We start from the raw sequence: 141381 nt of genomic DNA, 5'->3' as shown, positions 1-141381 counted from the left end.
TCATGGTTGCCAAAACCTGGAAACAACCAAGATGTCCTTCAATGGGTGATGGATAAACTGTGGTCCATACAGACAATGGAATGTTACTGCTAAAAAGAAATAAGCTCTCAAGCCATTAGAGACATGGAGGAAAGTCAAAGCATATGACTAAGTGAAAGCAAACAATCTGAAAGGATACATACTGTATGATTCCAACTATATGATACTTTGGACAAAGCAGTAGGTTCACTAATTGTAAGCAATGTACCACTCTGGTGGAGGCGTTGATAATGGGCAGATAGACTGTGCATGTGTTATTCAGGGATCTCTCTGTATTTGCTCTTTCCTCAGTTTCGTTGTGAACCTAAAATTACTGTAAAAAATAAAGTCTATCTGTTTAAATTAGCAGTTGTTGAACTGTACATAAACAGTGAATAGATCTTACAATATGTAAATTATACCCCCAATAAGGTCTTAAAACAAGGAGGAAATGAAAAATAAAAATAACATGATAGCCAATTTTTTTTTACATCAATAGTGTTGGACATTAAGGGTATGCTCCAGAAATTAGATTTAAAAACACAGACATGGAGCCCTGGCTGGTGTAGCTCAGTGGATTGAGCGCAGGCCTGTGAAGTAGACGATCACGGTTTGATTCCCAGTCAGGGCACATGCCTGGGTTGCAGGCCAGTTCCCAGCAGGGGCCAGTTCCCAGCAGGGGATGCACCAAAAAAGCAACCATACATTGATGTTTCTCTCCTTCTCTCCTTCCCTTCCCCTCTAAAAAATAAATGAATAAAATCTTTAAAAAAAAAAACCACAGACATGGAAAATGTCAGAGAAAAGAACAAATTCAGTTTGGGAGGTCCAACACCCCACTAATAAAATTATCAGAAAGAGAGCAGAGGAAAAGGAGGGGAGAGAGCAGCTAAAGAAGAGGTAATGGAGAATTTTCTCAGGATGAGGACACAAGCTTCCAGTGTGGCCAGCCACACACTGACATGGAAGAGGAACCCCCCAAGATCTCCTCAAACACCAGGAGGGGAACTGCCATTTTCCAATAACAGACCTTTTGGTGCCCTTCTCCCCGAGTACGGCATGCATGCATTCCGTTGTTTAGAAAACAAAAACCAAAACTTTTCATCTGAATGTTTTCTCCCCAGTAGGCAGCATGCCCAGATGCAAACAACATGCACACATCAAAATAAAACCGAGCACATAAACTCTCGATGGTAAATAGGTCGGAAGGTCATATCTCCGCATACCCTAATCTCAAAGGCCTTTGGGGTCAACCTTGAACAAATGCCTAGCCTGGCGTTCTATACCCTCCCCATTTCCTACCTGCTTCTTCTCTTGGCCACACTCTGAGCTCAATGGAACTGGCTCCAAACTACAAAAAGAGTGTGGAGAGATACCAATCCCTCTTAACTTTACCCTTTACAAAAAAAAAAAAAAATCTGGGGAGGGAATGTGCTCCCCACCACAAGAGACCCTGTGTTGGGCCTGGGAGCCCACAGCCACCACTGCCTCTTGTCACCATGACCTCTTCCACTCCATTCATTGTCCCTTTCTTTTTCAAAGCACTTGTTATCATTTTACTTTTTTTCCCTCTCTCTAGCTCCAGGACAGCCATCTGTTCACTTCCTTCTCAACAGGGGTGAAGAATGCCAGATACATCTAGGAGCTTGTTATGGGCTGGCTGAAATGTGTCCCCTGAAAGTCATATGTTGAAGTCCTAATTCCCAACACCTCAGAATATGACTCTATTTGGAGACAGAGCCTTTAAAGTCACTAGACCTCTATTAAAATGAGGTCACTAGTGTGGCTCAGTTGGCTGGAGCGTTGTCTGTAAACAAAGGGTTGTGGGTTCGATCCCTGGTTGGGGCAGGTACAGGAGGCAGATGATCGATGTTCTCTCTCACTTCTCTCTCTCTCCCCTCCTTCCCTACCTCCTCTTAAAAAAAAAAAAAAAAAAAAAAAACCTAGGCCCCCTAGAGTGGGCTGAAGTCCAATGTGACCTGATGTTTCCCAGCACCCACCAGGGAACATTCTTATCCTGCCCCTGATGGAGCAGCCCCTGCCCCTACATGGCAGCTCCAGTGTTCACACTCTCTGGCTTCTCCGTCACCCCTCCCACCTACACCAGTGGCAACCTCTGGGGAGGGCTGGATTTGGGAGCTCAGCTGTAGTCTCTTGCAGGAAGACAGGCCTGGATTGGGGGATGCACCCTCCCTGATCCTTGAGTGCTCTCTGCTCCTAGGAGCTCCCTCCAAAAATGCCCTTGCTCAACCCTCTTCAGCTCAGGCTGAATGTGGGATGATAATCAGAAGAGTTTGGGGTCTTGTCCTTAGCTGTTGTCCCAGACATTCCACAGGCTGCTACACTTTTAGAACGAAACCAAAGCCCTTGGCAGGGAAAAAGGCAGACTCAGATGTTTTGTTTGCTTTTAAGAGAATTTAACGAAGGGACTATTTACTTGAGTGTGGGCATTAAGGAGCCAGGCACGGGGTGTTGGGGCACCTGAGACTAGCAATGGGGGGTGGGGCGCCCACACTCTCCCTGGCTGTTGAAGAGGGGAGGAAGTGCTGCTGAGGGGATAGGCAAGAGCTATAAAGGCATTGGGAGGAGGGCACAGCCATCACCAAAACCTCACACCTGGGTAGGACCAGAGCCATGGAGAAATACCCCAACCTCTCTTTTCTCCCATCTCCTGCTGGTGCCTCCCACTGGCCAAATCCAGCTGGAAGCCAGTGATGCCCTGGGCACAGAGCAGGGCAGAGAAAGGTGGGGTGGAGGGAATGCAAGTGACTCAAACAAGGCCAGTGGGATGGAGCACTCTTGACCAGATAAAGTCACAGGCCTGTGCAGTGCACAGTGTGCTCCTGACATTGTCCCCATGACAAGACCACGACTGAGGGCCCATCTCTCAGAGACCTGAGTGACATTAGCTGCCACACACCCAATCAAGCTAGTCCTCCAGTCCTTAGCAGCTGCAAGGCCTGGAAAGCCTTCCAGCAAAGTCAGCTCAAATTGGTAAATATCTTCATCTACGTTAGTTGGCAGACCATTGGCAGAGGCCAGGAGGGCTCTGAGGACCAAGTTCCAGACTTTGCCACCAAAGCCAGCACTGCAGTTGCAAAGTCACCACCCACCAGCCAGAGACCCTAGAACTCAGATGCTCCCAGGGTCACTACCAACCCAGGAATAGACTTTTCATGTTCCTGCTTCTGGAAATAACACCTCACAAATGAAACCCAGGGGAGTGAATTTGATTGGCTAAACCAAGGTCATGTGCCTTCAACCAAACTTAAAGGAAGCCTGGCAAAGCAGGTACCCCCATTTTCCAAGTTAGGGAGAAACCCCCAAATACAGGAAGACATTTCCCAGGCTGGGCAGCCAACAATGCCCACTAATATCTTTTTCAATGTTGGCATCTTTCCTTCAGGCAGTATTTCCAAAGTGTGGTTTCTGACTCCTGACTCTTGCTGTTTTATTGCCAGGTTCCTTCCCTTAAAGAGTTAAACTCATTCACCAACACATCCAGCAAGGAGAACGCCTGCCTGCTGGGCCACAGCCACAAACGTCAAAGTTTCTACAAAACTAACAGGCAAACTATGATGGATACCTCATTGCTTCATTCTTTTTTGTGGGGGCAGGGGTTTCCTACATTTGTTTATTAGTTGCATTCTGCAAAACTCTGATACTTGACTTAGAACACATTTTATGATTTGTTTTGATGACTGATTTTTTCATTATTTTCCTTTTTGTAGCTTGTGCTAAAATTAGCTGGCATTGGTATTAGGATTAGACTCAGCAGTGTGTATCAGGAAAAACAGCAGACTTCAACTACATGGACACTTCCCTCTCTCCCACATAAAACAGGCCTACAGGCCAGTCCAGAGCGGGCATGGACCCAGCTCCTCCTGGACCAACCTCCCGCCACCCCAAGGGGCCTGGTCCCCACTGTCTCAGGTGGCAGCTGAGGCTCCAGCCCTCACACCCAGCAACAGAAGAGAGGGCAGGGAGAAGAAGGAACTACTACCTACCTTTACAACCCTTCTTGCATCTTTTTGGCTAAAATTCAGACCCAGGGGAGGCCAGACAATCAGTCCAGGTAAAAATCTGTCAGGATCTTACTGCTCAGGACTAAGGGAAAAATGGCTGCTGAGAGGCAGGCAACTATCTTCTCCACTGGCAAGGATAAAAATCCAAGTGTGTAAGAACAACCACCGTTGATGAAGATGACTCACACTTAGTAAACAGTTGTCAACTGTGGGCACTGTGTGAAGCACTTGATAGGATCACCAGGAGGCCGGCTGGCCTTGTGGGGGCTGAAGAGAGGACCGGAGGCCACACTGCTTTCTTACTTCATACCTTTGAACATTTCACTTGTTCATCCACTCAACAAAGTTTCTTTCAAAACACACATTACATTTTCACTGAGCTATCTCACATCTATGTTTGCCACTCCATGGGGGCAGATAGTGTATTCCCAGAGTACAGGCTCACAAGGTACTTGGTCTGTGGATGAGGGCTTGCACTGGCCTCTCTGTGCCAGGCTCTGTCTGCAATGGGCACTGAAAGCACAGGAACACAGGCCTGCCCTTTGGCACTCATGGCCATGGGCGGAGGTGTGGGCCCCCAGGGAACAAACAGAGCGGGCACCAGTGGGGAAGTTAGTGTGGCTAGATTGTACTTCATGAGTGACAAGCAACAAGGGAGAAGGTCCTTAAGGTACACCAGACTTAAAATTCTTCTCAAGTCTAAGGTGAGAAATTTAGCTTCATTTCTGAGGCAATAGGGAGCCACAGAAGCTTATAAGTGGTGACAGAACAGCCATCTAGATTGTTCTGGCCACCCTTGCAGGAGGGAGGTGTGGGGGGGGGGTGGACAAGACCTCCCCCAACCCCTGCCCCTGTGAGAGGTCTCCCAGGAGGCCAGACCAGCAAGAAAGGTACACAGTCCTCAAGGATGGCTGGGAGGCAGACAGGATGACACCTCGTTCAGAGGGGCAAAAAGGGAAGAAAGAGGTGAGCACCCAAGGCTAGGGAAATAGTGTGATGGCTGAGTGGCAGAAAGGGGAGTCTGAGGTTGGATGGGGACCAAAGCAAGGGGTTTAAAGAAAGGAAGGGGATGGGATGAGGTGAAAAAAATACAAAAGAGGCCCTGTGCTCTGGTGTGTGAGCCAGACAGATCCCCAGGGGAGTCTGGAAAGGGGGAGAAGGGGGCTGGAGAGTGGACGGCTGTTGGACGCCTGCAAGCTGTGCTCACAGCTCAGCAATGTCCCAGCCCTGCCAGGAGCTGGCCAGCCCCCGCTCCTCTTCAGCCTCCTCACCAACGCACCCCAGCCTGGCTCCAGCAGCAGGAACTCTGAAGCTGCCCCCCACCGAGGGGCCTCCCCTCCTCAGGACCCAGGCACACTCACACCTCCCCATCACCCTTCAGCCTTCCCCCAACAGCTGATAATGCACAGGCCCAAAGAAGGGGAGAAAATAAAGACATCGTCGGGGCTGAGCCAGTGAGAGTTAATGTCTGCAGTGCTCTGCCCCTGACAGGCCTAATGAGACACAGGTGGTCCCCTGGCTCCAGCCTATGCTGGTTCAATGCCCAGGATGGAGAGAGGGGGTTCTGCCGTTCCAGGGGGTGGGGCTGGGGCTGCTGGCTGGGGCCCAGCACATAACTCTGGCGGTTGCAGTCTGGAGCAGCAGACACCCAGCCACTCTGAGCTGAACTGGCAGCATGAAGGTACCGAGCCCCGGGTGGGGGACGCATGTGTGGGAGACGCATGCATGGGGGACAGAGCCCTTTGTGTGGAGAGAACCTTGATGAGAGAGGGGACCCTAAAGGCACCAGGGACTCACACGATCCAGCTGAAACTCCTAATCTGCAAGGGTGCTGAGCCTGTCCCAGGGAGTGGGGTTTCTTGGGAGGGAAAAAAAGGACCAGAGGGCAGGCAAAGGGTTTCTGGCGGGGGCTGCTGTGGGTGTTGGCAAGTGCAAAGAAAGCAGGAGGGCTCTGGGGCTGGAGGCATGGACTGTGTTGAGGTGACCCTGTTTTCCTTTCACCAGGCCTTCCTGGCCCTGCCGCTGCTCCTGCTGCTCTTCTCCATTCCCCACTGCGCCCCCCAGGTCTCTGGGATCCGGGGTGATGGTAAGCAGCCCATGGTTGCAAATGCAGCCTGGCCAAAGAGAGGCTGTCTGAGCCACATCCCTGGGAGTCAGCCAGCTCTGCAGGCCTGTCTCCTGTTCTATAAAATGGGGCAGGTGAATGATATGATCTTTGAGCGTCCCTCCTCTCCAAGAAATCTTGCAATGTCTTGTGACAGAGTATCCTGCTCTCAGGGATGGAGGCAAATTGTGGGGTGCCGAGGTGTAAGTTATGCCTTAGCATAACTCCTTGCCCTGCTCCACAGCTCTAGAGAAGTCTTGCCTTCAGCAGCCCCTGGACTGTGATGACATCTATGCTCAGGGCTACCAGGCAGATGGCGTGTACCTCATCTACCCTCTGGGCCCCAGCGTGCCTGTGCCTGTCTTCTGTGACATGACCACCGAGGGTGGGAAGTGGACGGTGAGTGGCAGGAGGGGGGGACAGATACCCAGTTCCAGTCCTAGTGTGTGGCCCAGCTTCAGCTCTGGGAGCCTCGGTTTCTTCATCTCTCATGTGGGGATAATAGTGCTGACAGCATAGTTTGTGAGCTGTTGAATTCTAGGTGCACATAAGCCTGTGCACGTAAGCCTCACAATAACCCTAGGAGAAAGGCACCCTCACAGACAAGGAACTGAAGCCCAAAGGGGTGAAGCACTTCATTCAACATCATACAGCCAGCACAGCGCTCCACCCTGGCATTTGAAAACCCTCCTACACCCCCCCAGCATGCAGCAGCTGACCCCTGGGGGGTGCCAGGGTGCGTCTTATTTTAGGTCCCCAGCTCAGCCCTTTAACAAACCACCTCAGCACCATAGCGTCCATACCTGAATGAGGCCCCTCCCTTCCCACTGGACCCTTGAAAACCCAGGCCTGTCATCTCTGCTCTAGGTTTTCCAGAAGAGATTCAATGGCTCAGTGAGTTTCTTCCGGGGCTGGAACGACTACAAGCTAGGCTTTGGCCGTGCAGACGGGGAGTACTGGCTGGGTAAGGCAGGGCCCAGGTAGGCTGGGGGCCACCCCAGAGCCAGGTCCTTACTGACCAGTTGCCCTGCCCTCCTCCCCAGGGCTGCAGAACCTGCACCTCCTGACATTGAAGCAGAAGTACGAACTGCGAGTGGACTTGGAGGACTTTGAGAACAACACAGCCTATGCCAAGTACATCGACTTCTCCATCTCGCCCAACGCGATCAGCGCTGAAGAGGATGGCTACACCCTCTACGTGGCAGGCTTTGAGGACGGCGGGGCAGGTAGCATCCTCCTAATAGACTAACAAGGGGATGTGGGGGGACAAGGCAGGGCTGGCACTGCTCTGTTGGTCCCAGATCCCCTTCAGGCCCCACCTTTCCTTTCCTGGCCCAGAAGGGTCATGGCTGGCTCCTCACCAGCTCAGGCCTCAGCCTGGGGAGAGGCCCCATCCACTCCACTCCAGGCAGCTCCATGGGGAGCAGCGGTTTTTCTTCACTGAAGAAGCACAACTACCCAGCATCTGGTGCAGGAAGGATACCCCATCCCACCAGGCTGACAAGTGATATCTCTGACAGCATCCCTCATCACTACTGTCACCCCGGGCCCACAAGCCCAGGGCTCGGCACCCTGCCTCAGTAGCCCCTCCCCTCTTCTTCTCCACCAGGTGACTCCCTGTCTTACCACAGCGGCCAGAAGTTCTCCACCTTTGACCGGGACCAGGACCTCGTCGTGCAGAACTGTGCTGCCCTCTCCTCAGGAGCCTTCTGGTTCCGAAGCTGCCACTTTGCCAACCTCAACGGCTTCTACCTGGGTGGCAGCCACCTCTCCTATGCCAACGGCATCAACTGGGCCCAGTGGAAGGGCTTCTACTACTCCCTTAAGCGCACTGAGATGAAAATACGCCGGGCCTGAGTGGCTGGCCCCATTAGGCCCCAATGCCCCCCTGGCTGCTCTGTCTCCACGAGCGCTCCCTCCCCTGTACCTGTCGCCCCCAACCCCCATGTCAGTTCTGCTGCTCTCTTGGCACCTGCTTCTCACAGGGGGCCTATGGCTCTAGCCCCAGCTGATCTCTAAGCCAGGCCTCTGCTCCCTTTGGCCTGAGGTCGTGCTGCCAACCGGCTTCCCAGGCCTCCTCGGAAAGGCACGGCCAGTCTGGACCTGGCTGGGCTCCACAAAACACCTAGTTGCCTCTGGCCCATACCAAAGGCTAAGGGCTAGAAGCTGCCCTCCCAGGCTGCAACCTCTCATGTTCCACCTTAGCCAGCTTCCTTACTGTGGGCTCATCTATCTGAGGCCACCCCAGCATGTTAGTCTGAGCTGGTGCAGTCTGATCACCACCCGGAATATGCCAGACCACCTGCATGTGGCTGCTATGACTACCCTCAGCAAGCCCCCAGCTGTTCCCAGAGTATGTCTCATCCTTTGCCTGCCTCCCATTGATGTAGTCTCTAGTGGTGAGCAGCCCCACCGCACTATCATACTCAGCTTCCCCTGCCCCCTGTCCCAGGCTCCCAACGCTCAAGGCCAAAACTGTATTTCATCACAGCTACGGCACACCACCCAAAAACAGCCAGTCAAGGTAGGCATAGATGTAAGGTCCTCCCATCTGCCCCAGGGTTGAGGTTTGACCATGTGAGGGGGTAGCAGACAACTTCTGTGGGACTGAAAGCAGGTAGGTAGTGGAGTCTCAATAAACCTCAGGACCTGAATGAACTTGGCTTTGGCTGTTGTGCACGCAAATGCATTTGTTTGGTCCTCAAAGGTGGGGACCTGTCTCCTGTATTTCGTTACTGACAGCTTATTGCCCTTTGCTCCAAAAAATACCTGGAGTTAGGCAATAGAGGAAAACTTGCATTTTGCAGGCCTCATTTTGATGGCAACAAGAATGACTAATAATAAAACTATATAATAAAAATATAATAATGAAAAGGATCGCCTGGAGAACAGGGATGTCCTGATCTTCTCATGGCTTGGTAGTGGCTCAGGTGGCTACTTAAGGCTGCAGGGTGGGTCTGAGATGAAGCTGCAGAATAATCCCAAGCTGAGCCTCCCCTGCTGGGCCCAAAGCTCCAGTCCTGGAGATCGCTCCTGCAGGCCTTGGGCTGGGTCTTCCCCTGGCAGCAAGGCCCAGGCCATGGGCCTCAGGGCTACTGGAGGTCAGGCAGGTCAGCCAGCAGCATCGGGGAATCCATCTGGATCTCACGCTGCAGAGACTCAATGTCGGAAGGATTCATGCCATGGCCCTCGAGCCAGTCAGCAAGCAGGGAGGCTGAGAGTGAGGCTGAGTCCGTCTGGCTGCAGGGGAAAGGGGGGCAGGGACCAATGAGCCTAGGCTGGCTCTTCCTGCCCCAGAAACCCACAGTCCCGTTCTGGAGGTTTGATCTAGACAAACTTACCCATCCTGTGGCCCGTCAGCCATGCCCATATCAAAAGACTGGTTCAGGAATTCCTCCAGGTCAAAGCCAACACCGTAGCCAGCCCCACTGCCCTTTGGAGTGCCTGAGAACACAGGGGGCAAGGGGTCCTCCACCTGTGGGTAGAACGGCCAGTTACAATGCAGGCACAACCAAGAGCAGGCAGAGTTCTTCAGGAATGCCCCTGTCCTGGTACAACTGGTGACTCTGCCTGGATACCTGTGGGTGACAGCACCAGCCTTGACAATCACCGAGCTCTGGCTGGGGTCCATCTCCAGGTCAGACACTTCCTAGATGCATCATACTTAACTCTTAACACCCTGCTCATCAGCATTATGCTCCTTCTATGAGCAAGGGGTACAAGTTCAGAGACCAGCTCTAAATGCTGCTTAGTTTTCATGAAACAAAACACACCAAAGCCTCTCTCATCTTCCTGTCCCCACTGAACAGCAAGGACTACCCAACCAATTTTTCCTGGGCCCATATCCAGGTGTCCTCATGGCCTGGGTTTCTCCTCTCACCTGAGACTTGGACAGCTGCTGGGTCACCAGGTTGACATCAGGTGACTCTGAGGTGGAGGGCTGAGTGGTCCCCCTAGGGTCCGGAGGGGTAGGGTCCGGAGGGGGTGGGCCAGACGGGAAATAAGGCAGAACACCCAGGGTGCTGGAACCAGGCATCCCAGGGGGTGGCATAAGTGACTGGGGAGTTAGGAGGCTGGAGGTGGTGGTGGTTTGGAGTGGAGCAGGGCCAGGAATGGACCCAGGAATGCCAGAAGGATGGGGAGCAGGGCCAGGGGTAGGGCAGGCAGACTGTGGTGCAGGACCCGGGGTGGAGCCTGCAGGTGGCAGTGGGTGTCGAGTGGGCTGAGCTACAGGGCCAGCGGGAGGACTGGTGGGTTGGGCTGGAGGAGGTGTTGTTACTAGGACAGGGGCTGGTGCAAGGGTGGGGGCTGGGGGCTGGGCCATTCGAGTCCAGCGTGCCAACAAGCTGCGATCATTGTCACTGAGCACCAGCCCAGCCAAGGGATCAGTGGAGGGGCCCCCAGAGGTCCCAGTCCCTCGCTCCTTGCGCTCCCGCTCCTGCCGCCTCTTTTCCCGCTCCTTTGCTCGCTCCTGCCGCCGCCGCCTCTTCTCTTCCCGCTCCCGCTGGCGCTCCTGGGCTGTCACTGGCTTCCGAGGCTCAGGTGCTTCTATGGGGGCACTGGGACCATCTGCAGGGAAGTTGGACAGAAAGAAGGTAAGAGCCTGTGGCCCTAAGCCCAGAGTCCCTCTTCTGCCTCCCCATTCCCAAGTCAGTAACTGCTTCTGCTCTAGGCACCTCTGAGCCGGCTCCGCAAAGACTTGAGCAGGGCAGCTTTGAGGGCCGCCTTGGTGTTGTCTGAGATGGCACCCTCCCTCTTCGGAGGGGTTGGTTCACTGGTCAGCGGGGCGAGTGGCTGCAGGGCCATATCAATGGTGTAAGGCACAGGGTCAGGGCACGGCAGTGGGGCTGGTGGAGGTGACTCCATGGCACAGTCCCCGCCAGAAGCCCAGGAACTGGGCATCTCAATGTCGGGGCAGCTAGGCTCACTGGCCACAGGCTGCAGAGAAGGCTGGAAGCGTATCTGCTGGCGAATGCCCTCGCGCCGTGCATGAAAGTCCTCAATCTCAGCCACAATGGCTTCCTTAATCCGCTCCCGGGTAAGGGCTTCTCGGTCAAAGGCAAAGTCAAAGGGCGGGGCACAGTCAGGCTCATCATCAGGGTCATGGTACTTGGCCAGGAAGGGGTGGCGAAGGGCAGCAGCTGCTGAGATACGGGCACTGGGCTCAAAACGCAGCATTCGCCCCAGCAATGAGAGGGCTTGGCGGTCAGCACCTGGGTACACTGTCTCCCACGGCACAGGCTGGCGTGGTGGCAGACTCTGGATATACGCCCGCACCCTTTCAGCCCCTACAGCCTGAATCACAGCTGGTGAGGGGGTGCCCAACACCATCATGATCAGCTGAAGCTGGTGCACATAGTTTTTGCCTGGGAAGAGCTGGCGCCTGGCCAGCATTTCACCGAAGATGCACCCCACAGACCACAGGTCAATAGCCTGCGTGTATTCGTGCAGTGAGAGCATGAGCTCAGGGGCACGGTACCAGCGTGTGGCCACATATTCAGTCATGAAGTACTGGTGCTCAGCAGGCGAGGTGCACAGGCCCCGTGCCATGCCAAAGTCACCGATCTTGAGTTCACAGTTCTCATTCACCAACAAGTTAGAGGGCTTGAGGTCACGGTGGATGACCTGAGCTGAGTGCATGTACTTGAGGCCCCGCAGCAGCTGGTAAAGGAAGTAGCGCACATGCTCCAATGTGAGAGGCTGTGAGGAGTGGATGATCTGGTGCAGGTCGCTTTCCATCAGGTCCAGGACCACATAACTAGAAGGGACAGGGGAGAGAGTCATGGGCTGTCTGGCCCTCTCTAGCCCGACCTCACCATGCCCTTCTGACCCCAGACACGTAGTGGCCTTACCATCAGACTCTGTAGGGGCCATGGCATGGTATGAAGATTCTAGAGTCTCTACAACTGTTCCATGAACTTAAGTGAAGTTAAATCCCTTTGTCTCCAGATCTATTTCCCCATCAGAGAAAAGATGAGGTTGAATTAAACCAGAGCTGACCAGTGAGTTTAGTTTGGGGTCTGTCTCCATTGTTTGGTAGTGGCTGCTTGAAAGAAAGACTATGATAAAAACTGTGGTATCTTGTCCATTTCCTTTTTTTTTTTTTTTAGATTTTATTTATTTTTAGAGAGAGGGGAAAGGAGGAAGAAAGAAAGGGAAACATCAATGTAAGAAACATCGATTGGTTGCCTCTCCTACATGCCCCAATTCAGATACTGAACCCACAACCCAGGCATGTGCACTGACCAGGTACTGAGCCAGCAACCTTTTGCTTTTCAGGACGACACTCAACTGAGCCACACTGGTCAGGGCACCTTGTCCATTTTCTGCAGAAAAGTGTCCTAGGGTGTAGTTATAGTATGAGTGTCCTACATTTACCACCCTACATGCTGACATTCTATGAAATTAGAACATCTGTACTCTTCCTTGTCCCTGGAAAAGTCCTAAGGGAGCACTGGTCCTGGAATTGTGGGAATCTTCCTGGCGTGTCTGACATTAGGTTCACCTGCCCTTCCAGCAACATGGTCCCAGCCTTCAGAAAAGTCCCAATTCTGCCTCCCTCTCCCAACCCCACTCCTTACACTGATTTGAACTCGCCATAGGGCACAGTGGGCCTCAGGATGTCCTTGATGGCGATGATATTGTCATGCTTGAAGTGTTTGAGGATCTTCAGCTCCCTGAGGGTCCGCTTGGCATTGGTCACCACATCAAAGGCATTAGGGATCTTCTTAATGGCCACCTGCTGGCCTGTGGAACAGAGAAAAGGAAGATACTATAAGGTACCTTGGGGAAGCTGTACAGTGGCACAAGGTCCCTATCAACACCTCCTGTCTAGAATGCAAACAACAACTACTATGTGCTGAGTGCCTGCTAGTGCCAAGCTCTGTGCTAAGCACTTAACACAGATTATCATATTTTTCCTTCACATCACCTCAGTTAAGAGATGAGGAAATCTTGTCTCAGGAATTCATTGGGGGATGCACAGCTAGTTAGTGGTAGGGTCTAGACTGTATAATGCCTGTACTCATTCTACCTCTTTCTCCCTCTCAGACCTCACCCATCCTATCACCAATCCCTTGTGCCAGTTTCTGGCTCAAGACACATTTCTCTTTTAGAAACCAAGGCTAGGATCTCCAATCTGGTCTAATTGGGATGGTCATTTTTCTAAGGAGGAAGTAGACTGATGTGCTCGCTGAACCACCATGCCAGCCAGAGTTTCTGAGAACTATGCCCAACTGGCACTCGGATGCCACGTAACCGAAGTTTGTTGACTTGAACCTGAATGTGCGTCCCAGTTTTCCTTCCTGGCTGTTTGAGATGGGGCAACTTTCTCACTCTCCAGAAACTGGTTCCCACACCTGTGCGCGGTACACCATAGGGAAGCTCACCCGTGAGACGACGGCGTGCAGAGGACACCACCCCGTAGGCTCCGTTGCCTATGGTCTCTATGATCTCGTACTCGTCCCCCACGTCAAAGGTCACATCGAAGGAGCGGGCTTTAAGCAGGGCCAGATTCTTGGCCGCTACAGAAGCAGCGGTATTGGCGGGTTCCGCCTTCACCGGCCCTGGGGGCTCCCCAGAGCCATCCTCGCCGTCTTCCTCCTTCAGGGGCTCGGCCATGGCGACTGTATGGAAACGCCGGTGAGGAAGGGCTCGCCCTGCCCAGGACCTCAGTTTCCCCTCTGTGAGGCTGCTGGAGAAAGGAATTTCCAAGTTCCCTAAGCCGGTAGGAGGCAACCTGATAGGGGACAAAAGAGAGTGGCTGGCACGTAGCAGATGTCCCACACCCGGGACTCTGAGCCCAGAGCTCAGGTCCGGGTGGAACGCAGGGTCGGAGGTAGGGGAGGTGCCACAAGGCTCGGTCCAGGAAGAAAGGGAGGGGCGAGGCACTTCGCTTTCCTCGGTCGAAACTCACTGAAACGCACCTCATCCGACGCCTCCTCGGGGCTTTCGGAAGCCCTCGGAGTTCCCGGCCTCCTGTCCGGATGCAGGGGGGATCCAAGAATCGCTAGTTCAACTCGTTCAAGGCCGCCGCCTCCACCTCAACATCCCGGGGTGCCCCAGGATCCCAATGCCCCGCCTCCCACGCTCACGTTCCTTCCAGTCTATGGCCAATCGCTGGGCTGTTTCTGCGGAGGTTCCCACCCCTTCTATTTGTTTCATCCAATCGGAACCCATCTGCTGAGAAAAAACGCGCATCTGCCGTCCTCGCCCCCGCGCGCCGCTGTCCAGCTCCAGTCGGGAGCCGCCCAAACTGCGCTCGTCTCTTTGGGAGGTGTGTGCTTTGGGGGTCAGCGCCGTCTTCCGACGCATGCGCGCTGTCAGCTCCAGGCACAGAGTGAATGGAAGGCTACACCCCCGTGCGTGCCGGCGTGCATCACTGTGTGCTCGGTCTCCGGCCACTCGCAGCTGGTCTCAGGAGCCCGCAAGGGCTGAGGCGGCCGGCCCCTCAGCGACTATCCTTCGACCTCAGCGACTATCCTTCGAGGCCGACTCTCCAAATCCCCCTCCTTTAGGCCCTCTTCCTTTATCAGCCCCCGTCGCTCAGATGCTAGTGCCCTGCCATTATCCCGATCGGCTCCGGGAGCCCGGCTCTGGAAATGCATCATCCGGGATAGAGGGTGATCCGTCACGTCCAAAAGCAGAGTTCCCAGTCTTCCGGGATCCTAGAGCTTCCAGCCAGAAGCCGTCACTGACTTCCGGTGACCGGTCATTCCCACACAGTTTCTGGCGTCTCTGAACCTAGGCTTGCTATTACCTGGCTCCCGGCGTGTTCCCTCCATGTGGTAGGTCCCTCAGCCTTGCGACGGCGCGCTTTTGAGAGGCGGTTGAGTTGAGGGGGTAGCGGTCAGGGCCATCCAGCCTCTAGCTGTCCGAGGTGCCCTCGGGTCACCTGAGCCCAGAGTGGGCAGAGCCAGCCCAGGAACCCAGGTGCCCTGACGCACTCCATAACCCGATAGTTGATTGGTTCGTGTAGGAAATGTTTATCAAGCACCATCCCTCTAAGGCTCAGTCAGAAGAGGCAGAGATGGACAAGGTGGGCCGTGTGAGCTGAGAAAAAGGTATGCTGCGGGGCGTTCGAGGTAGGGCTGAAAGGAAGGTTTTGGAACCGGAACTCCAAAGATAGGTGTGTTTTCACCAAATGAGAAAAGAAGGAAGGTTGATGAAACGTCGACTGACGGTATAAAGGTAGAGAATGCAGGTTCTGTGGGTTCTTACTCTGTCTGCCCTGAGTAATAACGATGGATGGAACTCAATATTTCCAGCCTGAGCGCCAGATTGAAAGTTTTTCCTCCAGTGGCAAACTAGTGGCGGGAGAGTGGACCCAGATAAGAAATGAATTTTGATAAGCATATACACTTAAATTTTTTCATTTTGTTTGTATTCCCCGCTGTTGTGTTTTTGTTTTTTAACTTTTTTACTAAAACGTACATACAGAAAATCCCACTGATTTTCACAAACTTAATACACAAGTGTACTGAATTCAGATGAAAAGAAAAAATTACCAGCCCTTCAGAAGCTCCTTTTCTAGTAGTGATAGTTTTTATAAACTCTTTTCTATGTATATTTTTGCACTGAGTTTTAAGAGTTTTATTGGGATACATACATTGTGATGGAAAAGTAGCTACTACATTACTACATTTCTAAAAACTCAACATAAGGAAAATATACTTCAGAGTATTAATATTAGGACAAATAGACAGACATAAAAGTAATATGGGCCTCCAGAGTTAAGGTTGAACTATAAAATTTATTCCTGGCCTTGGCTAGTGTGGCTCAGTTGGTAGGAGAGTCCTCCCACAATGGAAGGCTCACAGTTTGATTCCTGGTCAGGGCACATACCTATTTTGCCAGCCAATCCTGTCCCAGCATTACAATCCCTAGTCTGGGTATGTTTGGGAGGCAACCAATCGATGTTTCTCTCTCATATTGATGTTTCTCTTCCTTGCTCTCTAAAAGCAATGAAAAAATAATAATAAATGTCCTCAGGTGAGGATGAAAAAAATAAAATTTCCTTCTGAAATTTTGACAGCATAGCAAAAAGCCAAATTATCTGTTACGTGATTGAACATGAATGAAGAAGCTATACTGTGGGAAGTGAACATTTTCTATTACTGAGGTCTGAAAATACTTCTTTCGTGGCTTTTCTTTCAGTGATAAATGGACAACCTTCCCCACCTGTGAAGTACATGCAGTATAAGGCCTGTGGTGTCCTCCAGGGTACAGAGAAGGCATGCAAAAGGAGGACACAAAAGCACATCTTTTCTAGGAACAAGGTGGACAGCTGTGTGATGGTCCTGTCTGATCCAGGAATAAAACATAAAATATAAGAAGACACTCAAAAACTATATCCTTTAAACTCTCTTCAGTTAGGCTGTGTACAATAGTACAAGTCACAGACTTCAGCATTCTCTGGAAAAAACTCACTGATTATCATTTATTTTCAATCAACCATGAGCTGCTTTGGTCTACCCCTACTAGGCCCTGACTCTGTCCTGGAAGAGTCATCAATTACTTAACTATTGGGTTGGTCAAAAAGTCCATATAGTTTATAACATAAAATAAGAGACACATTTTTCATTTTCACCAATAACTTTATTGATTTGGATATTTTGAGTATGTTGGCTATCTCCCACATGATATAAGGTTGATTGTTCTCAATGTCTTGATTTGATTGCTATCAACTTCAACTGGTCTATCTGACCATGGAGCATCGTCCAACAAGAGTAATCTCCAGCATGAAACTTCAAAAACCACTTTTGACACTTTTGATCAGTCACAGCACTTTGTCCACACGCAGCGCAAATCTTTCTTTGTTGCATTTTTACCTTTCTTGAAATAATAAACCATAATATGCCAAGAATGTTGCTTATTTTCTCCCATCTTCAATATTAAAACGGCTGTACAAAAATTCACCAGTTTTGATAAGTTTTTTTAAATGCATGCTGGTATGACAGCTGCCACAATACAATCTAACAAAATTGTTTCAAATGAAATTAAAGGCAACTAAGTGCTACTAGAGCCATTTTACAGAAAAAAAACCAAACAAACTTTTGTGGCCAACCTAATGTATTACAGTGTTTGCTCATACTGCATTCTGTTTATGATGAACATAAACATTTGGGTTATTTCTACCTTTTGATTATTAAGAATGTGAGAAATGTTACGTCTTTATGATTTCAATTGACATTTTCTTAATGGTTAAAGATGTTGAGCATCTTTTTATGTGCTTATTGACCACTTATCTTTTAGGAAATGTCTATTCAAATCCTTTGTTTATTTTTAATTGCATTATTTGCCTTTTTATCACTGAGTCGAAAGAGTTCTTCATATATTCTGGTTATAAGCCCCTTATCAAATATATGATATACAAATATTTATTCCTATTCTGTGGGTTGTCTTTTCACTTTCTTATTTCTCTCTCTCTCTCTCTCTCTTTTTGTTTAGACATCAATGTGTGGTTGCCTCTCAGGTACCCTGCACTGGGGACCTGGCCTGCAATCCAGGCATTTGCCCTGACTGGGAATCACACAAGCAACCCTTTGGTATGTAGGCTGGCACTCAATCCACTGAGCCACACCAGCCAGGGTTCTTTTCATTTTCTTGATGGTATCATTTGAAGCACAAATGTTTTTAGCCCTGTCTGATACGGCTCAGTAGATCGAGTGCTGGCCTTTGAATCAGCGGATCACCAGCTTGCTTCCCATCCAGGGCACATGCCTGGATTGCAGGCCAGGTCCCCAGTGGGGGACATGTGAGAGGCAGCCACACATTGATGTTTCTCTCCCTCTCTTTCTCACACCCTTCCTCTCTCTAAAAATAAATAAATGAAATCTTTTTTTTAAGTTTTTAAAATTTAAGTTTTTGAGATGAATTCTACTTTGTTTTATATTTATCACTTGTGCTTTTGATGTCAAAACTAAGAAACCACCATTCATTTTTGCAGCTGCATAGTATCCCTTTGTGAGTGTAATCTGACCAACACACCACATGGGTAGACATTCAGATTCGTTGAAGTTTTTTCTATTGCAAACAATGCTGCAATAAATTATCTTGAATGCATCATTTTGCACACTGCAAATATATCTGCATGATAAATACCATGTGAGTATGCCACATTAAAGAATAATGCATTTGAATTTTAACAGTTAATGTCAAATTTCTATCCTTAGAAATTGTACCAGTTTAGACTCCCACTAGGAATGTTGGAGAATGATTCACACAGTGCTTTTTAAAACCATGGAATTATTTGCTTGTTAGCAATGGGAGATATCTCAAAGAAATCCTGATTTCTGGCTTCTTTCAGAAACCTGAGAGATCTGTCAATGTCAGACTTCCATTTCCACATAACAGCAACGGACTGCACCTGGGTCGCAGCCCTGCCCCTGGACAGGTGTGGGCGCTGCAGCCTCCCAGGCTCTACTGCTTCCTGGCACCTCTTGGGCACCATTTAGGGGTCAGATGCTGTTTATCACTGTACTTGGACCATTGTTTTCTACATGTTACTAAAGTTAGGGAGATGGAAGAGGCTGAGAGGAGGTGTGTCTCCAGAAAGAGAGAGAGAGAGATGGAGTATATCTCTTCGTGGTAGTGAAGACAACACAGGACTGTGTACACACATGTGGCACTGTGGGCTTATGTCTTCCTCGTGGGAGCCTCTGAAGATTTTTGGGTAGGGAAACACTGTTCAGAATTGCCTTCCTGAAACATATTTTTCACAAATAGGGTGGAGGGTTTACTTGAGGGAGAGAGACTGAAGGTAAGGAGGGGATTACTGTGACAGCCCAGGTGTTAGCCCTGATGGGGGTCTGGACTAGGCAGTGGCAGCAGGAATACAGAGCATGGGCCCTTGAAAGAGGTATGTGGAGGGAGGTGGTGGTGGTACCAAAGCATTTGGGTAGACAGTGGAGGTGTTGCCAAGATGACCCTGGGAAAGAACCAGGCTGGGCAGTGGGCAATGAGATCAGTAGTGGGTGCTTAGTCACATCATATCACATGGTGATCCCTGTCTCTGATCCAAGCCCCAAGGTCCTGATGAGTTTTCAAAAGCATCAGGGAGCTCCCGATGCCAGGGTCCTTCCAACGACCTCGGGGGAACCCTAGTTGTGGCAGTGTGCCCCCCTCTTTGTCCACAGTGCCAGCAAGGGCGGCAGGCCTCTCAAGGGACAGGCTTGGCCAGGGGAGGGACTATGCTGATTGGCCACACCTGAGGCACCTGTCTGCCTCTGGAAGGGGGAGGGGACTCCAGCCCCAGCCAAACTCCTCAGATTAGCAATGGCTGAGGGCCATTTTCCCAACAAGCCTGGCCTCTGAGGAAGGTGGAATCGGTGCCTGGCCAATAGAAATAGCAGGTGTGTCCTCACCATCCACACCCCTCTGCCCCCAGAGGAGGTGTAAAGTTGGAGGACCACAGTGTGGGTGGGCATCTGGGGAAGCCACTCTATTGATGTTATTGCCTCCCTTCCAATCCCAAAGCTTTTTAGTTTTGAGAAGACATAGTTTGGGGTCAGAATCACCTGGGTTTGATCCTGCTCTGCCACATTGTGGCCAAGGCATCCTTTATTGTCTGTGCTATGTTGGGGTCATAGCCATGAACACACAGCCCCAGCCCACTCTCTCACCCCAGAGACTGACTCTCACCCAGATGGCTGCTGTCCCTGGTGATGGGAACCGAGGTGGGAGATGCTCAGGCACTGGGGAGCAAGGAGTGGCCCCTGGCCCAGTCATGGAAGTCAGGACTAGAGACCTAAAAAACAAGCATGATGTAGTCTGGTGAAGAAGCCAGAAGAGTGGAGGAGGGAAGGGGCTAAAGAGGTGGTTAGAGGCCAATCACACAGGACCCTGAAGCCATGGAGGGAGCTGGGACTAGACACTCCTGACCTCATTGTCTTCTTCTGCAGAGTGGGGCTGTTCACACCTCACTGGTTGGCTTATTTCATGGATTTGAGAAGTGATGGCCAGGAAAGCACCTGGCCCAGGGCCTGGCCCTGCAGAGGTGCTGAACTCCCCACAGACCTGGAGGCCTTTGAGTAGTCATTGTCCTGGTTTATAGCTAAGGAAAGGGGGTCACTGGGGGAAGTAGAGTAAGGGGCCCAAGGCCACAAAGTATGGGGGGGCTGCCTCTGCCCTAGCACTCCCTGTGGGCAGTTCCCACTCTTTTGAAGACACTCCTCTCTTACTGACTCAGGGCTCCAGCACAAGTAAGAGTAGTGAGTTCAGTGAGTGGCAGGACATGGTGGGGCGGGGTGGGGAACCCTGTGGCTCACATCCACTTCTGCAGAGGCTAAGGACTCTGCTGCCTCCAGGAGCAGGGGGCACTCTTACAGGGCAAGCAGTCTTAGTCTTCTGAGGGTGCTAGGAGCTTCCCTGCTCTCCTCAGCTGGCCTTCCCCACCCTGCCCCTGACACCACCTGTTGGACAGGGTGGCCTTTGGACAAAGCAGACAGGATGCCCCCTCCAAGAAAGAGGGCCCATTTAACGGGTGAATTTGCAAAGGACCCTGCCTCTTCTCCATGGGGGCATTTTAGGCACACCAGTGTAACAGTATGGCAAGGGAACTCTGGCAGCAAAAGCCCCCTCCCTGAGCCCTTGGAACTCACCACTGAGATGAGGACTGAGTTGTGACTGCCTCAGCTCTGGCAAGCCTTGCCCCCCCAAATCTCATCTCCTCTGTGAAATGAGGGGAGTGACCTACTGCACTGTCATGAAGGAAGAAATCTCCCTAAGACTGAAAGTAAGGAGTTGGTATAAATTACAGTTGGTTCTAGGCCAGATTTGAACATGGATCCTGCTTTAACCACACAAATGGCAGGGGCTGGAAGTGGACAGGATTCTGAGCAGGCTGCAGGGAGGGGTGGGGGTGGGGGGCATGGCCAGCCAAAATGAATGATTCTCCCTGCCCTCAACCTAGAATGACCAGTTAAGACTATATCAAGCTTGCAAATAACAGAAACCTACCAACTGTAGCTTCAACACATGAATATTTTTCTTTCATTGTAACAAATCCGAAGGACTTTGTTCACCTTGGTTTAGCTGGTCAGTGATGTTCACCAGGGACTAAGGCTTTATCTTTCTGTTTTGCCATTATCCTAATGACATTTGAACTCTCTTAACTCATGGCTACAAGGTGTCTGCTGCACTCAGCCATCAGATTCACGCTCCAGACAAAAGAAAAATGGGAGGACACAGTGCTAATCTGTCCCCTATTATCACAAGAGCGAACACCCTCCTGGCAACCCCCAGCAGACTCACATCTCCTTAGAGCTATGTCCCATGGCTGCCACCAGCTGCCAGTAGGCCCAGAAATGAAGTACTTAGATAGGCACATTGTCCCTAAAATTGAGGTGTGATAGGAAAGAAGAAGTGGAGAACAGATACTGAATAGGTAGCTCACAGGTAAAAGGCAAAGCTAGAGCTGCTGGCCAACAGGGTGGGTGGGAGGTGCCCTAGTGTCCAAGACCAAGAGAGGTGGTCCTCTTCTAGGAGACCCTGAAAGCTGATACCAGCGGGGGTGTGGGAGGTGTAGATTCCCCAACCCAATGTCCATCTTCCTACCAGTGCTACCACCCCCCTCATCCATTCCAGTCCTGTGTGCTCCCATGCCCTTTCCATAAAGTGGCTTCAGCCCAAAGCCTAGTATCTTCCAGGTGACAGGCAGGATGACCAGGGGCGGGTGTGAGGCAGGGACTGGCTGGCAGCTTCGGCCTGCCCCCCCACTCTGCACCCATCCTGCCAGACCCACAAGCCCCGCACTGGCACACGGTGCAAGCACATCGGCACAATTATACCACAGGGCTCACCTGCACACAGTTTGCTTAGGGCCACAGGAGCAAGGACACGTTTACAGCCATACACGGGTGCACAAAGCACAGGGGCATTGTTGTGCACACACACACAGGGACACACTCAACACTCTCGCACGCAATTTGCACAAACACAGGTTTGCACAGATGTGCACATGGGTATATGCACACACACAGAGCAACACACAGGAACACACACAGATCCACAAACTGTTGAAATATACACTCCAGAACACATACCTACACACCCTCTCCTCCCCTCCTTGTTGCTTCTACTTGGTCTGGTTTTGCCTCAGCGCACAGAGTGACCAGAGCAACCTTTACTGCACAGTCCTGAGGAAAAGAGGAAGAAACATGGAAGCGTGTGACATGCTGGACCATGGCAGGCAACACTTACCCAAGAGCAGGGTTATCAAACTCATTTTCACTGGGGGCACATCAGCCTTGCAGTTGCCTGCAAAAGGCCGAATATAATTTTAGGACTGTATAAATGTAACTACTCCTTAACTAGGGGCAAGGAGCTCGGCACTGCTGCCAAGTAGAAACAAGATGCTGAGCTGGATAAACAAGGTGGAGGCCGGATTTGGCCTGCAGGCCTTGTGTTTGCTCCTGTGCTCTAGAGTGACCAAGGCCTGCTGAGAAAGGTGGAGCTTATAAACTCTAAGACTTGGGCAGCCAGGAGGGAGCTCTAGAGGCCTGTGACACAGCAACCAGGAAGCATGGCCTGGTGGCAGGGCAGACCTGCCAATAAGACACAGCAGGGGCAGAGCTGGGCCTCCCTCCTGGCATTCACCTTTCATGGCTCAGTCCAGCCATCAGCATTTGCATGCCAGGGTCCCCATGGGAAAGGGACTTCCCTAAGGCCAGCCGGTGAGTGGTTTTGGTGGAGAGGACAATAGGAAGTCTGAAGGGCAGTGGCTGTTCCTGACTGCCAGAGGTCCAGGTCGCTCCAGTGTGACACCATCTGTGGTGTTTTTGGGGAGCCTGTGCTCACCACTGCCTCTTTGTCCAGCACCCATAGGCAACTGCAGACCTGAGAGGGGAGCTCAGTGATGCTCTGTTATAGCTCCTGGGCCTCCGCCATCAGTGCTGCAGCCCTTTGTAGGCCTGGTAGCCAAGCAAACATGCTGAGGTGAACACTGCCCTCCCCAGAACATTCCCAAAGCCTGCCTGCGCTTACTGGGGAGTCCCGGCATGGGTGCTTGTGTCTGCTGTTTGTCCTCAGAAAGATCCCAAATCTGCAAGAGAGACAGACACAGGATGAATGTCATCATGGATGTCAACCACAGGGCTGCACACTTTTCCTGATGTCCCCCTCCGTCTGGTCTTCTGCCCTTCTCTGGAAGCATTGGTGTCTTGAGGCCTGACTGGGGGCCTCTCCTTGCTTCACTCCTTCTCCCCAAGTCTGCACTGACCACAGTCAACCCTGCACTGACCATGGTCAACCCTGCTCCAACCCAGCCCTCTCCCCCTAGATCCAGACCCAAGCTCCTCAGAGATCCCCAGGGGACACCCTCAGGCCCTCCGATCCCCAAGATCACACTTCCTCACCAAAGCCCCCAGCCAGGCAGCCAGGGCCCATCCTCACCTTATCTACCACTCCAACCTACAACTCCAAAGCAAGGCCAAAGTCTAAATCTTTAGCTCACCCGACAATACTGAGCACCTACTATGTACTAGACGCTGTTCCAGCTGCTGGGGATTTGGCAGTGAACAAGACAGACACAAATCTCTGACCTGGAGGAACTGAGGCTTTGGTTGGGAGAAAGCAACAAGGGAAATCACTCAGTTATACAGTGTCTTAGAAGATGACAAGCACCATACAGAAAACTAAAGCAGGGACTGGAGCCGGGAAGTACTGAGGGGAGAGTGGTTATTATTTTTAATTAAATGGTCAGGGAAGGATGACAGAGGAGCAAGTCGTTGGAAGAGAGGAAGTCAGAGATTTGAGGGAATAGCAAGTGCAAAGGCCCCGGAGTGGGGGGTGTGCCTAGTGTTTGAGAAAGAGCAAGGAAGCTGTGGCTGGAGCAGAGTGAGTAGGGAAGAGCAGGTAGGAGAAGCACCATGTTACTACCAGCTGCCTGGTCCTGCCACCCTCTTTCTCACCAGGACTACTGCAATCGCCTCCTACCATTCTCATGACTTGTCTTGCTCCTATAATCTGTTCTCTGCTCAGCAGCCAGAATGATCTTTTGAAAAATGCAGATCAGATTACATCCTTGTAATGACATCCTCATCTTATGGAATAGTCCAGTACCCAGGGTTGCAAGGCCATGTTCAGGAAGAATGAAAAAGACATGGAGGAGGTGGCAATCCAGAAAGGGACCAGCTTCTCTCAGGCTGAGTCCAAGGTGTGGCAGCAGCTCCAGCTCACCTGGTTTCCTATAAGATCAGTCCTTTCACCCCTGCCTCATATCCTCTGTCAGATCTGCTGGAAAATCTCAGAAGTGGCTGAGGGGTATGTTCAGATCCGGGGTCAGCTGGGGTGTGGGCTGGGAGCTAGGGGTGGGTTTTGTATGGATCCTGCTCTGAACAGTCCAGGAGGAGGGAATGGCCATGAGGGAGGCTCCCTCCAAGGACTGGGGGTGGGGGGTCGGGGGAGGCATAATAAAGCAACAAGTCCCCCTGAAGGAGTGTGGACGTCACCTCTCACCTGGCTCCTGTAAGTGGGGTTGACAGATAAAATACAGGACATCTATTTCAATTTGAATTTCAGATAAACATTTTTTGGTTATGTGTGTCCTAAATAGTGCATGCTTCCTGTATTTTTCCATTTGCAACCCTTACTGGCTTCCCAGTTACTCCCTGGCCCCACCTGGTGGCCAAAGAGACCCTGTCAAAACCCAACCCTCCAGTTATCTTGAGGCCCTGGGTGATCTGGGCCCAATCAGTTCTCTAAACCCCATCTGCTTGCTACCTGCAGTGCTAAAGTGGCTCTCTGAAAAAACAAAATATAAATATAAAAAATCAAAAGCCCTGATTTTAGCATTTGCTGATTTCCATAGTGTAAATATTCCCTCCATGGCTGATGTCAAGCCACCAGCTTGACATCAATGAAGGCAGAGTTGCACACAGTTGTCTCCTGTGAGTCAGTGCAAGCCAGTATAAGTCTGCCTCTCTGTTCTGCAAGCATAGTGCACCACAGGGCCTTTTCACTTACTGTGCTATTTGTCTGGACATGCTCACCTCAGATCTTTGCATGACTCACACCTTTGTTAGATAGAACAAGGATCTCAAGGTCTGGGCCATTCTTACTAAATGCTATTATTGCTGAATGTTAAAATCTAGCACAGTACTTTTGCAGATCAGCTGTGAATAGGATGAGCTTGACAGGATCCCAACCTGATAAACATAGCCAACTGCAAAGAAGAATCAAGATGTAATTGCCCAAATAATGCTTATGAGCAATGGCTAAGCCTCCCTTCCGGATGCAGAGCTTTGGATATGAATACATGTTCTCCTTTACTTGCTGAAAGTAAATAAAACTACCTTGCAACAAGCATGTCTCTTTTCTGAATAGAGCATCCCAGGTGGTGAACCCCTTGAGTTCAGTACCAGATTTGATGACAGTGGATGGGACTCTTAAAAGAACTCCCCTCTGGGCCTGGTGGGGGCACTTGGAGGAGCAGTCGGCAGTGAGCTCATCCAGGGCTTACTCACCTGCGTCTCCACTGGACGGGGGGTCTGTTCTATGGGAGACTCCCCCCTCAGCACTGAGCATGGGAACTTCAACAGCGAAGCAGAGTGGCCACCCGAACCTCTTCCGCGCAGTGCTTCAGCAGGGGAGAGGGTAGTCACTTTAATTAGCGTTTCTATTCCTGTTAGTGTTGTCAGAAAGGTAGTTTCAGTTCTGGTGCGCGCTTGTTTCCGGTTGGTCAGGTAGAAACTGTGTCCAGGATGCCAGATTCAGGGCCTGACCTGAGGGTTGAGGGACGCCTGCAGGGCAATCCAAGACATTTTCAGTGACAAAATCTCTGGTCTGGTTGTCTGTCCTGCAGGAGATGGATTTTGTCCTTTGTGTGGACATTTGTGTTTGCCTTGTCTAATATGTAAATGTGCTGGCTATGGGAAAATAAAATTTAATAACCGATTTCAGCCCCTAGGGTGTACTCATTCTTCAGACTGTGATAAAAAGAGCACTGTTTATTTGAGTTAAAGAGATTAAGCTCTTGCCCTGGTGTGGTTCAGTGGAATGAGTGCTGGCCCGGGGACCAAAGGGTTGCTGGTTCTATTCCCAGTCAGAGCACATGCCTTGGTTAGGAGCCAGGTCCCCAGTTGGGGGCAGGCAAGAGGCAGCTGGTAGATGTTTCCCTTGCACATTGATGTCTCTCTCCCTCTCTTTCTCCTTCCCTCCCCCTCTCTCTAAAAAAATAAAATCTTTTTTAAAAAAAGAAGTTAAACTCTTATATAAATTGAGAAATATGATAAACTGGTCAGTGGTAGAAAACCATCCCGTCGAGGTGGCCCTGCTCCAGGCTTGGAGTCGGCTGTGCACTAGGGAGGCACTATTTCCCAAGCGCAGTGTTGTGGGCTGACCAGGCACCGGCCCTGCCAGGAAGCTCAGGGTGGGGCAGCCCCGTGCTTTGTCCCAGCAGGGGCAGCCATGGGGGCTAGGAACAGAACTCCGCTCTGCCAAGTGTGGGCTGGGACAGAGACAGCTGCAGGGAGGCCACACCACCCAGAGCTGTCCTTTCAGCAGAGTGGGTCTGCCCTGTGGTAGGTGAGCCAGGCAGCCTGGCCTGCCCTCTTCCTCCCACAGGCCCCCATGTCTGGGACCTGGGGCCAGCCTTGGGAGGCCTTCTCAGCCCAATGGCTCTAGGAGTCCAGGTGCCAGAAGAGGAGAGGAGCCAGGACCTGGGGCTGCAGTAGAGGGTGAGTGCTGTGTGGGTGTCTGTGGCTGACCTGAAGTGAGGCGAGGTGGTGCCTCATATGAGCAGCCCCCACTGCATGGCTGACTGTCTTTACTTTTGTGTCTCATGACAACCTGTGCCTGCACCTCTTTCCTGTCTTCACTATCAGTCCTGAGCTCCTATTGTTTCCAAACTGGGGACAAGGAGTGACGGAGCCACAGTCTGTGAGAGGTGGGAACTGTGGCCTGTACATACCTCAGGTGATCTGTTCTTCTCAAGGCTCATCCCAGTGCCTGCTACACAGTCGGTTTTGGGGACAAAGAGGTTGCCAGTGAGTGGTGCTTTCTCCCCAAATCCTGATTTTCAGAGGGGTGTTTGCCTCTGAGCTGCAGCTGTGTAGCTGGCTAACTGGGGATGGTGTCTAACGGAATGTCTGATCACAGAGGGCCCTGTGCTGTGTGGGCCGGGAGAGGGTGGCCTCATGTGTGTGGCCTTATTCTCCTCCCGTGTGTGTGATTGTATGTACACACATAGAGCTTATGTCCCCTGTGAGCCTGCTGCCTCACAGGGGGCTTTTCTGTGGTGCACTGTCCCAGGGGAGTGGATGCAGAAGGCCGTGTCCAGCCTCCCTCCCCAGGCCCAGATGCCTTACCGGGTGCAGCTCTTTACTTGGCAACAAGGGTCAGTGTGGCTGAGAAACCATGGGATGCTGACTGCATGTTGTGTAGACCTGTCACATCTGGTATCCTTTCCCCCTCTGGGGCCGCTGGGCTTCATCCACTGGGCTTGCCCTCTCCATAGGGTCACTTCCTGCCCAGCTTCTACCTGTCCTAGCAGCTCAATAGGTGACCTCTGAATAAAAACCATGGCTGGGTATCCTGAATTTTATGGAAAGAGATTCAAATATGATAGCACCTCCCCTTTGCTCCCTTGCTGGCTCCTTTGTCCTCAGGGAGGCTAACAGCCTGGTCCATCTTGCTCACTGGAGCCCCACCAGAGTGTGAGTTCGTGGGTGGCAGGGCCTCCATCTCCATGGTTCTTCCCACTGCTGCCTCACCCCTTGTGACACATGCTTCCTGTTAGAGTAGAGCTCTCTTCAAGCTCTTCTGTCCTCAGGACCCCCAGAACCTAGGGAGCCCCAAGGCTTTCATAAATCAGGCAGCCAGAGATTTTCACTGCTCCATGTCCAAACACACACTCCACCCACGTTCAGCAGGAACCAGTTACAGAGGGATGGCCCTCTGTAGTAGACCGCTCTGCCTGATTTTAGGAAATGTATCTCTACCCAATGTGGCTAAGGGTGAGAGACGACCTTTGGAATGCCAGCTACAGGAGACAAAGCCTGTCTCTGGTAGCAAACGCTGCCTCAGTTCCTCTCCCTGCCCCCAGAGCTTAGTCGGAAGTCAATGACGGGTAAGACCCCTCACAGTGGGGGGCAACCTAAGCCAGACTCGATCACCTGGGAGGCCTTCATGGAAGGACTCAGGGGCTGCAACAAAAAGCAATGGACTCTTGCCCCCCAGCTTTGTCAAAGCCTGAGTCCCCATGTCCTCTGGGAGAAGCACTTCCTGGCTCTAATCCCCTTAAGTCTGAATACCTGATGGGGAGAAGTGCAGCTCTTTGCCTGGCCAGAATGTGCCCTGGGGAAAAATCTGGCATCACAAAGACTTGCTGATAAACCTGTGAAATCTGCTCTGCTAAGAGTGCTTTCATTCATATGATAAGGGTCTGAGAGGAAATGAGTATGTCTCCCAAAGTTTCTGCAACTCTCTTCCTGACACTCACTCACACTGAAACCCTCAGACCTCTTTGAAATGTTATCTACTGTTTGATCCTTGCCACCCTGTACTCCTGTGTATTACAACCCAATAAAAGGCTATGGAGAAAGGCGATCGGGGCCTTTTTCTCCTCGGAGAAACTGGCCACAGCCCATGCCTCCATCCCCAAACAGATCTCCTCTTGTCTCGGCCACATTTACTCATTCACACGTGTCCATGGCACCGGGGGGACCTCGAGAAAGTGGTCGCCCCTGCAGCCCTCGTCCCTATTCCCTCAAGAATGTGGAGTGAAAAAAATCTCAGGGAGGAATTGTTAGGGCAAGGATCTCAAGGTCTAGGCCATTCTTACTAAATGCTATTCTTGACTACTGTTAAAATGTAGCACAAAATTTTAAAGAGCAGCTGTTAACAGAATGAGCTTGAAAGAAACTCAGAGGATAAATGTAGTCAACTGCAAAGAAGAAATCAACATGTAATTAACCAAATTGTGTATATAAGCAAAGGCTAAGCCTCCCTTCCCACAGACAGAGCTTTGGCTTTGAATCCTGTAGTAAATAAACCTACCTTGCCAGAGCAGTGGTTCCCCTGAGTCTAGCAACATTATCATGGCCTTAGATAAGGGGAGTGGCTGGGCGGGGCACAAGATTTGGGTGACCCCGAGTGGATGGAGGGAGAGATAATAAATATTAAATGCGCAATGCAAACCATGGTGAGTACTGAGACAACTGGAGCAATGTGTTAGCAGAAGCTAGGATCTTCTGGGCAGCCAGAGAGCAATTGTTATTGGCGCAACGTCCTGACAGAACCTGACAAAACCTGGGGGGTGTGGAGCATTCACCTTGCTCAGTGAGTGCCCGCACTCAGAACCCTCAGACCCTCTTCCCTTAACGGCTGGGTGACTGGGGTGCCGGCTACTGCACCCTCCGTGGGCCTGTTTCTCAGCTTCACACAGAAGAGCGGGGGCTTGCTTTATGGATTCTTGCGGTTCCTTCCAAGTTTAATAAACTTTTCCGAGACGAGAGTCCCAAAAGCTCCAAAGTGAGCATCACCCTGATCTCACTCGGAAGCTGCTTGGCCCCACCTGGATACTCTTTGAGAACCCAGGGGCGGGGACCCTCTTCTGAGTAAGCTCCCAGCGAGGGTGTTTTTACTCCGACTAGCAGAGACCCTCGGCCCGCGCTCAGCAGGCTCCTCCCACTGCCGTCCCCGCGGTAGCGCCATAGCGACATCGCGTGGCCAAGGGCTGTCTGTAGCACTTGGCTTCCTGAGGACTTGCCAGAGTCGGACGCTCCGCCCGATTCAACGGGGCTAAACTCTACATCCTGGGCCCAGATCCCCGCCGCACCCCGCCCGCGTCTAGCGCCTCGCGTACTGTCCCAGCGGTCCCCATAGAGAGGAAGAGCCACTGGCTGCGCCTGCGTACCACCACTTACGGGCACAGGCCTTCGCAAAGTTCCCGCTTCCAAGAAAACGTGTCCCGCGTGCCACGCCGTCTGTTTCCAGGGCAACTAGGGAGCCAACTACTAGATGCGCGCGCAACCTGGGTGATTTACACCGCGCGCCTCCTACCATGGCGGTTGTGGGCCCCAGCGTCTTTCTACTCGTGATCAACGGGCAGGTGGAGAGCGCCCAGGTGAGCGGCCATGGTCTCTTCCCGGGTACCGCAGGCTCCCCCGGGGGATAGTCCCGCAACTTCACGGGCTGCTTTTTGGCCCCAAAGAGAAGTGTCATTCATCAGGCGGGGTAGGGGAACCAGCATTTGAGAGGCCTGGCTCAAGATTGCTAGAAATCCTTAACCTTGATGTGCGCGTGTGGAAACACATAGGAGATTGACCTAGTACCGAGGCCACACTCGGTCAAGTTGTGGCCCCTGGCTAGGATTGTGCGCACTTTCCTGAGGAGCTTAGGCGCGGCCCGAGCCGATGGAGCCGGAGGCGTCTGTGCGGGGTCGCGTGCTCAGTGATTGCCCCAACTCCGTCCGAACTCTCAGATCTTGAACTTGAGTTAGATTGGAGATGATGCGATTAATCTTATCCAACGACGGTAGTGTCCTGGAATGATCCAGGGAGGATGTGCCGGTCAGATGCGAGGGTACGCCACTCTCCCTATACCCCTACGCTTTATAAGAACCATTTGATTATTCACATATAACTTTTTTAAGTTTCAACAAGTATTCGCTGTGTGCCGAACGCGGTGCTCAGCACTGCTCGTTAAATCTTCACAACAACCCTGTGAAGTAGGTATTACTAGCGTGCCCATTAAAAATGGGAAAACTTACCCAAAGAAAGTGGCAAAACTGGGATTTGAAGCCAGGTCTTCATAACGCCAGAGTTTCACTGCACTGCCCTTTCAGGTTGTGTGAGGGTCCCCGCCCCTGGGTTCTGAAAGAGTACCCAGGTGGCGCCAAGCAGCCTCCCAGTGAGTCAGGGGGATGCTCACTTTGGAGCTTTTGGGACCCTCGTCTCAGAAAAGTTTATTAAACTTGGGCTGGGCTGGGCTGGGCTGGGTCAGGTCATATGTGTGCACTCTAAGCACCCATCCCACTCCCATCTGCCTGCCCTTCTGCTCCGGGCCCCTCCCACTCTTCAGGCCTTCAGCTGCAGCTCTGCACAGGAGCTGGGTCCTAGCAGCACCATGGGCTCTCAGACCTTCAGTTCCACACCATTTCCTTTGATCTCCTCTGTGTCCACCCCTGTATCAGGCACTGGGGTAGACAGGCATCATGCCTGTTCCTTGCTCACAGTCTAATGGCGTTATTAACAAGAGTGAACACCAGCAAATGCTTTGATGGAAGGAAGCACCAGGGGCTGAAGGAGCCAGGAGAGGGCCCTTAAGACAGCCTGGAAGTTAGGGCGGCCTCCCTGAAGGGTAGGTCTTGGAGGATGGGCAGGAGTTTGCTAGATGAAGAAGTGGGCAGGGCATGTCCAACAGAAGATAGAGCCTGTGCAAAGGCCTGGGGACAGCAGCAGCTCTGGACTGTCCCTTGGACTTTTACAGCATGAGCCCCAATGCTGAACTTAACTTTCACATCTGTGGCTCTTGCTCACATCTCAGCCCAGGTGTCTCTCGTTCAGAATCACTACTGGCTGGCTGTGCCTGCCTAGCCAACAGGTTGGCCTCAGTGAGAGTTCCTGTAACAGAAGCTATGTGTGCTTGTTTCCACAGTTCCCTGAGCATGATGATCTCTACTGCAAGTACTGCTTTGTATATGGTCATGACTGGGCCCCCACTGCGGTAAGCTGGCCTCTCTCATGTCCTTCATGACTTGGAGTTTCTGAAAGTGCTGAATACCCCCCTTCCCCTCCCAGTTCAGAAACATTTGAAAAGTAGATATTGGGTTCAGAGGGGACCCAAAATGAGTTTGTTCTCAGTGAAGCTGGTGTGGAGAACACAAACACCATTGGCCTCACTGCTCCATCCCCCGAGGGCTCACTCATATGCCCTATCCTGGGAGCTTGCACATGGTGGCAAACAGAGGTGTATGGTCAGTGCATCTGCAGACAGGCCCCAGAATGCCAACCTGGGTGTGGCCTGGCTGTAGACACTCTGGGCCAGTCTGCTGGCTGACCTTCTCAGCCTGTGGGGAGGACTCAGGAGCTCTCCTTTGAAGACTTCCCAAGGAACAGTCAGCCCCTTTGCTCCAAGACAGCTTCAGCCTGGACCACACCATACTGTTTGCAGCACTCTTATTTAATCTTCACAGCAGATGAGGACACAGAGGCCCAATTTATTTAACCTCCTGAGTCTGTTTCCTCATCTGTATAACTGAGATTGACGATACTATTTTTCCATCTACCCATTGACTGAATAACTGCTTATTAAGAGCATTCTGGGTGCTGGTGATAGATACAGTGGTGAGCAAGGCCAGACAGAAGTCCCTGTCTCCCTGGAGTATACACTCTCGTTGGGAGTCACGCAGTAAGTAGTAAACATTCTAGTATGTTAGCCAGGAGCCAGGGCTGCAGAGAAAGTAAAGTTAGGAAGGGGAGCTGGGACGGATGGGAGACTGGAGTCTAGATAATGGTGATCCGGGAAGGCCTCGCTGGGAAGGTGAGGAGTAAAGACCTGAAGGAAGGGAAGGCACGATCTGTGTGGAATCTGGTGAGAATGTGTCAGGCGGAAGGAACAGAGTGTGAGGCCCTGAGGCAGGAGTGAGCCTGGCATGTTTGAGGACTCACAAGAAGTCCAGTATGGCCGATGAACAAAGTGAGCAAGAAGAGTGCTTGGTGATGAAATAGGAAGGTCACAGGCAGATCTTAGAGGCTGCGGTAGGTCAGAATAAGGACCATGACCTTTACATGGGATGGGATGGTACTCAAAAGAGTTTTGAGCAGAGAGAAAAGGTAATCTGACTTGTGTTTTTAAAGGATCCCTTTGGCTTCTTACTTCAGAGTAGACCGTGGGGGAGCAAGGGCCAAAGCAGGTAGACCATCGATTATAAACAGGTGGGAGAAGATAGCATTGTGGACAAGGGGAAGCAGTGAGGAGGTGGATGGATTTCAAGTATATTTTGAAGATGGAGCCAACATGTTTTCCTGTTGAACAGATACAGAGCATGTGAGAAAGATGGATTAAGAATAATGCCAGGCTTTTCAGCCTAAGCATTTGGAAGTAGAGTTTAGTGAGAATACTGTGGATAGAACAGATTTGGGAGAACTTGGCAGTGGAGCTGGGGCAAGGACCAGGCTGGAGATGATGAACTTAGGAATCGTAAACACACAGACCGCACTGAGAAGATCCCCAGTGTAGATAGAGAAGCATCCAAAGGCTGAGCCTTTGGCGTCAAGACGCTTCAGCTCAAAGGAGGATGCACAAGATCTATAGAGCAGGGGCCTCTGAGGGGAGGAAAGACCCAAAGACATGAGATACCCCAGAAACCAGGTGGAAGAAGGATGTCAGGCAGTGACTAGCTGTATCAGATGCTGCTAGTGAGCCAAATAAAATGAGAGCAGAAGTAACTATAGATGCCGAGGTCACTGGTATCATTTACAAAAACACTTTGATAGATTGGAGGCCAGTAGTCAGACGAGAGTGGGTTTGTGAAAGAAAAAGGAATTGGAGCCAATGTCAACAACTCTTGCAAGGAGCGTGGCTCTGAAGGCGGGCAAGCACAGGCTGATGGGTGGAAGAAGAGGTAGGGTCAGCAAGTGTTGCCTTGTGATGGAGAAAATGGCGTGCACACACATGCTGACGGGAAGGGTTTGAGTGAAGCTGGGGCTGAAGAACAACAACCTGTTGGGGCTGCTCTTTCAGGAAGGCAAGCAGGGATGAGTTCTCACACCCAGGCAGAGGTGACCTCTTAAAGGTGATATTAAAAGACCTAGGAACTGCTCCTATAACCTCTCAGTGTTCTTTGTTTGGAAGTCAGTGTTTTGGCAGAAGGTAGTGAAAAAACAGCCCTCCCACCACCCACCTGCTCAGGAAAGGGGAGTGTGTGACTGGAGTTGGACACTAGCTGTCAGTGTCATTGTCCTCACAGGGTCTGGAGGAGGGGATCTCCCAGATCACATCTAAGAGCCATGATGTGCGGCACACGCTGGTATGGAACTTCCCCATTGACGTCACCTTTAAAAGCACCAACCCCTTTGGCTGTGAGTCTTTTGGGGCCCTGCAGGAACCAGGGGGAGGCACCCCAGGGCAGTCTCAGCTTTATCCTGCTCACCACTGTCACATCTTGGTTGCCCATCACCTGGGCCTTGCCCCAGCCTTGTAACATACTGGTACCACCTGGCCACTTCCCTCCACATCTTCCTCCTGCCACCCTAGTTCACTGCCAGGCTAGGCAGTGGACAGTTTGGAAGTTCAGAATGCGTCACGTGAGGTCCTGCCTGAAGCTGTGGATAGCTCTGTGCCTGGGGAGGCAGAGCCTGGTGTCTAGAGCTGCAGTGACCTGGAGAGCTGACCCTGAGGTCTCAGCTCTCCATCACATGGTGCGCTCCAACAAAAGCAAGTCACCTGCTCCTCCTGTGCAGGTCCCTCACGTCCCCTCTTCTGAGCTGTTGTTCATGCCATTCCCCCAGCCCAGGACATCTTTCCACATCCTACCTCTGACCTTCCCTAAGATCTCCTTGCTTGCAATATATACTTTCTACCTTGCCTGGTAGTTATTTTTCACTTTTACTCAAGCACCTACTGTGTGCAAGGCCTGGGGTTACCTCTGTAGGGGCTATGAATGCTCTCTTTGTGTAGGCTTGTCCAGCTTCCCTGATCCTGGTAGGTAGGTTACTCTCCATTTCTTTTCCCATGTTAGGAAACACTCAAAAAGATGTCACTTGCCTTCAGCTTTACACCTGGTAGCTGAGCATGGATTTGATGCTCAGCTGTATCAGAGCTGCTGTGACTAGCTGTATCAGACGCTGCTAGTGGGCCAAATAAAATGAGAGCAGAAGTAACTATAGATGCCGAGGTCACTGGTATCATTTACAAAAACACTTTGATAGATTGGAGGCCAGTAGTCAGACTAGAGTGGGTTTGTGAAAGAAAAACAAAAGGAATTGGAGCCAATGTCAACAACTCTTGCAAGGAGCGTGGCTCTGAAGGCGGGCAAGCACAGGCTGATGGGTGGAAGAAGAGGTAGGGTCAGCAAGTGTTGCCTTGTGATGGAGAAAATGGCGTGCACACACATGCTGACGGGAAGGGTTTGAGTGAAGCTGGGGCTGAAGAACAACAACCTGCTGGGGCCGCTCTTTCAGGAAGGCAAGCAGGGATGAGTTCTCGCACCCAGGCAGAGGTGACCTCTTAAAGGTGATAGTAAAAGACCTAGGAACTACTCCTATAACCTCTCAGTGTTCTTTGTTTGGAAGTCAGTGTTTGTGATCCTTTGTTTCAGGATCATTTGATTTCATAGTCCAGGCCTTTCTGCTTCATGTGACGGGGTCCAGGCTTACCAGGTACAGAGAGGGCCTAGAGCAGGGGCAGCCTGGTGGTTCTCCTGGGCAGGGCTCACTGTCCTGTCATTCTGCATGAGTAAGACACTCCACAGACTTCCTAGAATGGGGCACTGATAACAACCAACTTCCTCTTGCTGAGGATGGCTAGGAGAGGCTAATAAAACATAAAAGACAGAAACAAAAACCCCAACCACTTGAGGGCATTAGACAGCTAGCAAAGTAGTGATTTACCAGGCCAGCCTCTACGAGAAAACCAATCCAACAGAGGCAACTGAGAGGAAGCTCAAGACCTCTGATGGCCTCTCTGGGTGCAGGGCACAGGACTTAGTACTCAGAACTCCAGCAGGGGCTGCGCGGAGGGCCTCAGGTTAATCCTTCCGATGTGGGCCAAGACCTCAAAGAGCTGTGCCCTATGATGAGGAAGAAATAGATGGAGGCAGACCACCCCACAGAGACTGCAGCCCAGCTCCAGACCATTCCAGACTCTGAACATGGTTACAAAACTCCCAGACAAGATGCAAACTGCATATAGCAGGATACAAAAAATGATAATGAGTGGTGTTTATTTTAGAAACACAAAGATTGGATAACATCTAAAATCAACTGGTGTGATTTATCACATTACAAAGAAGTCATGATGATCCCCATAAATGAAGAAAACGTGTAAAACTCAGCATCCATTCATAATAAACACTTAGCAAACTAGGACTAGAGGGGAACTTCCTTAAGCTAATAAAGGCCAGCTATGAAAAACATAGAGCAAACATCACTTTTTTAGTGAACTATCGAAACATTTGCCCTCTGAGATCGGGATGATTGCTATCACCAATATTGTACAAATAAAAGGTATAAAAATTAGAAAGGAGCAAAACTCATTATTCACAGGTGTGATTATGTAGAATTTACAAAATAAGCTACAAAAAAACTAGTAGGATTAATACATTGGCATGAATGCCATTTATAAGGTTAACATACAAGAATCAGTTGCTTTTCTATAAGAATAAATAGAATATTTTGTATAAAAAATAGAAAATGATGTTTCAAAAATACATTATTTATAGTATATCACTCTATCAGATACCAAGCTTTAATTACAAAGCACAATAACTAAGTGTTATTTTCGCACAAGGACAGACAAGCTGACCCCGGGAGCACCCCACGCCTGCACCTGTATAGCTGATTTGTGACAAAAGAACACTGCTGAGCAGCAGGAGAGTTTTATTTTTCTGTGTGTATCTGGGAGTCTTTTTTTTTAATATTTTTTTATTTTTAGAGGGGAAGGGAGGGAGAAAGCGATGGAGAGAAACATCAGCGTGTGGTTGTCTCTCGTGCATCCTGTCCTGGGGACCTGGCCTGCAACCCAGGCATGTGCCCTGACTGGGAATTGAACCAGCCACCCTTTGGTGTGCAGGCCAGCGCTCAATCCACTGAGCCACACCAGCCAAGGCTTGAGAGTCTTTTTAATAAATGGTGCTGGGACAACTGGATGTGCACGGGGGAAAAATGAAACCTGATCTGTACTTTACAGTACACATCCACAAAAGTCAGTCCCCAATGGGCATATAAAGGTGAATGTGAAAAACAAAATTAGCCTCGGGAAGATAGCCTGGGACACAAGAGCCACAATGTCAGGGTAGGGAAAACTGTAAAGAACATCCATAGATTTGACTGTTACAGTTAATGGCTTCTGTTCATGGAAAGGCATTAAGAGTGAAAAGACAAGCAACAGAATTCACACACATTACGAATCCATGAGAAAGAAAAAGAGGCAAGAGACTTTAGCAAGTACTTCCAAGTGACTGAGAAACAGGACAAGGTCTCTGTTTCTAGTAAGAACAATTACAATCAAGGAAAATGAAAATTAAAGCTAAAGTGAGCTGCCCATTCACTCCCCCGAACAGCTCAAATTATATGGAGACAGCAAGCTCCAGCAAGGATGCAGAGGAGTGGGGTGTTCGTTACCCTTTAAGACTGAATGTATGCAAACCCTGGTGCTTCCCGTGGGTACATGCCTAACAGAATCAAGTGCACATGTGTGACCAGAGCTTGTACAAGAGGAGCAGAGTGTCCCTGGCTTCAGCATCTGTGACAGCCCTGGAGGAGGAACAGCTCATGTGTGCGTCAGCATGGGACAGGCCAAGTCCTGCTGTCTGTCCAGAGGATGGATGTGGTCCAGTACCGAGAACAAGCCAAGCTCTGTGTGTGAAACAACTTGAATGAGTCTCACAAATATGTGGAATTAAAAATATACTGCATGATTTCATTTATATAAAGTCTAAAAACGAGAATAGAACCCAAGCACCCACTTGCTTGGGCTGCATTCTTTGTCAGTGAAATCTTAGGTGGCTTCATAAAATTCAGAACAGCGATTACCTTATGGGGAGCTACAGGAAGTGTGCAGACCATCCCTGACACCTACTGAATACAGATTTCCACTTTTGAGTGGCCTAGAGAGGAGGGGGCGGGCAGGCCGGAAGGAGGGAGTTGCCTGAAGCTAGTGCCTGGCCTGTCACCTAGAGCAATGATCTCTTCCCTGCGTCTGGGGGGACACCTCCAGATGGAGGGGAAAGGACCCGAAAGGCCTTGCTAGAACAGATGTAATTGTTGATGTTTTAAAGGAGGGAGCGTGGAGGGCCTTTGCTTTCTCTCTGAGCTTCCCCACAGATAACCTCAAACCAGCCCCTCACCCAGGTGTCATGTGCTTAAATCTGACTGCTTCCATCAGAAAGGAAGCTCCCAAGAGCAGGCTCCAGGCACAGCTCATAGCTGGTCCTGTGCCTTGAAATGCACCTCTGGAGACACTTCTGTGTTTGTCTAATGACAGAATCAGGGCAGCATCCTGGCTCTGTGACCCCCGTGGCATCTGGGCCAAGCCAGGGGCCTGGCCAGCATGTTCTGGTTCCCTCACCCCACCCCCGGGTCCTGAGTTGGCAGAAGCCTTTGGTGCAAATGGGGTCCTCTGTCTCCCCAGCTTTGGCAAGCCCCTGTCCCGAGGGCTGTGAGCACCCTCTTTCTCCTGTGCCCTACACCTTCCCTGGGTTTCCACATGCTGAGCCCCACCTTGTCCTTCTCCAGGGCCGCAGATTGTGCTCAGTGTGTATGGACCAGACGTGTTTGGGAATGACGTGGTCCGAGGCTACGGGGCAGTGCATGTGCCTTTCTCCCCTGGCAGGTAGGTCCTCCCTGCCACGGTCTCTGGCCCACTGTCCCAGCTACAGCCTGCCCCTCATGCTGGCCCCATGCTGGCTCAGAGACCTGGGAATCCCAGCAGGGCTTCCCCTGGGATAGACTTTGCCTCTAGGCCTGGGATGTGCTAGGTGCTCCAGGAGCCTAGCACATGCCTCACTGGTAAGGGCACAGCTCATATGTGGAAGGGTACCCAAGTGGGTGAGGTTCCTGCTGCCACCCAAGCACCACAGGCCAGGAGGGGGCGCCAGAGGCCCCAGTGAGGCATGACAGGCCATCCTGGGAGTCCCACGCAGTCAGGAACCAGGGTTCTGACACCCGTTCCTTCGTCTCTTCCCCCTCCCTTCCATGTCCCACAAGCCCTCACCAGTGCCCCGTGCCCAGTTCTGTTGGTGTCAGGACACAGGTGTGCCAGTCATGTGTGTCCATGGGGGCTCTGCCCTCAGGAGCCCCCAGAGTCACACACTTAGGGGCAGAGACCCAGCTCTCCCAAGCAGTTAACAGGTCATAGACAGAGTGTTCTGGGGCCCAGAGGAGGGCCAAGGCCAACCGGCCTTAAAGGACACATGTCCATCCAGAGAAGACAAGGGGAAGAAGAGGAGCAACCATGGACTGTGTATCTGTGCTGAGTCACTGTTAGAGCCAAAGGTTCGGGATGCCTGGGAGAGAGGGTCCTGGAGGGAAATAACAGGACCCCGGGCTCTGAGGAGGAGGCTGGACTGGGCAGGTGGCCACAGTGGGGGTAGGTCCAGGGCTTTGTCAGAGGCTTCCTGGAGGAAGGGCATCCAAGTTGGGCCTCAAAGATGGCAGAGCATTAGGACATTTGGAAGAGGACAAGGTCTCTCTGAGGGACACAGTGGGGGCTGGGACCTTACCTTTGAGGTTTGTGACCTTTGACATCCTTTCGATCCCTGAAAAGAAGCTAAACCCTTGACTGAGCTGTCAAGGTTGGGCCTGGTCCACAGCGTCTGCTGAGCCCAGGTGTGTGGGCGTGGTCAGAGAACCAGCCTAGTTGGCCTTGCCCCACCCGGCACAGAGAGTTCCATCGCCTGTTACTGAGCACATGTCTGCAAAAACATTTGTTTCAGGCACAAAAGGACCATCCCCATGTTTGTCCCAGAATCTACATCCACACTGCAAAAGTTTACAAGGTGAGGCTTCTGCCCATCACCCCAACCCTGCTTTCTGACCTAGGTAGTCAGAGTGGAAAGAAGGAGGTCGCATCCGCTCCTCACTGTGCCAGTGATCCTATTAGGTATTCAAGCTCCTGCTGCTTTGGGGAACAAATGGAAATGAGTTCTGTGGAGTTACTGAGGGAAACTGGCCTCCCCTCAGGCATCATTCGAGCAGCGTAAGGCCAGGCAGTTGTACTCTGTGCCGTTAAGTCTTTGTGTCAGGATGGAAGAGAAACGCTTCCCAGAGTGGAATGTGCTCACGACATCACGTGGCATTGAAATGGTAGGATGTAAGAGGGTACTGCAGTAAGAGCCAAATAACCTGGAAGGGCAGTGGCGATCATAACAGGGCCTTCTGATGGTCAGGTGGTAAGCTCCTTCACACCTGGGAGCCGCCATGAGGGTGAATCCAGGGTGAATCTGAGCAGAGACTAAGCTTTGGTGAGGAGCCAGCTGGGAACCTGGAAGAGTGCCCCAGGCACAGGGAACAGCAGATTCGGGGCCCTCAGGAGAGTGTGAACCTACCCTGTTAGGAGCAGCGGGGATGGGTGTGGTTTGGATATGGTGAGCAAGGGGGAAGGGGGCAGGTAAGACAGAGCCTCGGGCCTTTTGCCTCTCACCACACACAAGTAGCAGCGGAAGGGCCAGCCAGGCTCTGGCTGACTGATCCAGGGCTGCAAGCCACTGCTCCTCCCCCCGTAGGTCAGCCAGAAACGGCTAGATAAGGGGAAAGAGAAGGGCCCCCAGTTCCAGGGCAGCAGCTGCCAGAACCTGTGCAGGCCTGGCCAGTATAAGGGAGAGACCTGGGCAGGGGGCAGTGCTGGGCCTGAACTGAGGAAGCCTTACCAAGCTGTGAGACCTGGGAGGGGACAATTTGAATGCCCTATGTCCCTAGTAGCCCCTCTGAGAGGCCACCCTAATGGGAAGGGGCCTATTAGCTGGATGCCCTGGGCCAGCATAAACTGGAGGTGACAGCCTCCATCCCACGGGGCTGCTGGGGAAGCAGGGGCAGTGCCTGTCTGGTGGGGTGGGGGGGTTAGGCCCGTGGGAGTCCCCTTGGCCACCCTGGCCCGGAGCCCTCCAGCTCGGAGGGAAGGCTTTTGGGCTTCCCCCGAGGAAAGGACTCTCTTGTTGAGGAAGTCAGACCTAGCAGCCTACAGAGCGGTCCAGGTTATTGCCAATGCCTCGGGGCAGCTCTCACCTGGGCTAGGCCGAATGTGCTTGGGTCGCAGACACTGGGGAGAGGTCTGGTGAGTGAAGGCAGTTTGGTGACAGAATCTCCCCGGACAAGGGTCCCTGGAGGCCATGGGGTAGCTGGCTCCAGCTGCCCCCTCTGCTCAGGGCACAGTCCCTGCCCTTCCCCCTTCTCTGTTGTCCCACTGCCGCCCCAGGGGTCCTTTGTGCGGGGTCAGTTTGCCTTGGCTGTGGCCACCATAACACCTAACACACACTTGATGGCTTAAAACAACAAAGTGATTTCCTCTCAGTTCTAAAAGCAGAAGTGCAAAGCCAGCACTGCTGGGCTATAACTGAGGTGTGCAGGGCCATACCCCTCTTCCAGACTCCAGGGGAGCACCCCCCACAGCCTCTGGTGTCCACGGCCTCCCTGGCTTGTGGCCACACCACTGCCTCTCTGTCTCTGTGGTCACATGGCACCTGCCTCTCCTACGGACATTTCTGGTGGCATTTAAGGTGCACCTGGATGATCCAAGGTAATCTTCCCAGGTTGATAGCCTTGCCTGAATCACATGTGCAAAAACCTTTTTTTTCCAAGTAAGGTCACATTCGTAGGTTCTGGGAACTGGGATCTGGCATCTTTGGGGCCATTATTCAGCCTATGACAGTACCTCTTCACACAGCAACAAAAAAGGTTTTCCCAAAACACTTTAGAAATTACTTAGGCATATCTCTGTTTGAGGTTAACTTCAGTGAGGTTTCCAGGACCCGTGTTCTCGGCCTCCCTGACCTCGTGCCCTCTCCCCACTCACCTCTCTCTGGCCTCAGTTTCCCCAGCCTGCCAGGTCTTTCCCTGCTTTGTTCTTCACCTGGAACACTGTCCCTTAAGAAATCTGCCTCTTCTCCTGCCTCAGCCCACCGGTAGTGGCTGCAGCCACTCTTTGTGCCTCATTGGGGTCGTGCCAGGCTCGCTCCTTCACATGGGAGGCCCCCGGCCCACCCAGGGGCCCACCTGCACTGCCCCTGTAATTCCCAGAGCAGGTGGCCTGGGGACAAAGCCCGAATCTGCCTGACCCGACCAGCTGGGAATGGTGCCCCACGTTTGTTTCTAGCTCAGTGGGTGTGTCAGAGGCCAGGCCGTGCTCCAGAGGGAGCTGCCCAGCTCCCTGGGGCTGGAGCCGGAGCCAGACGGGTGGGGACAGCAGGGAGGCCCAGAGGCACAGGGGGCCCTTGTGACCAGTGGCCTCCATGGGCTCCTGGAGGGGAAGGGAGATGTCAGGGGAGCCAGGGCACTATGGTTGGTGCGGGGCCTGGTGTTGGTCACACAGAGCAGGCCTGTCCTTGGTGTGCCCTGGAGTAAGAATCCAGATAGTGAGGCTCATACTTTCTGTGGCAGTTGACAAAGTACCTCCACCTCAGAGCCCATGAGGTAGGTACCCTTAGTATCAAGAATATTAGGGTTCAGAGATGGGGTTCAGAGAAGTAACTTGTCCTGGATCTCACACTATTAAGAGCACAGTGGAAGCCTGAGATGTGGCCCCTTTTGATGGAGTCTGGGACGGGGCCTTCTCCCAATGGGGCCCATGAGCATGGGGGGCGGGAACCACACTGGCTCCAGGTCTCGCACCCCCCCCACCTCAGCTGCCATCCTGTCTGGTATTGCCGGCTGGGTTCAGGATGTGCATCTGCCCCCTCCAGCCCCAAGTCTCCTTGTCCCTCACTCCTGGTGAATCAAGGCCAGGGAGGACTGGCTGTGATGGAAAGCTGGTGTCCAGCTGGGGGTGTGTGGGGGAGTTTCAGGGACCCACACAGGCCTCCTGACAGACACCACCTCTGTCCGCCTCGCCTGGCCTTGGACAGGCAGAGGGAGGGTGCTGGGGGAAGCCTCTTTGCAGGGTCCGGCCTGGGGATGGGGGGCGGGGGGCAGGGGAGCTGCCTGTTCCCGACGCAGGAGAGAGCCCATGCTTAGTGTCTATCTGTGGGGTCCCCGGGTCATGGCTGAATTCACCTGCTCTGTCTTCCCAGCTGGTTCATGGGGCGGCGGCCTGAGTACACAGACCCCAAGGTGGTGGCTCAAGGTGAAGGCCGGGAAGGTAAAGCTGGAGCCCCCACCCCCCCTCCCAGACTGGTGGGAGCCTGGGAGGGACTGGGCGAACCCCCAGGAGACAGACGTGATGGGTGCCAGGAAGCCCAGGCTGCAGCAACAGGGCCAGGAGTTTCTCAGAGCATCACCTGGGAACAGGCATGGCTGGAGCATGGGGGGGTCTGCCTTGTCTGTCTGCCCCAGAACAGACCCTCCCCTTCCCAGCCAGTGCAGGCCAGGCCCTGACATCCCTGTTTCACAGGAGACACCCCTGGGAACAGATCCCCAGAGCAGCCTGGCCATTCCTGCCCCAGCCTTTGACGCTCCCTTCTATCCCTAGTGACCCGCGTCCGCTCCCAGGGCTTTGTCACTCTCCTCTTCAACGTGGTGACCAAGGACATGAAGAAGCTGGGCTATGACACTGGGCCGGCAGACATGCTGAGGGCTGAGGAGCAAGGCTTGCCCCAGGGCATCCCTCAGTGAAGGTGTTGGCTCCTCCACCACCCAGTGAGCTAGCTGGGCTGACCACTAGTCCACAAGCCTGACTCAAGTGCAGCTGAGGCAGGGAGGTGGTATTTTTATAAAATAAATGGTTGCGTTGTCACAGAACCCAAGTCTGGGCTGCCTCCTTTCCCCTTTGGGACCTTGTGTCTCACACTTCTGGTCCCAGGCACTTCCTGGAGATGGAAGCATTTGTCATCCTGGTGTGGCTCCTGACCACCATCCTCCCTCAGCAACCAGGAGAACATCCTGTTGGCAGGAGGTGGATGGAGAGGCACCCAGCTGGCTCTCTAGCCCTCTGCCCGCCCCCTACTCTGCAGCCCTGAGAATGGGGCTAAAAGTCTCCCCCATTGTGACCTGCTGGAATTCCAGCTTCCCGCCAAGTCCCACAGCAGGAGACGAAGGGGAGCGAGGCTGCCCGGCACCCTGAACTCCTCTCCCTCTGCCCGAGGCCTGCGAACAGGGCTTCGCACCTTCTCCCCACACATCCCTGGCCCTGCAGAGGCAGCATCTGTCCCTCTCCCCTCCCATGCACAGCTTCAGGTGAACCCTCAAGGGGGACACAGTTTGCACACCGCCGGGATTTAAGGGGTGCCACCAAGCACCTGCTTTAGTTCGTCAGCCCCCACCTCCTGGCTGGAAGACCACTAACCCCCACCCCACACACTGCCATAGAGGCTGGAAGGAATCTGAACTTGTTCTAAGAGGCCACAGAAAATGACCCTGTTCTGTCCTTTATCTTGGTTCTCAGCACTGGAAATTTAACTGCTCAGGGGACCCCCATCTCTTGTCCCCAACTCTGGGTGCTCTGAAACTCAGAGCCTTCAGCCAAATTCCTGTGATCCCAACCCTCCTGGATGGGAAGCACCCCTCCACCCTGTTGGCCACTACTGAGACACTGTCCCCTGCAACCTGCCACCCCACTCCCACACACCACGTACCAGAGCTTGGAGATGGGGCTTGTGTCTTCCTCCCCATGGGCACCCCAGCCCAGGGCCCTCGACACCCATCAGACCACACTGCGGGTGTCCACTAAAGACAGGCTTGTCCCCACCTCCGGGCATCCGTGCAGAACAACATCACTGACCATGTGGGTGATCCTTCCCACAGCTTGGCTTCTTCCTCAGCCTCCTCCCTTGCAATGAACTTGACCTATGCCCCTCAGTAGCTGCCATGGTCAGGGCCTTATGACCAATGACTAATGGTCTCTAAAATGTGCATCGAAGCGTCCCTCCCCCAGACCCTCCCCTCCCTGTGTGCTCCTTTCCTTTGGTCTCTGCTCCAACACTGTGCTCCATCAGGGCCTCTGAGCTGCCAGCCAACTCCCTCCACACTGTCAGTCCTTTCTTCCCCATCCCGCCCAATTTAGAATTCAAGATCAGGAATGCACCTTCTCTCTGTTTTCCAATAGGGCCACAGATGTGTTACCCAGATGACAGGAGAGTCATCTGAAACCAGCTTTTCTCTGTGCTCCTAGAAAAATGCCTTCCATTGTGAGCTGTCGGCTGGCTGAGTTTAGACTCAGTGGAAGCTTTCCAGCCGCCTTCCAGGGGACCTAGGCTCTCCCCAGAGCCTCGCTGTTGTACACGGGGCCATCTTTTGAGGAATACGTCATCAGGTTGTCCTGTGCAGGTCACTGTACTAACACATCAGAGCGACAACTAATTCTCGTGGTAGGTGGTATGAGACCCTGGTAGGGACAAGTCACTGAGTGCTGACCGCCATCTCATTCTGACCTACGTGCATGGCACGGGTCCTGTGTGATGGGGAAAGGACAGACAGACTTCAGAGTGGGTTTTATTTCCAGAAGCACAAATAAAGCTCTTTACAGTGGATATAACGTATATTCTGATGATCCAGTAATACAAGGATATCCAGTAAAGAGCATATAAATCCACCATTTGGCTAGATTCTAAACAGCCAGGGTCTTGGACAAGCTGTTCTAGCAGTTTCAAAGGGAGTGAGCGACCTTGCGCACACGCAGGCCTTGAGCCCCGGGACAGCTATGGATTCTCCTTGCTGTTTAACCAAGGTGCTGTCTGGCGTCCCATCCGTTTGCACAGAGAGGAGAGCATAGCAGCCCTGTTCTTATAACACGGCAGCTTCACCCCTGTTCACCTCACAGCCCACAGAAACTGATCACTGAAATTCTGAGGCACGCCCAAAAATATGATTTTTGCTGATTTGACAAAAAAAAAAAAATAGGTACAATTTTGAGTCATCCACACTGATGGCTATTGCTGTGAGACCTGTCACTCTTCTGTTTGACGATCTGAGTGAAAGAGGTCAGTGGCCCTGACTACACAGGCACTGTGTGTGTGAAGAGTTCTCATGGTGCAGGAGGTGAAAGGCTCTGTGTAGGCCCACTCTCAGGTAAGCAGGACATTCTGACAAGTCAGATGATCAGTTATAAGTGGGGCTGACTTCGGTCCGGCATAGCCACGGCTCACGAGCAGACCTACAGCAGCACCTTCAGTTATCCTCCGCTCCCAGGCCTGTCCCGTGCTATACTCCTACCTGGCCAGTCTGAGTGCCACTCGCTGAGGGCCAGGGCCTGGTCCAGCATCCAGCGTTGAGGACCACCCCCACTGTGACCATAGCCAGGTCTCCCTCAAAGTGCTGCTGGGCCATTGCCCAGATTTCCTTCTTCAACCCCTCACGCATGCAGAGAAAACCCACTCACCCTTTCCTCCTCGAGAACCTTCAGCCCCTGTGCCCCTCCCCTGAAGGGCTCTTGAGGAAGTGGTAAAATGAGAGCTCCCTACCTTTCCACCGCATCTGTCACCAACCAGCCTTTACTCCGGAGATGCCAGGGCCCTATCGGAGGCCACTCTGGTGGTCCCGTAGCTGCTGCCTTCCCACGGGGAGGGGTTGTCACTGTCACTGCCCCGCCCCATGCTCTTCTCTGCAGGACCACTGCCATCAGCCTCCACAAGGGCTCTCGCGTGATGAAGCAACCATACAGCAAAAAACCCTGGACCTGCTTTTCCATCTCTGCTTCATCCTGCTGCAGCCTCACAGATGACTGAGTTCTCGGCCCACTTCCTCCCCCCATCCGGGCCCAGGTGGCTGCAGGCGCTGGTCTATCAGCAAGTTTGTCATAGCAGTTAACCCTCTTACTATGATTCATGTTCTAGTTGTTTTCATAGGTGAAAAACAAAAATAAAAACCCTTTTACAGTGAACACCCATATGCCAGCCACCTGGGGTTCACCATGACCCTTGTCCAGTGTTTTCACATCTGCCCAACTCATTCTAACCCTATTTTTAGCACATTTCAAAATACATTGCAGACGTCACCACACCTCCCACATACTTCAGCATGCTAATTGCTAGAGGTGTTGATGTTTGTTTTTAGGTATTTTTTCTTCTGAGGGAACATTTGCATACAATGAAATGCTTAAAAGCACAGTGCACACAGTCTGGGCCAGTGCATGCCCAGGCCCCGGCAGGAGCAGGGCACGGCCGTCACTCAGGAAGCTCCTGGTGGCAGGGAGGGCCTGGCTTGTACCAGGCCAAGGGGAGCAGAGTGGGCTTCTGTGGCCCTCTACACCAGGAGTGTCAAACTCATTTTCACGGGGGCCACATCAACCTTGCAGTTGCTTTCAAAGAGCCAAAATAATTTTAGGACTGTGTAAATGTAACTACTCCTTAACTGTTAAGGAGTTGAAATTCCATTCGGCCCTTTGAAGGCAACCATGAGGCTGATGTAGTCCCCATGAAAATGAGTTTGACAGCCCTGATCTACATGAAGACCAGGGTAGATGGCCCCCAAGCCCACCCTGGCTGCTCACTGTGCTGCCACTGTGACAAGGCTCTGTGTCCCCAGACCACTTCCATTTTCTCCTGTTTTTGTGAGAAGACTGCCTTTCCCAGGCCCCTTGTATCTAAGTGGGTCCGTGTGACTAGCAGGCTAAGAAAACTGCAGGTTGAAAGGATGCTTGCTGCATGGGGATCTGACCCATGTAAAACCTCCCGAGCACCCCTTCTCCCTCTTCCGCACAGCATCCAAGGTCAGCTGTGGAACGTGGCACACCACACAGGAGCTGCCAGGACGCCCCCACTGGGCATGCTGGGAAAAACCTCCTGCATTCACCACACAGAGTTTGGGGTTTGTTCCCATGGCACCTATTCTGTTCCAGCATGGAAGCTGGTATCAGGAATGGGTTTCGGCTATAACCAAAAGGAAACAAAACAAACCCATGTGCCCTGTCTTAGCGCTGGAGGGCAGGGGAGGGGGCACAGCTGTGCTGCCCCAGCAGGCTCTGTGCCCGTTGAGCCCGAAGCTCGGGGGCGGGGGCTGCTGCTGTGGACGCTGCCACAGGAAAGAGATGACGAGCCCAGGAAAGAGCTGGCCAGTGTGCAAGCAGAGATGACAAAAAAGAAGGAGAATCCAAACATGTTTGGCATCAAAAGACTGGAAAAGGAAACTTTCTGGAACTCATAGGGGAAGGAGTAAAATTGAAGAATGCTTTGAGCCATAAAGGCCCGGTAAAAGCTCTTGCGGCAGGTAAGTGTCTGACCCACAGGGTGGCCCTCCCACGTTAGGGCAAAGGAAGCGCAGGGGAGGCAGCCTGGAAATGCAGAACCATGTATGTCCTCCTTATCCTCATGGGAAGCTTCACTGCTGGGTGACAGATGACCACCACCTGTCCTCACTCATGACCCTGTAGGTTACTGTCCAGATGGGGCTCAAGCATGTCTCCCTTAGGAGGACATACGTGATCCATGTGTGAGGAAGAGAGAAGTATGTGGTGACCAGAGGGCCTGCTGGGACAGACTGGCCATGAGCACTGGCCTGCCTCCTCACAGCCTTGCCACCCACCTCCTCCACCCAGCGTTGCCTCCGTCTCAAACTGCCCAACAGTGCAACGCCTCTCCCACCCGCGCCCGAAGGGGCCTGTCCTCCAGTTGCAGCTCCTCCTCCGACCACAGGTTCCAAGGGGACAGGGTTCCTGTACCACGCCAGAGTAAAGCTGCACAGCTGCCAGAGAACCAGCAGCTGTGACAGTCACTGTCTCAAGAATGCATGGGCTGGCAGGGCTGCTCTCCTCCCTTGACATGTGGAGGCTCACTTACTTGGGCATCAGGACAAAACCAGTGGCCTGCCAGTCACAGGCCAGGCTGGGTCCTAGGCGGGACCCACTCCCTTGCCTGCTCACCCCTCTCCTGTGTCCCCAGACTGGTAAAGGTAGGGTGAGGGGAAGGACATACGGAGACCATGTCATGGTACAAATGATAAATTATATTTATACAAGTAAATATCAATAGTCAACACAAGTTCAAAACCAGCTACCAGCCCCTGGGACTGAAAAAATGGCTGGGTGACACCCCTGTCCCAGTGCCCACCAGGAGGCAGCATGATGGCATGTGCACAGCACTCGTGGCAGTGGCTGGTGGCTTCACGCTCAGTGCAGCAGGCAACGTGGATGAGGTGCCCAAGGACCAGCCTGTGTGCAAGGCGGGAGTCTGTGGGCCTTGGTGACCTGGCAGCTGCACTGCAGGAGGAGCTTCTGACTGTTACAAAGAACCACTGACCCAGGAATGGCCAAGCACACCCCGTGGGGAAGCACCCTGCCCCAGTCTACCTGCTCTGCCTACGCCCAGGCTGGAGGTGCCAGATGTGGCCTTCGGAGCCCCCAGTGGGTGGCCCCAAGAGACCTCAGGGAGCAACACCGGAGTGGGGAGGAGGACACAGGAGGGGGGCCTAAGAGGGTAGTTCTGAACCAACCTGCACGCCTCCCGGCATTCTCTACCTCTCCTGTGCCCGGTGCTGAGGGTCAGACCCCCTCCTAGAACCTGAGGGGTGGAGGGGCCCTGTTCCCGCCCAAAGGGAGTGGTCAGCTGCCCTTGGGGTTAGGGTTAAGAAATCCTCAGTGCCATGTGAAGCAAGCTGACCAGACACATGGTTTGAAGGGAGAAAGTCCCTTCCCTGGGGGTAAGCAAGTCTTTTCTGGTCTTTAATTCATGACCTAATACTTTTTTTTATAGTGGTGGGTGGGGTGAAGAGAGCAGGAAGTAGGGAGAGAGAGGTAATATTAGTGCATGTTTGTTAAATATCTATTTTGTGTGAGAATGATGTTTTTCTTCCTCTCCAAAGTAAGAGATGATAACTTTTAGGTCTGCAGGGTGTGTCAAGTCAGCAGGGGGTGGGTCAGGGCCAGCCCTGCTCCCTCACCCCGTCTCAGCCGGGAGACCTGCAGGAGCCAGGGGCAAAGAACTGCGTTGCCCCTGGACACCTGTGTCCTCACCTGCGCCCCGGGCGTGGGCCAGCACACAGGAGGCCCATCGCCGGAGGTGCCGGACATATGTCTCTTCCATTCACAACTGCACGGTGAATGGTGGGCCTCTCGGATGAAAAGTGGTGAGTCACATTCACACATCAGATTTTTCAACTTTCTTGATGCTGGTGTATTAGTAAGAAAAATAGCCTCTTTCTTAGCATCTAGCCAGAAAGGCTGGAAGTCAATCAGTTTGGTAATTCACCAAATAAGGGAATTGAAGGAAAAGGCAACTGGAGGCTAGAGTTTTTTGTTGTAGTTTTTTTAAATAAACATCTTTTAAGTGTAATCAAATTCTCGTTTTTCCCTATAATTTGCTTTAGTTTTTCCATAAGGCTTTTTTGTCTCTTCCTATTTAAATTTCCTTAGAGTTAAAACCATAAATAAGAGAATTTAAACTATGAACATGATATATTCCAATATCTTCATTCAGCCAGTCCTGGTAAATTCTATCAAAATTAGACAGTTAAATAAGAACCACGTTATAAAAATATTAGCCAAAAAAAGACTATTAGATAATTCTGCAAACTCAAATATGAAACTGCACTAAACAAAATCTGTGCAAATGCATACAAGCACAGAGCCACGTGGCAGGGTTATGCTCCGATTAGTTTAAAGCTTGCTCTAGTGGGTTTAATTCAAGAGTCGTCCCATGGCGGTGGCGCTCACCCCTAACTCACATGAGTCAGAGGCAACTCTGCACAACCACTTCCATAGAAGGTCAGCGTGTAATGGAGCCAACACCTCATTCCCACCACTCCTGGGACTGCCTGGGGTGTCGGCAGGGCTGGGGTGAAGGACAAACACAAGGCGGCCATCCCAGTTCCTGGGCCAGCAGTGCCTCCAAGGCCCTCTGGCTGAGGCTAAGGGCAAGGGCGACACTGGGGATCCCGAGCCCCATAGCAGCCAGAACCCTGCATTTGGAAGAAGGGGCTGAGGGTGGCGGGGCCTGCCCAGGCGCTTCCCTGTCACGTGGCTGCAGGCTGGGGATGGGCAAGCAGGCCACCAGGTGTAAAGCCACGTGCTGGGCCTGTCCTCTCAGTGAGCCCTCCCTGCTCCAGCCTGACAACTGGGGAGTAAAGACAACCCTTCCATCAGGAAGCTGCACCTGGAAAGCCCCAGCACCCATCCCCACCTCTTGGACACCACTCCGCGAAGGCGAGTCCCTGCTCAGTGGCCTCGGGCACAGGTTCTCAGGGCACCTGCTCTGTGGTGGCCCCAGGCCTGGGCCCTAGAGAAGGAAAGGGTTGGTGGTGCCAGGAGCCTGAGCCGCTGATGGGGGGATGCCCACACTGCCCACCATGCTCATGGTGGCGGGGCCCAGTGGCGTCAGGGAGGCACTGCTGGGCCCTAGAGCTGGGTGTGAGGCTGTGGGGGTCATGGAGACCATGGCCGGGGGCTCCACACCTGGGCCAGGCCCAAAGGACAGGCTGGTCCCCAGGACTGGGCTCCCTCGAAGCTGGTTCAGTGTGAGTGGCTGAGGCTGGTTCACCTGAAAGGGGTTGACAGGGCCCGATGCCGCAGATGCACCTGGGGAGACAGCAAGAGGGACAGTGGTTAGTCACAACAACGTCCCGCCCCAAGTCAGAGGGCAGGTATGTTCAGGTCCCTGCTATGCCGCAGAGCCTGCAGCAGCACCAGCTGACACACGGCAGACAGCCTGCTTCCTCCAGGCCTGCCCACTGTCCAGATGAGGAGAACAAAGCCTGGCACTCGGAGAAGCCAAGTGACTTGTCCAGGGTCACAAAGACCACACAAGGCAGGGCCAGGAAAGTGCCCGGCTCTGAGGGCCCCGGCTCCCCCTCAGGGCTGGCAACCAGGGTCCCTGCTGCAGCCAGCATCTGGCACTGCCCCCTTATTCCATTGGCAGGGCTGTGACAAGGTACTCGAAAGAGGGGAAAGCAAAGGGGGAGACAGGAACAGTAGCCCGCACTGTGCCCTGGAACCCCAAGGGCTCTGAGAAGTCCAGCAGTCACAAAGCACACACAGCTCTCTCTTACCCAGTATTTTGAGAATTTATCTCACACCAGAAACTCTCTTCCCTCTTTTAGCAAAGACTCCTATAGATATCTGTCCAAAAATGCAGGGCCTGGCATCACCGAGTCCCCAGCACAGCCCGGCTCCCACTCCCTGGTGCTGACCGCAGGGATACCCTGACAGGTCACCACCAGCTGCTGTTCTCTAGCTGCAGCGCAGAGCACATGCCTGACGCTCCTGCTTCAGCCCCTCCTCCAGCAGACCACCCCCAGGCAGAAAAGACCCAATTGAGACTAGGGAGCAGGACAGTGACTTACTTGAGGCACCCCCAGCTTAGAAGGGTTAGAGCCAGAACCCAACAAATGGCTGTAGTCCAGAGCTAACCGTGTGGCCGGGGAGGTCCAGAAGAGCCAACTAAACCTCCATCTTGGCTGCAGCCCCCAGGGACCATGACCTGCTCGTAGGCAGCAGAGCTGCCTTAAGACCCTCACGTACCCCCTACCCAAAGAACTCCTGTGGAGCCCCCAGGGCTCTGTAGGCAGAGGCAGCTGGAGCCCTTCTGGGGCAGGGACAGGGTCTCCATGCTGGCTTAGAAGCCCGGGAGCCCCTGCCCTATGGGCCACTATATCCTCACCCAATTCAGGGCCAATTCTGCTCCAGGTCCCCAAAGCCTTGCTGGAAGGCGGGAAGCTTCCTAGAGGAAGAGGTTGTCTGGGGTGGGTGCCAAAGGTTAGAAGGTCTCCCACTGAACAGGGGAGGGTGCTCCAGGCAGAGGGGATAAGGGATATACGGAGCCAGAGCTGTGGGTCTGAGCGCCCAGGGAGGGGGGAGGTGGGGCTGGGCTACGGTGCCCGGGGAACTAAAGCAGGGCCTGGGGGTTCACCTGCCAGTCCCTACAGAGCCTAAGGGTGGAGGGCAGGTCTTTAGACAGAACCCCAGCAGGGAGAATGGATTTCCTGGCCCCAGGATAACATTTGATCCATTAGTGCCTGGCTCCAGAGAGTCTGGGGGCACCCACTAAGGGCCAAGTTCCGTTCCCCCTGCCGGGGGCTGCTGGGCAGCAGACTCTGCTCTCCTTCACCCCAGCACCACCCTCCTTCAGAAGACCCAGGGCTATTGCTCGCTTGCTTGAGGGTCTCCCTGGTGGGGGCACCAAATCAGAGGTAGCTTCTGCTCAGCGATCTCAACTGAAAGAAAGGGGAAGGGCTGCCTTTCACTCCCCCCTTGAATAGCAGCTTCCACACTTGACTCATCAAGGCCCTGGAGAGCTTGAAGTGCTGTCCCTGGTCCGGCCGGCTCCCAGGGGCTGGGCATGCCCCTGAGCACAGTGCTCACCTGAGGGGCTCCGTGGGAGGAGCTCACAGAGGTAGAGGAGAGAGGCCTGCCTCAAACCCACTCCCAGGAAGAGAAAAAGCAGAGGAAGCGCTGGGAAGCCCACGTACCTGGTGCCAGGAAAGGGTTGAGGGACTGGGCTGGCAGGGCTGGCCTGGTCACCAGCGAGTCCAGGTTCACCAGGGCTGCGTTGGGGCCCAGGAAAGACTCTGGCGTTTTCCGGGTGCTGCTGGGCTTGCTGGAGGTGATGGTCAGGGGCTGAGACTCAAAGGGGTCGGGGCTTGTAGCTCCATTTTGGGGGGATGGCAGAGAGGCCACCGCCTCAGCTACAAGACAAGGACACAAACGGGCATGGAGGGTAAGGAGAGTGGGCCCCGAGACTGTGCCCAATGCTGCCCGCCAACCCTGGAAGCACCCCGAGCACAGCACAGACATTCCCGGACCCACAGTTCCCCGACTGGCTGTACCGAGGGCAGGGGGATGGTGGTGTGGGCAATGTTCATTGCAGTGTTGCTTGCAACAGCCTCAAGCTGGAGACAAATAGTTGGCCACAAAGCAGGTCACGGCCAAGCCCCAGATGCAGAGGCGGAGAAGGCCAGATGAGGAGGAAAGAGACTGTACCAACATTTCAAATGAAGACGCCAGACTGAACAGTATGGACAGCACAACCCTCCAAACATGGTAAGATGTTATTTTGGGTTCGTGGCTAGGCACAGGTAAGTAACTTATAATTTTTAACGTTTTCATTTTCTAAATTATTTACAATGAACATGAGTTTCTTGATAGTTAGAAGAAAGCAAATTATTTTTTAAAATTCATCCAGCAAAGGGTGTGCTGAGATGGGCTGGTGGGAAGGCGATGCTGTGCCAAGATGCGTGGTGGCCCCGTGGCACAGAGGTTCTGGAGAATGGTCACGCTCTCCACCCAGTAACCCCATTTCTAGGACTCTAACTTCAGGACGTAATGCAATACATGAACATGGATTTAAACACAAAGATGTTCACCACAGCATTATTTGCTTTAGCAAAACTTAAAATCAACCTAAAACGTCCTCCCCAAAATTAAATAATAAATATTGCTGAGCAATACATTCTATGTAAATGTAAAATATTTTCTAAAGAATTTTTAATGTTATGAGAAAACATTTTCAATTTGTTATTCCATAAAGAGGGTGGGGCGCAGGATTCAATTATGACAGGAGGAGCCAAACAGTATTTTTTTAAAAGAGAACCATTTATTTTGTAATTTTTAAAAAGATTTTATTTATTTTCAGAAAGCGGGGAAAGGAGAGAGAGAGAGGGAGAGAAACATCAATGTGTGGTTGCCTCTCACGTGCCCCCTACTGGGGACCTGGCCTGAAACCCAGGCATGTGCCCTGACTGGGAATCAAACTGGTGACCCTTTGGTTCGCAGGCCGGCACTTAGTCCGCTGAGCCACACCAGCCGGGAGCCACACTGTATTTAAGAAAAAAAACCAGAAGGAAACACTGGCTGAAAGTAGGAGAAAGAATCACAGATTTTCATTTTCTCCCATAAACTTCCAGATTTTCTACAGGGGGAATACTCCTAGAATGGGAGAAAATACTTTGCAAGTCCCCGGAAGGCTATCCACATAAGCCATGCCACCCTCTCAAGGAGGCACCAAGGACGGGCAAGGAAGGACAGTTAGGTTGCACTGTGGCCTGCAGAGGAGACCCATGGAGTCCTGCCACTTTTTGAATACAGAAAAAAAAAAAAGACCCCAAGAAGCAGCACATTCTGAGTTGCCTCTGATCCCCTTAGCTGAGAGGGGCCAGGCTGCTCATACCTTAGACCAGGGCCAGCCAGGCCTGTGGCTGCAGCAGGGGGAAAGGTGGAGGCGGTGGGGGGAGGAGGTGGAGAGTGGGGAGAAGCAGAGGGAGGAAAGAAAAAAGAGAAGTTTCTTTGTTTGACTAGGAGGTGCAACCTGAGATGGGCAGGGGCTGCCTGGCTGTACCCCTATCCTGGCCCCTCCCAGCCCAGGAGCACACAGGGAGGAGCTGGTCCTGGAGACTTAACCGTGGGTCTCCTGGACGGCAGCTGAGCAGGAGCCACACAAGGTGAGGAAGTGGGGCACAGATGACCCACCAATGCCCACGGCAGGGGCAGTCTGGAAAAGCTGGCACCTCTGGGGGGAGGGAAGTTGAGAGGACGAAAGTACATGGCAACCGCAGTTCAGACCTGGAGGTGGGGGGCCACGCTGGGCTGGGGCAGGGGCAGGGGACAGGGAGGTCACGAGTCCTGGTGCGGGGGAGTAGTTGAGGCCAAAACACACAGGTGAGCCAGAGGGGGGACACGGGGTCCAGCCCGGGGCCAGCACAGGGAGAGGGTGAAAGAAAACTCAACTGCGTGGCCCTTCACTGTTTATGTGTGAATCTACACCATGAGACATGGCTCCCAAGGTCAAAACGCAAGGAAAATGAAGTTGACAGGTTTTAAAAGTTGATTATTATTTCTGCAATAAAATGCACGGAACTTACGGGAACCACCTTTACATACCTGTTTTTTTTGAAGTTCGGAGTTTGTCAAATTCAGAAAAGTCATCTTTAACTGTTCCATTCAGATTACTGAAGAGATCAAAGGTCCCTGGGAAACACAAGAGACAGTGACTGTGGGGACCTCATGGCTTCTCCACGTTGTACTACCCAGTCTACGCCCTCGGGTGGGCCAGCATGCAACACCGCAACGGACAGCGGAGGCAGAGCTCTCCCCCACCTTCTGGGGGAGGGTGCTGAGAGCAAGGAGCAGCTCAGTTCAGGGTTAGCTGGTGGGCTGGAACTGGGCCGGGGAGAGGGGGGACCAGGCCAGGGACCTTGGCTTCTCAGTGCACAGACTGGGATGCTTGCCTGCCAATGCTCCCACCACGCCCCCCTGAAACTAAAGGAGGTCTAATGGTGGAGAAGACACATCTGAGTGGGGTCTGGACACTGGACACTAGAAGACACATCTGAGTAAGGTCTGGACACTTTGTGACACTGGGAGAGGCCTGAAGGAAGTGACTGGAAGAGCATCTGGAGGGCAGCCAGCCCCGGAGGGAGGTACGAATGCCCAGACAACCTGTGAGCTCACTCACTCCACATACTGGCTGCGCTGCATGAGGGGCAGGGAGGACAGAGACAGACGCTGCAGGGGAGGGTGGCAAGCAGAGGCAAACTGAGAGGCCCCATGCCAAGGAGCTGCAACAGGGGAGTGGTGGGGCCCAAAGGGTCTCCTGGGGCCCAGGCAGTGCACAGTCTCACCAGGGGCAGACGTGGGCTCGGCAGCAGAGACAGGAGCCCAGGCACCAGCAGCTTTCTCGGCATCGGGGGCAGGCTGCTGTGGGGTGGCCCAGGAATCTGAGCTCTTGGAGACACAGTGCGTGCTGGCCCTGAGGGGAGCTCCCCACGGATCAACAGAGGAAGCTGGCTTGGCACCTGTAGGAAGGTGGGGTAGGGCTCTGAGAGGCCCTCAGGAAGTTCTGGGCATCTGGGGTGAGAAGTGCTAGCATGCTCTGGGCCACATGAGCCACACTGGGATCTGTGCCCATGCCAGGAGAGGCAGCTACCCAAAAGCTACCTCGCACCAGCAAAGCCAGACAAAGCGGAAGCCTGGGCAGGCGGACGGTGCTGGGGCCTGCTGCCCAGGGCGAGCACTGGGCAAGGCCTAGCAGGGTGTCCCCGGGAAAGGGACAGGAGAGGACACTGCTGAGAACCTCTCCATACTCCTGGCCACAGCCAGTCTTGGAAAGGGCTTTCTGAGCCAAAATGAAGCCACTCATCAAGTGGGGCCAGAAGGGTCTCCTGGTGTCGGCCACCTCACACTCCCAGACTGTGGAGGCACGACCAATGTGTGGGAGCTCGGGGCTCACCTGGTGGTTGATGTCCCCACCTTGATGTCCCCAAGGCTATCGCAGCTCCTCCCTCTGCAGGGCAGCTATGCAAGTGTGGATGTTTGCTTGCAGGTCCTTCAGGCCTCCTCCCTTCCCAGACTGTCCCCTCACCACCACCTTCCTTTGCACACTTTCACCTATGGGTTTGACTGAGGTCTGTCCATGTTTTAAGTCCTGACTGTTCCTTGTGTTGCAAGTATCTTCACCTTCACTCTTACCTTTCAATGAACATTATCAGTGTTTTTGTTTGTAATTTGCTCTTCTTAACATTTAGAACTCCTTCCTTACACTGGGGCCTCAAAGCTGTTCTTTGATGGTAATGTTTGAGAATCACAGCTTGCCTTTCATGTTCTCACATTTGATCCACTAGTGACTTGACTTTTGTGCCTGGTATTAAAATAAGGATCTGGTCATGTTTTCCCATATGAATGATGAACTCACAAAGGGCCTCCTCTAGCAGAGCAAAGTCCTCACAGGTCCACTCCGGCGCTCCCTGGTCTCTCTTCCAACCCTTCCTGTATCAGCCCGGCACCTTCCGGCCCATCCTTCACAGTTAGCATCAAGACACTCCATCTGGATGAACTGCAGCAGAAGATCCCGGGCCTGTGTCCTTCAGGAGAACCTTGGCTGTCTATGGCCCTTTGCTTCTTCACAGTCATTTTAAAATCATCTTGTCAAGTTAAAAAAAAATTAAAACCTTGTTGGGATTTTGATAAAAAGGCATTGACTCTCAGGTCAATTTAAGAAAAATTGTTATCACAACAGCAAGTATTCCAAACACAAATCACAAAGTATCATTCCATTCACTTGTCTTCTATAATAGTCTCAGTGAAGCTGAATCTTTTAAAATTTCATCCTTTACTTCCATAATAAATTTATACAACCTTTTAAAAATTTATCCCTAAGGTCTGATATATTCTTAAAATTTCATTTTCTATTTATTTATTGTTATATAGAAAACAATTTCATTTTATATACTGATTTTGGTATCCAGAAATCTTGCTACTCTTAAATTCTAACAGTGAAATTCATCCTAATTATTCACTTATTGATTCTAATAACTCTGAACTCTAATAAATTCATCTGTAGACATTTTTAAATAGTCCGTGTGCGTGATCATATGACTTGTGAATGACAACAATGCAGTCTTTGTGGTCCCCACACGTTTCCGTTTGTCCCCATCTCACTGTACAGCTGGCACCACCAGTCCCGATGTGTGGCTGGATGCAGTGTCCTTGTCTTGCTCTTGCAGGGCCGACTTTCAACATCTCACTGTGAAGCAGTGCCATAGAAATAACAGGCGTTTTCCCTTTTAGAAGGCCTTTATCAGATCACGGAAGTTCCCCGTCATGCCATGTTTGCTAAGACTTTCCCATTGAATAGGCTGATCAATGTTACCAACCTGTTCCTGGCTCCAGTAAGATGATCACATGATTTTCCTCTGTGGGTCTGTTAAAGTGGTGCAGTAATACCTTTTCTGAGAACCTGGTCCTTGAAAACCAAGTTTTTCATGATGTACGATAACATTTTTATATTTTTCTCATTTTGGTTTTGATGCTGTTTCTCTGCTTAGGGTTTTTGCACCTATGTTCATAAATGGGACTGGCCTGACCCATCTATTCTCACATCTCTTTCTCCGGTTTTGGCTTGAAGATGATGCCGGCCGCATCGAAGGAGCAGGCGTGCTCCCTATTTTCCCGTCCTCTGAAGGAGTCTGTGTAGAAGTGGAACTGTTTCTTGAATGGTGTTAGAACTTGCTAGTAAAGCCCTCTGGGTAGATTTAAGGGGTGAGGGGAATTTTTAAGAAACTAACTTCTTTAATGATTATATAACTATCCCTACTTACAGGTTTTTTGTCTTCAGTCAGCTTGCTAAGTAGCCTTTTCAAATTCACCCATTTTGTCTAAGTTTTCAGATGTGAAAGCACGGAGTCTATCAAAGCCTCTGCTCTATGTGGAGCCCTGGCAGCATCTGCAGTTACGTTCTTTGTTTCACTTCCAACACTGTGACTTTTCTCTGCTCTTAAAAATTCATCTTGCTAAATATCTGTCCATTGTATTATTCTTTTCAATTACAAACTTCTTTGTGGGTATTATTAGTTTGTGTTCTAATTCATTTCTGTTCTTATCCTTATTTCATTCCTTCTCCTTAGTCGGGTATAATGCTGTTCTAACCCTAGTGCCACCTCATTAATCTTGTACCTTTCTTCTTGACTAATGCAAACACCTTAAGCTATAAATTTCTTTCTTAATGTTGCTTCAGTTATCCCACAAATTCTGATATAAAAATATTTACATTATTATTTGGTTCCAAATTCTGATTTTCGTATCTTTTTCTTTGACTCAAGAATTTAGAAGTGTCTTTAAACAATGTCCCATGTAGGCACTTTTCCAGTTACCTTCTTGTTACTGACTCAAGCACACTGTTGTCAGAAAACATGTTCAGTGTGGCCCTGATGTGCGGCCGCCTGTGGAGGCACTTCTGCCCAGCACAGGACTAGTTTCTTGTTAGTCTTCTGTATGTACCTGAGAAGTATGTGTATTCTCCAACTGCTGGGAACAGCGAGTTCACGGGCTCATGAATGATGATGATTCCATTTCCTTATATTCTTATTACTTCAAAAATACTCTCCCACATCATTTCCCATTTCTCGTGTTTCTCATTCCTTCCTGGAGCTCTGAGTTTCCATCGGGCCCTTTCTGCCAGCCGCAAGAATAGCCCTTAGCGTTTCTGTGGGGCAGATGTGCTGGTGACAGATTCTCTTAGTTTTCTGTAACCTGGAACTATTACTATTTGTCTGTACTGCTGAAAAATACCTTCACTAAATACAAGATTCTCAGGGAGTGACAGTTATTTTCTTCATTTTGAAACTTAAAATATCTTTATTTCACAATTGTCCTGGGAAGAAAGATGACTTCGCTGGAACTGAATTCTCCATTGACAGAGCTCTCCCCTTCACATTCTCACAGCATCATCCCATTGTCCCCTGGAGTCTGACATTACTGGCGAGAAGTCAGCTGTCAGTCTGAGGGCTATGCCTTAATCATGCAGCATCTGTTACCTGTGGGTTTATAGAAGATGGTCTCCTTCTTTGGTTTTCTGATGCTGTGTGTAGAGGGGATTTCCTTTTGGGGTGTTTTTAAAAAAGATTTTATTTATTTACTTTTAGAGAGAGGGGAAGGGAGGGAGAAGGAGTGACAGAGAAACATCGATGTGTGAGAGACACATCAATCGGTTGCCTCTCACACACCCCCTACTGGGGACCTGACCTGCAACCCAGGCATGTGCTCTGACTGCCAAACTGGTGACCTTTTGGTTCACAGGCGGGCACTCAATCCACTGAGCCATACCAGCCAGGGCGATTTCTTTTCTTGTTCTGCTTATGATTCACTAAACTTCCTGGATCTGAGAAAATAGCACCTTGACACAAATCTTGAAAAGCCTCAGTCATTATCTTTTCAAATGCTGACTTTTCTGGAACTCTAAACAGATGTGTGTTAGAAATAGTCATCCTGTTTCTACACTTCCCCAACCACACCAACCTCCCCACTGCTCCAGACACATAGAAGGCACACCCAGCATCTTCTCCCCTCTCTTCTTGCCTTCCCTGATTCCTCCACTTGGCTTTCTGTTGGAGCACTTACCAGACAGCACTAAAATGACTTTTTGCCCAAGAGTTTACCTTGGACTATAGACTCCTTTGGGGCAAAAGCTATCTCCTCTCTCTCCACCAGGCAGCTTTGGAGAATACCAGGTAATGCCCCCTAGTCACTAGACTCATCTCCTGGGCCCCATGCCCACACATGCCCCTTTTAACAGCCCTAGTGCACTGTGCATGGACAGACGTTATGGGTAGGAGGCTCTTTGGCTTTTAGAAAGATGAACAGTCTGCCGAACTGTTCCTACCATGTTGACTTTGTCACCTCTAATCACTGAAATGTTGACTGTTCTAGCTGCTGTCTTCTGCCTTTGGCAGGGTGAGCTGGCAGCGTGCTAGGTGCAGCTCCATGCAGGGAGAGAGCGGGCTGCTGGCCCTGCTTCCCAGGTGGCCACAGCAGCCCCAGGCGTCCTGCAGCCTGCAAGCTCCATTCCCACCACCCCTGGACATGCATGCCTGTCACTTACTCACGACCTGTCAACTACTGCTGCCCCCAAACCACAGCCCTCCAGGACCTTCTTTGACCTTTCACTCCTGGTCTTCCCGGCATGTCAAACAGACCCTCCTCTCCGTGACTGAACCTGCTCTCCCTGGGCCCACTTCTGCTGGACAGACAAAGGGCAGACCAGGACACTGAACCTGGCCCCAGCTAGAACTACACAGTGGGGATGGGCCCTCATTCTGCTCCCAACAGGGCACCTCACAGGGCCTTGGCTCTCTACCTTGACTGGAGGGAACTGGTATGGAGGCAACTGTGTGAAGGAGAGCAGGACTGTCAGTCAGAAGAGCTGAGAAGTGTCTTAGGAGCTTCCCAGGAGGCAGTGGAGAGGACACAGGAGTTCCCACAGATGAAGACCTGGGGCCAGTGCCAGACTACTTCTGGCACCACGTGGACCAGATGGACTTATACCTGCCTCACCAGCAGCCATAAGAATGGAACAAGCTCGCATCAAGGAGCTTGTTGGTCCTGCTATGTGGTCCCCATCCCTGGAGCTAGTCTGTGCCCAGAGGACATGGACTGAGTCTCACAATTGTCCCCCACAGCTCTGACCACACTGGGCACCTCAGCTTTGCACTAGAGAGCTGCTGTCTTTTCTTCCTCTTCACCTTCCTCAGAAGACACTCCCCGCCTTCTTCAAAAACATGCTGACTTTCCTTAGACTTATCCCCTAACTAGTCCCAGTCTGAGTGAGTTTCACCATCAAAGTCAATCTGCACAGTCCCTCAGTCCCAACCCCTCACCACCAAATCCTAGAAAAGCACTGGAGCTGCAGAGAAACCCTCCCTATCCCCTACGCTGTGAACTGGGAGCCTGAGGTGGGCACCCAAGACAGTTGGTCCTCATGCTTGTGAGGCTGCAGAGGAGAAGAGAAGGGCCCACTGTGTGGGGCAGTGCAAAGAGGATCTATGTCTCAGGGATCATCTCTGAGCCACGTGCCAGGCCAGACTGGAGGCAGAGCTACGGGTCTCCACTGAAGCTGTTTACCACAGTGTCTCGCCCGACTGTACCACTGACACAGCCTATGTATGCATGCAGTTATGTGTGTGCACACGTGTGCATGTGTGTGTAGGAGGCTTGCTGGGAGGACAGGGTTTGCACCCTGCAGCCTCCATGTCACCCTGTCACACCGTCACGCACCCACCCTCCCCCCTGCCCAGAGCCCCTCATAAGGTACTCACCCTGCTCCTGCTCATGGGAGAATCTGTCTGTGTCCCCAACCACAGTATGAGTCCCATGGGAGCTCCCTGCACCTGGCACCTGGAATGGGCTCTATGACTGATGGGGGACTAATGTGGAGTGGGGAAGGGAGGTGCAGACCTCAAGGTCACAGCTTATCTCCCTCCCTCCGTGAGGCACATTTATACTCTGAGGTTTGATGACCATCTCTTGAGGTTCCAGGTAAATGTCTGCTTGAGGTACCAGAAACACACCAGAGAGGAGCCGCCCCTAAACTTGGGCAACCTGCACTGGAGGTGCTCAGACGTCTTAGCCTCAGTAGGACTTCACTCACCACACACCTCAGGGCCCCGGACCAGTGGCTCTTCATGGTGTCTGTCCCCAGGAGTCTCCAGGGGACTTAGTAAATTACTGATGCTGTCCCCTCCCCATCCCATGCTGCCCCCACCAATTCTGCGGAGGGCCTGGGCATCTGGATTTTTAGACATAACCCAAGTGACTGGAATGGGCAGTCTGCATGCATGAGAGCCACTGAGCCCCTGGAGCACCATGCTCTGGGCCAAGTCCTCCTGAGACAGGAGGGCCCACTGTCAGATGGCCCAGCTCAGGCAAATAGGCCTGAACAGAAGGGCAGCTTGTGGGGGCAAGCCCTGCCTCCCACAGACAGGCGATCCTTGGAGTTATCTCACTCTCTCTGAGCCACATGTGGAGCCCTTCCTCTGAGGGACAAAACACAGACAGAAGTGACTACACCCAGCATGGGAGCCACAGGAGGCAGGGGCCACGGGGAGAGGCAGGGAGAGATGGCACTAAGGGAAACAGGACCACATCTCCCTGAGCAGGGACATCTGAGACACACATTCAAGAGTAAACAAGCAGACAATGGGACACAATATAAAGTAAGGAGCAGGTACTTCAGGGTATGCAGGCAGCCCACCAAGCAGAGACAAGCCCTGGACCTTGGCACTGCCATCCAGACCTCATACAGGCAAGCCCCTCAGTGACTGCACACATGTGCATGTACAAAAAAAGAAGACACTTGCTTCACCATTTGGACCTACTCTGGGACCATAAAGATCTAGAACCACTAGCTTCCCCCAAAGCCCATAAACTAAAGAGTTCAAACAAAGTACTGCACCCTGCCTGGAAGGGCTCTTCCCATATGAATGCTGATACATGAGGCTGCATAAAATTCATCATGCTGAGTCCCCATCATCTTGGGCTTCTAGGCAAGGCTTCTGCCTGAGTGCCCCACTGCAGTGCAGCGCCACCCTGAAATGGTTCAAGAGTCTCTTCTGACACCTCCAGTTATTTTCCACAGGCCCAGCTTCCCCTTTAGAACCTACTGGAACAACAGAAAAACCAGCATAGCCAAGAACTTTAAAAATCGGCATCCTCTGTGATACGCAGTGTTGCACTCAACAAACTGTGGCCCGAAAGGAACCCTGCTCCTGTCCTGCTGTGTACAAGGGCAGATTTGGTCACAGCTCAGAGAGCTTTGCATGTGAAATGAAAGATGAGTCCAGTTCAAACCCCACTGACCCCACATCAGCCAGATGACCATGGACAATCCAGCTGCTTGCCTCCAGGGAGTTTTGTCAGGTTTCTGTCCTGCAACTGGCAGTTGGGGACCCTCATACGCACAGGACTCTATGCTGACTTTCTGCTCCACCATGTGCCTGCAGGAGTTACAGGAGGCCACACGCTGTGGCACCACCCTTCCCGCAAACCTAACCAGGGGACAGAATGCTCCCCTCACCTTCCTACAGGTGCGTACACCAGCCTGCAGACAGTGGGCACCAGGGACAAGGCCAGTGTGTCCCCACAAATGCCTACTGATATCTCTCTGTCCTCCTCCATGAATGAACAGTACATCTGCTGCGAGGCTCCTCTGTGCTCTGCCCTTTGCATCCTCAGTAGGGCCCAAATCATGCCACACACCAATAAATAAATGCTTTTGAAAGCTCCAGTGAATGAGAGGAAAGGAGGATGAAATCCAGGGCAAAAAGATCAAGCAGCTTCCGGCCTTCTCCTCTGAGGGCCCATTCATAGGAAGCACATAGCCATGGCCTCTCACTGGCCAGCCCGGCTCATCCCAGCCTCACACATTAATATTCATGTGCACAGGGAGGAAGTCACAGAACTAAGCCATCTTGGAAGTCACCAAGAAACCCGCAGCACCACCTGCTGCTCAGCCAGAGCAGAAGGCAGCCTCTGTCCTGGCCCAGGCAGTGGAAATGGGGCAGAGAGGAAAACTGAGCCAACCAAGGCCTTCTTAGTTACCAGGCTGCAAGGCCCTCATCCCAGGTGGGCTGCTTTGTGTGTCTGAGCAGCAGAGAAGTGCCTGCTGATCCTGCAGTCTCCAATTTCCCTCCTCGCAGCCCTCAGCACCACCTCCCAGCTGGGCTGGCCAAGCCACCCCCAGTGCTGCTTTGGAAGCAAAGGTACCAACCGGGCTCACTAGGAACAGTGGCTTTCAGAACAGCGTTCTTTTCATCCAGAGGGTGCCACCAACGCATTTGAAAAGAGAACCTCTAATCCTTCTAATTCATGAATGTGTTTCAGGGTGTTGAGGCAGCCCTGAAACACACATGAGCATATCTCACTAGGGAGGAACCCGTCACCCTGACATGCACACCTGGCTCTGGAGCTGGGTCTGGAACACGAAAGCAAGGGGACTGCTACAAGCTCTGGTGAACTTGGGCAGCACTGTTGAAAGCAGCACACCAAAATGCAAAACCACTTCGTACACAACAGTGGCGGTGGGGAGAGTGGTGCAGCCCTGGGCCACCCGCTGGAGCTGGAGCCCCGCTGTCAGAGTGTCTGACCACACCTGGAAATGCTCATCCTATAGTGCAAGCAGAATCCCCCATCTACTTACCTATCTACCTATCCCCCCCACACACAGTTATATATACACTGTGACCCCAAGTACATGGAAACATAAGTGCCCAGAAAGAATAATTAAAAAGCTAACGTTTTAACACCAGTCACTTACCTCTCCATGCTGGTGATGGAGGTGATGACCTAGGACATGTACTACTGAGACCTTCAAGGCGGGCCAGGGCAGGAGGAGGGCCCGCCACTGAGGGGCAAAGCACAGAGCCTGCCTCCAACTTGTTGTGTGACCCCAGAAGATGAATAGCCCTTTTTGGCTTTGTGTGAGCCAAGGTGTGTGAGCCCCGCCTGCCGCCGGCCTTTGCAGCAGCCCCGCCCCACCAGAGAGAGACTGCCAGCTCAACCCATACACAGGACACAGACCTGTCTGCCAACCATAGGAAAAGCTGGGCCAACATTTACCTCTCCCAACCAGGTAACATAAACAGTTAAAAAAAAAAAAGAGCAGAAAGGAAAAGTATGTCTCCCTCCCACCCCCTCAGCCACCAAAGCCCCACCCCGGATTCAGCAAGGTGCAATCTTCTCAATCTCACTGGCTCCTTCCCAGTGACCCTGTTCTTTTCTGGGCACTGAAAAACTGCCCATTAGTTTAATGAGCAATTACAATTTTGAAAGGGATTGATAGTTTTTCCTGAATAACACCCTTATCCATAACATAAGGGGGCCACTCCTTTACAGAACTATTTTCAACTTAAAAATAAGGTCAACACCACTGTCTGGAAGGGCCTGCTGTCCCCACATGCAGCACAGAGTAGGCATGTCCGGTGGCCCTGCTGTCACTGCCCACACACGTGCTCAGCAAGACTTTCCACCCCACAGGCTCCCTGGGGGTGCAGCATATGGCTGTGAACTGTGTGCACCACGTTCCTGGCAGCCTTGGAGTCAGCCTTCAGTGAGGAATGACTACAGACCATTGGGCCTAGGGTTTGCCCCAAGGCCTGGAGGGCTCTGGCCAAAGAAGTGCAGGGCTCTGTCTGAGTCCCCGTGGCCAACAACATCACCCAAGGACATCTGGAGCCAACACTGTCCTCTGGATATGTCCAAGCACTTGGTAAAGTAGCCAGGCCCTGAGTGACCAGGAAGCCACCCATCCCCACTTTGCGGCTCCTACCCCCACCCCGCCACCCCAACCTTGCCACCCCAACTCCCTGCTGCCCACTTTACACCAGGCAGGCCCCACACTTACATCCACTGCACGCCTCACGGCTCTCACAAGCCCAGCCTTCTGCTGGGAGCACACTTGCCTCATCCTGGCCCCCAGCTGCTCCCGCCCCTCCTCAAAAATTCTTCCAAGATGCCTGCCTCCCGGCCCCCTGCTCCCAATGCAGATATAAGTCCCACCTCCTGAGACGGGCCGGCCCCAGGATGCTCTCGAAGCCTGCCACCGAGGCCCAGCCTGCACACGCTGCTGCCATGCTGCTCTTCCCACCTCGTCCGCACCCGCTCAGAACCCTGTGGGCCGAACCCTTACTTGTTTGTGTTGGGTGCCTGCAAGCCAGGACAGAGCCTGGTGTTTGGCACACTTTGGCGAACATGCAGGGGACCCAGCTAAATATCAAAGACGGTTCTAATTAGGAAAAAAGAGACCCCACCAGATACGGGCAAATTGCTACAAAATATACAATTCAAAGTTCCTAGACAGAAAATCCACAGATATCCCATGTCCAGCAGGATTCAGCGCACCCAGAGGGGACTTCCAGAATATAGGCTGCATGGGAAACCAGCAGGTCAAACCCTGTTTGTAGCAATCTGGGAACCCACGTGCCCAAGATCTCCACCCTGGATTAAACCAATCATGATCCACTCATAGTTAAAATCTCTTATTACAAATTCTCTTCCATTTGGCATTAAACAGAACTGTAAAGTATTCATTTAGCCTAGTAGACTGACTTGACTTGCTTCAATGACAAGTAAAAAGAATTACAGCAAACTTACCCCTCTTTGCAAACATATCCCCTCTTCATTAGCAGTCACGTTGAGTACGTCATAATTTCCAACTAATTATAGCAACTTGGTTTACATGTTTCACAGCATGTTACAATTTCTTCACCTGGGTGCTGGGTGCAGCTCTGAGACTGAGAGCACTGACAGGCTCCAGAGGTGGGACGAGCCATTTCTGATGCTCGTGGCAAGCAGAGAGGAAGCCAGCTTTCCCTCTACCAAAGCAGAAAACCATCCAAAACAGAATGGAAAGGAGGGCTGCTCCTCCTTTCCTCTGGAGGAGGGCAGCGGCCTGGCAGACATCACAGCTGGGGACCACAGAAGCCTGGACCCCCACCACCGTCAGTCACATTCACTGCCCCCTCACCCCCTTGCCAGGTGAAGGAGAGAGGAAAGCTGTATCCTGCCCTTCCTCACCCTTTCAACAAGCAGGCATGAGAGATAAATAAGGGGTCCTTACCGAATGATGGCCAGGGGCTCGAAGTGCTGGCGGGGGCCGCTAGCCCACCCCAGGGGTTGGTCTGGTTAGCCGTGGTTGATGGGCCCCAGGGCTCTGCTTTCTGGATGGCAGGGCCTGAGCTGGGGAGGGCGTCCATTAAATCCAACAGAGTGGTCTGCTGTGAGTAGGAGCCGGGCTTTGGAGACGAAGAGAAGGTAACAGGTTTTACTTCACCACAGTAACATGTGACAGCCACCAATATTGCCCGTCCTTCTTACTAGACTAGAGGCCCCCAGGAATGGGCTGAGAGGACCACAGAGACTGAGCGTTCCCATCTACTGCCCCGTCCACGCCCCTCTGCCCCCCAACACCCCACAGGTACACCGAGGCACTCACGTGCAAACAGTCCTCCCGGCTTTCCTGCAGGACACTGCTTGGCCCCGGACCCCCTCCCTCCAGAATGCACAGCCTACTACTCCCCCAGCAGCCAGGCGTTCTCCAGGGGCTGTCGCTCTCCCTCTCCCAAGGCTGTGGTCAGGGACACTCAGGGCCCTGTAACGTGGGGCCACGTGGCGTGAGGGGCCTGAATCCTGACTGGATGGCGAGCCTGTCTAGAGCAGAGCCATGTCCCAGTCATCCTGAGGTTCGAAGGAGGAAGTCTGGCGTAGAAATGACAATGGTGAGGAAGGACAGCACTGGTGAGGGCTGACCCTGCACCAGGAAATGATTCCAGAGCACCTGATGCTTAGCTTCCGTAACTAAGAGCCTCCCCAGTGTGTGTGGCCGGGGGTGGGGGTGGAGGGGCACTTGCCTACCTGCCATTTCCCAGGGAGCGACAGAAAGACAGGTCAGCAGAAAGTGAGAACCTGGGCCGCTCAGCCCCTGCCCACTTCTCTCAGGGCGGCCTGAAGAGGCCGGGCACCCTTGCCTCACTCATGCTCATCGCAGGCCTCAAGGCTGTTCACTGAGTGAACAGACACCAGCTCCTACGAGAGCTCCCCGAGTGTCGCTTGCACACTGACGGGTGGGTTTGGGGACAGTCTCCAAATACTTACCTTCCCAGGGAAGCACTCACCTCTTTCTTTTTTGGAACTTTAACCGTGTCTCTCCGGCTTTCTTCGAGGGCCATCTGCAGCCTGAGATCATCACCCCGCCTGAGGCGTTCTTCCTGTGGGTGACAATGATGGTGAGCTGGCAGTAACTGCAATGACATCACTGTACAGAACAAAGCAACCCTGGCCAGAACCAGGAGAGGCAAGATGATATTATGCGTCACTTGGAAAGAGGGTTCGGGAACAACCTGTAAGGCACGGTGACTCCCAGGTAACCCCCTGCTCGCCCCCCACAGCCCTTGGGTGGCTGCCACCTGCTTCAGGTCCCACCTCGGGCGCAGGCACCACCAAAGTGGGGAAAGGGAATACTTATTCAACCACTGTTTTTCTCAAAATGAAAATGGCTTCATAATTCCAATCATAGGAGCAATATGTCTCCATATAAAAACTAAAAGATCTGACAACCCGGAAAGAAATTTAAAAGATTATAAAAATTACTTATCATCCCACCTCCCACTGTGTATACTTCCAGAAAATGATTGTGTATTTCTTATGATTTCTAGCAAAAATGATTATAGCCACCATATGCAAAAGGCTGAGCTGTCCTAGCTTTTGAATAGTAATTAAGTTAAAATGAATATATTATAACTATAATAAATCATAGATGTGTTATTAATTAAAGGGCCCAGAAGGCCCATCTGTGCTTCCATCTAACCATGTGCAGTGCTTGGTCTGCAAACCCCACTCTGGGTGAGAAGGATCCACCCCACCCCCCCCCCCCCCGGCCCCACGGCCTGCAAGCCCTGACTCCACCTGGCCTTTTTAACCAAAGGCCAGGGGACAATCCTGGTAACTGCAGCTGAAGGGCTGACGACTCTGAAAGATCATTTCAGTCACTCTTTTCCCTCCTCCACTTTAAACAAATGCATCTTTATTAAATAAAAATGGGAACTAGAAAAATGAAAATCCCACATACTTCCATAATCCAAATACAAACACTCCTATTTCTTGCAGCATTTCCTTCCAGCCTTGTTTCCCTGCTTTTCTTTTCCAGGGGCCAGAAGCTGCTGACCCACCTCACCAGTCTGCCGGGCTAACCGGACTGTGAGCCCACACACCGGGCCTCCAAGAGTGCATGGGTGCTCAGCTTATTTGGAGAGGTCCTGTCAGGCTGGGCCATGTCTGCGAAAGTGTTTCTGGGAAGCATTTTTGACCGGCTTGTCCCTTCCTTGGCAATGACTTCTTAAAAACCTTTCCTAAATATAACTTTGCATAGGATCTCTCCCCAGCTGGGGGAAGTAGGTGACAGACGAGCACATCCAAAATGTGGAGCACGGTGCCCCCTGCCCTCCCAACACAGGTCGTCACTCAGGCGCCTGGGCACAACCTGCTCAGCGACTTCTCTGCTCATGGCCAGTGCCAGCTGCAACTGTAGCTCCTCTTCTCCACTCGTCTGGGGCCGGGCTTGTTCCAGCTCAGAAGACACCCGGGGGGATGTGGCTGTGGGGAAGGCAAAGGACAGGTCTGTGCTCTGCTGTCACCTAGGCAAGTCACAAACCCTCCCCAACTCATAGCCATGAGGTCTGGCAATAGCTTCACAATATGGGGATTAAAAGGTCTGCAAACATTTCAAGGTTTAAACCAAGTAATGTCAAATGTGGTTTCACAACTGCCACAAGGATATCAACCAAAAAAAGCTGCCTTCAGGCACATGCCCGGCAGCCAGCTTCCCCAGGGTCTGAGCCTCAGCCTTCACTGCAGAGGTGTACTGCTTTGAAGAGAGGAGCTCATTTGTTAAGAGATTAGGAGTATGGTTCTTGAAAAGCTGGATCAAAGAGCATCAGTCAAACAAGTGCAGGGCATCTCTGGTCTAAGAACTCCACATGACACTCCCCCAGCATTTAAGAATCTCATTTTGTATTTCATGGCAGTAAGGATCATGGAAAACAAAGGCCAAACATTGCTGCAATAACCCTGACAACTTTTTTTAAAAGTGAAACTGTAGACTGACTTGGAAAAAAAAAATATGCTCACTTTGGCACATCTAAGCAGCTCCTGGAAAGACAGCTCAGCTCAGGAAGGGATGAGATGTGAACTCCTAGCTCTGTAATGAACCCTAAGGAAAGCAGTGATGACACAACGCGTGGTCAGCCAGGCTGGGCCTCCCCGAGTGAGAAATGCTGGGCACACCAGCCACAGGGGTGTCTGTGCATCAGAGTCTAGGTGCCTCCAGAGATGAGGGATGAAGCTTTGGGAGCACGTGTCTAAGTGGGTGCCCATCTCCTAGAAATTCTCACCAGGAGGTCTGCCACCTGAAAGAGGTCTGGAACCACTGTCACAGGCGTTCCACCTTCAGTCTCCCTCTGGGCCTTTGTGCATGCTGTTTCCGAAGCCCACTTGCTCCTCCTCAGGTCTTGGGGCTCAGCTTCCCCTCCCGGGTCCCCCGGATCACCTTCCCTTGGGTTGGGCCAGCACTCTCTCTCTCACTGTAGTCGCCTTCACCCTGCACTCTGGTGGGTCACAGAAGAAGGTTCATCGCTTGGAAAGGCCCAGGCCTGTCCTTCCACTATGATACCCACTCACAAAGCTGGACGGCACAGTGGCGAACACCCGTGGAATGGTTAGACAGATGCACGCATATACAAAGAGATGAATGAACAGACAGATGGAGAATTCAGTTTCATGGCTGATGGGGAATTACTCAAAAATACTCTAATTGTGCATTAGTTTGTGAACTTCTTTCATTATGTCCATTCTAGCAAACCCAGCCATTAAGACTCGCCCAAATCATGCTTCTGCTTAAATCTTCAATCTTAGCTCGCTTCTTAAGATCTGCCTCTCTGGGAGAAGGAGAAGGTGGGGAATGAATCCTGACAGAGGAGGCTGCCGAGTGGCTGGGTTCTGGATAATTCAGGAGTGGAGGGCTGCATCCGGGTAGGGCCATGGGGGCAATTCACAGGAGAGCTAGGCGAGCTGAGGGGCTGCTCTGGGCAGGGGGCTGAGGCAGTACAGGGCAGGAGACTGTAGTGGCACTGCTCTGCACAATTAAAAAACACATAAAACATCAGGCACAAGATTTCAATCAGACCAATTTAGTGCTGTGAGGTACCATGTGTTTTCTATGATTTATTGTCAACCAAAGAACCATCAAAAAATAAATTTAAAAAAGCTACCAACCAACTGTCTCATGTTGACTCTACACCACAGGAAAAAGCCAAAAAAAAAAGCTGCTATTATAAAAACATATTCTTTTAAATAAAATCAAATGGTATCCCAGCCTAGTGCATCACCACAATATTTTACAAAGCATTTCTTTAGAAATAAAGCTAGGTGATATCAAAACATCTTCAAATCCTTCTTAATGATTTGATTTCTTAAAACTATACCAACACGGAAGCAGCCATCCTGCTGGTTTTGTTCTGAGACATCACTTACACCCATCACAGTGCTTAGGTCTGGGCTTCCTTGTGCTCTGGAAGCACCATCCTGACCAGTGGAAATTAAGGAAGTTCGGGGAACGCCTGGGGGATTGTTCAGAATGATTCTGGGGACAGTTGTGGGGAATGGTTCTGAGGGACTCTCCTCAACTGCACGCCACTCTCCTGTGTACTCGCTGACCATTCAGACCGCCTGTCCCCAGCCTCTTTCCTGATACCCTGAGGCTTGGTTCACAAAAACACCCAGTTTGTAACAAGCACAGCACATTGGATGTCATTTGTTTACTGCCAAGTGGAACTCCCCAGTGAGAAAAGGAGACACCCTCCTACCCTACACCACATCCCCGAAAGTGCTGTTAGAGCTGAGCCCGGCCTGACAGAGAAGACTGTGCTGGCTGCACAGCTGCAGGCCTGGCTCAGTAGCCCCGGATGAATGCGGCATGGCTCTGAACAGTGATCTCCTGCAGAAACAAGGCCTCCCTCATCCTTGGAGCCTTTCAGCACATCTGCAAGGCCAGGCTGGCTTCAAATGCAAATGTTCATGTTTATATCTACCATAAGCGATGCCGTCAGAACAATGCACAGCCGGCACATACGGAAACAGCTTACCACATCAATGTGGAAATTAAAGACAAAGGGTATTCCCCTAAATGCTGTGGTTTTGGTAAATGAAGGAACAGCTCTCAGTTCCGCAGAAGGCAGAATTCACAGCCACCAGCTCTATCAGCAAGCTGCACACAGAGGTCTCAGCTGTGAGGCAGGATTCCAACAGAGATGTTCTTGCATTAGTGACAGCATCTCGGCCCCACAAAGGGCCTCTTGTGCCCATGCACATGACAGTGAACACAGATGTGGTTGTGAGACAGGCCTGAATGAACCCTCTGGCCACCTGAGCATGGCTCTGGCCCTTCTCTGAGGATCTGAAGGTCCACGATGACTCCCAGGAACCCCTGGAAAAGCAAATTCTGAGAGGCTGTCCAGTCTTGGGTCAGCTGGCTGCTCACTTCCCCAGCCCTTAGGGAGGGAAGAGTAGAAGATGTTAGTGTAAGCTCATCACTAAAGGGGCATCAAGTGCATCAAGTGCATTGTCCTCCTACTGCCAAGATCTTAGTGGGAGGAGCTCATAGGCTTCATTTGCTCTGCCTGAGAATTATAAACATACATAGGCCTCATTTTTATCCTTCTCGGCCTGCTCACCTGAAAAAGCCTGAGGGGAAGGGTTGAACAGAGAACTTGGAGAAGCCCAATATCTCCCTCGAAATCCAGTCTGAGAGGAAGACCTCCCAACGCAGACAGACCAGGGCCTCCAGCCCCTACCTCTCCTCCTGCCCCGGGACTGCCTGGGCTGAGGCCTGCAGCACCTTGGGCCCTGAGTTGCTGAAGGGCGAGTAAATGCCTAAATGCCTTCCTAAATGCCTCCGAAAACAAGAAGGACAATTTTGAAATAAGAAAGCAAAGCAATCGAGGTAATATAAAAACAGAAAATTGCCTGTTCCCTTCGGCTAGGTTTTACAATTTTCCTAGAAGGTACCTGAGCTGCTTCTACAATTGCATATGCTGATTAGTGGGAGCAGACACTGTGGGACAGGACTTCACTGTCAAAGGGCTCTCTGAGGTGACCAGCATGACTCCAGGAAAGCTCTCTGGTATGTGGGCCTCATGCAGGCTGAGGGCCTCCTCGCCAGCTGATGCTGGACACACAGGCACATGACACTGCAGCAAGAATGTAAGGTCGCCAGACTTTAGGAGCCCAAGAAGAGTTCAAGCACTACTTATAACCCCGTTCGCGTCAGCTGGCTGGGACACCAGGGTTCCAGTTCCACCAGCACTGCCCACCGGCCAAGAGCCCACACGCAAATGGCCTGACCTCTCTGTGCTCTTGCCTGCTCATTTGTGAAATGGAAGATCCAGTCCAGGCTCTGATCTGTTTCCCAGTGTGTAGATGTACAAGGTGAGGACTGAGCCAAACCCCACAAATGGATAACCCCAGGCCAAGGGACACTGTAGGGCCACTGGCCGGGTCTGTTGTACATTAGGGTCATGGGACAAAGAAAACTCGCTGCAGTAACATAAAAGGACAGGACAACTAGATGTAACGTGTGGTCCTGGGCAGGGGTGAGGAGGGGGCTAGGTTTAGGCAGGGTAGCTGGAAGATACTTTTAACACAGCTGGGGACTTCCACCAAGATGGAGGTGGAGGCATAGGTGGAAGCACTGCACCTTCTCGCACAACCAAGTTTTAAAACAACAAAGTTTTAGCAACAAAAACGCAGCCAAACCACAGAAAATTGAACTATATGAAGTCTGACAACAACGAACCCTTCAGCCAAACCAGTAAGAGGGGCAGAGCCAGCAGCAGAGCGGGATCAGGAAGGAAAGAGCCCCCGGAACCACCTGGGTGCTCGACCCGGGTGCGCAGGCAGCCGTGGGCAGATCCCAGGTGTGGAGTGGCGGGCAGACCCACTGAGGGCGCAAAGCGGTAGACCCACTGAGGGCTGACCACAGTCACACATTCGAGCGCAGATAAACCAGTGAAGGAGCTAGCAGTGAGATGGACCTCACAGGCCCCAGTGGTGGGAAGCAGCAGAAGGGACCACCATTGCTCCCTCTCTGACCACGCCCCCACATACAGCATCACAAACCAGCAACCTGGGTGGCCCCGCCCTGGTGAACAACTAAGGCTCCGCTCCTCATATGTAACAGGCACAAACAGATCAAAACATGGCTCAAGAACAACTCAGAGCCCCAGAGCCGATAAATCTAAGCAATGAAGAAATAGCCAAACTTTCAGATGCACAGTTCAAAACACTGGTGATCAGGACGGTCACAGAACTGGTTGATTTTAGTCACAAATTAGAGGAACATATGAAGGATAAACTAATTGAAATGAAGGGAAATACACAGGAAACCAATAGTAATGGAAAGGAAACTGGGACTCAAATCAAAGGAGTGGACCAGAAGGAGGAAAAAAATGACCAAACAGAAAAGGATGAAGAAACAAGAATTCAAAAAAATGAGGAGAGGCTTTGGAACCTCCAGGACATCTTTAAACATTCCAACATCCCAATTGTAGGGGTACCAGAAGGGGAAGAGGAACAGCCATCAGTGGAACACTTATTTGAACAAATAATAAAGGAGAATTTCCCCATTCTGGCAAAGGAAATAGACTTCCAGGAAATCCAGGAAGCTCAGAGAGTCCCAAAGAAGTTGGACCCAAGAAGGAACACACCAAGGCACATCATCATTACATTAGCCAAGATTCAAATGAAGGAGAGAATCCTAGAAGCAACAAGAGCTAAGGGAACAGTCACCTACAAAGGAGTTCCCATCAAACTGTCAGCAGATTTTTCCAAAGAGACCTTACAGGCAAGAAGGAGCTGGAAAGAACTATTCCAAGTCATGAAATCCAAAGACCTACAACCAAGATTGATCTACCCAGAAAAGCTTTCATTTAGAATGGAAGGGCAGATAAAGTGCTTCTCAGATAAGATCAAATTCAAGGAGTTCATCATCACCAAGCCCTTATTCCATGAAATGTTAAAGGGACTTACCTAAGAAAAAGAAGATAAAAAAGATGAACAGTGAAAGGACAGCAAACTCACAGTTATTAACAACCACACCTAAAACAAAAGCAAACTAAGAGGACAGCTAGATCAGGAGTGAACCATAGAAATGAAGATCACATGGAGGGTTAGCAACAGGGGAGTGGGAGAAGGAGAAGGGGGGAGAAGGTACAGAGAATAAGTAGCATAGACAGTAGGTAGAAAATAGATAGGGGGCAGGGCAAGAATAGTATGGGAAATATAGAATCTAAAGAACTTGAGACACATGGTCATAAACTAAAGGGGGGAATGGTGGGGGAGGGGTGTGCAGGGTGGATGGGAATGAAGGGGGGAAACAGAACAACTGTAATGGCATAATCAATAAAATATATATTTTTAAAAAAAGACAGCTGGCAAAACTGCCTATGTGCTAGCTGTTAGATGAGATTGGCGTGACTGGTTAGGTGTGGCACTTGCTTTGTCACTCACTCCTCAGTAAGAGGTGCGGACTGAAGGGTTGACAGGACAAGGGGCAGGGTACCTGTCCTCTTCAAATGTGTCAGCGTGAAAGAAAGTAAGAGCCACTCCTCTCCCCAGAGGACACAGCTGTTGGCATTTTCTTGTGATCCCACCCAGAAAAACCTCTTAATGCACACTCCACATGTGTGTGTGCTACACTTTGTTGGCACCTGCCGCAGGGAACCACCTCCATCCCTTGCTGTGCTCTGCTTTGTGTGGGGGTGTCTTGCCTTGGTCTGGCCTAGGCTGAGGGTTTCTGACTCGAGAGAGGAAGGTGGCCCAACGTGGAGAGCAAGTCTGAACACCGGGGCTCAGACCTTTCAACACGTGACTTGGGCCAAGGTAGGGAACTCCTGTTACCTAAGGTTGCTCTCATGCAGAATGGAGACAGAGTATCCGCCTCCGCAGGTGGCTGTGAGGACTGAACGAGTTAATACATGAAAAGCACTCAGTCCAGCACCGGCACACGACACTTGCACAATACTTACTAGCATCTCAATAGACTCTCAGTCAAGAGGGGGTACTGTCCCCCTAACTTGTGGACCATAGCCAAGGGATGAGAAATGAGGTGAACTGCCCAAGGTCACCTAGCCAGTGAGAGTCTGACCCTGAAGATCTTATTCTTTCATCATCAATCCTTTTCACAGAGGAGGGAACTGAGGCCCAGGTAGGTTGCATGACTCATAGGCAGCAGCAGAACACAAAGCCAAGTCTTAGAGCCAAGTGCCACTCTTGCTCCTTGTACCTTCAACGGGGCTCTGAGCCCCTGCTCTCCTGGGGCTCCTTCCAGTGAGGAGAGACAACATGCACAGACCTCAGCAGGGAAAGGGAAGAGCCCACACAAAGAAGCGCCTGCTCTTCAGGCTCGGGCTCAGGGAAAGTCTTTCTGATATGAGATATGGAGGCAGAGGCCAGGGTGGGGTGGGGCAGGGGCCAGTGAAGAGGTCAGGAATAGAGCAGGAGGGAGCATCGCTCATTGGGTGAAGGACTCTGAGACTGGAATAGGCAGAGAGTGCAGGAGGTCAGCTGGAAGAGCCACAGCCATTCCAGAGGCCCTCAGAGGGCCTTTGGAAAGGTCTAAATGGAGCAGTGATACAATCTAACCAGTCCAGGGAGCCATAGGGGAATATTGGGCCAGGGCTGTAGCTCTGAAGGAGGTGAGGAGTAGCCAGGTTCTGCATCAATCAAGGTTCTGTGATAGCTGGAAACAACACTCCTGGGCCATCCGGCTTGAGGCCTGGCCCACGGTGGCCTGCAGCCCAATCCCACCCTTCACGAGCAGGGTGCAGCATGTGATGCTACTGCAAGGTATATGCTTAGCACTAGGAGTGCTTTGTTCTTACCAGGGGCTGTGATAGACTTGTCCCCCTAAAATGATATATTGAAGTCCTGACCCCCAGGACCTCAGAATGTGACCATATTTAGAAACAGATGTATTGTAACTTGCTAAGATGAGGTCATACTGAAGCAGGGTGGGCCCACAGTCCACTATGACTGGTGTCCTCACAAGAGAAGAGGAGACACAGGTACAGACATGCCAGGGAGAATGCATGTGATGATGGGCGGGGCTGGGATGGCAACACAGCAGCTGTGGGCCCGAGGAACACCACGGACTGGCAGCCACCACCAGCCAGGCGGCAAGGAAGGCTTCTCCCCTGCAGGTTGCAGAGGGAGGGTGGCCCTGCACACACTGATACTGCACTCCTGGCCTCCAGAAGGGTGACACAACCATCGCTGATTTAAGCCTCCAGGTGTGGTGTGCTGCAGTAGCACCCCAGGCAGCTGCCAGGCCAACGCCTTTTCCAAGCCACATCTCAGTGCCCTCCCCCCACGGCACGGGTACATCGTCATCACTCAGGAGGGACCAATACCCCACACCCTCCCGATTCTTCATTCCCCAGGGAGGATCACCTGGCCGGGCCACGCTGCTCTTGGGCACCCACCTCCCCTGCCTACTTCATTCCTAGAACCCTCCCACTCTGCCCAGCCTTTGGCCTGTCCACTCCCCCTCCAGTCCTCGAACAGCAGACAGAGACCTGCCCTCATCTGTGTGGGCAGCCCCAGTGCTGCCTCCTCTTGAAAGACTTCCCCAACCCCAACCGTGCCGTCAGAACATGCCACAGGGCAGGGCCTCCTTCAAATTCGTTCTCCCCGGACACCCCCACCCCACCCGTGGGCACCAGGAGTGGGCCAGGTGCTCCGCAAGCATACAGCAGGCACCTGCCAGGTGGGCCCCTCTGGGCCTGGTTTGCACCCGCCCACCGGTACTTGTGGCTTTCCACACTGTGCTCCTGTTCAAAGCCCGGCCTGGCACAAGCCGTGCAGCCTTGCTCCAGGCACCGAGCAGAGGTCAGGCAGTGCCAGTTCATGTTTAAGATTCGTTTCCAGTGAAAACAATGGCTGTGACTCCCAATGGCACACCTCACATTCTCGTCACCACACTGCTGCTGCCACCTCAATTTACAGACATAGCAGCTGAAACCCAGGCAGGAAGGAGGCAGCGCCAGAACAAGGGCCAGGTTCCAAGAGGGAGTGGGGCTGAAGACTGAACCAGGGGAAGGTGGAGTGGAGACAAAAGGGTAGCAGTTTCATTTGTCTCCATGACTCCAAGCCCATCCCACCTCTGAAATAGAAGAACAAGTCTGTGCTGTTCTCTCTGAGCTACAGATTAAGCCCTCTCCATTATAAGATCACCACCCTGTGTGGTGGGGAAGAAAGGGCTTGTCCAAAACCTTAAGCAACTCTTCCTCACTGCTGTTTCCCAGGGGTCTCCATGCTTCCCGGTGGGCAGAGCTGGGAGCCACACGCACCCTCCCCAGCAGGAGCCAGGAGCAGGGAAGGAGACAGGAGGTGAGGCTCTGCTCACTGGCACCCAAAGCTATGAGGAGCCACAGGGTGAGGCATGAATTTCAACAAAGACAGAATATATATCTCTTTTTAATTCAATCAAAACTTAAGGAAGTTAAATGCCTACAGCAATTTCCTAGAGCAGTGAGCAGGTATGCCACAAACTTTGAACTCTTGCAATACTAGACTACTGAGTCAGGGGCACTGACCTCTTTCTCTTAAACTGTTAAATTAAAAAATGGCAACAGCCAACACAATGATAGCTGTCATGTGTGAATGAATCAAAATTATACCTTTTTTTGGTCAGACCTGCAAAAAATATATTTTTTGGTGTGGTGCACAATTTTAGTCATTAGTTTATGTGTGCCATGAGATGAAAAAGGCTGAACATCACTGTTTTAGAGTAATATTTATAAATAGGAAACTCACTTTTAAAAATGTAAGTGTCTGGTAGTAATTCTCATTAAATTAATAATAATCTTTTGGAAAAATTCAAAAGATTATTGGGCACCAATTTTGAGCTTGGGGGCTATCGCCTGAACACTGACATCCATGGCTGGGGGCCCAACAAATGGGCACAATCTGTTTGGGAAAAATCATTTGCAATGTTTTAAGAGACAGAATGACGCTCACTTACTTTCCCTATTAATCTCAATTCACTGCTGGGAATTCTACACTGAAGAAATAATCCAAAGAACCCTTAGAAAAGTAAGCTTTCCGCCCAAAAACATTTACATTATTCACACCACCCACCGAGAACCTAAAAGCAGCTCTGACCAGCCCATGACCATGACTGGTCTGGTTTGGAGCCCTGTCTTCCTACAAGGCAGTGTGCATATTAGTATACGTAATCTAGACCATCGCCAAGAGGAGTACTATCCTGAACCCCATTTTACAGATTAAAAGACTTAAACTTGCAGACGTTAGTAACCTACCTTAGGTTTAACCTTTAAAAAGAAGTGTAACTGTGAAGCAACCTGGAAAACACACACAGAAAAATAAGAAGCAAACTGGGTTGCAACTTGCATTATATCTCTTGGAAACCAGCAGGAAGGAGTCAGCTGACAGCACCCTCCGTGGGCATGGCACTGTCCCCTGATGCCCACACATGCTGTGTCCCACAGGTACAGGCCTGGGGCAGTTCAGCAGTCACAGAAGCCCCTCCCAGGCACTGCACTTGGCATGATGTACACATGCCTGCCTCTCCTGAATGGGAAGGCCACCAAGGGCAAGGCCCTGGGAGCTTGGAAGCTGACAGAGAGCCCCTTTACCACTCAGTGCCAGCCCTGGCACACAGCACTTACATAGTGAGCAAATTAACAAGTAACATTTTGAAAAATGTGCTTTGAAATTGTCCTGTGGCTATGAAGGATATTTGCACAATACTGTTCTTCTGTCATCTGCACGCTGAGTGTGTTGTTTCTGTGGGACACCAGTCAGATCTGTGATCAGAGCTGTTTGGATGGGGATTCGGGGGATGTGTAGGTCTTGATCTGGCCGTCAGCTCCTCTCCAGATGAAGACCCTGACTGCTGGGCCCACAGGCAATGCCGCAATGCAGCCTCGCAGTGGGGGCTCCAGGCTGCCCACGCTCACGGCCCAGGTGGCTGGGACTGGCACTGAAACTGGCCGGGCTGTCAGGTGAATGACTGACTGTCCAACGTCAGGTGCACATGACTGAGGAGCCTTCACTCAGCAGGATGCTGAGTCCAGATGCGGAAAAGTTGACAGGGTTGTGGAGAAATGAGAGAATGCTTCTGTCATAATGCTGCAGGACAAAAAAGCAGGGATGTAAAGTTGCGTCTACAGTAACTATAATCCTAAAAAAACTCTTAAAAAAAAGTCCAGGCCCTGGCTGGTGTAGCTCAGTGGATTGAGTGCAGGCCTGTGAATCCAAGGATCGCGGTTCGATTCCCAGTTAGGGCACAAGCCTGGGTTGCAGGCCAGTTCCCTACAGGCCAGTTCCCAGCAGGGGACGCACAAAAGGCAACCATACATTGATGTTTCTCTCCCTCTCTCCTGCCTTTCCCCTTTAAAGATAAATAAATAAAATCTTAAAAAAAAAAAAAAGTCCAGAAGGAAGTACACTAACACGTCAACAATAGCTGTATTTGTGTCATAAAATTATGGGATATTTATTCTTCTTGCATTTTCTACACTATCATAAGTGAACATGCATTACTTTTGTAATGAAAGCTGGCAAAGTTTATTTCATACCCACACCACACTAACCAGGTGAACCTGGAGCAGCAGGCCACCGTGACCCCATTGTGACCCCAATGTGGCCCATTGGAGGGTGCTAGTTCCCCTGTTGATACCCAACCGGACTAGTCCTCCCACCGCCAGGCAGCAGGAGGGGGCTCTTTCAACCAGCGTCATCAATGTCCAGCTGCTGCAGGCCAGACAGACTACCTGCTGACTAAAACCTTTCCAAAGGGACTGCTACTGGACAGCGATTGAAGGGAGAGGGAGGAAGAGGCCTTCAGCAGAATGACACCTAACATTAAACCAGCCACCTGTGCAGAGGTGCTCAGTCCAGGCACATAGCTGTACTATCATGCCAGGCCTGTCCCAGAGCTTTCCACTGGACTGGTAGAAATGTGGTCCCAGCTTCAGGACACTGTGGGACATTCAAAGCTCCTGGACAGTCAGCTTGAAAACCGGCAGCTTAGGGGAAAAAGGAAGCTGGCAAATGAACAAACTACAACTATGAATTGTACTGTTGCTAAATTCAACTTTAAAGTATCAAGAAACTGAAACTTCTGCCAAGATGGAGGCATAGGTGGAAGCACTGCACCTTCTCGCACAACCAAGTTTTAAAACAACAAAGTTTTAGCAACAAAAATGCAGCCAAACCACAGAAAATTGAACTACATGAAGTCTGACAACAACGAACCCTTCAGCCAAACCAGTAAGAGGGGCAGAGCCAGCAGCAGAGCGGGATCAGGAAGGAAAGAGCCCCCGGAACCACCCGGGTGCTCGACCCGGGTGCGCAGGCAGCCGTGGGCAGATCCCAGGTGTGGAATGGCAGGCAGACCCACTGAGGGCTGACCACAGTCACACATTCGAGCGCAGATAAACCAGTGAAGGAGCTAGCAGTGAGATGGACCTCACAGGCCCCAGTGGTGGGAAGCAGCAGAAGGGACCACCATTGTCCCTCTCTGACCACGCCCCCACATACAGCATCACAAACCAGCAACCTGGGTGGCCCCGCCCTGGTGAACAACTAAGGCTCCGCTCCTCATATGTAACAGGCACAAACAGATCAAAACATGGCTCAAGAACAACTCAGAGCCCCAGAGCCGATAAATCTAAGCAATGAAGAAATAGCCAAACTTTCAGATGCACAGTTCAAAACACTGGTGATCAGGACGGTCACAGAACTGGTTGATTTTAGTCACAAATTAGAGGAACATATGAAGGATAAACTAATTGAAATGAAGGGAAATACACAGGAAACCAATAGTAATGGAAAGGAAACTGGGACTCAAATCTAAGGAGTGGACCAGAAGGAGGAAAAAAATGACCAAACAGAAAAGGATGAAGAAACAAGAATTCAAAAAAATGAGGAGAGGCTTTGGAACCTCCAGGACATCTTTAAACATTCCAACATCCCAATTGTAGGGGTACCAGAAGGGGAAGAGGAACAGCCACCAGTGGAACACTTATTTGAACAAATAATAAAGGAGAATTTCTCCATTCTGGCAAAGGAAATACACTTCCAGGAAATCCAGGAAGCTCAGAGAGTCCCAAAGAAGTTGGACCCAAGAAGGAACACACCAAGGCACATCATCATTACATTAGCCAAGATTCAAATGAAGGAGAGAATCCTAGAAGCAGCAAGAGACAAGGGGACAGTTACCTACAAAGGAATACCCATCAGACTGTCAGCTGATTTCTCAAAAAAGACCTTGCAGGCAAGAAGGAGCTGGAAAGAACTATTCCAAGTCATGAAATCCAAAGATCTACATCCAAGATTGATCTATCCAGCAAAACTTTCATTTAGAATGGAAGGGCAGATAAAGTGCTTCTCAGATAAGGTCAAATTCAAGGAGTTCATCATCACCAAGCCCTTATTCCATGAAATGTTAAAGGGACTTACCTAAGAAAAAGAAGATAAAAAAGATGAACAGTGAAAGGACAGCAAACTCACAGTTATTAACAACCACACCTAAAACAAAAGCAAACTAAGAGGACAGCTAGATCAGGAGTGAACCATAGAAATGAAGATCACATGGAGGATTAGCAACAGGGGAGTGGGAGAAGGAGAAGGGGGGAGAAGGTACAGAAAATAAGTAACATAGACAGTAGGTAGAAAATAGATAGGGGGAGGGCAAGAATAGTAGGGGAAATATAGAATCTAAAGAACTTGAGACACGTGGTCATAAACTAAAGGGGGGGAATAGTGGGGGAGGGGTGTTCAGAGTGGAGGGGAATGAAGGAGGGAAATAGAACAACTGTAATGGCATAATAAAATATATTAAAAAATAAAGTATCAAGAAACTACACAGATATGTATAATGTTTCTATATTGCTGAAAAATCCTACAAAGTATATTTTCAAAAGACTAATGCCTGGGCAGGCACCAAGAGAGATGAGTACATCACATAAAAATATTATCCCCTCAAAAAATCAGGTTTCTCTAGCAACCATTCATTCAGGAAGTGTCTACCAAAAAGTTCTCCAGGGTCAGGCCTGCACATTGAGCCTTGGGCTGCCGCTTGTAAGCATGTTTCAGTGCAGTGAGGAAGAAAAGAAACTGGTGACTTCAGATGGTGAAAAGTACTCTGAAGACAGCAGAATAACATGATATGTAAAGATTATATGTAAAATATATTATCTATTTTCCCATACAAAGAGAAATTTATCTTTAAACCTTCCCTCTCATTTTTATTAACATAATTTTTAAATGCCCCTTTAAAAAGATGACTATTTAAAATTATCTGCTAAGCACCCATGAATCAGACACTGTAACGGTTGTGAGACTGTGTTATGGAACCTGACTTAAACTTTCCTTTTCCCTTCTTCTTACTCCATTCTTGACAGTTTATTAAAAAAAAAAAAAAAAAGTCCAGCCCTGGTTGGTGTGGCTCAGTGGACTGAGTGCCAGCCTGCTAATTAGGGATCACTCAAGAGGCGATCACTCTCTCTCCCTCCCTTCCCCCCTCTAAAAAATAAATAAAATCTTTTAAAATATATTTACCTATACTACAAATGATGCTTTAAAAACAAGTGGACAGGTATAAATATTGTATTTATAACTTCAATTTTCTATGGCACAAGTCGACATCAATCATTTAATTAATAATGACCAAACTCGCCCTAATGAGCAATTGTGATAATTGTGTCTCAGTCTCTCCTTAGGGTCTGTGTCCCCGTGAAGCGACAGTTGAAATAGGGAGTCCTGCTTTTAACAATTGTTAAAGAAAAAAACCACACAATGGGCCCCACGCAATCATAAAATTTCAACAGGTGTACACTAAATATTGAAACATATTGTAGAACAATCTAAAAACTACCTTTTCTTTAAAAACCACTTTTTTATTTAAAAAGAAAAAAAGGTAGGAGAGCCAGAGTTCTAGAAAACCCAGGTTCACAGTATGCCTCAGCCCCGAGGACCAAGTGGGTCTGGTGCTGAGTCCGCCTCATCTTCACCAAGCACACAGCCCGCCCACCTCCCTGGGAGGGTGGCAGACACCGAGGATGCCTCACGGGGGAGAGCTGTCCTGGGCAGTGGCTGACTGGAGCAGCTCGGCCATCCCGCAGCCTCACCCTGGCACATTCAGGTCCCACTGAAGATGAAAGCCCTTATAGCAAGAATGGGCACTTTCAACATTTAACCCTTAGACAGAGGTGTCCGCAGAACTGCCACCTCCAGTGTCTGCTGGCCTCACCAGCCAGCCCCCTCTGGGACGCCATCTCCCACCTGGAGAGAAAAACTCTCTCCAGAGTCAGCTGATGGTGACACCCCAGTGCATGCCTCTGTCCCTGGGACTCACTGCTGCCATGATGCAGGGTTCCCACGGCTCACAGAATATACATCCCTCAGCAAAATGAAGTGTCAAAGGAATCCTATCTCTCACCAAATTCCTTGTGTACTCCCCTCAGAAAACAATGCTAAGATGCAGCCCAAAGCCAAGTGGAAGGCCCCTGAGGGCTGGCGGTCAAAGCCTTTTCTGATACCAGCCTGGCCAGCAGCCAACGAACACCTTTCCACCCTGGGCATACCCGTTCCTGGGTAGTCACTCAGCCCTGCACCTCAGAGCTTCACTCCCCTTTATCTCCATGCTCCTCCCAAGACCATACCCAGGAGGGCTTCTGAGCTGCCTGCTGGCTAGGTTTAATTTTTTTTAAAGCAATTAATGTATTTCCCCATATCCTCAAATTTTCAAAACAGACCTATAGATGACTCCCTTTCTCAGATGCCTAACTCTTATGAACCCTCTCTTCCTTGTATATATTTGCTCCAGATCTACTCCCACAGTCTGGCTGGCAGAACTGGTGCCACGGTGACTTTATCTACCCCAGTTTCCACAGAAAGTCCCAGAGGACCAAGGGTTTCTGGGGCCTTCTGAAGCACGCGTGTGAAGGAGACAACGCGCCCAGCTCTCAGAATCTGATGGCTTCAGAATGGCTGATCACCACGGAGAGCGCAGGAGGCTCCGCTTCCAGGGAGAGGCTACACTGCTGACCACGGAATGCTGTGAGGACAGAGCCCGTGCTCTCCGCAGAGGGCCGGCCTTGCTTCTCTTCCAGCACACAAAGCACTGGGCCTCCCCGCATCTCATCTGGATCCCAGACTCTTTTCCAGCAACTGAAGAGAAACTGCCCTCTTGGGTGCTGGTAGCTGAGAAGTTCAAAGCCAAATTTGGAGTCATTTTCAGCAGTTACATGTGACTCTGGACTTACCTCATTTTCTTTTGCCCCACTTTTTTCTGGTATCTATTTAATATTCTGGTATTACATATGCTGTGTAAGCCAACTCCAATCCTTTCTAAGGGAAGCAGGGCAAATGAATGAAACGGTCCTCATCTCCAGTAACTGTGTGGTGAACCACTGTCGATGGCGTATGAACAGAGCAGCCCTGCATGTGCAGTTGCTGGCAACATGCAACGCCAGCCGGAGGAAGCGCTGAAATTTCCCTGGGAGCAGGCCTGAACCACACCACAGTGCGAATGGAAGGTGTCGCTGAGATAGGGGTCCGTCAGGACAACACAGGACCACAGGTGGCTGCACTCATCCCATGCACCACACACCACTGCCCACTTCAGTTGTGGGACTTCAGGTTGGTCCTAATCCACCAGAGGGAATCAAAGGACAATGAGGACTGCCATTCTCCATCTTCCTTTTCTTTTCTTTGTCCAAGAGAGCAAATGCTGGCAGTTGATGTCCCACCCAGAAGTCCAAGGAACCCAGCAATATATGACCCAGCCACACTTGCAGCAAGGTGAGTGCCACTCCGGCTCCGGACACTGGCTTGGTAGGCTCAGCAAAGGGACCAGGAAGGTGAGCCAGGCACTTCTTGCTTCTCTCATCGGCCCCTCCACGGAGGCACAGAGGTGGGGAGAGGGCGTCTATGTCAGAAGGCAGCAGTAATCTCTACGTTCCAGGCTTCCGCCTTGACTCACAAGGGAGAACTCTCCCCAGCCCTGTGTGGTGCCTCTGATGTGGGTTCCTGCTGCCCCAAGAACATTTATAATTTATCCACAGCCTGCTGAGCGTCCCGACTGGCCCTGCAGAATGTGAGAGGGTGGACAGAGCTGAGGGTGGGGGAACAGGTGAGCTGTTTACCCCCAACTCCATCCAAACTGATTGCCTTGTCTGTGGTCTTGGGCAGAACTCAACCCCTCAGCCTGAGAAGCCTCCTCTGGACCCCACAGCCTCACTTGCACATAGCAGTCCTGACCACTTACCAGGATCAAGTGAGGCAACCAAGAAACACAAGGTGAACCGAAGAGCCAGCCTCGATGGGGAGGCAGCCAGTGCACCAGGAACAACAAGGCCAGGATGCGTGCCTGAGTGTGTGCCTGGGGAGGCCGGCAGGCAGAGGGCATCTTCAGCCATGAACTCTAAGACCTAGATTTTGCAGTTTCTCCACTTCTCCAACCACTGGTCTGTAGAGATTTGAACACATCTAGAACGTGACTCTGCCTCTGCTCCACCCTGGCTCTACTCACAGCCACCCTCCTCCCAGTTGCTGAGGTGGTTGTTGTCAGAGCTGTCCTGAACTCTTCTCCCCCTGGTCCAGTCCCTGAGCAAGTCCTACTGCTCTCCTTTATCACACACCCAGGTCTCCACAGCCCCTCCAATCCAGGCATGTCACCTTCCACCCGCAGAAGGGCAGCGGTCTCCTGGCTGGTCTCCCTGGGCCCACTGTATTGCACACATAACCAGAGGCTTCTCCTAAGCCTTCTCATCCCTACATCGGATCAAGGCACTCCTCAGTTCCAAACCCACCCCTGCCTCCCAGCTCACTGAGTAAAAGCCAAAGGGTTTACAACGTGACCCAAAGGCCCTACACCAGACTACTTAGCATATGGCATACAACGAGATAATACAGTGAGGGAAAGTATTTACAAACTTTTATAGCATCTGACTCTAAACCCTGACACAAAAGTATCAGTTTGTGATGGACTGGAAATGGGAAGAGCAGCTCCCTGCCAGAGCCAGTTTGAGCAGCAGGCCTACACTTCTCCTGGCCACCCTCTGCTATTGCCTGGCCCTGACCTCAGCCACCCTGGCTCCCTTCCAGTTCGGCAAACACCCGGAGCAGACTCCCACCTCAGGGCCTTTGCACTGCTGCTGCAGCCCTCCGTCTGGATGCTTGTCCAGACCTTCAACAGCTCACTCCTCCTCTTCCTCCTGTAATCCTTGTTCCAACATCACTTTCTCAAAGAGGTTCCCTCTAACAACTTCCATAACACTGCAGACCACCACACCCACTGCTCATTCTCGGGTGGGCTACTTTGGGTCTTGTTTGCTCTTTCACAAAGCACTCATCACACAACATACTGTATAATGTCTTCTTTCTTCCCATTAGTAGTGGCAGGAGGCTCTGCGCTCAGCATAGTGCCAGGCACACAGTGGGCACTTAATACACGGAAGGAGTGAACACAGGAGCCATAGTGCAGCCAGGGCCACTTCACTGACAGCAAGACCCCAGCACAGACTTGCAGACCTGCACCGTGGAGGGCAGCCAAGAACTCCAGGGGAGGAGCTGTCTGCCATGTCAAAGGCCCTGGGCTGTACCCTCTGGGGACCTCTGGGATCCAGAGGAGTTTTCTGAGACCTGGGGCCTACACATCATTTGTAAAGCTGAAGGGGGGAGAAGAATGGGGAGGCTAACAGCAAGGAGACCAATCAGAAAGCTGGCCTTGAATTGAGGCCATGGAATCAGAGAAGGAGAATAATGGAGGGGTTTCCAAGCCAGATCTACAGATCTATGTGGTGGGAGGGGAGAGGAGGTGCAGGGAGGGTAAGCGGATATGGGATAGAAATGGGAGCCTCCTCCAAATGCCGCCATGGTCACTGTGGGTAAGAGCCGCAGCCAGAGCGCCGGAGCCTCCTCGTGGTGCCCGCTCTCCAACAAAGGGCTGTTCTTGGCTACTGGCCTCCCCTGTCACTGCCCTAAGTCTGCACCTGTGCCCACCAGGCCTCCTTGAGGGGTCTGGGGTCTGCAGTGTGCCTCTCACAAATGTCTCCCTGGAACCCCAGCCAGCATTTCACGAGGCCATTCTGGATGGCTGGCATCCATCGGACATCTCCACTGCTGGATGTCAAGCCAGCGTGTTCAATGCAAACCCACCAATGTGCACATATTAAGCACTGACCTTGCGCTCAACACTTTGTTAGGTGACAAGAAAGAACAGAAAGGAGTCATGGGACACGGTCCTGCCCCTGACAGCCCCACCATGGAGAGAGTATGAAACATGGAGAGGAATGAACACACTAAACAGCTAAAGGATGAAACGTGATGCCATGTAACATTTGTCTGCCCAAAACTCACTTGAGGCACAAGAAATTCTCAAAAAACAAGCAAACAAAACTCATTTTTAGCCTTAATTTCTACCAGAGCTGAAGGAGAAGAGAAAGCCACATGGGCTGTATACCAGATGTGCAGGGAGGCCCCCAAGTGGGAGGAATGGCAGGGGCAAAGGTTCAGTGGTGGAGGAGAGGGTCTGGTGGAACAGGATGTCTGCTCCTAGCCACAGTGGGAGTGTAAGCCCTCAGCAGCCTGATTTTATACGCAAATGTCTCAGGAGGGCCAGGCTGCCAGCAGGAGAGCTGGAAGGCCAGGCAATTACAAAGTTAACCACTAAGACTCAAAGGGACCTTATCAGTTACTGAATGGATAGAGCCTGGGAAAAGCAAAGGGAAGGAGGGGCTCCTAGAGTTCCAGGGAGGACTGGGAGCTGCTGCGAATGGCCCCAAATATCTGGTGAGAGAAACAGACTTGTAACTGGGCACACTTGGCTACTCCTTGAAAACACACCTTGTTTTGATCTTTCACATTCTCTAGTGCAAAGCTGGCCTTCCTTACAAAATCCTGTATAACAGGGGAGGATGGGAGCACAAAGGAAATATCCCAGAGCAAAATAAACTGATCACGCAAATGCCCAAGTCAAACAAGCTGTAATATTAATGAGGCATGAATGAACAGTGCTGTCTCCAGAGCTGAATAAAGGCCGACCACACCTTCCTGGGAGCCACACAAAGGCTCTTTGTGGGCACCCCTTCCAACACCAGCTCTCTTCTCCGCAGCAGGGCCCCACCTGGGACCCAAGGTAGAATAGGTTGAGAGCGTTTTCTTATAGGCAATAGTGAAATCTGTTTTCAGTTTAACCTACAACAGTTGTAGACTCTGACCAGGATATATTATTAATTCATCAAAAGAGAAGCCCCATTTTTAACTACCCATTGAATTAGGTATCTTCAAACACTGTGACCCAGAACTGACAGTACAGCTAACTCTCTGTTCACCACGGTAATGGGAATTTCAGGAAGAACAGCAGTTGAAAGGCAAAAACAATCCCATTCTGCCCTCAGCAAGGCACGTATCACTGCATCAAGGACGATGCCTTCCAAAGACTATCCACCCAGGCCCTTGGGTTTGTCCAACATTGTGAGATGTAAACCACACCTTTCAGGCTCAACAAGCCAAGTGGTCTGGTCCTTCACTTCCTCCCAGGGTCTGGTAGACAGCAGAACCCCCTCCAAATTTTTCGAGGCACAGGGACACAAGAAAAGCACGGAAAACCACCCCATGCCTGACCCAAATAGCAGCTCCCCTATTAGCCTTCAGCAGAACTTCTACCAAGTAATGTGGGAGAGTGTGAGGGGAGTGAGACCAAGGCTTGCGCTCCTAGGACAGAGGAGGGAAGGGGCCCTGGGTGTGCCGAAGGCTGGGCCACAGGGCCCAGAGGATGCAGGGAGAGAGTTGGCTGTACTGACATGACAAGCACACCCCCAGCAAGCTGCCCAGCATTTCTAGGAATGAGAAAAGCAAACCGCTGTCCCACCTCGGGCTGCACAATCACAAGTGAGGCAGGGCTGGGACCAGTCACCATTTGGGTGGGAGGTCAGCCCCACGTGCGACAGGAAGGGGTGACGCTGGCTCAGTGGCTGCAGCTCCTCGCTCTGACCCAGTGGGGCCCCTGGGCGGTGCTGCGGGCACAGGGAGGCCTCGGGTGCTGTGGGGCAGGGACACACACACACACACATACAGAGAGAGACAGGCCGTTAGAGGGGGAGGGAGTGGCCCAGGCCCAACCGATGCTCTGAGAGGTGGTGAACAGCCTGCTGACCCACCACATTCTGACCCTGAACATGAAGCTCAAGCTCAAGGTCTGAGGGCACAGAAATGCCCAAGCTGGGACTGTGGCAGCAGCAGGCAGCCCAGTGCCAGGCTGAGCAACACTTAGGAGGACGCCCAACCCAGACACCCAGGGCTCCTGTACCCCACGCCTCTCCCCTTCACCTGAACATCCCACAAACTATTGAGGAAATAGAAAACTATTTCAGTTCCTCACTTTGTATCCTCTGGCTTCTTAAGAATAGTGACTACAAAAGGCAGGCAGAAAGAGGAGCAGCTCCCAGCGGCCACTGAGCACAACTACCAGCACTCCCCAAAGAGGCAGCCAAGGAGCCCGGAGACCATCTCAGCCCATAGGAGGTCTTTCTGGGGGTGGAAGGAGGCTTCCAGAGAGAAACAAACAACTTCGCTTCCTAAAAGGCCATCTTTATTTCTTATGTGCCCTGTCACTGAAGACGACCTCTGGAGACGAAGGGTGTATTTGTTTCCAGCATTTTCATGAAGGTCATGACTTTTGCTTAAGCAGAGTGCAAACTAAGTCAGGAAACAATGGGACAAGAGAATGCTAACCTCCCTAAGCTTGATAATAACTTATAGGTCCTAGAGGCACAAAGTGTGACTTCACTATGCCAATCTTCTATCTGACACATTTCTCAAAATGCTCCTGGTGACTATACAATGTGAAACTGAAACCGGCAAAAGCAGGAAATGTTGGTAAGTGTTCTGGTAACAGAACCACTGACTAAGCAAGGGTTGACAGGGCTTTGTCAAACTACAAACAACTTCCTTTAAAAAAACGTTTTCTTTTTTGCTGACGTAGGGTTAGTGATTCCAAAAAGAAAGGGTATGGGGACCTACACTTTTATTTTTACAGACAGAAGACACATGTTCGCATACCCTACTACCACCCTGCTCCCCCACAGACCACCAGGGCCCCCTATCTCAACACCACACTGTGAAGGCAGTGGGGCGCCATTCCTGGGAACACTATCAGGGAGCAAATGGAATGCGAATACTGCTCCAAGATTGGCTTCCATTGGGCCTGAACTCCACTTTCTCCACAAAACTCTGCTGAACAAGGGGCCTTGAGTAATCCAACAAGCAAAATGAAAAAACAGAGCAGCCCCAGCAGCACAGACCCAGCCACACAAACCAATCACCAGGAACTCGTTTCCCATGTGGGCAAAGGAGGCCTTGCCCACATGACCCCTGCAGAGGCACTGCCTCCTCCCTCTTCAAGTGGGACAGAGACAGACCATCTCCTATGGCGTGATGCTCAAGCAGACAAAACACGAGCCAGTCAGGAGGCCTGTAGCCTAGTCATTAGAAAAACACTGATATGAGATTAAAGAAACAAGATTATCTGGAAAAAGTGTTTGTCTTCCCCTAGTTACCAAACCCAGTCAAATCCCCACTGGATGTTCGCGAGCAAATCGCTTTCCTCCAGCCCCTCCCTGAGGAGGAAACGGAGAGGTTCGCCTCCACACCAGTCTTCTACCCACAGGCCAGGCCTGCCTAGATTAGTATAGAGTCGACTCAGAGCAGCAGAGGGTCTTGAGATACCCAAGCCAAAGCAGCCAAGGGGCTGAAAGTCCCTTTGCAACAGGTCAAGAGCACTGTTGTCTGGGCTCCCAGAAGCTAAGACGAAGGGCAGACGTGCCATCTCGCTCCACCCAAGAGCACCCACCCACCTGCTGCATCTGCAGCCGGCACGCGCTAGCAAAGGGTGACGAGCACTTCCCCTACTCACAGCCATGATAGGAGGCCGGTGATCCCCCGGCCTTGCCATACTCCTGCTCTGAGTAGGTGGTAGAGAGGTTGGGCTGGCTGGAGCCTCGACCGAAGGTGATCTGGTTGCTGCCCATGCCGGTGGCAACCTGGGCCATGCGCTCTTTGGTTTTGAGGGCCTGGACCCTCTCAGCCTTCAGCCGCTCCTCATCCTTGAGGAGGGCCACCAGCTGCTTTGACTTCTCACGCACATTGATGCCCTGGTCCTTGCCATCACGGTCAACATACTGGAAGTCTTTCAGGGTCTGGACAGCAAAGATGTTCTCTCGGCACTGTTGGGCCACCCGCTCAGAGCCCGTCTTGATGAGGTAGTCCAGCAGTGTCAGTGCCTTATACACATGCCGCCAATTCTTGCCATGGTCATTGAGCCGCTTCCACACCATGCTCATGATCTCTGAGAAGGCTACCACGTTGTAGGTCAGGTCCGCGATCTCGGTCATCAGAGAGCTGGATGGGCCCCATGGGTCATTGGAGGTGGCTTCTCGTACTTTTATTTCAGCTTCTGAGTAATTGTTTACAATGTTTTTCATCTGCCGTCTGATAGACGAAGTTGTCATCTTTCTTTCTTTGTTACAAATGTAAAGCCCTTCAAAAAGAGAGACTTTCCTGTCCTGGGCAAGTTTGTACCCTGCAAAGGTTCAGTCTCTGTAACAGATCTGGAGCAAGATTCCTGACAGTCATTTCCTCTGCTGGAGATGCAGGTCTGAGAAGTTGGAAGCCATGACCTAGAGAGAGAAAGAGAAACACTCACTGGGCCATGAGCACCTCTGAGCCATTTCTGGGAGTGGCAGGCCCTGCGGTAGGAAAGTGCCGTCACTGCACTTACTCTAGCCTTCCTAGGATGAAAGAGATTCCATCTTTCTTTTAAAATTAAGGTCAATATTACAGGTTAATATTGAATAAAATTTAAACTGAAGTTTAAGTCTTTGGAAGAAAAGAAGTAAATATGATGATTTTCTATTTTTGTTCTACTTTCAAAATTCTTCTATTGAAAATGGCTCTTTTATGGGTTCTATTTTCACTGCATGGCTAAAGCCAACTACAGAAGGATCGGTGTCAGGAGAGGCTGGGCCTGACAGGTTTTAAATTACCTCTGGGATTAGAAAGCCCCTAGTTGCATCTGCTCAACTATTTGCCTGTGGCCCACCATGTCAGCTGCCCCCAGACTTCTCTGAGAGCAGCACTTTTCTCCTGACTTTTTATGAAGGTCCCCAAGTGCTTGTCTAGAGCATAGCTGAGGCCTCCCACAGGGTTTTCAGAAGTCTGGAAACCCTTTCAGGCATCTGGCCTGAGCTGTATAATACATCTTGGAAGTTATCTGGTTCTAGCCCAATCCTTTCATTTCCAGAAGAGAAAACTGTGGCTCTGAATTATGCATTAACTGGTGCACCCAGCCCAAGGTCACAAATACAGCTATCCCCTCTTCGGGAAAGAAGCATTTACTGAGCTACAGTGAGACCCTCATCTCTGACAGTGGGCTCTGGTCCACAAGTTTGGTGACCCCCATTAGTCTTTTCTTTTAGTTAAAAGAAATTTATTCATTTTTACAGAGAGGGAAGGGGAGGGGAGGGAGAAAGAGAGAAAGAAACATCAATGTGTCTGAGAAACATTGATTGGTTGCCTATCACAAGCTCCCAACCAGAGACTGGCTCATAACCCAGGCATGTGCCCTGACCGGGAATCAAACCGGTGACCTTTCAGTTCACAGGATGATGCCCAACCCACTGAGCCACACTGGTCAGGGCCCCCATTAGTCTTGCTCATTAGTGAGCACCCAGAACCTAGCACTGTGCCTGACATGACATAAACCTGTTTCAATCAGCTTCTCTTCATGAAACAGATAGAAAACAATGTCCCTTCCCTCAGGATGGCCACTGTCTGGCAGGGGATGGAGTACAGGGGATCTGGGGATACAAAGCCAGAGCAACCAACGCAGCTGGATGTTGGGGCTGCGAAGGCAGGCTTGGACAGGACTTTTGCCAGAAATAACCCTCAGTGTGGTCTTCCAAGCTGAAGACAGTTGAGATGAAAGGGAAGTAGTGACATAGGTTGCTCCTCATTTATAAAGTGAGGAAAAGGCCCAGAAGACTCTAGAGACTTCCAAAGAAGGTGCACACAGCAGGGGTCTGGACACAAAGCCCTTCCTGCCCCAATACCCCATCCCCCACCACCTGTGCTCCTTGGGTTAGGCCGTCTCATTCATGCTCAGGAAACCTTCTGGGCAAAACATTCTTCTTCCCCTGGCACAGATGAGGAAGCTGAGGCCCGGAGCGGACCAGTGCCACCTGACTGGGCCCTCCTCCCTCCTCCTGCAGCAGCCCTTCTCTCGGTCAAGGCGTTGTGTTACTTCTGCCAGAGAAACAGTGACTAGCCCCCACCTTTCTCAAGCACCTCAGACAGACAATGGGCACACTGAAAGAATAGGTCACCTGAAAGATGTTGGGAGCAGGAAAGCCACAGGAAATGCCATCAGTGATCACTCCTCACACGCAGCCTACGAACAGTAAAGACGGCCTGTAACAGTTCATCCAAGTGACAGTCAATACATCTGCTCTGGCCACACTCCAAGGTGACAAAAATTCTGCCTCCAAGAACAGGGCTTCACCTGAAGGCAGGTGTACTCTTCCTCTCCATTACCTGGTCAGGTCTCATAAACCCTATAAAACTTGTCAAAGGACCAGGAATAAAAACTCTCACAGTGATCTGTACACTTGATTTTAATTAGGTTTTTCATTCACAGCAACATTCCCTGTTGGCAGAAGTGGGATGGGCCTTGAAAAGGAAAAAAAAGAACACTTCGGTTTTTAATGAGTGCCTCCTGGATGAAAGCGTAAACACTTGCCAACATCAGTAGTAGCATTTGGATGTGCTTCATGCTCAAGACCCCTGGGCACTTCTGCTCATTATTCCATCTGGTGCCCTGTAGGTAAGACTGTCCCACTTCTTGAGGGGCAGCAGGTGGAGCTGGGATCTACCCCTGAAGAGACCCCTGAGCCACCTTCCTCCAGGAAAGAAAACAGCTTCAACTAAGCATGAGAGTAAACAGTCCTAGGAAAAAGGTCCCAAATGGTTGAAAATATAATTTAAAAAAGTGATTTCCCAAGGGAGAAAGGATGCCGTGGGCTATCTTGCCCCCTCCCTAGTCCTGCGCCCCTTGGAGGCGGACCTGACAATTGAACGTGGTGTCCTCCCCAGGGGACGAGGAAGAGGCTATGAGACCCCACCAGGGCACCCACCGGGCCTCCCAGGCCTTTGGCAGCACAGGAAAGGCTGCAACTCCTGTGAGCAAGGTCCAGGGTGTTGCTACCGACACAGGCACAGGTCAGGAAAGAGCATCACACAGCCATCACACAGCCGAGACACAGGGCTGCAGCCAAGGCGGGTGCTGCCTCCAACAGACTCAGCCTGCAAAGACATCTGCTAGCAGTCTCTCGGAACTGGTTAGGCTTTAAGAAAAGGGAAAATGCTAATATAATATTTGTTATATCAAGGATAAAATATAAAGTCTATACAAGATGAATGGTTGCCTGCCATTTTCTTAAACCTATAAGCAAGAGCCACTTTCAGGAACAACGAATGGTGGGAAGGCTGACGTCTGGAGATAAGAAACTCCTGATCAGAGAAAGCACACTGATGGCACCTTTGGGAAGCTATTTTCAAGGCCACATGGGTCACAGGCTCACCCAAGACTTTGCCAATCAAACTTCCAATTCCACCGTGGGAGACCTGGTGCCGCATGAGCAGGCTACAGGACCACCATGTCCCCCAGCCTGCATCCCCGCTCTCCTAGGCTGCTGCAGAGGCAGAAGTGTACCTCAGTGGCTGGTCCGTGTCCGCCTCAGAGCTTGGTCTTTGCATTTTAAAACACCTCCCCCTCAACCTCAGGCTGGGTAATAAATAAATATCTCCCCTTCCCAAAATCACCAGCCAGGTATACCCTCCCAAAAGCCAGCCCCGAATACACAGCATCCCAAGTACACATACTGTGTTATTTCCAGAATCTGAGTTTTGTTTTGTTTTCACTCTCTTGAATAGTTAGCACGCTCTACTTTCTGAACTTGCCTTCTCAATTTGCCATTTTTCTTCTCTCCAGCTTGCGGAGCCTGAACTAATACACATGGAAAAGCAACTAAAACAGGATAATTGGCACCTTCTGGGCTCTTCACTCAAGCCTGGGGAAACACAGCCGGTTCAGAAACATCCAGTCACTGACTAAGGACCTTCGGGATAGAGATGGGGAGGACAGCAGATAGGGGGACATAGTCAAAACAAGAAAAAAAAACTGTTAAAGTATAGGCTAAAAGAAAAAAAAGTGGAAGGACTAATTTCATAAATTGTACTGACAACTAAAGGAATACCATTAGAACATCAGTAACTAGAAATGCCTTTAGAAATACGTCTTTTCTTAATTTTTAAAAATATGTTTTTTGATTTTAGGGGTGGGGAAAGAAGGAGGGAGGGAGGGGGAAAGACAGAAAAAGACAGAGAGGAACGTCAACTAGTTGCCTCCCATACACGACCTGTCCAAGGACTAACCCACAGCCTAGGCAAGTCCTCACTGGGCATCGAACCTGCAATATTTCAGTGTGAGGGACAATGCTCCAACCAACTGAGCCACACTAGCCAGAGCTAGAAACAGACTTCTATCATCAGGTATTAATTAGAATTATTTTACCATAAGTGGTGAGTGAAGCAAGAAAATTTATATAATTCTGTTCCAACTTTAAATTTTTCAATGGAGACAGCAACATGACTTCAAGCTAGGACTTACTATTCAAGGCGAATAAATATCCGGCACCTGCCAAGGGAGCTGCAACAGGAACCAGAAGACGTCCACTAATTCCCACGGATAAGATGACGAGGGGCTCCCAACTAGTCATAACTCCACAACCCCACCCCACTCCAGCCCTAGTCCAGAAAAGCCTGTTTTGAAAAGTACTGATTAATCCTTTTTTTAAAATTAAGAATCAAAGTTTCTGAAACACATGAGATAACACTGGTTACCACAATGAGTTGATAAAACCCCACCAGCAGCACAGAAACAGAACACACCGGCGGCCTGGGGAGTCCCGCAGTGGGCAGTGCGTGGCCTGCGAGGCCTCCCGACAGCCCTGGGGGCCTCTGGAGATGCCGCAGACGATTCAGTGCGGAGGGGCGTTCACTTTTCTACGTCAGTCCCCAGTGCTAGTGAAGGTTCTTTAAGCCAAAGAATACTTCCTGGAAGTGGAATCTTCTGCCTGGGCACCATTCCTATCCTCTCGTCCTGGAAAGAGCCTTGGTCTCCGGGGGGAGTGGCCAGGAGCAGACCTGGCCCATGCCCAGTCAGCGCACCATGGGCCCCAGAGTGGCTAGATCAGGGGCTGCTGGACAATCCAGACTGGACCACCTGAAGACATCTCTGAATGGGCCCTGAAACTGGGAAACCAGAAGGGTGGCTAAGCTGCTAGAAGCCACCACAGGGCCAGGGTTTACCTAAGTCTAAAGCTGACACAGAAGCAAGCAAGGAGTCAAGAAAAGGAGAAGGAGAAAGACAGACCATCCTCTGAGCCTCAGGGTCCATCTGTGCCTGAAACCACTTACCCCGTGGACTTTCCCAGCTGCACAGGCCAACAAAGTCACTGTGACTAACAGCAACATGTGATTGTGTCATCTGCCACTATGAGCTCTGTGCACTGGGCCCCTGGGAGGAGGGAAGCCACACAACCAAACGCATGGAGCACTGGCGGGCCGCGCCAGGGCCTCCAACAGGCCTGCCGCTAGCGGAAGTGCAGGGACAACAAGGGGCCCTCCTCAGACACGGGAAGCCCTGGCCCCAGGCTGGAGGAGGCCGGTTCCACCTGGGAGGTTAATCGCTCCTCCAAGTGCAGGCACCCGGTCGAAGCTTGGGATTGTTGTTGTTGAAAGTGGTTTGTGATGGTGGACCATCAAATACAGCTGAATAACCACATCTGCAGGGTCAAGCTGGGAAAGAAAAATTCTGGCATATTTGAAAATATGAGAATTCAAAAGATAGTGGAGCCTGAAAATAGACTAAAAAAATAGCAAACATAAGAAAACTAAACAAACAGACCAAAAATTCCAAGGCTAGAGGAAGGCCCCTGGAGATAAGAAGAATTTCATAAAAAAATGTGCTCCAAGGGCTTGCAGAGCTGGTTGGGGAAATTCCTTCCGAAGCTGGAATACCCATTATGGGAGGAAGAAGAGGCTCTCGTGGTTTGGAGCAGCACAGGTGGGTCCCTGGGCAAAGCCCTTGGGGCTCCCTACCACTGTGCTCCTGCGACCGCGAGGCCCATGGCCGATTGTGTGTTGCAGAGATGCTCACCCTATCTGACAGGAGATTCTGGCAGTGGCTTTTCAGGGGTCTGGGGTTGAGACCAGCCATGAAGGAACAGCAATAATTGTGTCGCCCTTCCCCCAAACCTAGCAGTCCCAAGTCGCTCATCATCAGCCGCGCCTGCCGATCCACTCATCCTCAGCAAGCATCACTGAGTGAGCTGAAGGCCAACTCCTTGGCCCAGAGAGCAGTTCAAACTGCTGGTGTGTGACAGCCTCCTGTGACTTCAACATGCTCTTCACTCTTCTCGTTACAGATGCCAGGTACAGCTGAAGAGGAGGGCACAGACACCCTTCCTGTAGCATGGCCTCCACAGCCCACAGGCCACATATGCCATAGTCTCCTGCGGACACCATTCACAACTCCAGACACACAGTAACTGGGGGTAATGCTTAGGAGAGGCAACACTCTTGCCCAGCACTCAGGGTGGTTGGTAGGCTTACTGAGGCAAGTGCCACGTGTCACTCTATGACATATATCAACATTAAGCTTGTGAAGTGCTTTACAAACCTTGATTGGCTGGTTTTACTCTTCCTGTACACACAGTCCATGAGTGAGGAAACATCTCCATCTTCCCATTTGGAAAAGGGGGACCAAGATCATTACAAGGAGGCTGAGCCACAGCTCACAGGACCACACTGAGCTGGCCCTCCAGAAGACTGCGGCCCACTTAGGACAATATGGATAGCTGCCACATTCTTTCTCCACAGTAATCATTTCAGCCTAAAAAGAAAGGTCTATGATGACTCTATATCAGCCTGCTAGCAATAACTTAGAGCTTATAGCTACTATTCATGCAAGCGAGGGAAGTAAAAAGGAAAGAAAAAAATCCTTTGTTTTATACACACCAGAAAAACAGTGAGGGTCTGCCAAAAAAAAAAAAAAAGTCTTCTTCACTAACTGAATGTGGGCATCTAAATTCCAATGACTTCTTGTTGGGTAGAGAATCAAATTTAATATCACTATCCAAAATGTGGGCTTAAAAAAACTGCACACACATTTAAAGAATTTCAAGGAAAACAAACATTTTAGAGTTGACTTGTAGATAACAAAGAAAGTAAATTGTCCCTGCACCCCCTTCTCAGGCAGAAGAGCCCTGAGGGTGTGCCAATCAACCTGCAGGCCGATGGAGCTGTAGAGGGCTGACTGGGCAGCACCCTGTGCTGGACAATGCCACCCTTGACAAAAGGCAGGACATCTTCCTACAAAGAGCCACCTGGGTGGCTTCCTTCAGGATCTGACGGTCAGGGGAACAAGTACAGGAGAGCTCAGACTGGACTTTAGACGCCTCCCATGACTTCACCTGTTCTTAATTTTTCTAAAAGCAGAAATCAACGACTAAAATCACACATAATCAAATTCAATTTTCTTCATCAACATGCTCCAATCATTTAGTTTCTGGGAATAGCAGCCTATGGCTGCAGGCTACACAGGTACTGAAACACCGCCATTTTTAAAGGCCCTATGAAGCAAGCACTGGACTCAAGAGGCCAGGTTCTGACTGTTCCAGCTGCAGTGTGGTCATCGACTGCAGTCTCTGAGCCTCACTACCCCAGCCTAGGAAATGGGAGTGTGATGAGCTACACCTCCACCCACTGATGACTGGGCCAAAGGGGTGCATAATCATGGAGAGAGAATTCTTTAATGCTCCTTCACCTCTCCTCTACTCCTCCAAGCAGTTTTGCAAATGACAAATCAGGGACGGCATTCTTTAAAAACCACACCAAAAAGCAAACTGTGGTGTGACAGAGCACAGAAGAAAGGACACAAGAAATCAAGGGTCTAAGTCCAACACTGTGGCCACTCTGCAGCACGAACCCTGAATTCCCAAGACCCCCTTTCTGACAAATGGCTCACTTCCCTGCCACTTCCACGGTGTCATAGAGAGCCCAAGCTTCCCACCCAGCACCTGCCACAGATAGAGTTCCAACCACAAGTCCAGCAGTGGATGTTTCTCTTCCTGGGGGCTCTGCACCCAGCCAAAAGTTAGGGTTTCCCTTAGGCCTTTGTAAGCGTCCACAGCGGCCCTCAGAACCCTTTCCTCCTCCAAGAATGGCAGCCTGTATGTGAGCCTGGGGCCAGAGAGTCTCCATTTCTAATGCTGTGACTCGGCTACTGGAAATATCCACTTATGGCAGATGGCAATGCCCCCCAGAGACTGGGAACCATGGAACAGGGCATTTCATGGCTTGACCCACCCACCCTGCCCCACGAAGCAGGGCATAGCTATGGATTACGATTAGTACAATTTTCCAGATTGAGACATTTGAAAAAGATGCAGAGCTGCAAGGGAAAACCCAGAATTCCCATGTTCCGTGTTTACCTCAGACCTGGCTGGCTGCTGCGGTGGCTCTATGGGCCTGGCTGCCACCCTCTCTCCCACAGCGCCAGGGAAGGGGCCAGAGGTGAGAGGAGGGAGTGGTGCATCAGCAGCAACCTGACACTTTCCTCAAAAGGAGCTCAAGACACTTGTCATAAGAAACCCTGCAGATAAGGAACAGGTATTTCCACACTGTGAATATAAATCCAAAGCCATGAGAAAAATGAGTCATGCACTGGCTGGTGTAGCTCAGTGGATTTGAGTGCAGGCCTGCGAACCAAACCACCACGGTTCAATTTCCAGTCAGGGCACATGCCTGGGTTGCAGGCCAGTTCCCAGCAGAGGATGCACGAGAGGCAACCATACATTGATATTTCTCTCCCTCTCTCCTTCCCCTCTAAAGATAAATAAATAAAATCTTTAAAAAATAATTAAGAGGACTTCCGCCAAGATGGAGGTATAGGTGGATGTGCCGTGCCTTCTCACACAACCAAGTTTAGGGACAACTAAATATTAGCATCAGAAAACACAACCAGAACACGGAAAATTGAACTTTTCGGAAGTCCGTTAACAACAAATTCTTCAGCCCGACCGGTAAGGGGCGAAACCGGCATCTCGTGAGGGGTTGCACAGGAGGACTCCAGTCGGAGGGACCCAGGCGCGGAATCCAGACGCGCGAATCCAGACGCACGGGTTCCAAACGCAGGATTGGACCTAGTGAGCGACCGAGCAACCCACCGGGTGAGCGACTGCTGAGGAGACAGTGGGGAGGCGGTGCTGCGTGTTGACTGCGGTTGCCTGTCTGCGGGCGAGCGGACAGGCGAGGGAGTGGGCGGTTGGACCCGGCCCCGCGGTCCCCGTGGCGTGGGGCAGTAGAGGGCGCTGCCATTTCCCCGCTCTGACCACGCCCCCACATACAGCGTCACAACCCAGCGACCTGGGAGTCCAAGGCGCCGCTTCTCACATTTAAAGGGCCAGAACAGACCAAAAATGTCACAGGAAGACCTCAAAGCCCCAGAGATAAATCTAAGCGACGAAGAAATAGCACAACTCTCAGACGCACAGTTTAAAACACTGGTCATCAGGATCCTCACAGATCTGGTGGATTATAGCCACAAATTAGAGAAACATATGAAGGCTAAACTAAGGGAAATGAATGGAATTCCACAGGAAACCCATAGAGATGAAAAGGAAACTGGGACTCAAATCAATGGAGTGGACCAGAAGAAAGCAAATAATGGCCAAACAGAAAAGAGTCAAGGAGCAAGAATTCAAAGAAATGAGGAGAGTCTTAGGAACCTCCAGGACATCTTTAAATGCTCCAATATCCGAATTATAGGGGTACCAGAAGGGAGAAAGACACAACCACCAGTGGAAAAATTATTTGAACAAATAATAAAAGAAAATTTCCCCAATCTGGCAAAGGAAATAGACTTCCAAGAAATCCAAGAAGCTCAGAGAGTACCAAAAAAGTTGGACTCAAGAAGAAACACACCAAGGCATATCATAATTACATTAGCCAAAATTAAAATGAAGGAGAGAATCCTAGAAGCAGCAAGAGCTAAGGGGACAATCACCTACAAAGGAGTCCCCATCAGACTGTCAGCAGATTTCTCAAAAGAGACCTTACAGGCAAGAAGGGGCTGGAAAGAAATATTCCAAGTCATGAAATCCAAAGACCTACAACCAAGATTGCTCTATCCAGCAAAACTTTCATTTAGAATGGAAGGACAGATAAGGTGCTTCTCAGATAAGATCAAATTCAAGGAGTTCATCATCACCAAGCCCTTATTATATGAAATGTTAAAGGGACTTATCTAAGAAAAAGAAGTTAAAGAAACATGAACAGTGAAAGAACAACAAGCTCACAGTTATTAACAACCACACCTAAAACGAAAGCAAACTAAAAGAACAGCTAGATCAGGAGTGGAAACATAGAAATGAAGATCTCAAGGAGGGTTAGCAACAGGGGAGTGGGAGGAGGAGATGGGGGAGAAGGTACAGAAAATAAGTAGCATAGACAGTAGATAGAAAATAGATGGGGGGGGGGGGGCAAGAATAGCATGGGAAATATAGAACCTAAAGGACTTGAGACACATGGACATAAACTAAAGGGGGGTAATGGTGGGGATGGGGGGGCAGGGTGGAGGGGAATGAAGGGGGGAATAGAACAACTGTAACAGCATAATCAATTTAAAAAAATAAATTAAAAAAAATAATAATTAAGAAAAATGAGCCATTTGCTCACCTCCGTCCCTAAACCAGCAGTTCTAGGAGGTCACAGCTGACCCTCCCACTGGCGGCTATGGAGGAACAAGGCAGATTTCCAGGGGCACCCAAGGGAGTTACTTCCGCAAGCTCCACATAATGATGGCTGATGCCCAGTGGTCCCCACCCACACACTGAGAAGCACAGGGTTGTGAGCCAGAGCCCCAGAGCCTAGAGGGCAGCCTCACCTGGCAGAAGGTCACAGGATAAGCCAATTACCCTAAATTTGGGCCCTTCTCCTGGGGAAGGACAAGACTTGAAGACTAATTGTGTATGTGTCCCCGAGGTGCCACACTCTATGTCCGGTCACTTCCCTTGTCACTATAGAACAATCCACTTACTGTCACTTCAAAGGAACCTGAACACCAAACTGGCTCCTGCCTCACGCTCCACCCACCCACTTCCTCCACCAGCCACCTTCCCTGTGACAGCCATTCATATGGCTCTTCCTTGTCATTCAGATCTCAGCTGACACATCGCCTCCTAGGAACTACCAGTCACTCTGTCAAATTGCCAGTCTCACTTCCTGGCAGGGCCCTCCTCTCTAGGGGACATTTTCTTGCTCGAGTTCCTGCGTGTTTGTTTACCTCCATGCCCCTCACACCCTCTCTACAGGCAGGGCCCTGCCCATCTTCACTGCTGACCCCAAGCGCCCAGAGCAGGGGCTGGCACTCGATAAGCATTTTCTAAGTGAATGAACACAGAGGAAAAAAAGAAAAGAAAAACAAATTATTTTTGACTGTGGATATAGCTAGTACCTATCTCCTTAGAGACCACTGGAGTGAACTCTGGAATCTCCTAGTCCCTGGCTGCCTTTTGGTCTGTCACCCGTTATAAACAGTTGCTGCACGCCCCTCCATGACTGTCCGCCTGAGGACAGGGGTTGTCTGGACCTGGAGTTCAGGAAACACTCTCCATGCAAACGAAGAGCCACCAGAGCCAGGGGACTGCACACGTGGGCAGCATGCGTCCTGCAGAGACCACCAGACACCCTGCCAGCCAGGGCTTGGGCACAGAGCCAGCCACCCGGGGGCAGTGGGCGAAGGTTAAAGTGGGTATTTCTTATTCTGACCACATAGGTCTACACCCTGCCTTTCAGTTGGCTGACCTGAGGAAAGTCAACGAGCTTTTCTGAGCCTCTACTTCTACACCTGCCAAATGGCAGTGACGACAGCTGCTGCTCAGGTTTGCTGTGAAGAGGGCCTGAGAGGGACCAGCAAGCAGCGAGTGTCCAAACATCTGCTTCTACTCCCCAGCACCCCGGCGGGTATGGTTAGAGAGAATGTTTCTCAGCATATCCCTAGGACAGCTCAGAGAGAACTTCCAAGGCAGGAGATGAAGTTCCTACAGGAGCGCTGCGTGAAAAGCATGCTGGGCGGAAGTCACCCCCCAGTTTGGCAGGTGTGCTGTCCAGGAAACTCTTTCCTGCTCCTACATACGAGCTGTTAAACATGGTCACCAGCACCAGCTCTTCTCCTTCATAGCAGGCATTTCCAAGAAGATGCTCAGACATGCTAATTCTTTGATACTAGTAATCATGACAGGATAGACCTAGAAGAGTAATATAAAATGGAAAAGGCTCATTACCTAGAAGCTAGCCCACACTAACTGAGCTCGGATGATATGCCAGGCATGTTCAAAGAACTTCACACAAGCCTACTGACTCTTTGTAACTGTCTTATAGGGAGTTGTTATCATCCTCCTCATTTTACAGAGGAGGAAGCTGAGGCACAGAGAGGTTAAGTAACTGGCCCAAGCTATACTGCCAGAACATGGTAGGACCAGGATTTGATCCCAGACCTCTGGCTTCCGGTCCCATCTTCTTAATTCCTACTTCTTATTCCATTTGGCTTTCGACAAATCCACTGCTCAAATACTTAGGAACAATGAATTTGTTCTTGCTGAATCTGTAGATCTTTAAAAAGGCCCTTCTTGTCTAAACATTTAAGAGGCCAGGGAGTGGCGGAGAAGCAACTGTCTTCCTAACCCCTCCGTGTTCAGCTAACCACGGAGGGGCCTTTCCCCAGCCAGTTCACCAGTCAGGTGAGCAGGGGCAGGGACGCTAGAGCTGTGCCGGCCTCAGGGCTCACTGTGTGCAGACACCCAGGCTTGAGAGAGGGGTAGTGCCATGCCAGGGTCAGACCCTGGCCACCTCGCTCCGTACTGAGAGGCCAATAAAAGGCAAAAGGCTCTAGTGTTCTTCAAAGCAAGCTTCCGCTTGAAATGTGTATGTTTTACAGACTGGAAATACAATGCAATCAGTCAGGGTAAAAGTCCGAAATATCATAGACACTCCAAAACTTTTTAAAAAATGTGTTCTTCAGAACTCACATGCTTAAGAAATGATGTCTCTCTGGCTATAACTGCCTGCTACTAAATCAGTCACATCAACTTTAACAACCCAAGAAGTCTGCATTCCTTTGAAATAGCTGTCATCTGAAATACCACTCAGGAAAAAAAAAACAACGAGCTTCAATGCTGAAAGGTAAACTTCCTTTTTTGGTACAGAATAAAAATAGTATTTCCCTCCTTCCTCTGCTGCTGGAGACACTCCCAGTGTTTTATTTACTCTGCAACACTGGCGACATTAGGAGGAAATGCTCCTTCTAACTCTTAAATGTCAGAATCTGGCCCAGAAAAAGGGAGAGCCAGCCCTAATGACTTCTTGCAGCTCCTGTTTTCTAAATTGTTATGTACTGTTGGGCACTCAGAAGAGAGTAAGTGCGAACTACATGCAAGGCACAAACAGGGCTGGCACATCCCTCTGACAAACAGGTCAGAAAGTGATGAGTGTCCATCAGCAAAGCCCAAGGGGGTGGGGGAGCAGTGAAGCTGTGGAGACAGGAGAACCATACAATGCAGGCGAGGGGAGAGTGGAGAGGTTTCAGGGAGCAATGAGAATCACGGGGACAGAGAAGAGACCAGAGGATATGCTGAGAAGCATATCCTCGTACTTTTGGGCGCTATGCTCAGCAGGGGTTGGCTGGGAGAACCACACCTTCTACTAATGATGCCAAGGAACAAATGGCACAGATGCCCTTGTAGAGGACGCTACATGGCACACCAACTCTACCTCCAGTCTCCAGACAGAATTGAAGCCACCACCCCCAACTCCCCACCAGCAACCCTTCTCTCCTCCAGGGATTCTCTGCTGGAGGCACTGCCACCTGGGCTTCTAGCGCCCTCTCACCTCTCCTTCCTTCCTCCTACAACCTCTGGGACTGCAGGCTTTCAGAGGACACAGGTCCCAACTGTCTCCAACTGCGGTCTGTTTTACAGAGCCTGGCGTGGTGCCTGGCACACATCTGCCACAGGAATAAATGACTCACAGGGCACTCGTCTGCCCCCACTTGCTAGCAACCCCCTCCCCATCTCTTTCTTTGTTCCTCTCCATTCCCTCTCCAAACTCCAAATCAAGGAGCCACAAATGCACTATGGAACATAAAACACGGCCTGCAGATACCATTGTGGTTTAGAAATAACAGCTTGATAGGGTAGAAAGACAGCTGCTCTCCCCAGGACTTGGTAGTCGCCTGGGTGAATCCCGTTCCCTCCTCTGGGAAATGGGCATGGCAGCCTGTGAGGCTCACAGGTGACAAACACAAAGGAGCTGGGTGAGCTGGTGGAACCTCTTCTACTACAGGGTCCCCATTTGCACCCAAGCTTCTGACAGGCCGGCTTCAGGCACTGCTGGTCACCCTCACTTCCTCCAAAAGAAAAGCAAAACTGCGAGCGAGCTGGGGGGGGGGGGGGCGGCAGGGAGATTTCTGAGTCCATTTCACACTGAATTTAACAGGCAGAAACAAAAAACAGTTCACATACCATAGATTTTTTCTTTAATTCTTAAAAGATTAGAATGCTGCCAAATATCAAAACACAAAAACCAAAAAGAAAGGGAAGTTGTTATTTTCCTTTTGGTTTTATCTCCAACAGCCAAATGCTTTTGTTCAAATAATGTTTACATTGCCATTGTCCTGCTTTGTTTAGAAAAATAATAAGACAGGGCTGCATTTCCAGCACTGACAGTGATGCATCTGCAGGTCTGCTCAGCGTCTCCAGTGCCCAGAAAAATCCCCAGTTTAGATATTCGCTGTGCCTAAGGCTGAGAAAGAACCACCGGTCTGCCTGGGAATGTTCACCGGCCACATCAACGCTGGCAACCTCCTCCTCAGCCACCGCGAAGAACCAGGCCATGAGAACATTATGCTTCACAAGGAAAACACTAACCGATGGCCCAGGAAAGGCCAGGCATGCTCACTCAGTGACCAGAGACGAGGCTGCTGCAGGTCACATTCACCAAAGTGACAACTATAATTTCTTCAGTGCCTACTATGGGCTACAATTCTGCAAGGGAGATATTCTACCTGTGAGAGGAGGGAGGATGAGTCACAGCCCAAGTCACAGAGCTGGAGTGTGGGGGGAGTCTGCACTCCTCTTTCTGAACCACAGTGCCTCCTGGGCAAACTCAGATGAGACCCGTCCTAAACCGATTTGACATTACTTCCATGGGGCTGCCAAAGTCCTCTCCAAAGTCATCATCCTTCTAAGCTGCTCTTTGAAAGCCTCAAGGCCTTTCCACCAACCAGCTTTCAAGGTCAAACCATTACTTGTAGATAATGTCCATCCTGGAATTCCCACCTTACTAATGAGCTAATGAATCCCTTCAGAATCAGTCTCTTGGATCCCAGGAATGTCTATTTCTCTTCTCTGTAGTAATTACTTCTACGAACCAAATACCTCCAGTTCACATCCTTCTGGACCTATGAAAAAATTGCATTTCTGGTCCCTCTGAGGTCAATTATGGCACTAGCCAGTAAAATGTGATAGAAGTGTGTGTGTTTGTCACCTCTTGTCAAACATTAAAAAAGCCAATGTGCAATTCTCCACATGTCCTTTTCAATGTGGTGGTGAAAATGGAAGCATCCTTTTGCACCCAAGAGGAAAGAAAACGTGGCTATACACAAATCTGTGCAGTGACATTCACAGTGGCATTACTTACAGTAGCCAGAATGGGGGCGTGACCTTGTCCACCCACAGGTGAGTGGGCAAATACAATGTGGCATGTCCATCCAATGGAAGATTATTCCACCTCAAAGAGGAATGAAGACTAGACAAATGCTGCCATGTGAAGGAACCTTGAAAATATGATGCTGAGTGAAAGAAGCCAGACATATAAAAGGCCACATATTATATGATTTCATTTCAAAGAAATGTCCAGAAGAGGTAATCCACGGGGACAGAAAGTGGATTAATAATTACGGATGCTGGAGGAAGAAGAGGAGGCTGGGGGAATGACTTTTTAATGGGTACAAGATTTCTTTTGGGGCTGATGAAGTATTCTAAAATAAGATTAGACTGCTGGGTGCACAGTTCTAAACATACTAAAACTACAGAGCTGAAATGTAGTGAATGGTACATAAACTGTGAATCAATAAAGCTATTAACAACCACCACCAAAAAGAGATAGTGCCTTCATCACCCTGGGTCCATGAACAACAAATGACTACACACGGGACCTGCAGCACAACCAAGAAATAAGCCTGTGTTGTGTGAGGCCACAGTGATATGAGGGACTGGTGGTTTCCACAGCAACACGTAGCCCATCCCGACACAAACACATCTACACTACTGCACGTTCATGCTGAAAACATGTCTGTAGCCAATTAACTTAAAGTCCTGGGAGAAACCAGAGTTGTTCTGTCCCAACAGTGACCAGACTCTGTCCCAAGGCCACAGTCTGAACCTTCAAACACAGGAAACTTGGGTTGGAGAGTTGGTGGTAGAGGAGACTTAAAGAACTGACTATATCGGAATAATTCCTAGCCTGAAAAAAAATTTAACAATTCATAACACAATGAACTAACCTTACAAAAAAGATGAACCATTCACAAAAACTGAGAAAAATAAGCAACGAATACCCCAAGTGAAGAACAAGCCAAATCCACACAACGTCTGCCCTAGCTGGTACAGCTCAGTTGATTGGGCACGGGCCTGAGAACCAAAGTGTTACCAATTCGATTCCCAGTTGGAGCACATGCCTGGGTTGCGGGTCAGGTCCCCGGTGGGGGACACACAAGGGGCAATCACACATTGATGTTTCTCTCCCTCTCTTTCTCCTTCCCTTCCCCTCTCTCTAAAAATAAATAAATACAATATGTTTTTTTAAAAAGTATAAACAGTCCTTAAACATATGACAACATGATCAGCTCACACTTCAGAAAAATGCAAATTAAAACTATATGAGCTACTCCTTCTACCCGTCAGGGTGACAAAAGTCCACGTTTGACTGCGCCTCTGGTTGCTGAGGCGATGGGGGGACAGGCACTCACGCCCCGTGGAGGGCAACTTGGCAAAACCCACCAAAGTTACAAACGTGTTTCCCAGTGACCCAGCGATGTCTCTGGGGGACGCTACCCTACAGATCCACCTGCACAAGCCAGACAGCACGGAGATAAGACTACTCCTTGCAGGTATGTTAGGAAACAGCATATTGGAAACATGCCCAGATGCCTTTGTATAGGGAATGGGATTTAAAACAAAAGGAACAACTTTTGTTCCTCCAAAATAAGGAAGGACTTCACAATACTAATAGCTGAAAGGGAGATTGTCAATGATCCTCCACATGCTGACATGGAAATTTCAAGACTACACTGGCAAGTAAAAAAACAAGGTGTTGATGTGTGCTGACTTTTATTTAACAAAAAGAAAAAATAAAATATAAATTTGTGTTTGCTTTATATGCATAAATAAACACTGGAAAGCTATTCAAACCACTAAAGAGTGTTAACTATTAGGGAGAAGGGGCATGGGGCAGATGAGATCAGAGGTGATGGGTAAGATTTCTCAAAGCATACTTTAATATCTTTTCATTTTAGAGCGATGTGAATGGACTGCATATTCAAAGAGCATTATTTGAAAACAAAGGCTCACGCTCATTTTAAAAAACACCAAAGTCACATAAAAGCCTCTGGCAAATGGGTCACTGACACCTGAGCAGTGAGGGCTGTGAGCAGCAGTGAGGGCCGTGAGCAGCACTGGCAGGGCGGTCAGCCTGCCTCTCCCTTTCCTTCCTCCTGCCAATCTGTGCCAGAGCCCTGCACCACATGCAGCCAGAAACCACTGGACTCTCCTGTGTCTGTCCCTTCCTGGCCTCTCAGAGCTTACACCTGGAAGGCTGTGAATGGGGTTCCCCAGCTGTCCACACACCCAGACAACCTGCTATCCAGCTGGTGTTGCTGTCTTGCTCCTGGTGCTTCTCTTCCCGGCACTGCCCACAGACTTGTGCCCAACTCCCCTACCCCCACCAACCAGTGCAGCCCTGTCTCCCCAATCTATCATCAGGGGCAGGGGCACAGCACGGGGGGATACCTATTAATCAGACATAACCTCGGCAGCAAAGAGCTCCTGTGACACAGCCCACAGGGAGCAAACGATACCTAAAGGGTACATACAGCCCAGCTGCATGCAAAGGGGCAGCCAAAGTGGGTGATCAGTAGGCAAAACATGTTCCAGCACCCAGCTTGGCTAGTGAAGAAAGCAGTGAGGAGTGAAGTCAGAAGAGAAGAAAACAGATCGAACAGGAATGGGCCCTGGATGCCAGTCACAGAGGACTTGGACTCTTGCTCCAGGCATGCAAAGGTGAGAGGAGTCGCGGTCTTAACGGCTGGCCCCTGAGAGCAGTGCCATCTGCCTCACTCCAAGAACATCTCAGTCTTTCACCCAGAAGCCAGCTTTCCCAACCAGCGGCCAGCCCAGCCAGCCTGGCCTCTATGAAACCGGGGCACAGGGCAAGTGTGAAAGTGTAAAGAGGAACAGCAAAAGCTGCAGATGAAAAGGAAAGGCTTCTGTTCTCAAAGAGGCAATATTCATTTGTCTGGAGATTTCCCTCCGAAGTCAATGCTCAGAAGAGGCCGACACAACAAGGCACTGTACTCATATTTAACAAAAACAGCAGCAAAACTATTTCCACCTCACCTACTAAAAGGAGAAAACTGGGGCTAATCAATTCCAAATTCTATTTCCATAAGATTCAAAAGGCAGTTTTGTGTTGTTTTGTTTTGTTTTGTTTTAAAAACCTCTTATTTCCGAGATCTTGATTCAGAGCTGATGTATTAAAGAATGAGGTTTTTTTTTCTTTTAATGAAGATATTTGTTTCCCTTTTTAAGTTTTAAAGTGCTATTTTCTTCCAGATGGAAAAAAAAAACCCTTCATAGTGGCCTTTAAATTTTTTTCTATTTTTTAAATCCTCACTGAAGGGCATTTTCTTCATTGCTTTTAGAGAGAAAGGGAGAGAGAAACATTGATGTGAGAGAGAAACACAGATCAGTTGCCTCCTGTGTGCAACCTGGACCAAGGATGGAACCCACAAGCCAGGTATGTGTCCTGACCAGGAACTGAACCCTCAACTTTTCAGTAACTGGACAATACTCCAACCAAATGAGCTGCAATGCACCAGCCAAGGCTGGCCTTTAAATTTCTTTTGAAAGGATTTCTTAAATATCTACCAGTTGGTAGTGAACTGTGACACACAAGTACAAATCTCATTTGACAAGTCTAGGCCCCACACTAAACACTGCACACGGCAGGACCACTGTCCCCCAGACTGTGTGGTCTTTGGGAAGGCAGTCATCTTTTTACCAGAGTTGACTCTGGGACCAGTTAATGGGGCCTAACACCAATGGGTGGAAGGTCAGGGACCTTCTCCAAGCCTGAGAAACCATCCACAGGGAGGCATAAACAACCCCTCTGACTATGCATGTGCAGCACCAATGCCAAGGCCCCAGAAGGAAATTTCTAGACATTAGCATGTCATGGATGTGGACCCTGAAAAAGAAAACACCTACTAAGAAGGGCACCTGGTTGCTAACTGGGCTCAAATTTAAAAATCCAGTGTAGCAGCCATTTCTACACAGGGCCTCTCAAGCAAACTGCACTTCAGGGAGAAGCCTGCACTACCTGCCTGTCTGCTTGGAGTCCCTGCCATCTGAGCAGCCCTTCTAAAGGAGTTCCTGGAATCCTATTTCAACCAATAGGACGGAGACTTTCTCTGTCCAACTGGAGCTGCACAACCACATCCCTATCACCATCTTCACAAACCAGTCAAGGCAGTTCCCATGCTAACCAATTAGGAAAGTGTCTTTTGGACCAGTGAAACTGTGGAGATTTGGAGTCCTCATTTGCATGAGGACAGACCAATCAGGTACCAGGATGGGGACTGCTGCCTATAGAAGCCAGCTTTCCTCTGGTTCTGAAAGTGTGCTTTCCCTTTCTACCAAAGGCTGATGACTATTTCCCCAGCTAAGCTGAAACACTGAAGCTATCTTGCCAGAGCAGAGCATAGCAGAGTAAAGCACAGCTGTCTAGCCAGAAAGGGGCTGGGCCCCAGGGCTACCTCATAGCCCTACTGTTTTTGTAGCCCTGCTATGTCACACTTGAGCTATTTGCACCAAATCAAGTTTCCTTCTTTGCTGCATTCCAAACTAGGGATTCCCACTGGCGTAGAATTGGCTCAATAACCACAGGTTGACATGAGTCACCCTGAAATGACCAGGTTCACTTACAACCTGGACCAGCTCTCTGGGTCGAATCAGAGTGAGCTAGTGAGCCTCAGGCAAACACATTTCCTGAGGCACTGGCCCCTTCTTCCTGAAGACTCCTGAAAGGAGAGTTGATAAACTCCCTTTACCAACTTCTCAGCAAGCCAAACCAACCCAACCCAACCTAACTTCACCAGATGGAAAAAACATCCATTCGGAAAACACAGAACACTTGCCAGCTCGAATGCTGCTTTTACCTCACAATAGGTTTTAAAGACACAAAACCAAAGCATTTGGGCACAAGGAAGGCCTTGGATATCACTTATTCGTCATTCTCTCTGACTTTTTATCACAAGTGGGGAAACTGAAGCCCAGAGAACATTAAGTGGCTTTGCCCAAGGAACTAGTGTACCCCCCTCTGAAAGTCTCTGAAGTGCGTGCAGTGCTTCCATCATCCAGTCCTGAAACTGTCCTCCACACCAGACCATTTCACCTCCGCGCTCCTGCCTGGGCACCAGCACTGTAGCCTCCGGCTGGCGAGTGAATAGACCCCATGGACCCAGCCAGGCCTCTCCCCCAGCGGAACTCCCTGCTGGCCTCCAGGAGCCTCTGGAAGCTACAAGCCCCCACCACATACAGCAAGACAGTAGGGAACGAATCGCAGGAAGCAGCTGACCTCTTCCCAACACAGCCAGCCATTCAAGGGAAAGCCTGGCGCCACCCCAGGACGGCCTCGCAGGCCATGTGGACCCCTGGGCACTGAGAAGACAACGGAAGGAACTTCCTAAATTTCCTTCGATGGCCATTAAAACAGGTGCCCTGAACATTCTCCACGAGACAGTTCAAAAAAAGAAAATCAGCCTGGAAAGACTATGTTGCACATAATTTGTTTTGGTAGAGCTGCCTTAACATAGTGTTTGAAAACTACGGATAATCAGACAGTGAAGAAAAAAAAGTTAAGGTTTCCGTTCAAAGGCAAAAGAACTAAATGAAAACAATCTGGTTTTCTTTTGGGGTGGGTGTGGTGGGGAATAATGGGTCTGGTTTTGTTTCTTTAAAGAAACCTTTGTTACTTTTTCTTCAAACGTTAAAATCTCACCGACACTTGCAGTCAGGTTACACAGTGATTTCTTGTGCTACTTGCCATTTTTTTCTGCCAATAAAATATATGCTTTTAAATCAAGAAAAAAATGTTTTCTTTCATAACTTCCTATTTTCTCTTTAGAGCTGGGATAGTGCTTTTTTAATTTTTATTTGTTTAATCCTCATCAGAGGACATGCTTATTGATTTTAGAGAGCAAGGGAGAGAAACACTGATATGAGAAAGAGACATCAATCAGTTCCCTCTCATACATGCCCCTGCCAGGGGCCAAATCCGCAACATGGGCATGTGCCCTAACTGGGAATCAAACCCGTGACCTTCCGGTTTACAGGACAATGCTCCAACCAAGGCACATTGGCCAGGGCAGGGATAGTGCTTTTTTAAGTGCAGGAGATATAAGATTAGTTGCAAAGATCATGTTTTAAATTTTCAGCCTTGACTGGTATGGTTCGGTGGATTAAGCTCCAGCCTGTGAACCAAACAGCTGCAGGTTTGATTCCTGGTCAGGGCACATGCCTGGGTTGTGGGCCAGGTCCTACACTGGGGCACATGGGAGAGGCAGACAACTAATGTTTCTCTCACACATCGATGTTTCTCTCCCTCTCTCTCTTCCTCCCTTCCCCTCTCTCTGAAAATAAATAAATAAAATCTCTTTTAAAACTTTTATACACTGGATCTTCTCTATAATTACATTCCATAGCAAATACTGTTAAGCATAAATTAGGTCCCAAATATGGGACTTGAGTCCTAAAATGCCCAGAAAACCTTACTGCAAAGCTGCACTCCCAACGAGGCAGGCCCAAGACCTTCAGAACACAGCCTCCAGTTGCTCCTTCCCACCCAGCCTTGGGTTCAGGCTCCTGTGGCTCCAGCCAAGAAGAAGAGTCACTCCGAGCTTTCCCATTGTGTCCACCTTCAAGAAAACCACCAAAGCTACAGAATCCTTTTTATTCAGCCTCTCTGTACCAGGCTCCCTTTTTTTTTTTTTTTAATCTATTTATCACTGTCTTATTGCTAAAAAGATGTGAAATGGCCTAACGTAGCAGTTCTCAACCAGAGACACATGCCTGAACCTCTGGGGAGTTTGGAAACATGCCCCATCCCAGAACAATTAAGACATAAGGTGGTGGCAACCGAGCACTGGCATATTCAAAAAAGAATCTCCCCAGGTGATTCTGATTAAAGTAAAGCAGACAAGTTGAGAATCACTCACTTACAGAAATCCACTCAATTTCTATGTAATGAAAAAACACAATCAACAGTGAAACAGAAGGGGGGAGTGAAGCCAGAAAACAAGGTTACAATCCAAAGTGCAGGCTACACTAGAGTGAAGGCAAACTACTGGCTCTGAGCTGAGTTTCCTGGTGGCGCATGCAAAGAGCACTCACTGTCTAAAACAGAGATTTTCAACCTTCTGCATCTCATGGCACAGATAAACTAATTACTAAAATTCTGTGGCACACCAAAAAATATATATTTTTGGTGCCCCAACAACAAAAAACAGGCACAATTTTGAGTCATTCACATGGGACAGCTAGTTGTGTTGGCTGTTGTTATTTTTGTATTTGACAATCTAAGGGAAGAGGTCAGTGCCCCTGACTATATATAGTCAGGTAATGCATGTTTTACCAATTTTTTGTTTTTTAATATATTTATTGATTATGCCATTACAGTTGTTCTATTCCCCCCCTTCATTCCCCTCCACCCTGCACACCCCCACCCCCACCATTCCCCCCCTTTAGTTTATGACCACGTGTCTCAAGTTCTTTAGATTCTATATTTCCCATACTATTCTTGCCCTCCCCCTATCTATTTTCTACCTACTGTCTATGCTACTCATTTTCTGTACCTTCTCCCCCCTTCTCCTTCTCCCACTCCCCTGTTGCTAACCCTCCATTTGATCTTCATTTCTATGGTTCTGCTCCTGATCTAGCTGTCCTCTTAGTTTGCTTTTGTTTTAGGTGTGGTTCTTAATAACTGTGAGTTTGCTGTCCTTTCACTGTTCATCTTTTTTATCTTCTTTTTCTTAGGTAAGTCCCTTTAACATTTCATAGAATAAGGGCTTGGTGATGATGAACTCCTTGAACTTGACCTTATCTGAGAAGCACTTTATCTGCCCTTTCATTCTAAATGAAAGCTTTGCTGGACAGAGCAATCTTGGATGTAGGTCTTTGGATTTCATGACTTGGAATACTTCTTTCCAGCCCCTTCTTGCCTGTAAGGTCTCTTTGGAGAAATCCACTGGCAGTCAGTCTGATGGGAACTCCTTTGTAGGTGACTGTCCCCTTACCTCTTGCTGCTTCTAGGATTCTCTCCTTCATTTGAATCTTGGCTAATGTAATGATGATGTGCCTTGGTGTGTTCCTTCTTGGGTCCAACTTCTGTGGGACTCTCTGAGCTTCCTGGATTTCCTGGAAGTCTATTTCCTTTGCCAGATTGGGGAGATTCTCCCTTATTATTTGTTCAAATAAGTGTTCCACTGGTGGCTGTTCCTCTTCCCCTTCTGATACCCCTACAATTTGGATGTTGGAATGTTTAAAGATGTCCTGGAGGTTCCTAAGCCTCTCATTTTTTTGAATTCTTGCTTCTTCATCCTTTTCTGTTTGGTCATTTTTTTCCTCCTTCTGGTCCACTCCTTTGATTTGAGTCCCAGTTTCCTTTCCATTACTATTGGTTTCCTGTGCATTTCCATTCATTTCAATTAGTTTAGACTTCGTATGTTCCTCTAATTTGTGACTATAATCAACCAGTTCTGTGAGCATCCTGATCACCAGTGTTTTGAACTGTGCATCTGAAAGTTTGGCTATTTCTTGGTCACTTAGAGTTATGGGCTCTGGGGCTTTGAGTTCTTGAGCCATAATGTTTTAGTCTGTTCATGCCTATTACATAGGAGGAGCAGAGCCCTAGGTATTCACTAGGGTGGGGCCACCCAGGTCACTGGTTTGTGACACTGTATGTGGGGGCGGGGTCAGAGAGGGGCCACCCAGGTCACTGGTTTGTGACACTGTATGTGGGGGTGGGGTCAGAGAGGGACAATAGCAGTCCCCTCTGCTGCTTCCCACCACTGGGGCCTGTGAGGTCTGTCTCACTGCTCGCTCTTTCACTGGTTTATCTGCAGGCGAATGTGTGATCACAGTCAACCCTCAAAGGGTCCGCAGCCTTGCGCCCTCCATGGGTCCGCCCGCTACTACTCCACACCTGGAATCCACCCATGGCTGCCTGCACGCCTGGGTTGTGTACCTGGGTCGGTCCCGGGGCTCTTTCCTGCCCAACCCCACTCTGCTGCTGGCTCTGCCCCTCTTACTGGTTTGGCTGCAGGGTTCGTTGTTGTCAAACTTCTGTATAGTTCAATTTTCTGTGGTCTGACTATGTTTTTGTTGCTAAAACTTTATTGTTTTTAAACTTGGTTGTGTGAGAAGGCACAATGTTTCCATCCACACCTCCATCTTGGCGGAAGTCCATGGTTTACAAATTCTTGTTGCAGCACACTGGTTGAAAATCCCTGGTCTATGAGATGGCAACAAACCAGAGTCACAGGAGAATTTTCTCCTCCACCTGGGACCTGACACAGCCGCCTCCCCCATATCCTCTAACAGAGATAGATGCACAGCATCAGACAGTGCAGACCATTCTCCAGGTGCAGCGACCTCACCACCTAAGAAGCAGCAGTGAGCCACTTCTCACCTAACAGCAGCCCTTGAGAAAGGCACCCTTGAGTCAGTGTCAGGCTACTTAGGGCTGTCTGCAAACTCCTTGCTGGAAATAAACCCCCAAGGAAAATCATTGCTTGCATATAAAACATGTTCCCAAACCTACTTTGTTACCCACAGACACTGACAGCAATTCACCCAACCTGCCATTCTGAACTTCAGGAAGCTGTCATGAAAATACAAGGCACAGACTCTGTTTCACTATGTAAACGATGGCACTGACTCAGTGTTCAGGAAACAAGCTCTACGGTCATGACTGTCATGAAAACACCAAGAATACTGAATCTGTCCCCACAACTTGGGGCAGGGCCAGGTCGCAGAAACTGCCAAGCATTCCCCTCGATGCCTGTGCTCAGAGGCCGCTGACCACCACCCTCAGGCCTACAGCTGCAGTCTCTCAGGCCTAAGAACAGGGTCTGCCCCCCAAAGGCAGCCTTGGAAACAGACCTCAGGCCACCAAAGCCAAAGACATCAGAAGAGACCTCTGAGCCACTTATGTACCAACATTACATACTGTGTGCTTTTCTGTTATGTGCATTACACTTCAGTAATAAGTTCTTTTTAATGTGTGTGCTGTAATCAAGGGTAAATGACCCTCCTGCTCCCACATACATGACATTTTCTTTATGATCCACACAAGTCACATTTCAAAGTCACCACTGATGAGTTAAAGTAGCAACTACTGAATATTGCCGAAAGTGGAAACAGCCCAGGTGCTTGTCCCCAGATGAATGGATAAACAAACTGTGGTGTAGCCACAGCATGGACTATTACTTGGCCATAAAAAGAAAAGAAGGACTGACCCAGGCACTGCATGAGTGGACCTGAAAAACACTATGCTCACACATGGGATGACTCCACTGCATGAAATGTCCAGCACAGGCTGAGCCACAAGGACAGAATGCAAGTGCATGGTCCCCCAGGGGCCAGGGGAAAGAGGGGTGTGCAGAGTGATGGCCAGGAGGACGCAGGTTTCCTCACAGCGGAGGAAAACCCCAGGAACTAGGCAGTGTTGATGGCGGCACTGTGCTGGAAGTGTGCCAGTGCCACTGATTTTTACACTTTAAAATGGTTACTGTAGTGAATTTTATGTATACTTTGCAGTGAAAAATTTAAAATAGCAAAGCTTTCATTGTTCTGCCCTAATATAAATGCTAATAAAATTCAACCTAAGTCAAGATTTGGTATAAAGATGATTATTCCACAACTGAAAAAAAATACAAGCTTCAACCCCAGAACATATTAAATCAGAGTAGAACTTCTGGTAGTCAGTGTTGACTTAAAAAATAAAGTTTCCAAAGAGTCCACATCTGTCAGAGATGCGTACTTGAAGCATTTGTCACCTAAGAGAGGCCTGGGATTCGTGCTGAAATACTCCGGTGGGAAGGAGGGGATACCTAGACTGAAGTTGCTGAAGCTGAGGGATGGGTGCACCAGACTATTCTATTTCTATATATTAGAAATTCTCCCTAGTGAGAAGCTGGTGTCAAGCAGGCTTCCAAAGACCTTTGACATGCTGGGTAAAGAACTTAGACTGTCCAGCTTCAGGGACTCGGCCTGGGGCCCTTTGCCAAGACTCCCAGTGCACGGCCACCAGGGCAGGCCCATCTGCAGGAGGCCACACCCAGGGGCCCTCAGAAGGTCACCGGGCCCCAGGTCAGACCACCACAGTGGCACTCAGTGGTGTCTAGCCTAGTCCGTCACATAGCAAACCAATCTGCTGTCCAGGCCTTTGAGCTGCCTGCCCTAAATTCACCTACCAACTGGGGTCGAGGCCAGGTTAAGAAATGAGGGAACCTCTCACTAAAATGCCTTTAGCAGACCCCCAGAATACCTGACCACTGCAGACACAGCTCCCCTTCAGGCCAGGGTCAGAGGAAGCTCGCTCCAGTCTCTGGCTCCAGATGCATAACCCCCTAGAGGTTAGTATCACAATTGCCTCTCTTCCTCTCTGCTAGAATTAGATTGAGCGGGTGTCTCTATCTCATTTCCTATTACCTAGGAAAGTATATGGCTTCACCTAAAACCCTACTGTGTGACTCTGATTCCTGATGGATACTGCTCCAAGGGCACATTATAAAGGCTTGCTTTTTACAAATGCAAGACACGGAAGATAACAGGATGTATTGGGTTGGACAGAAAGTTGGTTTAGTTTTTCCGGTAAGATTGCTCTAGTAGTGCGTAGTTGTCTTTAACTTGATTTGAAACAATTGTGTTAGACTGTATTGCAAAAGCTGTCATATCACCATGCATTTTTTTTTAGATTTTTTATTTTTAAACAGAGGGGAAGGGAGAAAGAGAGAGAAACATCAATGTGTGGCTGCCTGTCAGGTACCCTCTACTGGGGAGCTGGCCAGCAACCCAGGCATGTGCCCTGACTGGGAACCAAACCTATGACCCTTTGGTTCACAGGCCAGCGCTCAATCCACTGAGCCACACAAGCCAGGGCTACCAGCACGCATTTAAAAAAACTGAACAACATTGGGGAATTTTTGTGCAGCCATTTTAATATTGAAGTTGGAAGAAGATATGTAACATTTTTAGTGCATTACGCTTTATTGTTTCAAGAAAAGTAAAACATAACTGAAACCCAAAAAAAGATTTACACAGTGTAGGAAGAAGGTGCTGTGACTGATCAAACCTGTCAAAAGTGATTTGAGAAGTTTCTTGGTACTGTGACATTTTGGCCAAATAATCCTTTGCTGTGGGGCTGTCTTGTGCATTGGAAGATACTTGGCAGCACCCCTGGCCTCTATGCACGAGAAGCCAATAGTGGGAGACAGCCGACATACTCAATCCAAATCAATAAAGTTATTGGTGAAAATGAAAAATGTGTCTTTTATTTTATGGAAAAAACTAAACAGACTTTTTGGCCACCCCAATATTAGTGTGGGGTGCCAGAAAAGGAGGCAACAGGAAATAAGGAATTATGGTACAAACACTACCTAAAATAGTATCAGAGATGCTCTAGAATGTAGAGCCCTGGGTCAGGAAGAGGGGGACATGGAGATGGGGGCATGGAGAGGAGGGCTGGGTCGTGTGCCTGGCCAAGGAGGATTCGGCACAAAGGTGGAGGGGGAGGGGCCCCAGGGCAAGGAGAAGGGCACTGAACAGGGTGGTAAGCAAGCTCCAGCATGCTGAGCACTGTGTAAGGTCCGAGGTCCCCAGAGCAGGGTCCAGGAATCGAAGGAAAATGAGCGGGCACCATGGGAGGGGTGGCGGCTCTGAAGGACTGGTAGATGCAAGTCCGTCCAGAGTCAGTGCCAATACTGGCGCTGACCCAGTGTTACCAGGCAACAGTGCAGGCCTCCAGCTGTCAAGTGTTCTGATTTGTCAATGAAGCTGCACATCTATGCAATCTTCTAATTTTCATGTTGGCAACGTGGAAGACAGGGTAATGGGCTCCCAAAGATGTCCACACCGTCCTAGTTATGTGGCAAAGGAGAATTAAGGTAGCAGATGGAATTAAGGTTTCTAGTCAGCTGACCTTAAAGTAGGGAGGGATCCTGGATTATCTAGTGGGCTCAAGGCAATCACAAGGGTCCTGGGAAGTGGGAGTCAGTGTCAGAGTGACACAGTGGGAGAAGGCTCGGAGGAGCTGGCTTTGAAGATGGAAGGGGCCACAAATCAAGGAAGCTGGAGAGGCAAGGAAACAGATCCTCCCCCAGAGCCTCTGAAAGAAGTGCAGCCCTGATACAACACAATTTTAGCACCTAAAGCCAGTGTTGAACTTCTAACCCGTACCGTTGTAAGCCATGTGTTTGTGGTGATCAGGTACAGCAGCCACAGGAACCTAATGCAGCAACCAATTTTAATGTTAAAAAGAGGCACTGTACAGCCCAAACAAAACTGATCACGCATCAGGTGTGGACACCTTTTGCCCAGTCCACACTGAGGAGATCTGAGGGCTGGAACCCTCCTGGCGATCCAGCACCGAACCAATCACACACACTCTGCCGTGCATTCCAGGTTAACTAAAGGACCTTATAAACTGGTCATAATATTCTCCAGGGTTTTGTAGAAAACAAAAATACTTGGCTCTAAGGAGTTCCATTCCCAAGGGACCTGTTAGCCACAGCATGAGCACACTGCCTAGACATCACCCTGGGACCTGAGACTGGCTGGGAGTACAGGATGGAAAAGAATCCTTTTCCACCCGCCTTCCCCTGCCGAGAGCCAGAAGTGAGAGCTTTTTCGGGTTCCTAGGGGAGGGCCAGTGCCTCCCTCCCAGCTACCTACCGGGTACTCTCCCGCCCACAGTGGTTCCTAGCACCCACTGCAATGAGATCACTAATTTTTTTTTAAACAACAGAGAAACACTTTCCAAATAAGCTTTTTTAAGTCCCCTATGTTCAGATCAGAGCAGAGCTGCTTGGATTAGAGGTGGAATGGAGGACCCAAGGCCCTGCCCACTGGCCACTGAAAAATTGTGTGAAAACCACAGCCCAACCTGAATCTCACTAAGCTCTGCCCCAGGTCCAACCCTCCTCCTTGCTCAGCCCAAGCTCGATGCTTGACCCTGAGGCCCGGTCACAGCTCTGTTCCCTCAGCTGGCAGTTCTCCGAAGGGGAAGATGCTGTTCCCCAGAACTCCCACTCTTCCTTCCAGGCTCAACTTACTCGTCCTTCACTCTGAAGCCTTCTCAGACACCCAGGCTCACTCTTCTAGACCTCCCTCTCCAGGAATGGACAGGACTTGTCCCCACATTAGGAGCCACTCTCTGCAGACCACAGCTGCTTGGGGGCAAGAACTTATCACTGTGTATTCCCAGATTATAGCACATGATACTGTGTCCTCAGTAGACACTAAACAAAGAGTGAGTGAACTGGCCTATAAACTAATTTTTCTGTACTGCTCTAAGTTATTGCATTATGATGTTTATGAAATGTACCAGGTAAAACCTCACTTTTAATCTTAACTAAAGTGAGCCTACCTAAATTAGTAACTCTACATTACATCTTAAAGAAATTACCTTAAAGAACTGCAGCTTTAAATTTTACAAGTACTGTTTGCTGCAGTCATTACGATGAGGCATTTAGGAAGGAACCCGCCTGCAGGCTTGCACGCATGGACCAGAACTTCCTGTGCTCTGCTCAGGAGAAACTCCTTAACAGGGGGGTCACAGTCTCCTCTCTCGTCCTCACCTTGTGTGCACCCTTGGCTAAGGTAGGTTGAGCCCAGGCCCTCATCTGCTTTCACCTCTGCTGCCACTCCCCTCTTCCCCAGCCACCCAGTCACTCTGCAGTTCTCAGGGCCCCAGCACCTGAGCATCATCACCACAAAGGCTTCTTGCTCTCTCTGCTCCAATTTTCTCCCAGATTCTAACCCATGACACTCCCAGAGGCTCCACTGAGCCCACCCCATTCAGCTTTTCAGCCCACAGGAGCCATTAGAATCATTGGGAAAACTCTAGGAACTGCCATTGGCTCTCACATCCACAGTCTGGAACACGGCTGTAACAGGCATTTTAACAAGCTCTCCAGGCCACATGATCTGCAGGTGCACCCAAGGGTGAGAACTTCGAGCTCACAGGTCTCACACTGAGGCCCTGAGCTCTGAGGCCCTGAGCCCAAACCAGCCCTGAGGCCCTGAGCTCCCCACAGACAGAACTATGCACTGGCCACCCCTCTCTCTGACACACACCCCTGTGCCGGCTCAAGAACTGCAGCCTGGCCAGGCCCCTGCCCACAGAAACGGTGCCACTTTGCAAGGCCCCTGCCAGAGGGCCCCTCCCCAAACGTTGAGCTCCCCCCAACCAAGTCCCAAGGCCTCTGCCACTGTGTGGTCTCTCAGCACCCAGCAGACCCCCAGCAGGCAGCCTGCGCCAGGCACACGCCCCATGTGCCTATGGGCACCACCCAGGCCCACCCCTAGCTTGGCCTCCTGCTGTTCCCTCCGTCTGAAATGCCTTCCCATCTGCCTTCCACTCCTGAAACGATTCCCTGTCCTTTGAGGTCCAGCTCAAACCCTACTCTCTCCCTGTTACCTTTGTCTTTTCAATTGGACTAAGTTCTTGGTGGCAAGAAACACAGCATTTCACACACACCCATCACGAGTTGCCCATTTCCAGACACTGACCCAAACGTTCTGCCCGACTGTCATAACACTATCTTTGATTCAATGTTCATGGTTCTATATCAACCGGACTGCCTTCCATAAAGTAGCATAAAATATTTCCCTGATCCTGTTTCCCAAATTTTGGGGCCCAAAGTATTAGTTCTTATACCCAGGACGACTCTGGGTACAGAACAAGCACTGCGGAGGACTTGCTCTCAAACAGAAGTGTGCTTTCTGGCCTGTCAGTCCCCCTTTATTGCTGTGACTAGGGTAGGGCAGGGGTGCGGGGAGGAGGGCGCAGACTTGGCATGGTAACTTTAGCTCTCATGATTTATTCACCTCGAGTCTCAAAAGAGTTTACGAAACAAAACATGTAAGTCCAAACCTCCAGGGCCTCCAAGGAGTGCAGGGCAGGTACTAACGCATCACTGTTCACCATCCCTCGGCTTGGGAACTGATTTCCAAACCCTGAGAAAGCGCTCACACCCCAGCCTCCGCAGGCACTGTGAGGCCAGAGATGACCCAGTGACGAGAGTCATGGGCTCACTGCCTGCTGAGGAAGGGGATGATTTATATTTTTATTCACATGCAGCTGTTTAAGGCTATCAAGTGCTTCTGTATGAATTTGATCACATTTTAACAATAGCATTAGCAGAGGATTTTTAGTACTTAATTTCTATATTTCATATTTAAAGAACCAATGTGCACCACTTCAGGAGTACAGAGTAAAAGGAAATGCTACCTTTCCTTATAGAGCAATTCGGGCAAATTTTTTCACACAGCTTTACAAACACCAAAAACTATATAAGCCCACAAAGACTTCCTCCCAGCCAAACCAGTTGGGGTCCCCCAGGTCTTTGCTCACTCACCCAGGCAGCTTGAGGTCTCAGAATTCTGTGTCCCTGGATGGAAAGGTGAGGCGTTATCACAGAAACAGCCTCATGAGGCTCCAAAATCAGATGAAGTACGGGAATGAATTTGGGGGGGGATGCGGGTGAGTAGGCTCGGCCCCTCTGTGCCTCGGCCTGCCCACCTGTGAAAGGCTTCTTTCCCGCGATTGCTATGAGGGCGCAGCGAGACGATGGAAGCACCTGGAATGGCTAGAAAGTGAGGCAGTGGAAACAACATGGTTCTGGATCTGACACAGGTGGCAGCAAACACCAGTGAGGCCCTCACTGACTGTGTAGCCCGGGCAGGTTGCTGACCCCTCCGGGCCTCAGTTTTTGCACATGCAAAAAGAGACATGGTTTCATGCTTTTCAGGGTCATGGGAAGAATTAATTAAACCCTGTACATAAACAAAGAAGTCACAGAGGACCTGACATAGGGGACATTCTAAAACCACAAAGGGCTCACCCTCCCACATCCCTCAAATGTTTGGGTTTCATGGGCAGTCACTACTGGAGGAAAAAAAATTTCCTCCAAACTCTAAACACCAAATATTAAATCACTCAGAACTGTGACGGGGAAGGAGTGACGTGCAGTAGCACCAGTGGCCAGCCTCTGTAGCCCCGTGGGAGTCTGTTCAGTGCCCAGCACCACATCCTGCCCTTTCCGGCTGCTTATCCAAAAACCTTGACAGTGAGTATCTTGCTGGATGTGTGGAAATGAACTGGCTTTTTGCACAACCCAAAATTCATTGCCCCTTCAAGGGCACTGATGCCTTGCATTCCTTCATTAAGGAAAACATCTCGACTGACCCACACAGTGACAACAGCCATGACCACAGTACAAATCACAACCACAGAAGAAAAAAATGAAGACAGCTCTTTGAGAAACCAAAACCCTGAGCGCCATGCCACCAGCTTGAACAATACGCAGACATATGTCACAGCATAAAAGAACTGCTTTTGGGTTTCCTCTGCACAGCCAGCCGGTGCTGATCCCTTACACACCTTCTCATTCAGCCCTCTGTTTCAGGGTTCCTAAACTGGCCCCCCAGACCAGCAGCATCAGCAACACTGGGAAACTGGTTGAAAATGCACAATCCCAGGCCTCACCCCAGACCTACTGAATCAGAAACCCTGGGTGTGGAGCCCGGCAACATGTCTAACAGGTGCCCTGGGTGATTCTGATGCACACTGGAGTCTGAGAAACACCAGTACCTGGCTGCCAAGGAGTTATTAATAGCCCCACTTTAGAGATAAGGTAACTGAAGCTCAGTGGCTAAAATGCCCGAAGCCCCACAGCCAGGAGGCCAATATGTACCCAATCAGATTCCAAAGCTATTTGTCGCATGGCCTTTGTAGCCAACATGTCTGCACCACTTGGTGCTCTCAGCTACACAGGCCCCACAATGCAATGAGGACACTACCTTAAGAGGAGTGGGAGTGACAGGAAGAATGAATCCTGTACTTAGAACTGATTCATTATAGATGCTGTTAAATCCACATCATGTATCATCCCTAGGAGGTCAGCCATCCCTCAGGAGGAGCCTGCTTCCCCCGTTCCATTCATCAGCGAGGCTGCCATGAAGAGAAAATAGGCAGTCCCTTCATTTGCAGCCCTGTGTGCACCTGGCTCCCAGCACTGCTTCGAACAGGAGAATTAAAAGACCCGCTCTGTCTCCAGAGAGCTTGAAAGCGCAGCCTGGACACTGTCTGGACCAGGACCGGGGGAGACTCTCTGTGCCCAGGTATGCACAGGCAGAGAGCCTTTTAACAATGCGGTGGGTCTAGTTCAAAGGAGGGAAGTCTTTTTTCTTTCTTTCATTTTCTAATCAAACCCTAAATCTACCATCCATCGGTTCGGGCTGTCCATTAAATTCTTGACATGGAGTGTTTTCATAGACCATACAATTAGAAGAAATCTCCTTATTCACAGTTTCCAGCCTTCTAAGTAGAGTTGGTGGTGATTTTCAGATCACGAGCTTATATCATAGTTTAAATGAGCACCCGTCACACTGGGCGGCTTTCTACAGGACCTGGAGGAACCGGGGGCACCTGGGTTTGGGAGTCACAGACTCCTGGCTGCGCCAGTCCCTCAGAAGTGACCTGGGCTCCTCGAGCACTCAGAAGGCCACAGCAGAAACAGATGGCCCTGGTGAAATGGCAGCACACGCTGAACCACATGTGTGGGGGGGCACTCAGTTTCCATGTGCACACCTCTGACTACAGCCACGCGAGCGTTCCTTCAGTTGTGACCACTGTACTCTGGTCTGGACAAGGGCAGAAACAGCTGACACTCCATCACTGGTAAAGTTGCCTGCTGTCTGCTTTTGTTATTTGTGCTACACTCATTTTATTTTAATATAAATGTTTTAGGCAACCTAAGAACAAATGTAGAACGTGTAGTAACATGAGTTGCTTGACCTCATTACCTCAAGTATATCAAGCACAGGAGTAAAACAGAAAGAAAGACCCATTTATTTAACTTTTCAAGGATTTTTGTTGTTGTTGCTTTATGATTTTTTTGATACTTGCCTAACATGCATATGCTATAAAAATAGTTAACAGGGAGCCCTGATTGGTGTGGCTCAGTGAGTTGGGCGTTGTTCCACAAGGCAAAAGATCGAGAGTTTGATTCCTGGTCAGGGCACGTGCCTGGATGGCAGGTTCAGTCCCTGGTAGGGTGTGTACGAGAGGCAACCAATCAATGTTTCTCTTTCTTTCTCACTCTCTAAAAATAAATAAATAAAATCTTTTTTGAAAAGTTAACAGGGAAATAACTGAGATAGCTAGCTTTGTTTAATGTCTTATGAAATTTTCATGAGCAATCTAAGCATAATGATTAAGAATACATGTGTGAGTTCATGTAAGTGGAATAAAAGTTTTATGAAAGAACTTTTCATAGACTTCTCTACAGCTTTTCTTGTAAATTAGTCTTTTGGTTCTGAACCTTCTCTAAAGGAAGTTGTACATCTTTGGAAATTTATTCCTTATTCCCCCTTGACAGCTAATGGGCTTTTACCAAGTTTAAATACAAAACAACTACTAATGTAACTACTATTGCTTACAACCACACCCTATACTTTTCCCCCTCCTCCAAAGAAAGGTGTTGGGTTCCTTTTTGGTTTTTTGCCTTTCAGAGGTAGGGGGATTGATCGGAAAAACTAAGGTGCTGCATTTTAAATGTAGAATATGGCATTTGCTAACTTAGGAAGCCACAGTGTTCTTGGCCCATCACGACATGGAGTAGCATTAACTGTTAAGTTTTGTGCTCCCAAATTTTTGTTTTTAAGAATTGCTTGCCCTGGCTGGTGTAACTCAGTGGACTGAGCGCAGGCCTGGGAACCAAACAACTGCAGTTCGATTCCTAGTCAGGGCACATGCCTGGGTTGCAGGCCAGTTTCCATCAAGGGACACACGAGAGGCAACCATACATTGTATTTCTCTCCCTCTCTCCTTCCCTTTCCCTCTAAAGATAAATAAATAAAATCTTTATATATATATATATATATATATATATATATATATATATATATATATACTTCTTGATACTCTTATAGCCTGTCTTCAGCTTTGAGCCTTTATTCTATTTGTCAGGCGCACCAGGCGCCTTTTTTAGCCTTCTGCCTTGTCACCAACCATTCCTACTTGGTGGCCATGCACTTGGGAAAAAAGCCACGTAATCTTTCCAGCATCGCTCAGTGTCTGAGGATACCCTGCTTCCTCTGCTTGCATCTCTCAAACTACCTCCCTCATCCTATTTCCTCTGGCAAATCTCTCCTTAGCTGAGGAGACTGTTATTTCCCTGAAACGCTACCTATCCTGGGTGGCATGTCTTTAAATTCTTCCTCTTCCTCTCTTCTTTAAGTAATGGGGCTAAGTTATACGAAAAGCTCACCCTGCAGACTGCCTTCTCAGTACCATACAAAACCACCAAACAGAAGAGGTATATATTTTTTATTTTAGAATGGAAGCTTCTCCAGAGGAGAAACAGTGGTTTTTCATATGTCCTATTGTGCCTAGTACACCATAAATGCTCAATAAATATTGATGACGGGGAGGAAGCTGCCTAACCTCTCCTCCGGACCTCAGGTTTTCCAGTCACAAATGGGTGGTGGTCCTATGTTATATGTCAACGTAAGGACAAAGTACAATTTTATGTGAAGAAAAAAAAGGCTGCTATAACAGCTTTTCATTTCAAGGCATCAAAAATTCAACTGCCTGACTGAAAAATAGGTATGGTCAAACGAGCCCATAGACGGATGCCTCTGAATACACTCACAAAACCACATGCACGTTTATTTCATGTTTCTGTTTTCTAAGTTTCTATTTTTAGACAGCTTGAACAAGCTAATTAAGAGGAAAGAAAATTCCACTGACTAACTTATCAGAAAGCTTGTCAATTTTCAAAAACTCAACAGATGGATGTAAACAGTAACTTCAACAGTGTGCTTTCTCCCAACCTCACCATCTTTTTTTTAAAAAAAACAACATTTATTTGGGGTATGAGATAGAAATTTCTATTTATTTATTTATTTATTTATTTATTTATTTATTTATTTATTTATTAGAGAGGGAGAAAAAGAGGGCGAGAAGCATTGATCAGTTGCTTCTTGCTCATGGTCTGACAGGGGAGTGAACCCACAACCAAGGCACTTGCCCAACCAGGAATCAAACCCATGACCTTTTGGTTCAAAGGCCTGACACTCAACCAACTGAGCCACACTGGCCAAGGCTCACCCTCAATCTTAATTACATCATTTCACAGTCTATTATCAATTTGCAGTTAGAGCTTTAAGCAAGTCTCTTCATTCCTGTCAGATTGGGTTTTTCAAATAAGGTAACAGGTATACTATTTTGGAATCCAGCAGACCTGTTCAAATCACAGCTCTATCACTTACTGGGTGAATGACCTTGAGCACATGACCTAAGCCCCTGAGTCTTAGTTTCCTCATCTGCAGCCTGGGGATTAATACCCACCTGGTTGACATGAGACTGCTGGACCACGAGCAGTGGTTTTTTGCAAGAATAAGACAGAAGAATGGAGCCCATAATAAGATCAATGAAAGGTTGTTCCCCTGCCCCCAGGACAGGTCTTGTGTGCTGGAGAAGCAAAGAAAGGCGGGACAGTCACTGATCTCAAAAATAACAGTGTCACAAGAGCCCTGGATACCCAGACAACATGATAAGTGCTCCAACAGACTGGGGTGGTGAGGGCTCAGAGAGAAGAGTTAGCAGGGCCTAAATGCTGATAGAGCTGGCTGGCAAAGGCTTGGCAAAAGTTTGTTTAAACTGAAGAGAGGAGTTGAAAGTCCAGCAGAAAACTGGGAGTAAGACTAGATAATTCTTTACAGACTCTCTAACCTCAAATTCCCCAAATCCAAGCCCTTTGATTTTTCCAAGGCTCATAGATGGATGCCACTGAATATACTCACAAAACCACATGCACGTTTATTTCACGTTTTTGTTTTCTAAGTTTCTGTTTTTAGACAGCTTGAACAAGCTGTCAGCTTGAACAAGCTGTCATGGTCACCCATGTCCCAACCAATCCAACAGGAATTTTGGGGGGGGCAATGAAAACAAATACCAAAAAGCTTTGAAAACTTTAATGTGCTTCCCAAGAGTGTAACTATGGCAATCCCATCCATGAAAATCTCTTAGTGCTTTAGTCCATGAAGAACTGAAAGGTGCCACTCCCCCTGATGAAATGGAGAAGAAAAGAGGGAATAAGGGAGGAGGAGGAGGAGGAGCAGCAGCAGCAGGAACAGGAGCAGCGCAGCAGCAGCAGCAACAGCAGCAGAAGCTGCCACCACCTACCCTTAAGTTCATGGAAAACCAAACCATAAAACAAAGGACAGCACCAAACACTTTTCATCTACTTTTGCAGGACTCATCAGAATCCAACTCTCCAGAAGTTCATACCTTATTACAATATGGAAGGCATAAAGAGGCAAGTGTATTTCTACAAAGAATGTCTACAAAGGATGGGTCATTTTTCAAGGCTGCATACACTATGCTAGCAAAGTAGGTACCATGACTTGGAACTTTTATATTTCTTCACACCTTGCACAGGTGCTTGGCACAACACACCTTGCTGGGAGAAGAGTTCTCCACAGAACTCCCTTACCTGCCAAGCTCAGGGTTCAGGGAGGCAAAAAGCCTGTGTAAGTCCAGAAGAGATCAGTACATCCCACAGGACAGTCCAGACTTGCTCCTGGCACAGGGCCTGGAGGGATGCGGTCCTGAGTCACGCCTTACAATCATTTGCACTTTACCAAACTCTTTAATGGCCAGTATCTCATTCAATGCTTACAAAAGAATAGCCCAGTAAGACTGGCAAGGATGACTAGCTCAATATTAAAACTAAAAAAACAAACGTTTAAAATGTACAAATAAAAATACAAATAGAAGATGAGAAGATGTGGTTTCTCCAATACAATCACTTGTTCCCAACACAAACACTGGAACAAGTACTATTCAGAAATAAACTATTCAGTCCCTTTGAATGCTTAACTACAGAGGAAAACTTTATCAGCGCAAATGCAATCACTGCTGTGCGGGATTCAGTACATGGTTTTTGTCAGCACCTGTCATCTGGTATCTAGAGCTACAAAACGCACATATAATTGGAGGGCAGGAGGGAGAGAGAAGGGCATGGATATTAAAACTCACTCTTTAAAATCGTTTTAACCTTCTATTCCAAGCCCTTCTTTACAGGGCATATTCTAGAGATGGAAATTAAGAACTTAATTCTCATTTTTTCCTGACCATGTTCTTGTGTGAATGGTTAAAAATAAAAGAGGGAGATAATCCTGAACATCTCTCTCTTAAAAAAAAAAAAAAAAAAAAAAACCTAACTAAAATGCCATGGAGAGAGCCCTGGAGGAGGGAGCTTGTATAGTTCTGGCACTGATACGGAATCGCAAATCACTGCGTCTCTGGGTCTCCGTTTTCCCCATCTCAACCCCAAAGATGGTTAAGCCCCCATCCTGTCTTCAGGCACAGACCAGATGCATTCCCAGGGCAGCAAAACTGTAAAGGGGCCCCTCACTGAGCCCCTGGGCTGAGGAATGGCCTTTCACAGGCCCCTAGGGGTTGGGGTTTCTGGAGAGAAAATAGCCCCTTCGCAAAGCCACTTGGCCAACTCCAGAGCGCAAACAAAAACCTGTTGGCAAGGACTCCTCTAGGAAGGACCAGCCTCTCCCGAAGCGCTCGGCTCCCGGCTCCGCACTCCCGGGGAGCCGCCCCACTGGGAAAGAAAGGAAGGTTCTCTTTCCACGCAGACTGACCGAAGAGTCGGGCCCCCACGCACCCATTCACCCACCAGCATTGGCCCAGCAGGACCTCCGGGAGGGGTCTCTGCCATCCCATGCGGAACAAAGGCAGCTGGAGCCCGGCTCTGCCGCCCCCGTCCCCGCTGTGCTGTGGGGGTGGGGTGGGGAGGGAGCCTGGTACCTCCGGAGGGGAAGGGAGCCCCGCTTCAGCTCAAAGGAGAGCGGGGTAGGGCCGGGATCCTGGACACAGAGGACCCCTCCCCCGATTCCTGGAGGAATGGGGTCCAGGCTCTACACGGGGGCGACAAGAGAGCAGGCTCAGCTCCGGAGAACAGGGGCACCCGGGCCGGGAGGGGCGGAAAGTGAGTGCTCTATGGAGAACAGGCTGAATTGTTCCGAGCTGAGAGGTGGAGGGTGAGGACCAGGAGGGGCTCCCGGAGCTAGGGTAGGATCACGGGAGCGCCAGACTGCCGGAATAGAAAATGAAAAGCTCTCAGATAGAAAAGGTGTGCTAGAGAGTGAGAGCGCGCGCGCGCGCGTGCGTGTGTGTGTGTGTGTGTGTGTGTGTGTGTGTGTGTGTGTTTCGGGGGCGAGAGGGAGGTCCTTGCAGCGGAAAGAGGGATCCAGATTAGGACTGGGCCATGCTCGAGCCTGTGGGGCGAGGTCTGGTGCCAAAGAAGGGGGGCCCGCCAGAGGTGCAGACCCAGCTTGGGCTGCAGGGATGCATACTTGGGGGGCTAATTCCCGAAGTGCCTGTGTTCTGGGGGCGGGGGAGGGTCCCCAAACCCGGCTTACCTTCGCTCCCTAAGGCCGGCCTGGGTGCGCGGCTACGGCCGCCAGTAGCGCTGGGGAGGCGAAAGCGACCGGAGCCCTGGGAGCCACAGGCGCTGGCGCCGCCACCACCGTGTCTAGCTCCGTTTGACACCCACACACCAGCCAACATGGCGGCCGAGAGGGGGCGCGCCGGCTGCGTGCGCGCGCCCGCTGCCCCGCCCCCAGTGCAGCTTAGGCCCCGCCCGCGCCTGCCTCCTGGTCTGGTAGCATCGCCCACGCCCCGTCCCCTGCAGCCTCCACCCAACCTTTCCACAACCCCACGTAGACCTCCCCACAGCTGGAACCTACAGTGGAATACCCTAAACAACTTCCTATTCCCCACACATGCGTCCCGACTATCCCAAATGCCACACATACCTGACAAATTCATACCCCAAAACCATGTACTGCTCAACTTCACTCAGGTTCCCCAAATATCCCCCTCCGCCCTATACACATCGCGCAACTCCTTGCCACCCTCCATCACGCACACAGACCAACGCATCCTAAGCTAAAGCTCGCGTTCTCGCGCCTTGCAATACGCACTTGAAAACATTGCTGGGATAGAGGCTTCTTAGCAGGGGGCACCTGGGCGCGGTGAGACGGCTCCTTGGGGCGCTGGCCACGCTTGGTTTCTTGAGCCGGATGCCCGGGTCAAAAGTGTTCACTTCTTGAAAATTCACTGATACACACTTTAGATTTGTACACTTTAATGTACCTGTGTTATACTTTAATGAAGCACGCTCAAAATTATTCTGAGAAGAGATGCGTAGGCTTTACTAGGCTACCAAAGGAGTAGTGGCGCTAAAAAGGTGGGGCCTCTTGGCCCCGAGGTGCATAGTCCGGACAGGAGGGGTTCCTAGATAACCCCGTTGCAGCCTTGGCCCTTCACAAGGCTTCACAGTCTCAAGGCAGCAACGGGAATCGCCTCTTCCCTCAGGTTCAACCAGCACCCACAAGGCACCTACTATGTGCCCAACGTGATACTTGGCACCGAAGGAGACACATACAAAGCCAGAGAAATGGCAGACCCTGGAGAGCTTCTCAGGACCTCACCTCTGCTCCAGCCCGGGTGAGCACTGCAGAGACTCCTCCCAGCGAGTCTGAGGAGTGGATCAGGGCTTGGCAGATAGCACCATCCATGCTGCCCAGGTGACATCAACACTATGCCAAACTCTGTTTGCAGGGAAGCTGTGTCCAGAACTTTCACTCTGCCCTCACTCACTAAGGGCCCTTAGGCAAGTAAGTCTTTGCACTTCTCTGAGCCTCAAATTCCTCCGCCCTATGGAGGAGCCAGATGGACCAAGGCATCCAATCTCTTCTGTTCTCACAAGCTGGGTTCTAGGCTAGATTTCCCTTCTCTGGCAAAAATATAAGCAGAAGACAGAGGAGGAAATAAAAGAGGAGGGGGAAGAGAAAGAGAGAGAAACTAACATATTTGCAAACCTACACAGCCATTTTCTATTTGAAAAGTCCCACACTGGTTCTGGATGCTAGAAACTCCTCCAACAGGTTGCTGCTGCCCTCCGAGGGCTCCTTGACCCTCCCGCTGCTCAGTGTCCCTTCTCCACTAGGAGAGTGAACTCAGTTTTATGTTGCCTGCCTTGTGGCAGGAACCCAAGCTCCCCATCCCAGGGAAGATAGTCAGTCCAACACTCCTTGCAAACCATAGCTCTTTGCTGGGCCTTACTAGCCCTTCTGGAAGAAAAGAACTTTACATGAAATCATGGCCCCTAGCCTCAGAAAGTTTGCAACTTCAGGTGAATTATGCCAACACATACTGGGTGCCTGGTTCAGGCTTGAGTGCCTTATATAGATTAGCTAAACCAGCACTGCCTGACCACCTCCCAAGTGCAATGATGGGATGTTCTCTAGTGATCTCGCCCACATGTAGGCACTGAAACGGGCTAGTGTGACCAAGGATCTCAGTTTTTAAGACCTTATTTAACTTAATTAATAAATTTAAGTAGCTAGATGCCACGCACTGAACAGTGCTGGCCTAGAAGGTTTAGAAGGTGAGCAATCTTTTTTCTTTTTAAAGATTTTATTTATTTATCTCTAGAGAGATGGGAAGGGAGAGAGAAAAAGAGGGAGAGAAAATTGATGTGAGAGAGAAACATTAATCTGTTGCCTCTCGCATACCCCCACCAGGGACCAGACAGCAACCCAGGCATGTGCCCTGATGGGGGATGGAACTAGCAACCCTTTGCCTTGCCCAACTGAGCCACACGGGCCAGAGCAAGGTGAGCATTCTTATTGCCCACATTTTATAGACTAAGAAATTGAGGCTTGGGTAAATGCCAAATTTTGGTCACCTAGGTTGGTTTTCCTACATGCAAAACCCATTCCTTTCCCCACTTACTTAGCAAGTCGTTGTAGTCACAGAGATAAGATGCAAACTTCAGAAAGAGAGCTGGATGCAGGTAAAGAGATGATGAGCTAACTACAGCCCAGGAAGCAAGTTGGAGGGCACGAAATTGAGTCAGGCTGGGGCATGGGAGAGGGTTTCCAGAGGCTGAAAGACCACCACACATGTGCGCAATCAAAGAGAACATTTCTTCATTCCTTCCTGCAACCCCTTTGAAACACATTGCCCTCTCTTGCTTCCCTTTCTCAATGCAACCTCATGAGGAGCCTCAAGGTCAGCAGCTCTATTCTCATTTTACTGACGGAAAGTCAGAGGCAGCATACCGTGATGCTGGGATTCAAACCCAGGTTCTACTCAGTCTGCAGGATGTAAGCAGTCTTGCAGGGGAGGGTGCCGGGTAAGACAGACTGTCCAAGCCCAGGACACAGAGCTAGAGCAGAGACTCATCTGCCCTTCCTAGAACTTGGAGGTTGGTTCCAGATGCATAATGAGGCAGAGTGATTGGGACTGTCTTGAATGCTGTGTTTCACATGCAGAAAGAGATGGCTCTGCAGGCCAGGGGTATCTCCAGTTAGGGAAGGAGGCTTCAAAGGGGAAAAAACTGCGGGCAGGGCAAGAGGATGTGCTGAGTAAAAAGCATCACTGAGTAAAGGTGCAGAAGAAGGTCCCAGGGATGAGCCCTAGATTCAAAACCATATCCAGCAGAAAGAAGCCTGTGCTGAAAATCCAAAACCACCTAAGTTCTTGACCGTGGCCACATCACTGCTCCTTCCAGGCCTCAGTTTCTCCATCTTGGAAGTGGAATAATAATCCCTCCCACCTTGTAGGAGTGCACTTCAGTTCAGAATGAAAAAGCAGAGGAGGAAATACTTTGGAAACTGTAAAGCCCTAGATAGGTGTTAGCAGTGATTCTTATTAAGATACAGGGATGAAGCTGTTCTGGCCCCTGCAGGTCCTAGAAGTCTAAAAGGGCATGGGGGTCCTGAACATGAGCAGGAACTGAAACTGCAATTACAAGGGGAACGTTTCTCACAGAGAAAGGGCTATGAGAGCTCAAGAAGGAAGTCCCCTTCTAGTTTGTGGAGAGGGAGTAATCAGGGCAGACTTTCTGGAAGTGGAGGTGCCGGATCTAGGAAATAATAGTAACATTAACAATAACAGCAAAGTAGTGAGTGATGTGCTAATGCTTTGCATAGGTTAACTCATTTCTTTTTCATCACAGCTCTGAGTTTGAGACCATCACTGTCCTTAATTCACAGATGAGGTTCAGAGAGATCCAACTATTTGCCCATGATCACAAAGCTAAAACTGGCACTGCTGGAAAACCCAGGCCTGTCTGATTTCAAACCCAGACTCTTGGGAAGAATTTGAATAGGCTAAGGGGAGAGGTTTCCCCTCCACTCCAGCCCCAGGGTTTGGTGTATAACCAAGCCTGAGTCCATCAGTACATCTTTCCCTAGTCATAGTGACTGGCTCAAGAATGGTCATATGTCTCAAGATAGACCAATGAAGCCCCAGACCAGGACTTCTGTAGAAACCATTGAAAAAGTGACACTTCTCTTTCTGTCAGGTTACTGGGCTGGTATAATTTAAGCCTAGAGCAGCTCCATACTGGTAGAGCCAGGGTGAGAATGAAGCCAACACAATGAGGGGCAGAGATGAGAGAAAAGACAGATTTCTGCTGCCATTGAGCACCTTGAACCAGCCATGCCTGAAGCTTTCATCGTGGACTTTTTAGCACATGAGTCAATACATCAGTTGGAACTAGTTTGATAGAAAACGCAATTTAAACTGGCTGAAATGATCATTGGAATCAATTGGCTCTTTTAACTAAAATAAAATCTTCCGAGCTGGGACTTCAGGTGCAATATGGCTAAGGCTCAGGAAAAAAATGAAATTTTTTCCCTGAAAGTTTGGGCCAAAAACGTGGGTGCGCATTATATACAGCAAAATAGGGTAATATATAGTTTCTACTCACAGCATTTCTGTTTCTTATTGACCGTGCATCTTCAGGCTTTTCCCCTCTAGCAGTGAAGATTCCAAGCAAGAAAAGCCCCTCTTTGAAATATTTTCTTGGGTCCACAAGGATTAGACATCTTACACACATCACTTCAGGGAATAGTCACCAAGACCCTGCAGGACAGGTGCTCTTGCTGTCACCATTTTACAGACAAGCAAAGTGAGGTGCAGAGAGAACAGGAGCTGGAGGCCTGCTGCTATGTGGGAGCAGGGACTGGTACCCTCTCAGGGCCCCTCCTCAGAAATGTGCACACTCCTCTTCTGTCAGAGACTTGCTTCCTCAGAAAATTTACAGACAAGTTGGACACACACCACCTTCATTAAGCTTTCAGCTCAGGTCAAGAGTTGAAATATAACCACTGAAAATGATAACAGAGAAGTCTGCCCAGAAGAGTAGCATTTGCGCTGGGTCTTTAGGGATGGCTAATCATTAGCTATACAGATATTGTGAGAGAGCAACCCAGGGACCGGGACAGGCTAAGCCAAGACCAGGAGGTGGGAAATCACAGACCAGTGGCGCAGCTCAGCTGGACTGCAGGACGCCTGGGAGAGAGGGGTGACTCAGGAGAAAATAGCTGGTAGGTGCTGTGGACACATACATTTGTGCCTGCTCTGCAGCTGTAGAGATCAGCCCTCCTTCTTGGCAGTCCAGAGTTTGGGCATACCCCTGGCTGGCCAGTGAGAATGCATATTTCAATGGCAATCATGATAGGTTCGGGGGTAGCATGCACTGAAGCCAAACCAGTAAGAGCTTTACCCAGGATTTTAGATAAAAGCAGCAGGCAAGAGGCCCTCTCTGTGTCTGAGACTGTAGGTGCCAAAGACCGTGGAGTCTAGGAGCTGGGTGCAGCCCTCTTTGTCACCCCATGGAGACAATTCACACCCCCAGTTCAGATGGGCCCAGAGGAAAAGACGACCAGAGCTGTTGGGGCAGGCTGGCCTCATCCTACCTTTTAGGAAGGACACTATTGCTTCCAGCAGAGCTCTCTTTTGAGAGAAACCTCAATGTCTTTCTTTCCTTTTCCTCTTCTCTCTTTCATTTATTTATACTCCTTTTCTCTTTCGCTTTCTTTCCATATCTTTCTCTCTCTTTGTTTCTGTCTCTATTTTTTTATTTAATCAATATATTTTCAAATAATACTAAAAAATACAAGCACACATTTTACAAGTACCCAACCAGTGCTCTTCAAAACAGCCAGGGTCATGAAACACAAGAGAGATTAAGAAACTGCCACCGATAAGAGAAGACTAAGAAGACAATTCAGTACAGTGTGGTGTCCTGGATGAGGTCTTATTACAGAAAAGGGAGAGTGGTAGAAAAAACTGGTAAAGTCTGAATAACTTCTGTGGCTTAGTTAATCGTATTGTAGCAATGGTAATTTCTTAGTTTTGACAATGGTAATGTATAGCAATTAGGGCACAGGGGGTGGAGGAAAATTCTCTGCTATGTTTGAAACTTTTCTATAACTCTGAATCACTCCAAAGTAAAAGTGTTTTTCTCAAAAATATATGCACAGCCCTGGCTAATGTGGCTCAATTGGTTGGAATGTTGTCCCATAAACTGAAAAGTCAGAGGTTCAAATCCCGGTCAGGGCACATGCCTGGGTTGCGGGTTTGGTCCCTGGCCGGGGTGCGTACGAGTGGCAACCGACCGATGTTTCTCTTTCACATCAATGTTTCTCTCCCTCTCTCCCTCCCTCCCTTCTCTCTAAAACCGATGAGCACGTCCTCAAGTGAAGATAAAAACAAAATATATGCACAGAAAAGCTCAAAGAGTACATCAGGACATGCAGTGAAAAATGCCTGTCCCTCCTGCTGTCCCCTCAGACCGGCAGTCCCCTTCCCTAGAGAAACCACTGTTTCATTGGGACAGGTATTCTGTGCGTACTTGTAGTTTTATATACATCCACTCCCACCCTGTCCTAACCAGAGGGTAACAACCTCTTTTCACTTAATAATGTATTTCTTGCCTGGCTGGTGAAGCTCAGTGGATTGAGCGTGGGCTGAGAACCAAAGGGACGCCGGTCTGCCTGGGTTGTGGGCCAGGTCCCCAGTATGGGGCGCATGAGAGGCAACCACACACTGATATTTCTCTCCCTTTCTTCTCCTTCTCTTCCCCTCTCTCTAAAAATGAATAAATAAAATATTTTTTAAAATTATGTATTTCTTGGAGATTCTCTCACTTCAACGTAAAGATAACTGCCTCATTTGTAACGGCTTAGTGTATTCATCCAGTTCCCAGTGAATGGCGAACATTACCCCCCACATTGTGCTAGGGGGTCCTTGATCCCCTGTGTCCTTGATCATATATGTCTTTGCGCACGTGTGTAAATTTATCTGCAGCTTCCTTATAGAGCCCCTCAAAGAGGAATTGCAGAGTTTTGTCTATTGGTTACTGCAAGGCCAGGTATCCCTAACCTATATTGGGTTCTCAGATTCAAAGATAGGATTTGAAGTGTACTTCAGCAAAATTACTCACTGTTCAGCCAGGCCCCACCTGCCAGTTGCAGATGAGCCCTCTGAGGGTCTGGATGCCACCAGCCACATTCTATTCACCTGGAGGGTCTTCCATTGGACTAACTGACCTCCCTTCGTGGACGACCCCACAGCAGTTTTGACCTCAAAAGCTGGCTCACCAATTCTTGCTGCTGAAACCCTGGGTCTGCCTTGCAAGGTGGTGGTTTTTTTCAAGTCTTGCCTTTCATTATCTGAGTTACTCCATTTCTTTCCATTGAACTTAAATTTCCTTCCATTTTTTTCTTTATTTAACTAGAATCCATTTCTGTTGCTCTTAACCAAAGAACCCTGCCTGGCACTGTCTTCACCCCTGTTTTAAGCCATGCAATAATGAAGGAACAGCTGTCCCTCCCCTGTGCCTCCATTAATGAGGGGACGTACCAAAGCTTTTAGCTGTGTGATGCACTCCCCATTCGGAGCACGTCTCTATCATATTTTTATAGTGATTCAGCTCTTAATAAATATCTGTTGAAGTCATTCTTAAATCTTAATTTTACTCATCCAGCACCCTCCCAACCGTATCATAAGTGTAATAGTAAACCACTTTCTATTTATCTTCCATAGATATTGCTGTCTGTAATACCAAGAGGCAGAAGGAGAAGACGTGGCACGAGGCGGGACCCCTGCTCTGTTCCTGATGACTCCTGGCCGGCATCTTGGGCAAAAGTCCCAATCAAGGCTGAGATGACAGTCAACTCTCGAGGTGTGTGGTCCTCTCCAATTCCAAGAGCATAAATTTGGGAGTCAGAAAGCCAGGGTTCAAACCCCAGCTCCCCCAATCATGAAGCAGTTCCACCTTTTTGAGGACCTAAGTTTTCAAGTAATCTTGTATGTTTCTTAACCCAAATACTGTGCCCATCAGTATTTGGGTTAAGAAACTGTTAAGAGAGTGGTAAGAGACTCTGTCTCTGCCACCATCATATGAGGACAGTGCAGGTGGGGGGAGGGTGGGGTGCTTGCTGCCCTGTAGCTCTGCTCCTCCCTTTCCCTCGTTCTCCAGTCCTCATTTCCCCTCTTCCCCAGAAGAAAAAACAGGGACAGGGGTAGGCTAAGTAGAGAGCCTAAAGCCTAAAGGATTCCAGAGCAAACTGAGGGGGCTACAAAGATTGTAAACCATCCAGTGTGAGAGCACTGTGTGCAATACCCAGAGATTTGGGATGATGAAAACCAGGGTGCAAGGTAGAACTTGGTAGCTCTGTCACCTAAGGCACATCACTCTGGCTTTTCCAGCCTCAGTTTACTCAACTATAAACTGGACAGGGTGGTGATAACTGCTGTCTTGTCCGGTTCAGACAATAGTGGGGAGGCCCAAGGTATGAACGTGTCGTGCGACAAGGAAGTGCATGGGCCTGGGAGGGGCCACGCAGAGCCGTGCGGAGCTTGGAAGCCCACACCCCCGGCGGCTCCCCAGAGAATCGGGGTCCCCCCACCCCTGCTGTCACGCTCAGGGGGCCAGCCCTGCCCAAAGTGTCCTCACATAACACATCTCACAGACGAAAAAGC

General features: G+C 50.2%; 4 protein-coding genes across 15 annotated transcripts; 2 read left to right on the top strand and 2 right to left on the bottom strand.

Annotated features, from left to right (window-relative positions):
- The first annotated feature begins 5631 nt into the window (after positions 1-5631).
- MFAP4 (microfibril associated protein 4) lies at positions 5632-8805 on the top strand. 2 transcript variants are annotated; one of them, XM_037163205.2, is made up of 6 exons: positions 5632-5724; positions 6048-6129; positions 6392-6546; positions 7015-7111; positions 7191-7373; positions 7757-8805. In XM_037163205.2, exons 1-6 carry the CDS (start codon positions 5719-5721, stop codon positions 8002-8004), a joined length of 771 nt encoding a protein of 256 aa, XP_037019100.1. In that variant the 5' UTR covers positions 5632-5718; the 3' UTR covers positions 8005-8805. The 2 variants fall into 2 exon arrangements, with proteins under 2 accessions (XP_037019100.1, XP_037019099.1); XM_037163204.2 differs by lacking the exon at positions 5632-5724 and having other exon boundaries at positions 6009-6129.
- Positions 8806-8898: 93 nt separating this feature from the next.
- Positions 8899-14396, bottom strand: MAPK7 (mitogen-activated protein kinase 7). 3 transcript variants are annotated; one of them, XM_037163207.2, is made up of 7 exons: positions 14073-14396; positions 13536-13885; positions 12729-12894; positions 10824-11905; positions 10028-10716; positions 9489-9622; positions 8899-9387 (listed from the first exon to the last, which is right to left on the bottom strand). In XM_037163207.2, exons 1-7 carry the CDS (start codon positions 14075-14077, stop codon positions 9240-9242), a joined length of 2574 nt encoding a protein of 857 aa, XP_037019102.2. In that variant the 5' UTR covers positions 14078-14396; the 3' UTR covers positions 8899-9239. The 3 variants fall into 3 exon arrangements, with proteins under 3 accessions (XP_037019102.2, XP_037019103.2, XP_037019104.2); XM_037163208.2 differs by having other exon boundaries at positions 13536-13840; XM_037163209.2 differs by lacking the exons at positions 12729-12894; positions 13536-13885; positions 14073-14396 and adding an exon at positions 12000-12710.
- A 15639-nt stretch (positions 14397-30035) lies between these two features.
- Positions 30036-43697, top strand: B9D1 (B9 domain containing 1). 3 transcript variants are annotated; one of them, XM_037163251.2, is made up of 7 exons: positions 30049-30211; positions 31744-31812; positions 34058-34169; positions 38544-38640; positions 39743-39805; positions 43031-43098; positions 43429-43697. In XM_037163251.2, the coding sequence occupies exons 1-7, from the start codon at positions 30149-30151 to the stop codon at positions 43569-43571; spliced, it is 615 nt and encodes a 204-aa protein (XP_037019146.1). In that variant the 5' UTR covers positions 30049-30148; the 3' UTR covers positions 43572-43697. The 3 variants fall into 3 exon arrangements, with proteins under 3 accessions (XP_037019145.2, XP_037019144.1, XP_037019146.1); XM_037163250.2 differs by lacking the exon at positions 43031-43098 and having other exon boundaries at positions 30036-30211; positions 34058-34117; XM_037163249.2 differs by lacking the exon at positions 39743-39805 and having other exon boundaries at positions 30045-30211.
- A 5115-nt stretch (positions 43698-48812) lies between these two features.
- EPN2 (epsin 2) lies at positions 48813-133113 on the bottom strand. 7 transcript variants are annotated; one of them, XM_053665681.1, is made up of 12 exons: positions 132957-133113; positions 95910-96119; positions 95103-95167; positions 92636-93398; positions 90593-90763; positions 70118-70230; positions 68754-68846; positions 67700-67874; positions 56436-56609; positions 55696-55782; positions 53289-53504; positions 48813-51399 (listed from the first exon to the last, which is right to left on the bottom strand). In XM_053665681.1, the coding sequence occupies exons 4-12, from the start codon at positions 93228-93230 to the stop codon at positions 51101-51103; spliced, it is 1923 nt and encodes a 640-aa protein (XP_053521656.1). In that variant the 5' UTR covers positions 93231-93398; positions 95103-95167; positions 95910-96119; positions 132957-133113; the 3' UTR covers positions 48813-51100. The 7 variants fall into 7 exon arrangements, with proteins under 7 accessions (XP_053521656.1, XP_037019061.2, XP_037019060.2 ...); XM_037163166.2 differs by lacking the exon at positions 95910-96119; XM_037163165.2 differs by lacking the exons at positions 95103-95167; positions 95910-96119.
- Between the last annotated feature and the right edge of the window lie 8268 nt (positions 133114-141381).

Source organism: Artibeus jamaicensis, unplaced genomic scaffold (assembly GCF_021234435.1).
Source record: "Artibeus jamaicensis isolate MK-2021 breed Jamaican fruit bat unplaced genomic scaffold, CSHL_Jam_final contig_419, whole genome shotgun sequence".
Classification (NCBI taxonomy): Eukaryota; Metazoa; Chordata; class Mammalia; order Chiroptera; family Phyllostomidae; genus Artibeus; species Artibeus jamaicensis.
Note: the sequence above shows the minus strand (reverse complement) of the source record. Positions and strands in the feature narration are given on the sequence as shown.

Excerpts from the sequence above, each read along its gene's own strand:
- MFAP4 (XM_037163204.2), top strand. The coding sequence starts at position 6,009 with ATGGACTGTGTTGAGGTGACCCTGTTTTCCTTTCACCAGGCCTTCCTG. Across the intron at positions 6,547-7,014 it reads CCGAGGGTGGGAAGTGGACG|GTTTTCCAGAAGAGATTCAA; the intron begins GTGAGTGGCAGG and ends TCTCTGCTCTAG. Across the intron at positions 7,374-7,756 it reads CTTTGAGGACGGCGGGGCAG|GTGACTCCCTGTCTTACCAC; the intron begins GTAGCATCCTCC and ends CTTCTCCACCAG.
- MAPK7 (XM_037163207.2), bottom strand. Across the intron at positions 10,717-10,823 it reads TTTGCGGAGCCGGCTCAGAG|ATGGTCCCAGTGCCCCCATA; the intron begins GTGCCTAGAGCA and ends ACTTCCCTGCAG. Across the intron at positions 9,623-10,027 it reads AGCAGCTGTCCAAGTCTCAG|GTGGAGGACCCCTTGCCCCC; the intron begins GTGAGAGGAGAA and ends TTCTACCCACAG.
- B9D1 (XM_037163251.2), top strand. The coding sequence starts at position 30,149 with ATGGCGGTTGTGGGCCCCAGCGTCTTTCTACTCGTGATCAACGGGCAG. Across the intron at positions 30,212-31,743 it reads GGCAGGTGGAGAGCGCCCAG|TTCCCTGAGCATGATGATCT; the intron begins GTGAGCGGCCAT and ends TTGTTTCCACAG. Across the intron at positions 34,170-38,543 it reads AAGCACCAACCCCTTTGGCT|GGCCGCAGATTGTGCTCAGT; the intron begins GTGAGTCTTTTG and ends GTCCTTCTCCAG.
- EPN2 (XM_053665681.1), bottom strand. The coding sequence starts at position 93,230 with ATGACAACTTCGTCTATCAGACGGCAGATGAAAAACATTGTAAACAAT. Across the intron at positions 70,231-90,592 it reads TTGTGATTGTGCAGCCCGAG|CCACATCCCCCCGGGTGTCT; the intron begins GTGGGACAGCGG and ends CCTTCCCCACAG. Across the intron at positions 51,400-53,288 it reads CAACCCTTTCCTGGCACCAG|GTGCATCTGCGGCATCGGGC; the intron begins GTACGTGGGCTT and ends CTGTCTCCCCAG.